Here is a 144,179-nt window from a genome sequence, read left to right as displayed (position 1 = left end):
AATATTTTGCTAGCTGGAGTGGGTGGGAGTTATGGGGAAATGGGGAATTTACTGTTAGTGCTGCTTACTGCTAGTTAGGGGTTAACGTAAAAAAAAAGCTTAGAAAAATGTTAAATCTGTAAAAAAAAGTTTTACGAAAGTTTAGGAAACTTTAAAAAAATTAATAAGCAAAACAAAAGTTTAAAAAATAGTTTTAAAAAGTAAAAAAAGTTTTAAAAAGTAAAAAAATACATTTAATAACGCTCATTACCACTACACCTGGTACCACATACTTTGGCATGTAATGGTAAAAAAATGGGGGCATGTTAAGGCACAATATGCACCTTATGAGATACCCTGGAGTGTCTACTTTTACAAATGGTAGGCCTTTGTGGGTTTTTTTGAACAGTCAAACTGTTAAAATACCCCAAATGGAAGCATAGGCTCATTAAATCCGTCTCTCAAAATTCTACTGTGAATACTGAAAAGGACAGGTCTCCTATATGGCACTGTAGCTTCACGAAATAGTGCCAAAGACATACAATGGGGGTACCGTTGTACTCAGCAGAAGTAACTGAACACATAATAAAACTTTGTACAGGAATAGCACACACCAACTTTACAAAATACACATGAGAAGTTCTTTGTTATAAGTTTGTGTGCGAAAACCCCCAAAAAACACAATTTTACTCCAATATTTAGCAGAGGTTGGCGGTAAAATGGCTACGTAGAAAGTGTCAAAACAACCTTAGGTAAATAGCCTGTGGTGTCTACTTTATATAAATATATACTTTTGTCTGGCAAATTTGTTTTCTTTTATGGCTATTAAGCTTACAAGACAAACATACCAAATTCTAAAATCGCTCCACATTAAAAGTTTATTTTACTCCTTGTGCTTTGTGACCTGTAACTACCAAAAAAAACTGAAAATCCCAGACACATTATATATTCTGTAAATCAGAACAACTAAATGAATTTATTTTTAATTACTTTCCTTAACCTGCACTAATTAGCCACACATTATTATTGCAAAAACTGTAAAAAAAAAAAAGTTTTCATTTTTTTTTTTTTTTTTTTTCTGTATTTTTTTTATAATAAATAAGAATGTGTATATATATATATATATATATATATATATGTTACATCAAATGAAAGCCCTTTCTGTCCTTTAAAAAAACGGTATATAATATGCGTCGGTGCAATAAATTAGTCAAATGCAAATTGCAGTTGAACGCAAACAGCAAAAAATGCCGTTGTCATAAAGTGAAAGACAAGCTTCCGAAGCTCTGTCCTTAAGGGGTTAATGCATCTCTGAAGAAATACTAAATAATGAACTTTGTGTTGATTACTTGCACCTCTTCTTATTGGATTATTGCGTAAATGCAAGTTTAAATGCATTTAAGTTTAACACTTGTTAAAACTTCGGTTGAATCAAGTTACCAGTGATTCTCTCTTTTCTTAAAGCTACAGTATTGATACTTAAGGATTCTCCATTTCTTCACTATTGTAATTAGGGAGATTACAAGCTGCAGTTGAGTTCCAACCCAAATCACCCCTAGTAGCGTAACACGCTGCCAAGTTATTCCCCTTAGATAAACAATTTGTTGCATGCTTATTTCATGCTGTATAATCAAGTGCTCCATGATGTTACAGAAATGAGAATGGGGGGTGCAGTGAAAGCAACCAAACACACACTATACAATACTTACTAATGATTGGTTGGTTAGACCTCACATATAAATTGGCTTGAATCTGTAAAAAGATACACAGACATAGTAGAAAACTGTGAGGTCAAAAGAATATCAAATGCAAGTGTATGGAACCACTCACGTTTACCAGAGCCTCATATAGCAGGTTCCGGCTTTCCAGACATATGGTATAATCAGTAGCTCTCAATGATCTAAAGTCAACATCTAGATTTCTGAAGGAGAATCACGATCCACCAGAAGATTTTGCAAAAGCAACACATTTATTGAATATACATACATAAAATGGAAAATTAGGCAAAAAGTCCAAGCACAACGCGTTTCAATGTATCAGTCTTTCTCAAGTGCATAATTTCCTTCAAATACAGACCGGTAAAAAAGTGTCCCAAACGGAAATCAAACTTTGCGTCATTCTCTGGCAGTTTTTCCGACCCTTCTTACGGGGCTTCAGTGTTCCAGAAAGTCCTCTGGTAATGCGCATCCCCTGCACTTTTGTTCCAAGCCCCCCCTCATAGGATGGATTATGTTAATAAATGTCTGTGTATTATCAGATGGATGTCTGGTGGGTACAGAACCCACTTGATTGGAATTAGATTTATCATATGGTTGGCCAAGATCTTCACATAAATATAATCTTAATTTAATCAAGAATTGGAAATTTAAATATTGTGGTATTGTCTAAAACTTAAGTATTAATAAAATAGTTAAAAAGTGTAAAGTGTTTTTTATACCAATCACGTATTTATTTTTTATTCATATATTATCACACTTAATTCAAAAAGTGAAATTGGAAACAAGAAAATAAAAATAGTAAATGTTTTAAAAAAAACAAATGACACGTAAACACTCTTTAGTTAGTAAGAGTGCGCAAAGCATAACAATCTAGTATAGATATAATGTATCACTTTATTTTGAAAGGATAGATGTTTAAATTTTCAAAGGAACCACTAGAGGTCACTGTAGTACCACATCCAGCCACACTTTCTCACATACAGTTACACACTCTCATTAAAGTAAGTCACCATAGCTGGCTGTGGGGCAGGCTTCCCGTAGTGCAGTGCACGCAGATCTAATGATGTGCTCCGACTACACTTTTTGTGGACAGTTCAATGGTGTTCCCAAAGTGGAACACCGGGCACAAAGTTGGGCTGACAGGACCTAAAAATTGGGACTGTTCCACCGAAATTGGGATGGTTGGAAGAAGGCACGCTGAAGGTGGAGCACTTGCAGGCCTATAATGCCCACAATCCAGTAATGGTTTATTTACCTTTTTTTACTGGGTTTTTTTTTTTAATCATTACTTAGAGCTATAGGGTTGATTTTTAGGTTTAATACCTTTAAAATTAAGTTATTCAACATTGTATATTTTATATTTAAGGTAAAATAACCCCAAAACAACAAAAAGGGGGGGGGGGACACAAAGCACCTCTCTATCTAGGTATGTCTTTCCTTTAAATATATGCCTTCCAGGGGTCCCAGACCTTGCTAAAAGTAGAGTAGGAATGTCTAACTCTTGAAGGAATATCGTCCATAACATCATTTTCTAAAATTTTTAAATCGACCTCCGTCATAGATGGTGGTTTTAATTTTAGCCAACCGGCAGCTATACATCTACGTGCTGCCAGTGTGATAAGGAATACGAGTTTCTGCGAATGACTGGGCATTCCCGCTATTGATTTAGATAATAAAAATGTCCAAGGATTTAGTTCTATGTTTTCCTGCAGTAGTACACTACAGGAAAACGTATTTACCAGTTTTATTGCTGTGAAGCAAAATAAAAAAAATGTGATACTCCTAGAAAAGAGGGGATTAGAAAAGAAAAGAAGAAATGTAGGGATCTGGGCCAAATACGGTCTGTTCCTCCTAGAAAGGTAGTTGTAAAAGTACGGTGGTTCATTGAAACTCACATTATAGAAAGTAATTCATCCACATTTATTTCTTTATCTCTCTGATCGTGTAGTTGTAGACAAAACCTTTGTCTTGTGATTTTTCTCACATACATGTTCTAAGTTGTTCTTATCTCTCTTGTATTTCCCTATAATTTAGCAAAATCAAACAGTAAACACTTAAAAAGCAGACAGTCGAGATTGCAGAGAATTTAAAAACAAGTGAACCTCTGGAACTGTGATGAATTAAAAGGAGAATTTACATTTTTAATCTAAATTTTTCAAGCTGGAAAAACTGCACTTTTTGTAATTCAACTATTTCGCTTAAAATCTCCTCATTAACCTAGTTTTCAGGATGTGTATTTTGCTCTCAAACTTTAAACTCACTTTGAATCCTAAATATAACTAAAAAAAAAAAAAAATCCAGAACATAAAAAAAAAAACTAAAAAAAAAAACACAATTTAATGAAAAGCACTGAAAATGTGTAGATAAATTAGTTTATCTGCTGGGTGAGGACCAGAGCAGAATGAATGGAGTAGAAAAGATAGTATTTTTTTTATTAATTAGTTTAGAAAAACAATTGAAAATAAGATTATAGATCGGTAGCTTGGTGGAAAAAAGGTTATGGGTATTTTCAGGGTGCAAGCAAAACAAGCCCATTACAGGTGCATTGTCTCCATATGGGCAGGTGGATATTAAATTACTCCCAAACCTAAACCCCAAATAAGACACCAACACTTTAATGTACCGGTCAATAAGTGCACAGCTTTAATAATTTATAACATGAAACAAACATATTAAAGTCATTGCCCACCCCAACCCCCAACCATACAGCATATAACGTCTCCCACATGTCAATAAGAAAAACCAATAACCCATATCCTAAACAGTAACATAACATTATAACACCCACATAAATATAAACAAGTCAAGTGCAAACATTTTCATCACATAATCCTGGGAGGGGTATACCCAGATATAACCAACCAACTAACTACCCTTGCTCTTTTATAACTAAATAAGGCCCGTTTCCCCCTAACCTTCCTCTCACCAGCTGTTGTGACCAAATGGGGACAAATCTAAAACCATGCTAAATCCAGAGAGGGAAGGACCAACTCAGTCTAGTGAGTTCATTAGAGTGATTGAATTATAAAAAAGCTGGACTAGAAATAACCCTGCCCCCAAACACTAATCCCCCAATCACCACTATGGTCCACCTAATCCCGCCTCCCAGCCTGTCAAGAACCCTTTCACGTTAGGCTCGCTTGCTCCATGGGGCCACATTGCCATATTTATATATTCTTCTAATTTTCACAGGATATGTTAAACTATAGGCAGATACCCTGTAGATAATATAGCTACATCTCTTGATATCTGTTAGTCACAGAAAGTCTGGCCGGAGTTAGAACGGGAAGACTTGCAGAAGCTGCAGACAAGACATCTGCAGCTTTTGCAAGTTGTGTTGAGATAAAACACATAATTAAATGCATGCATGTTTTCTCTGGGGGTGCACCTTCTAAAAAGATTATTTGTTTTGTATTTGGGCAGAGAAATGTCAATTCAAATTACAGAACAAACATAAATTGAGAAGTGGACACGATCACAACTGCATCACTTTCCCCATACTATTCTCTCCGAAGCTGTATTTAGATCTTACTCATAAACGTCAGTGATATTTTAGCCGTGTTCAGACTGTGACTTGAGACATAATGGTGACATAATAAAGTACTGCGACAACTTGTCTGTATTCACTGGAACTGCTGTGATGTCATTTCTGCTGTGATGTCATTCCATGGGTATTTTTGGTAACTTGAATTTTTTTTTCTCCTTTTTGTAATAAATAATAGTTCCCTGTGTGAGAGATAAAACACTATGTCATTTGTCTGGTGAGAGACAGACAGACAGACAGATATACACAGTCTGTTATAATGTATAAATAATTTTGTTAAAGGTACATTATAGGCACCCAGACCTCTTCATTTCATTGTACTGGTCTGGGTGCATTGTCCCTGTTCTCTTAACCCTGCAATGTAAAACAATGGTTATATTAAAGGATTAAGACTGCCTCTAGTGGCGCTTCTTGGAGTGTTACTAAGTTTGAGTCCATGAAACAACGCTGGACATCCTCAGGCTTTGCATGATAACGACCAGCGGGTGGAAAAAAAACCCTTAGGAAAGCATTGAAGCAATTAGTACCCCCATCGGCTGACGTTAATGCAGGTGGAGTGGGACCCAGTGCCGAGGGACGTGAAATTGTAAAATTGTAAAACGGGTTTTTTGACCCTTTATTTGCCACTGGGGGTCTGTGAGGGAAGGAGAGGGGGCAGAGGGCACTATAATGCTAGGAATACAGTTTTCCTTTAGAGACAAAAATAAAATAAAAAACAAGATTTTAATAAAATACTGTGAATCATCCAATACTTAGTGAAACAATTATAAACATTTTGTATCTGCCGAGAATAGTACGTATCTTGATAACTGATGTAGTTTATAGTGTTTATATGCAAAACGTTATCAGGGGTAGTTACTAATGTGAGAATTCAAGGCGAACTGGAAACATTATCTAAATCAGCTTTCAGATCGGCTACTCTGGCCTTAAATTAGAAATTCACTCTGAGTTCACTCTGGATTCTCCCTTCAATAAATAACTTTGTGGATGTTTTATTCTGTGTAAATAAGTGACAGGTTCTGATTTATCCTGAAGTCCAGTCGATGCTGGTTTTCCTACATTAATTAAGTTTTCATGTTTTTTTTTATAAATGTAGATTATGGAGAGATTTATTAAAGTTGTGCTAATTGTAAAAGTATTGCAATCGCCATGGAAACTGATGGAATGTTCCTGTTGAATCCATTGGTTTCCATGGTAATTTCTGCACATTTAATTATTTGCCGGATGTTTCTGTCAGTCACAGTTCTATAAATCTCTCCCATTAATGTTACTAATTCTGATGGGATTAGGACACCAGGGGCTGAAAATGCCAACTGTTATTATTATTATTGTATTATTTATATAGCGCCATCACATTCGTAGCGCTGTTATTACTATATACAGCGCTGGTATCGGCCTCTCTGCGTCTTCCTCATATAATCAGACTGGCAGCTTCTATCTCTCTATTCTGCATATAACTATACATTGCCATTCGGATAAGTCAGATAGGTGTCAGCTTCTAATTCCTTCTTTATAAAGGATGATATAAAAATAAACATAACCCCAGATTTAATAAACCCAGTAATTCTATTTGAGGGACATTTACCATCTAAACGCTGGAAGTTGTGCTCTACCGGAGACTGTAGGCTATCGTGTTCCACCACCGCCTTCAAATATATGGCATTCAGATTTAAACGATCTGTCAGTGTCAGACCTTCACACGTGCTGGTTAGTCTGTAGGTGCAATCTTTATTCTGATGTGATGTATTCTGAATGGAGGAGTCAGGGATTCTCCTATAATCCTCTCTGGTATAATCAGCCCGGCTCCAGGTTATCGTAATATCCTTTGGGTAAAAGCCATCAACTTCCAGTATGATATATTGCTCCATTTGTACAAAGTTCCCTATTACTGGAATTCCTGAAAATGGTCAATTGAGAGAATTAGTGCAACCTAAAACCAGTAGTAGACTCCAGGAAACAAGACACACAGTGAGTGAATTTAAATAGTTAGTAGACAGGGGGGAGAGAAGTTAGCCACACAGCATATTTCATTAATGACAAAACTGAAACGTTTAATGTCCCCATGATACAAGTCACATGTAACCGGCTACTGTATCTGGCCAGGAGGTAGATGTTAATTTACTGCAACCTCTCCATCTCTCTATACTGAGTAGGTGTCAGACAGCGAGTAGTTAATAAGTAGTTAATATGCTGCCTGACATGTTCTTACAGTGCAGTGCTGATGGTATCACAGGGGGCGGGAACAGAACTCTGCATGACGGGTGGCTATGTGCTATAAAACAGGTGGCTGCATCTAGAATAATTTAATAAGGAGCCTGCTACCCCCTACAACCATCATTCCTAATACCAGGTCTATGCATAAATACCTTACTGATTCTAAGTATATTATGTGTCCATGTGATGTTTATGGATCTGCTGTACAAACATGGAAAAATAGAATGCGACAGCAGATAAGTACCGTTTGGCCCATCTAGTTAAAGGACCACTATAGTCACCCAGACCACTTCAGCTCAATGAACTGGTCTGTGTTCCAGGTCCATCTAGGGTTAACCCTGCCTGCTGTAAACATAGCAGTTTCAGAAAAACTGCTATGTTTACATTTGGGTTAATCCAGCCTCTAGTGGCTGTCTCATTGACAGCCGCTAGAGGCGCTTCCACGCTTCTCACTGTGATTTTCACAGTGAGAAGACGCCAGCGTCCATAGGAAAGCATTGAAAATGCTTTCCTATGGACTGGTTGAATACACGCGCGGATGCACATTCAGCCGATGACGTCGGAAGGAGGAGGAGAGTTCCCAGTGCCGAGGGAGCCCGGCACTGGAGGAAGGTAAGAATTTAACCCCTTCCTCACAATGCAGCCATGCAGGAGGGGGGCCATGAAGGAACACTATAGGATTGTGGCGAAACCGACCTTGCCACGTGTCCTTGGAGGGGGCTGCTTGCCCGCCTCTTGCCTTTGGACTATGGACCCGACTTTATGTAAATGTGTTAACCCAGATAGCTATGCCATGGAGCCCATTCGTGTAGTTAAAGACTTCGGCTCCATGGCAATTGAACTGTGTGAATAGGATCTGAGCGCTATTTGGTAGTTTAGTGCGCTCAGATCCCAGCTATCTGGGGATATGTGACATGTCTGTGTTTTTTATGTATAAAATGTGACTTTGTGTATTTTATAGTATTTTAATGCTTTGTGCTCACCATGTGCATAATGGAGTATTGTATCTGTCCTGGGAGATAATTGAATTACTTCTCAATTATCTCCAGGATAGAAGACTCTGAAACCGGTCTGGGCCGGAAAGCCATGCTGGCAGGGGGTTTTAAAAGATACTTTACTAACTCTTGAACCCCTGGTCTGGATTTATTGCATGCTGTTTCAGTTTGACTGCTAGGAGTGCAAACCTATTCGTATGGTTCCTATTCAACTGTCTACAGCATTCAGAGGCTTGAGAGGATTTATATGCTTCTCAGATTCGGTGATTGTGGTGTCTGCCAGAGTGCTTGGAGTCCTCAGGAAACGCTAAGAGCATCCTTTAACGGAGGTACCCAGTCGGGGTGCCAGGTGATCCGTTACAAGGATCATTAACACAAATATGTATTCCTGACCCTATAGTGTTAAAACTAGCCACCCTGAACCTCTTGCCTCCCTAAATATAGTAACATCTTACTTGTATTCAAGTCTGCAGATCCTGCCTCTGACCCTAAGCTGCCTGCTTGGCTGACATCATCAGAAGTGATTCTCCCAGCCAATCACAATGCTTTCCCAAAGGATTGACTGAGACTGTCAAGAAGGAAGATGAGGGGCAGAGCCAGCACAAGTCAAACACAGCCCTGGCCAATAAGCATCTGCTCATAGAGACAAAGTCAATCAATACATCTCTGTGAGGATGGAGACACTGAATATCAGTCACACTGTGCACCTCTAGTAGCCATCTGAGGAGTGGCCAGTGGAGTTATACCTATGCTATAATGTAAACGCTGCATTTTCTCTGAAAAGACAGTGTTTACTGCAAAAAGCCTGAAGGGAATGATTATTATTCTCACTAGAACAAATACAATAAGCTGTAGTTGTTCTGGTGACTATAGTGTCCATTTAAGTCTAGGATAGCCTTATGCCTATCCCACGCATGCTTAAACTCCCTCACTGTGTTAACCTCTACCACTTCAGCTGGAAGGCTATTTCATGCATCCACTACCCTCTCCGTAAAGTAATACTTCCTGATATTATTTTTAAACCTTTGCCCCTCTAATTTAAGACTATGTCCTCTTGTTGTGGTAGTTCTTTCTTATTTTAAATATAGTTTTCTCCTTTACTGTGTTGATTCCCTTTATGTATTTAAATGTTTCTATCATATCCCCCCTGTCTCGTCTTTCCTCCAAGCTATACATGTTAAGATCCTTTAACCTTTCCTGGTAAGTTTTATCCTGCAATCCATGAACCAGTTTAGTAGCCCTTCTTTGAACTCTCTCTAAGGTATCATTATCCTTCTGGAGATACGGTCTCCAGTACTGTATACAGTACTCCAAGTGAGGTCTCACCAGTGTTCTGTACAATGGCATGAGCACTTCCCTCTTTCTACTGCTAATACCTCTCTTATACAACCAAACGCACCTATCACACTTAGTTCCCCTGTTCTTCTCTCCAAGGGTCTCTCCACACTGGGATGTCCCACCTGGTAGACGAATTCTGCTCCCTGATCAGTTCTCCCGGACACAGTGACAATCAGGCTGGCTGTACAGGTATAAGTCCGATCCTCCTGTCTGGTTACATCCATCACTGGGAGCTTGTATTTCTCACTGGGAGACACAAGGTACAGTTCCTGCTTTCCAGGTTCCCTCCTGAACCATTTCACATCCAGATTATCAGGGAAATAGCCAGAGATTGTACATTGCAGCTTGGCCTCAGCGCTGTGTAACCAATCCGGTATTATTATATCTCCTATCTGAGGGCGCCAAGGGAAGTCTGTAACAAGAAGAGATACAATGGTCACATCAATCAGGGAAGAGACTGGAGTTTAATAAGAACTTGGAGGTATTGAGAGTTCATCTCTCTTTGCACAGTAAAAGCTATTCTATGTAAAAGACACTAAAAGTAAGGAAAACACATTTAAGCCAGGGCAGTCACTTCCTCCCAGCCTCTGACCTCATCAGAGGGGGTCCATGGAGTGACGGTCCCGGTCGCAGCTGCGACCACAGTAGGTTCATCACTGCCTGTGATTTACATTGTATGCCAAGCTGTGACTCGGCATCTATGTATTTGACATAAATACAAATGATATAGTTAATGCTTATTATATATAATGTCTGCTGCCTGCTGGAGTGCATGAGGCCACAGAAGTTCAAATTCTCTGCATTGTAGTGCTCTAGCTATTCACCGGGTTCTCTTCCCCTGCTCTGGGCCATTGGGGGATACCCCACTCTATATTGACTACGTTGTGGCTTCTTTCAGGTTACTCTCTCAAACCTACATAAGACTGACCTGGTGATTCCAAGATGGTGGATGCTCCTGTTAGGGCAAAGCAGAGGCAACTAGTGCACATTTGGCACCATTACTTGAGGCATTTGATCACATTTTGTCTGGCATTTTGGCAGAGACTTCGAACCAGATTGCTTTTTTTTGTTTCTGCACCTACTTTACCGCAAGCCTCATCTAACTTACCTCACAGGAGACTGGGGAGAGCCCCAGGGGTCCAATCAGCTGCTGGCACAAAGTCTGCTGGAGCTGGACAAAGGTGGCTGACTTTCTACAGACTGCAGGCACTTAAGGGCTTTTGACCCCTGCACAGCTTCTACTACCAGAGGGTCCGTAAAAGATGACAAAAGTGTTGTGAAGCAATGTTGGGCAGATAACGTCATGCTCTTAGCACTGGATCTGGGACAGTCTCTTCCTGTATTCCTTAACATTACACAAAAGATCAAAGGATGTGAGAGGGGACATAACAACCCCACCCCCCGATGTCGGAAGACTGCGCAAAGTCCCTGATTCGAAGGTAACGGAAGAAATCTTGGGCCATTAAGTGCATTCCCTAAGTATAACAGATATTGATATTTGGACATGATGGAAAGCTATTGAACAATAACCCAATGTACATCGCTTGATGAGGTGGAACGTCGTTGCATTCCACACACCCGAATAAGGAAGAAACAATGGTGGAACGTATATGCATTCCACGTGACGAGTATGTTTTCCTGGCACTATAGTGGTCCTTTAAGTGATATGTTGATGGGCTTTTGAATCTCTTACATCTTGTAAGTGTAAGATAATGAAGCAGCGTATTGATTTGATTTACAGTGTTGCACTATATTTGTAATTTTTTTATTTTTGCATGCATGAGTATACAACTGAATAATACGGATTGGAAGACACCATCTGTAGCGGAGCGCCAATACCCAGCACAGGTATCTCCGCTGAAATATCCTCACAGTCTGGAATGATAATAAAATATCCCAAGGTACTCTTCCCCAGTGAGTGGATGGCACACAGTTCTGGAAATTAACGGATATTTTTCTGGGTCACACACGGCTTATTTTTGCACAGACCCCTACATTGGGTCTTCCATACAATAATACAGGGCTTTTCCTCCCAGGATCCTCTACAGAAAAATATACAACCCAGCTTCAAAAGTGGTTAATTTGATTGTGTGAGAGGTCAGAGCTTACAACCTAAATTCCTCTTTGAAGCTGGAACCCCAACAGAGCTACTCTGTAAGGTGTGAGAAGTCACACATAAGTGGCCTGGAAGTCGGGTTTCAGTATAAACTAACTGTCTCATTTGCCATATGTCTTGATTCCCTCTTCGATAAGGCCTTTATCAAGCCATGTGTTCCAATATCATATCATTATAGAGACATTAATAACTACCCACAGATTAATAATCAAGCCTAAACATGATTTGCGAACAAGGGGACCCCACAAAGTTGGTTCGGTAAACGAACGGGAAAGTACGGACAACCTTGAATTTAATATTGATCTGACTGTGTGAACATATACTTTTTGGTCCTTTATTTTATGTTTGTGTAGATATATCCGTTTTAACAGATCTATAGATCTACCTCAGAGCGATAGGGATTGGTCAACCCAGATGTGACTATAGACCTGCAAACTTGGAGCCAGTACTTATGGGCTCCTACACAAGGTGAGCATGGCTCCACTTTGATTATCCATATTCCTTGGTTGTCTGCACTATTATCTGTTGCTTTTAATTTTATTTACATATCTCCTGCTGGAAAAGGTTTCTTCTATTTGGCAAAGGAGGTGGTGCGCCGCATAAAAGGCATGGAAGCGTTTACGTTTAGAGCCTGTGTGTAAACGCTCTAAGAAATGTGAGTGGCACTGGTTTATACAAACTATAATACCGCTATTATTTTAGTTTAAATTAACTACATGATTAATAGTTTTTCTTTCTTTTTGTATTCTTCTATATGCTGATTTGCCCTAATATATTGATACAAGGGTGAGTTTTATTTACTTGTTAGCGCTTCACTTACACTCTGGATGTTTCTGTTGGGGTTTGCCACCTAAACACTGAGTTTGTCTATTTTTTACCATTTTGTGCTCAAGCTAAGGGAGTATTCACAGAGTGTCACCGCTGCTACTATTTTAACTGATATTTTTAAGCGCCTATACAGCACATAACTTATAATTCTTTACCTTTCATATATTTATGTCAATTTTTAAGATAGGAAAATGAAGTTATGCCAACAGTTTAGTTACATATATACATATATTAATGGTGACACGGTATGGGAATAAAATCTACCTAATATGTATTGTCCCTTATCCAGGAATAGTCATATATAAATAAATATAAATATCATGATATAAACTGCTTCAGAAACAGAATTAGGACCAACAAATACAATGTAAGCATTCTGTTTCCCACTAGCATGCTGTTCTCAGTGCCTGAACTCCCAAATTCTTCTATATAATAAATCATATTATCAATTATCAATCAAAAGCTAGATGTTATTTTACTAGAATATATATGGACTGTAAACAATGCTGAGTTCAATCAATTCAATGTTTAATATTAGATCACTAGTCGGGTCAACTACAACATAAGCATTAGGTCTAGGTATTAGATAAAGTAACATTTAAAGGGACACTAGAGTCACCAAAACAACTTTATCTCCATGAAGCAGTTTTGGTGTATAGATCATGTCCCTGCAGTCTCACTGCTCAATTATCTCCAATTAAGGAGTTAAATCACTTTTGTTTCTGTTTATGCAGCCCTAGCCACGCCTCCCCTGGCTGTGTGTGGCTATGTGTGACACGGCTTGCATGAAAACAAAATGCATTAATTTTAAATCAGATATAACTTATTTTAAAGGTTTTAAAGGTCTTGCTCTGTAAATTGAACTGTAATCACACACAGGGGGCTCCTGCAGGGTCTAGCAATCTACTAACAGAGCAAGAGATAAATACTAATTAAAACAAATAAAGGAAGTTTAAACATTAGATGACTCATTACAGGAAGTGTTTAGGAAGGCTGTGTAAATCACATGCAAGGAGGTGTGTCTACGGCTGTATAAATAAAGTGATTTAGTTCCTAAATGGCAGAGAATTGAGCAGTGCGAGTGCACAGGTGTGATCTATATATCAAAACTGATTCATTGAGCTAAAGTTGTATTGGTGATTATAGTGTCCCTTTAAACATAAAAAAACTAACACTTACACATGTACAATATTTACAAAAGGCTTTACAAGTTCCTGACTGGATGTTACATTCTCTGGCCTTCTTCGTCTTCTAACTCCTAACTAACTGACCTGACTAGATGGCTTGTTATAGTGTTTACTAATCAACACACATCAATAGACTAATAGTCCAACTATTTGGAGTAAATAAAATTTTAAACTAGAAAAATTTTGCTGTTAAATATTATGGGGGTCCATGACAGATTGTCTGTTTTCATGGTTTCCTGGAGCCTATCTGACAAACATACATACAGGTACATAAAATATGACTATGCCTAAACATAATCCTAACATTGGAGTCAATATACCCATTTTTAAATGAAAATGATAATAAAACATAAGCAATTGCCCAAACTGTAAGAGGAAGAACGAACCGATTTTGTTCTAGTTTTGAATAACGAATTGATTCATTCATCCGTAGACTGACGGGCATTTAGTTTGTTCAATGCACCTGAAAGGGGTTTGTGTACAAGTCTAGACTGGGTTCCTCCTCCTCTGCTAATAAACTATTAACAGACTGGGTCAATGGTAATGTGATGTTCCAGGTTCAGGAGGAACATGTTTCTCCTCTAAGTGTTTGGTGCCATTCATTTATCTGAATTACATTTTTATCATCTTTTCATTGCATCAATTTTGTTTATTATTTAAAGGGTTATTCCAGCCACCATGACCACTTCAGTGATATGTGCAGCTGGAAACACTTCACATACAGAGTAATCTGGACCTGTGTGTCGGGGGCTAGTTACATATATATGAATACTCTAAGTCGTAAAGAACTAGAAGCAATTAAGAGCCTAAAGAATAATAACAACTTAGTAATCAAAGGGGCGGATAAAGGAGGTGGGATCGTAATTTTTAACAAACGAGATTATCTTAAAGAGGTGCTAAATATTCTGGGGAATGTTGAGTACTATCAGGTTCTAAATGCTGACCCCACAAAAAAAGTTTGCAAAAGAACTGCGAGATTTAATTGATTTAGCCTTCAGTAGTGGATCTTTGGACAAAAGGGAAAAAGGTTATTTTCTCTCTGCCCATTTTCTCCCTAAGGTCCACAAATCCTTCACGAACCTCCCCAGCTGCCCCATCATTTCCTGTATAGGTTCACTTAAGTCCCCCATCTCTAAATGGGTGAATTTTCATCTACAAAGATATGTCCCACATCTGCCATCCCATATTAGGGATACAGGGCATGTTCTAGCCCTTATACAGGATATTAGTTCGTTAAAAAATTACAGTTAGGTGACCATTGACGTAACAGCCTTATATACGAATATTGACCATTCTTTAGGTTTGCGGGCGCTTGAATACTATCTCTCATCGGATCCTCTGCTTCTGGGTTTACTGAATTTATTTTAAAACATAATTATTTTCAGTTTAATGAAACCTTTTATTTACAAACTAAGGGGAGCGCGATGGGGGCGAGTTTTGCTCCATCCTATGCGAATTTGTTCATGGGTAAAAGAATGTGATCCTGGACAACCCGCATTGGATGGAGCGACTCGCCTTCTATCGTAGGTTCATTGATGACGTTCTGATTATCTGGAGAGGTGAATGGGAGGAAATCAATTCATTTGTCTCCTACCTAAACCACAATGAATGGGGCTTGTCCTTTACGTTCACCAAGCACCACACTAAGATTGACTTTTTGGACCTCAGCCTGAGAGGGGAGGAAGGGGGCATCAGTACCAAAACATATCAAAAGAAGGTTGATGTAAATGGTTACCTCCATGCTAGTAGCGGACATCATCCAACTTGGATCGCTAATTTACCGTTGGGGCAATTCATAAAGCTATGTCGTATCTGTTCCCTTCTGGCTGATTACGAAAGGGAATCTCTCTTGCTTTGCCAGCGCTTTGTGGAAAAAGCCTATCCATCTGGGTCTATCCTCAAGGCATATTTGAAAGCCAGTGAGATGCAAAGAGAAGACCTCATTAATCCAACTCGAGTTAGATCTGAGCCTTATAGAGTGAAACCAATGTGTCATACCGGCTGTCATGAAGCAATTCTTAATTTATTAGGGGAATATAGATCTCCCTATGGGCTAAACACAACATTTGCATGAAGGGGGTGGGCTCAGGTAAATTTCCTATTTTTTCAACCAATTTTAATCAAAAGTATGATGATATAATTGACATATTTTGTAAATACTGGCCAATCCTCCAGCTTGATCCCTGGCTCAATTTCAGTATTACAGATTTTCGGAGGGTTACCTTTAAGAGAGCCCCCAATCTGAAAAACATACTAGCCCCCTCAAAATTTAAGTCTGATTCTGTGTGTGCGAGCATCTAAAAGGATCCCTACTATTGGAAATTAGCTATTTTAGAGATTGGAGATTAGCTATTTTACACAAAGATAGGCGATCTCGTGTGGCTCGCCAATTTGAGATTTTCCATAATAGTGATCCATCATTCATATCTTTGATGGGAATAGAACTAATCCCAGCTAAAAGAGATTTGGCTAAGAGAAGAAGGGATCTATCGAGGGTAGAATCTAAGTGGGTTTTTAAACCCAATTCTGTAGCCCCCAATGGTCTTAATGAAGAACTAGATCAGTTTTAGGTGAATTTTTAGTTTCAGTTGCTTTATATATTTATGGTTTTGTTTGAATTTTGTTTGTTTTGGTTGTAGGCTGTGGCGAAACCAACCTCGCCACTGGGCATTGGAGAAGCCTGTTTGCCCGCCTCCTGCCTGCTGACTATTGCCCCTGGGAGATTTGGCCCTTTAAATACAGTATTTGGGCATATTGTATTTTATTATGCTGCTGCTAGCCCTTTAAGAACCATTTTGGGGCAGGGAGAAAATTTGGGATAATGTCCCTTTAAATCTGTGTCCCCAGGCCTATTTGGGACAAGGCCCCTTTAAGACTGTTTCCCCAGTGTCCCCAGACTTGTTTGGGACACTGCTCTTTTAAAACGATGTCCCCAGTGTCCCCAGACTTGTTTGGGACACTGCTCCTTTAAGATGGTGTCCCCAGACTTGTTTGGGACACTGCTCCTTTAAGACGGTGTCCCCAGACTTTGGAAATAACTTTTAAATGGCTTTTTCCCTTATGGTTCGGTAATTTGGGCTTACCGAGCCATTCACTGCACAGGCGGACCACCCAGAAGTGGAAGTGTGCCATCAATTTACCTCCCAGGCTGGGAGCCTGCTGTAGGTAATTTGCCGAACGCTGGGTGGCCGCAGTTCGTGCAAACCAACACGTGGCGGTGGCCATCTTTGTTCATTCGAACGAGGTCAGCGGTATGTGTAGCCAAATGCATGGAACTGAAATTGGCTACACATTTCAACGAACACCGCTGACCCCTACCTTCTCCTACACTAAGTTTGAAGCCGCAGAGACTAAGTCCAGTTCGGCAGTTTGAACTCACTGCTATACTAAGCTAAATGCACGAACGGCCTCGTTCGTGCATTCGAATGGGACTTAGTCATTTTCTGCATAAAATATATGGAACTGTTTTGGGCAGGAAAATGTGCTTGCGGTCTTAACGGACTTACGAGTAACTTTTTATCTACTGGAGGGATTTGTATGATTTGTGAGAGTGTTTATATTTAAAGTGTGCTGATTCTGAATATGTAATTGTTATGAAGATTGGATGTATATTTTTAAAGTTACAGCACATGTATAAAAACTGTATTTTTCCTGCTTGTGATAATTATGTTAACCCATTGTGTACCATAATTATATCATAGGCAGAGGGGGAGGATTTTGTGTGTAATTTCTGGGAGTGTTTTCTGTAATGTATGTGTGTTATTGTCTGTTCTGTAAAACCCTGTGGGTGGTACTATGTTTGTAGAATGGGAATAAAAGAGGCTGTATGGGCCTGTACAGCCAGTTCTACTTCACCCTCAATTTCGAGTGCCGTCTCTTATTGGGGGAATCTGCTACAAAGGATTGCCATGCTTGTCATACTCCCTTGCTATATCACTACTAAGCTCTTTTAAGAGCTTGTTCCTGCTTCGCTCTGAAGGAAGAGAGGTACGACCTGCAGTGGTTGTGGTGTCTGCTAGAGTGCTTGGAGCCCTCAGGAAGCACTAGGAGCATCCTTCAACGGAGGTACCCAGTCGGGGTGCCAGGTGATCCGTTACATGGGCTATTTTTTTTGTTTTGTTTGTCTATTTTGCACTGTTGGGATATCTAGGTTTATTCCTGTTAGTTTTGGAGACTTGCACTGGAATAAATACCCCTATAATATGTATATTGAACATTATATCATATTGTTTGTATCATGTAGATTTTATGATCTAACCGACATGCATATTGCACTAGGCATTTATTCATAGTGAACAGTCAGGCCAATCTGCATTTTAGGCTTGATTGGGGCATTAATGTTGTTAACATCAATAAGTGCATAACACTCTTTATGGTTATATTGTACTAAAAACTGCATTTATTTGTTTGGTGTATTGGTGTGATTTAGATTTTTATGGTTATTTTTATTCAACATTTATATATATATATATATATATATATTATAATTCTTTATTTTTGCATTGACAATTGTTATCACATTTTACAGTTTTAATGGCTTGTGTAAAATCCTATGTATAGCTCATCTGTGTACATTTGGATTAGCTTAACAGGTACTATACATGATATGTCTTGTTAACATTGGAGTAGTGGTTGCCAGCTGTCAGCGATTTTGTATACAAGAATAGTAATAAGAACATGTTTAACATATAGCAGCAAACCTATTTGGTTATGGTCTTGTGTTGGTTGCTCATTATAACGAACAGTAGGCCGGGGTACCGGTTGTCTCGGCCTGGTAGAAGAAGGGGTATTGAGGTAAGAGGGGGGGGGGTTGGACTTGGTTGCTGTTGTGTCAGTCGGGTCGCTATCCTGTCTGCGTGTTCCTATTGTTTATTGTGTAGCTTTCCCACGGTTCCCACGTCTTGGAAAATGTTTTTATGGTGCCTCGTATTTGGGCTGTCAGTTTGTCCATGAGGTGGCATTCTTTAATTTTGTTGAGTATCATGGTCATAGGGGGTGATTTATATATAGATATATATATATTTTATATTTAATTTTACTTTAGAGATATTGCTCATATTTTGCTGTTTATTTAATATTATGTTATTTTTTTTTTTATTCTGTAATGAATCATATACTGTTATTTATATATACTAACACCCACATTTTATGTATGTAATAGAATATATTTTTTGTATTTTTTATGTAAAATATTTTTTTTCTTTAATTCTTGTTATGGTAAGGGTTAATCCCTTTAAGTTATTAGGCTGTTAATCTATTTAGTCCATACCAGGTTTTTTTAGGTTGTCTGATTTTGAGGGTTTATTAGGCAATTATTACAATCTGCACATCGTCTTCAGAAAGTCCTGTGAACAGAAAGAAATGTGCGTAGATGCAGTGCCTTCCTCCTATGCGATCTTTTTATATTGACTGTCTCGCGTGCTGATATCCATCAAGTATATCTATGGTTTACTGCCTGTGTGACTGCCTTCATTGAGATTGTCACGTTCTGTTCCTAGCTGCGGATCATTCTGGTAAAGACACCTCCCTGGACTGACAAGGAAGGGGGGACATGACTGCGGCTAGGATAAGGAGTCTTAAAGGAAGAGGAGAGGGGAGGGGGATATATGGATACATAGTTGCTAAGATGGAAGACAGTTATAAGGACAGTGAGGGGAGGGGACTTACCAGTCAGCTCTTGGAAGTGCAGGGATCCTGACTTTCCCGCCCTCCCGCCCTTAGGACATTTGGTGATTGAAGGAATGTGGGTTTTGTTTCTGGTGCTTGTTGTTGGTTGTCTTTTCTTGTTTTGTCACAGCACGCGGGAGTCCTGGCCAGCGCAGGCAGAACTGATGGAGTTGCCGAGGAGGCTTGGGGAGTCGCAGCCTGTTGGGAGCTGATGGCGGAGGCAGGCTGCTCATGGACTCATGGTTTGTGGGGATAGACCTGTCTGTTGGGCAATCACCCCAACAGCTGACAGTATTTATGTTGCTGGCATGGAAAAATTAAATAAAGCTGTGGCCGATGCCCTTACCCAACTTTATACGGTCTCTGTGTGTCATTGGGAAAGGGGGGCACCGGGTGGGTGGTACAGTCATCTAGACAGCAGTCATGGCTTCTGGTATCTAGTACTCTTTCACCCTTTCTTGTTTAGTTTTTCTTGGTTTTTTGGTTTTCTATTCTGTGTCTGGTTTTCTTTATGCTGGTTTTTTCTGGGTTCATTCTTGTAGTCCACCCCTGGACTTCCCAGTCTCCAGGTTTCCTTTAAATGTTTGTTTTATTTGCCACACCCGTTTGTTTTCCATCATTTCATTATGTTTCAGAGTTCCTGCAGGCAGCTGCTCTCTGCTTCTGTCCTTTCTTGCAGGTAAGTGCTATATATGTGTTCTGAATCTGTGGTTGTTTTAGCATACATTAGGCAGTGTAGGACCTGCCAGATATGGGGTACATTGGCGTTGTTGGCAGGCTTATGGAATGTATGATCATATAGTGTGACTAAATCCCCATGATTTCCATATGTAGTGCTCAGTTATGTCTCCTCTTGTTTTGCCTATTATATCTTGTCTTGTTTTATTTTGTAATCCATGTACAGTCTTGTCCTGCCCCTGTTTAGTTAATGTTTCCTTATGTCTTGTGTACATGTTCTGGGTTCTGCTTTCTGTCCTGCTCCAGTTCTGGGTTCTGTTGGTTATGTCTTGTTTTAGTTTGTGTGTTCAGTCCTGTCCAGTCATGCCCATGTTTAGTTAATGTTCCCTTATGTATTGTGTACAGGTTCTGGGTTTAGCTTCCTATCCTTCTCTGATTCTGGGTTCTACTAGTTCTGTCTTGTTTTCATGTTTGGTGACTATCCTAGCCTTGCCTTTTTTCTGTACTGGATACATTCTTGCTGCAGAGCCTCCCTATTCAGCTCCTGGGAGGTCTGCTTATTTCCTAGCTCCTAGTTCCTGGGATCCGCTGAAGCTGAATCAGGGTTCTGGTTGTGGCTGCACAAACGCTGGTGCTCAACACCAGGGGGCGTGCGGTTACCCTGCACCAGACCCTGCTAATCCACCTCCACACTGTGACTCCTACTCTGAACATCAGGCATACTGGGTCTCGGTCCTCGCTCCACCGCCTGGACAGACCCAGGGGTCCCGGTTTCCGTACCGCCACCCTGACAGAGATCCCATGTGTTCTACCATTCATCAACAAGGGAAACAGTTTTTATCACCACATTTTGATCTTAGAACAGCTGTTTCTATTTTTGAATCATTTGGATCGTCACCTCGGTTTTTTGGGAGTTTACTGGGAGCTTCGCCAAGCACTGGATTCCACGTAAGCAAAAAACATTTTTTGCAGGTTTCAATGCACATTGCAGAGGTGGACATAATTAGTAGTGCCCACTAGTGCGTCTTAAATAGTAAAACATCCCCCCCCTCCCCGACAAAAAAAAGTATTGGAGCAACGCTTTAATTAGTTACAATTCTAAAAGCGCATATACTGGAGTTTTGAGAACATTACCTGCTGCAGACACTTCCCTCCATCCAGGTCCATCCCATAATTCATGTCTCCAGTGGACACGCACTTTAAATCCTGGCTCTTTGAATAGGTCACCAGGAATTCTGCATTCACTGTCAGCATTAAACATCTGCTGGGAATTTACTATAACTGTTTCCTTAAAGGTCTCCAGATCCTGATAATGTCCAACTCCACAGCTCCATGTAATCTGAATATCCTTAGGACTGAAGTTCTGCAGACTGGCCGAGCAGAGCACATCACCCGAGTCACACAGCGATAGTTTAATAGGGGTATCATCCGATATCTGGGGTTTTACTGGAAAATAAAATAAAATCAATAGGAATCTGTAATGATTGGGAATATGAAAAACTGATCCCTTACATTCATTTAAAAAGATTACCGGTGATTGGAATGGACCATACTGTTTCTGTATATATGAATGTATCTAAATATGTATGTATGCACAGATGCATATGATGTTATTGAAGCTTATCTCTAGATTAATCTAAATTGAATAAATAAAATGTCTCTGTATCCTTGGGGTATTTCAAACCATTATAAAGGGCCATAAATTAAAGGCATCACAAAGAGAATGCCCAATAAGAGCTGAAAACGGCAAAACATGACAGACATATATTTTACTTAGTTGGTGGTCTATCTAGTAATCCAGAACACAAACTTACTACTAGCTGATCTAGATAACAAACTAGATTACTTTCTGATTATCTAGAGTATTAGGCATCTAGCTCATAATCTTGGTTACTAGACTATTAGATGATGATTGACAGTTTACTGATAACTAGAGATGTCCCGAACCGTTCGCCGGGAACCGTTCGCCAGCTAACATGTGAAGTTCGCGAACATGTTCGCCACGAACACGGGCGATGTGTCGGTACGCCCCCTATTACGTCATCATTTAGTAAAATTTGACCCGGTACCTCACAGTCAGCTGAAACATTCCAGCCAATCAGCAGCAGGCCCTCCCTCCCAGAATGTGTCAGCTGACTGTGAGGTACCGCGTCAACGTTTACTCAATGATGATGTAATACATGTTCGCCAGCGAACGGTTCCCGGCGAACGGTTCGGGACATCTCTACTGATAACATGTTAAAAAAATAAAAAAAATAAGGAACAAACAAAAAGGGAAGCCTCATAAGACATCATGAAACCTACATGTAGGTAGTAAGTCTTTGGAACATTTTAAAATTTAAAAAACTTCTGAATTTCTGATTATTGAATTGGGTGTGAGTTTGTGCAACATTTTTTTTACATTCCATAAAATATAAACACTACAGGTAGTTACAGATAAGATCGATGTATGGAGAGTATCTCAATATAGAGACAAATAACACTTATCTCACAATAAAAGTAACAAAACAGTAACAAAAAACTATCAGGTTGTAATAAGTTTTTGTTACCGTTTTGTTACTTTTACTCTCTTTCCAATATTAACACTTTCTCTCACAGATTGTGAGAAGTGTTATTTGTCTATATTTAGGGTTAAGCCCTGTGACACTACTGGACGATCCTACTGGTGCTTGGATCATGCAGGTGGGGGATTATACGGTGTCACGTGTACCTTCCTCTTCACGATTCCTGCTTATTCAGTTTTTATTGAAGGTATCTCAATACGTTCATTCTTTCAAAAACACATTAACATAGAATTTGCATGTGTAATTAGATCCATTATAGTAAATAATAAAAGAGAACATTATTCTTACGTAGTTGAAATTTCCATTTGATTTTTCTCTCCTTGGTTTTCCCGTCACAGATAAACTTACAGACAAATGTCGTTTTGCTGTGTTTTGATGCACTGGGTGTGATGTTTAGCACAGTGATAACATTGTGCATCCCGTCAGCCTGTGATTGGTCAGTTCTTACAGTATAATCACTCAGTAACGTCTCCTTCTCAGTCATGCTATCTGACATCATGACGCTCTGTCCATCGGCCTCGGTCACAGTCCATGTCACCTGGACCTCCTTTGGGCAGTTGGAAGCCGTACAATACAGGGTGACCTTTCTATCCTCGCCCCACATCTCAGGCCTGTATATTGGGCTCACTAGAAACTGCTGGAAGTCTGTAGAAAGTATAGATATAATGTTACATTACCTGACAGGTAAAATGATTATTAGGAGCGATTCAAAGTTACATGTGATAGAAATGTAGCTGAACAACTTATGGAAGAGAAGGATGATGTTCTAAACCTGTAAAACTCAGCATCACAAACTGTATAGAGGAGAAATTAGCAAATATATTATGGCTCATATTGCTAAATCTTTAGTCGACATTTACTAACATTTTATAATTCATCAAACTGTTCTGTGAAAGCTAAATATTTTTCCCCTCACGTTTATTAACAAAACAAATAACCCAAGAAAATGCCCTGTTATATTTATCAAAACAAAAAGGAGAACAGCTATGGTCCTAAAAAGTTGGCTTGTTTATGTTTTTTTTTTGTTACATACTGTTATTATGGTGAAAGGTATATCTATCCGTATATTTACTGATCACTGAGCTACAAAATTGAAATAAATTATAATCTAAATAACTATTGTGGTAAAGTCCACATTATATATATATATATAATAAACAGGTATATAATGTTGCAGTAGTATAGATTAGGTACTGCCCAATTACTACTATCGGAGATAAAAGTTTATTTCTTTAAGCATGAAGGCTACGAACAAGACAAATAAATAAATACTGTGAATGTCTAGACTGATGGGTGTAAACGAGTAGATTTGAGAGACTTTCAATCAAGTCTTCTTCTAATTCCAGTTCTCAAGGAGTTCTCAGATTACAATGGAGTGAATTCTCATTTATTTTATAACTGCTATGTGCATAAATGAAACTCTTATATGAAGATTAAACATTACGTTGATCATTTTAATGTGAAGAAATCAGCAGGATCAGTCCATTAGTTTCCATGGTAATTGATCCATCGTCACAACTTTTACAGAATTCATAACGCGTTACTCACTAACATGGAGCGGAGACCAAACTCTGGATGAACTGCATGTTAGGAGTTTATGGTTATGGTTTGGTCTTCAGTATCTCCAAAATGGTCCAACATGAAGAATTGGCTTTTTGTCCCCTAAATACTTTTTATTGGTAATGTCAAGTACGGAGTGTTTGATCATTCAGCAATAGATATTATGGCAAATGTAGGCAGTATAACTGACTGTAAGAGTTTATCAACATTCCTGTGCATTTAGATTTTTTTTTTATTTTTTTTTTAAATTCTTTATTTTTGTAGTGCTTAGAATTACAGACACGTTTATAGCGACACGAAAGCAGGTATAAGCCAATAGAGTAACACAAGATATTCGGTAACATGGCAAGCATTAACAGCACAATTTTTTATAGACTACATGAAGTAAAATTAGACAGTTTGAGTAAACTTATATGCTTTTAGAGATTAAACGTAGTTGAGACTTACGTGGGTAGTGAGGCCTCTAGGGCTGTGTAGGTGTGTGAACATTTTGGATAATTGTCAGTTGCCTTAGGCCATGTGTGTATCGTATGAGATTATCCAGGGAGTGGAAAGGTTAATGAGCATGAAGCACGGTGTATGTTGGTTGCGAGCATTATAAGTGTTAATGTGTCTGCTAGTCGGCATGCTGTGTGTGACATTTGCTTAGGTGCATATGATATAATACCATTGGGCTTTCAGATGAGGCATAGGCAGTCAAATAATAACGATAATAAGTAGGCAGTTCAGTCATGCAGGTCAAAGACCATCAACGGTGGGCTAATGTAAAATTGAAAAAAGTAAGGGGAAGAAAAGAAAAATGGAGCCCAGGGCTCTGTGCTCCTTGGTGATGCCAGTCATCCAATGCCGCTTGGCGGTCTTGCGCCGGGTTCCAGCTGCTCTGCTACCCTGCTAAGGTGAATCCAGTCGATCTGTACAATGCAGGAAGTCTTCATAACAGTGAGATCTGAGCCCCATGGTGCGGACCTGCCAGCACGTGGGTGGCCGTGTGAGGCTGTGTACTGCGGGCGGTGGTGTCTCCTCCAGGGTCTACCCGGGCGAGGGTCTGCTGCTTGCTGGTGTCGGCTGAGGAGTTGTGGTGCAGTCTGCCCGGGATCCCTTGGTCGTGACCAGACCTGGATTGACTCAGTGTGCCGCCGCTGTCTCCCAGGTAGGTTTCTTTTCGCCTGGTGCTGGCATCGGTGGGTTGCCGCCATTAGCAGTAGTAGACTCTTGGGCTTTCGGGTTTCTCTGTTTTGCCGTCCCCGGCGCCGTTTGCATGCTTTGATAACAGGCGGAGGTGTGCGCTCATGCTGGGGGTTCACCGGCACAGTGGTGGCGACCCTGTGTGCCTTGGCCTGAAACTCCCGGATTGTTATCCTTCTCCAAAACCTGGCGAATAGCTCATCCAGCCTGGCTTCGAGGTCGTTTTTCTCTATGTCTCGAGTACATGTGGCGGCGGCCATTTTGCCTGGCTGTGCCGCTGCTCGCTGCTCATCATATTCTACCCCAGAGGCTCGGGCAGAGGTTGCCCCTCGGGGCTGGCCCGGGATAACCCCCACCGTTCCAGGGGGGGGAGCAGGGCATCAGTGGGTCTGTACCTCCAATGTTTTGGCGAGGAGAGCGGCCGTCTCTCCCCGGTTCCGCCATCAGTAGGCCGCAGCTTTCCAACTTGGGTTCTCGTTCACCAGTGCGCTCGATTCAGATATCGGGCTGATCACCAGGTCACCCCTGACATAGGCAGTGCACCCCGGCTTGTTTGATTTCTCGAGTTTGGCGATTGTTTGTGAAATATCGGCAAGTAGAGCAGGAGCCCAGCTTTCGTGCGTCCTCTCAGCTTGCTGGCTTGGCCCCGCCCGCATTTAGAGTTTTAACAATAGTTATCAACCATAAATAAAAAACAAAAGAAAATTGGTCCATCAAAGAATTGGTTTTTAAAATGTATCTTCCGGATGGTCTATTGAGACATTTTCAGTTATCTAGTCTAAGCTCTCCTCATACAATGTGGTCATTTACTTCTTGACCTCAAGTGTAACGGACAAAGCTTCGTGTCTTCTCACCCAAGTATTTAAACACACTCTCTAACCAACTTTAAATACAAATCCCAGACTCACAGTGCTCTGTATGCAGTATTACTATCTTGCTCTGATCTTCTATAAGCTCTCAACCAGCCCTGTACCCATCCAGTATGTTTTAGGAGGGAACACACTTTAACATGAATGCTCTGCTTATTATTTACATTTTGATTATAATGTATATATATTTAAAAGAGTGCAAGAAAAACAAGAATTATTACATCTTTCCTTGTATATCTTCTTATAAAATACAGCGAGAGACACAGCTACTGTTACAAGAAAGGATCCCAAGATGGCTGCCATGAGACTGGAAGTGCTGGTCCCCACCTCATCGTCATCTGCAAGAAATGTGAGAGAAGGAAGTAGTCATTTAATTTGGATTTCATTTTTTGAATGGCTTTTTATATGAGATCTACCACTAACAAACCTCTGGTAACTTGACTTAAAGGGACACTATAGGCACACAGAGCACTTCAGCTCATTGAAGTGGTCTGGCTGCAGTGTCCCTGTTGCATTTAGTGCTGCAATGTAAAATATTTAAGTTCCAGAGAAACTTCAATGTTTACATTGCAGCACTAAGTCTGCCCACAGTGGCCGTCTACCAGACAACCATTGTAGGTGCTTCCTGCATCCAAACGGACCTTAGGTTGGGAAACTGACGCTGGATGTCTTTACACTCTGCATGAGGACATCCAGCATCAGAGTTTTCTCAATAGGAAATAATTGATTCAATGCTTTCCTATGGGGAGGTCTAATTCGAGCATTCAGCATTTGCCACACATGCGCATTAGTGCCAACTCGTCGCGGGTTGTTGGAGGGGGTGGATCATTGACCCAGCGTCCAGGGACATGGGCGCTGGGATAAGGTAAGTAAATAAAGGGTTTTTAAAAGGCTTTTCTTAATTTTAATCTTTCAGCTGTTTAGTAGATAACTCCCTAATTTGGTATCCTAATGTGGGACCACCATATTTAGGATACAAAAATAGGGAGCTAATAAACAAGGAAAGTGTACCAGTGGGGGCTGGGATAGATAAAGTATACTCTGATAAGAGTACCAGCTGGCCACAGGATAGCTACCAGACTAGGAACTAAGGAAAATAAAGAATAATAATAAAAAAGAAAATAAATAAATTATATTGAATATAATAATAAGAAAAACTGGGCGCTCGTGTACAAAAAGTGAACAAACTAGCAGGTGTTAGATGTTATTCGACCAGTTTAATGTAACATGAAATGCTACTATTTCTACAAAATAAATCTCAAAATGTCAACTAGCCTATGTTCCTATAATAAGGCTGCCTCATGTGATAATAGAAGTAATAGCAGTAGATTAATACTCTGTTGTAGACTGGTAAGTAACAACATAACCTGTTTCGGGATCATGGTCAGCTGTGGAGCAAACCTGCTATAGGTAGTACCATGCACATGTCCTATCTGGGGTTACTTAGTGCACCAGGCATTGGCTCTATTCCAGTTCCTCTTCTTTCCAAAATAGGGAGCCATCTACTAAACAGTCAAAAAAAAACAACATTAAGAAAGTGGCTTTGGTTAAGTTAGTCTTTCGGGTGTTTAGGAACTAGCTCCTTAATTTGGCATCCTTCTGTATGATTGACATATTTATGTATACTGTATAAGGTAGCTATGTACTAAACTCAGTTCCCTCCCTAATTTGGTACCCTTAAATATGGAAATCCCACATAAAAGTACTAAATAGTGGATGTATATACTTATCTGAAGCACTGAAAGATTTGGACCAGATCGCTGCATTCTATTCGACTGAATTGAAATACCAGGCGGAAAATATTGGCCGAATTTTAGCCAAGCTGAATCAGACATTAACCGAAATCGAAATTTTAAAAGTCTATTCTGCACCCATGAAATGGAATTCATCAATCAGTGTCTCATTTGATTTATTATGACCCAAAACCTCTACCACAAGGGAAGGCTGTGTGTGGTGGTGGTGGTGGTGTACAAATAGACTTAACCAATAGCAAACCATTACAATCCACAAAGAGAGTTTGATAACATAAAGAGGTGCTAAAGCTGGAATGTAGGGTTGATTAATGGGGTATTTTAATAATATTTAATTACAGCGAGTTGTAGATGCATATAATAGATAATGATATTAGTCTACATGTATCCTTCCCAGCTGAATACTTTACCATTAACTCACCCTCCTGTGGCAGTATTAATGTCTTTATCACAGGATCCATCAATGTTTCATGTTGGACCTCACAGGAGATATTTGTTACTTTGTTATCGGGTGAAGACTGGACACGGTAGTAACTTTCCTTATTAAAACTGCCATCTGCATTTTTACTGGGGATCTCAGTCTTTCTTCTGTTCAGCAGCCAGTTTACTGTCATTGTCTCGGGGTAAAAGCCTTGAACATCGCAGAAGAAGACCTGTTCCTGGTCTTCACCTCTTCTTGAAGAGAAGATCTGTACGCTGGGCACCGCTGGAGAAAAATGAAAAAATGTTTAATTAGGTTTTATGATGAAGTTTTACATTGTATATAACATATATTCATTTGTTTAATCCTTTATTGCCTATTAAGAGCAAGATATAGCACAGATATAAGGACTATTGTCACCCAAAAAAGTCGTCTAAGTTGTTTGTGATGAGAACATCCTTCACTCAGAAAAGTGGCTTCAGCTGAGGTCCAAGTTACTGTATCTTCTAGCATGAATGTCAGTCAGTATATGGGCAGAGCAAGGTATGTATTATGTAAGTGCTAAAATGGCATTCAAAGGGGCAAAAAAAAACTGCACAAACAGAATAAATAAATGCAGTGAGCCTCTATATACACCCCACAAGTGTAAATAGAAAAATTGCAGTTCTGTTGAATGGTTCTCGATGGATAGAATATCAACATGGAAAAGAAAAGAGCAGAGATCCCAAATAATCGTGCATTATATTAATATAGAACAGAATACTCAAACAGCTGGAGTGATCCAGACTGGCTGAGTATAGTACTGGAAAAAATAATAATAAATAATAAATATAAGAACAGTGTAATTGAAAACTAGATTAATAAGTGAATAAATGTGGTAACGAAATATTGAAAGGAGTGCAATCTTGCCTTAATGGCTCACCTCTATAAAAATCCAGTAATACCTTAGTAACTACTAGGCTCAAATGTCACAACTGGCTAGTGACTTTATTGGGCAATTATAAATGGTCAAGTCCAGTGGCTTGAGCGTATTAAGTAGGTAAATGTCATACAGCTGACATGGGTATCTGGAATGTGGTCACTAATAAAAGTCTGAATAGTTGATGAATGCCGTATGGCTGGTGATAAGCACCAGTGTCTATATTAGCCTACGATTGTGCGACTTCAAAAAAAGTCTGGTTAAATCAGAAGCCAAATCGGCATTAGGGGTAGCATGTGGCTAATACCCTGTGGAGTAGACTTCTAGCATCTAGGTAGGATTCATAGTTTCCCCTAGGAGTTATTGCTAGATGACTGCAACTCTAAACATATATTAGTTACAGTAAATACAGGGATGTATTCATCATGCATATCAGTATTCCCCAAATTACATCAAAGAGGATTTAACCCTCTGCAGACAAAAAATATATATATATACAGTGACCCAAAAGAGAGAGAGGTGAAAAACAAAGATTAGAGTGGCTCTATGTGCAGAACCATACTTAGGATGTTGGTTACCTGCACATAGTGATAGATAGCCCTAGTGAGAGAAAATAACTAAAAAACGAAAATGAGCCCATAGAGCCCGACGCGCGTTTCGGTGCTTGCTTAGATGCACCTTCGTCAGGGGATGACTGGAGACTGATTCCTAGTCTCCTTTTATATACAATCAGATACCGGTATCTCTAGCACTGTCCAATCATTGAGCCGGTATCGTGTGCATTCCGGCGCCAACTCCACCACGTGATGGTATGCTAATGAGCTGAGCTCCGCAAACCAATCATGCTCGTTGTGCTCTGATTATCTCCTGAGACATTTAACTATCTAAGTGCCGAGAGAGCTTAGAAGTGTGATACTTATAGATGCTACATTGATATTGATATAATGCATGATTATTTGGGATCTGTGCTCTTTTCCTTTACATGGTGATATTCTATCCATCGAGAACCATTCAACAGAACTCTAAGTATATTCTGCAATTTTGCTATTTACACTTTTGGGGTGTATATAGAGGCTCACTGCATTTATTTATTCTGTTTGCGCTCCACTTATTTTTAAGGTATTTACTATACCGGGTGACTATAGTCAGACAAAAAGCAATTACAAACTCCCATTCTTTAGCTCGAAAAGTACAATTCTGATCATTTTCCAATTTGGAATTTGCTATCGGCCTGCCTTCAGTTTTAGTTGTGAGCTGTATAAATAAAATAATTAATATAAATATACAGTATGTAGACATATTTATTTTTTGGTTTTTGCTCTTGTAGTTATTAAGATAAGGATTGCCTTTTTGTCTATAGATGTAATTGGTATTTTGTAACTAAACGTGTATTCTATTCCAGTTTGGTTTGACATTGTGCTGCAGTACTTTCTATATGTTTATATGAGTTTTAATCAATTACATTTAAGAACACAACTAAATTACATTGTTCTCACCTCCGTATACCACAGTATAACTATCCTTTATAGAGTTTAGCAGTGATTCGTGCTCCACCTGGCACTCGATGAGCATGTTTTCCTGGATCTCAGTTGGGGTTATGGTCACGGAGCTGTTTACACTATAGGTGCCATCTGAGTTCCTCTGAGGTTTGCCCATGTTGGACGTAATCAGAATCTGCCCATTCTTGAACCAGAACACTTTAATATTACTTGGGTAGAAGTCTGTGATAGAACAGTGGAGGCGATTTTCCTCATTCTTTAGGAAGGTTTTTTTAATTATGTTGACCTTTGGAGAAGCTGTAAAAAAAAAAAAATTGATTCAATGAATGGATCCTATGTCACAAGGAAATATTACGCTCTTTGGAGGTCCTTCATAGGGTTTGTGTGGGACCTGTGACCATTAGAAAAAAATTGTTTTAATTCCTCCAAAAATATACATGTATATGTTGGTCGATTGGGGTTTCTTCCATGTGGCATTTCAGTTTAGGTGAATTTGACACATTGTAATTGTTTTGAGAAAAACAATTGTATGAACCAAAGCCTTAAAATTAACCAAAATAATGTACATAATACAAAATCTAAACATATTATAACAATAAGTAGTATATAAATATATCAGTACACTGATACGTGCGTTTTCCAGCCATTTGGTTTACAGATCAAGTGAGAAGAAGTAACCAGTAGAGGGAAGAACAGGAGGAGCAGTAAAAACATTCTATTTATATATTATATACTTATTAGACATGTGCAATTCATTTAATTCCAAACTCAAATTCGGACAAATTTTGGAAATTCGGACTTTCGGATGCTTCCAAATGTCCTAATGTTCTAAAGTTTGAAGTGCCAAATTTCGGAAGTGCCAAAGTGCTTTGGATTTCTGAAAAGTGGCAAAACAAGAGAGGGTTGGTGTTAGGGGTAGGGTTAGGGTTAAGGGTTGGGGTAGGGTTAGGGGTAAGGCTAGGGGTTGGAGTAGGGTTAGGGTTAGTGGTCTGAGTAGGGTTAGAATAGGGGTAGGGTTAATGGTTGGAGTAGGGTTACCCCTACCCTAACCATCCTCCTAACCCTACCCTAATCCTAAACGTACCCATAACCCTACTTCTAACCCTAACCCTGCTCCTAACCCTACCATAACCCTACCCCTAACCGTACCATAACCCTAACCCTACACTATCCTAACCCTACCCTTACTCCTGAACTAACCCTACCCCTACCTCTAGCCCTACTCCTAACCCTACCCCTAATCCTAACCCTACCCTAACCCTACACTTACCCAATGTCCCGAACCAAAGTCCTGAATTTTGGAAATGCCGAACAAAACAGAATATTTTTCCCATGCACATCCCTAATACTTATTAAATATATAAAGATAGATAGAAATGTCTCATTTTTTCCCCTCTTCTGGTCACTTCTCACTTGATATATGAATAAAACATTGGTATCATCAAATAGTTTTTCCCACCAATTATCTCCTTTTTGTATCATGGATGGAACTCTGAACCACAAAACAAACCAAGCTTTTTGGCCATTGCCTAATTTGTTTGTTTTGTGACTGGTCCATATAGAGATTAGAAGTTACAGAATTCAAAAGACCTGCTGATTGCACAAATTTCAGACGAATTGCAATTTGTTTGAACCCGAATGGACATGTTTAGTGGATATCCAATTTATGTTTATCCAATTTATATTTATTTGCTTATCAGAGTACTATAACTGCCACTGGAACAAATCCTCAAGTAAAGCCATACATTATATAATTAATACATATATTGCAATATAAATGTCACTATGTAGAGCTGATCCTTACCTAGTGAGAAAGAAACACCTGTAATAAATTCTTACCATAAACATGTAACTCAATATCTTTCTCTTGTCTGTCTGGGCTGTAAATCACTGAACATGTGTAGATGCCTTTATCAGAGATGGTCACATTGTCTATGGTCAAAGAAACATCTCCACTCATGGCTGCCTGACCATCTATTGTCATCCTCGGACTGGCAGTTATTCCTTTATTATAGTTCAATATCCCTTTATCATATTTCAACAGTTCTTTGTCTCCAAATTTCCAAAATACAGCCAGAAAGATGGGGTTCACAGGAGGGTTATCCACAGAGAACCTACAGGGGAGAACGACACGGGATCCAACCAACACAGTGTGGGGAGCAGCTGGACCGGTTACTTCCAGCTCAGAACCTGCAGAAACATGGGGAAACAGTCATAATCTAGAAATACACCAATTATTCCACCATGTGGGGGACTAGACACATTCACTGTTTTTACTATAATATATATATATAACAAAGGCTTGGCACTCACCAATTAATTAATAAAACAAAAAAACTATTACCCTGGTGCAATCCACGTATGATAAATAGTCCAAAAGAATAAGGGTGCACTCCAAGGGATTTTTCGACAGAAATATTGGTGCTCTTTATTGCATACAAGCAAATGTATACAAAGAAAAATATGTATACAGATTAACAGGGCGCCACAGTCACTAAATAGGTATATGTGGGGGAAAAGAACCATATAATAAATATACTGGTTAAAAATAGTAATTTATTGATACAGAAGTAGATAAAAAATATATATTAATAGCACAATAACAAGTGCTCAAATTATATAAGACAAGAACCCATAGGTATAGCAGCTCACTACTACATAATGCTGAACTGGGCAAATAAGGTGCAGATAGTAAAAGTGCAAAGTGCAGTGCAAGTATAAGGTACAAAATACTAGTACCAAAAATGCACCAAGTCCATAATATATAGCCCAAGAAAAAAAGGAAAATAATCAGCATATATAAACAATAAAACCGCTGATACCACGATGCAGGGTCCCAAAGGGTCGTCAATGTTTCAATGCTCAACGCGTTTCGTCGTCAGACTTCCTCAGGAGCTTCTTCCATCTTCCTCCATCTTCTTTCTTTTAAGCCAGCCGGTCCGTCTGTCCACTTCCGTGATTGGGCGTGCGTCCATACGTCACCACGCACAACGTCATACGTCATGACGCCTGCGTGGCTAATATGCGCACGCGCAACCACGGAGAAACGCAAATAAACTTTATTGCTCATGTACACGGTGGCATAAAGAGCGAACTACAAAAGAGAACGCTCTATTAATATGCAGACCGGATTTACAAATCTGCCTACCCCCCCTTCTAACCCCTATACAAAGGAATGCTAAGTATAAAGGGGGAAATATAAATTAGACAGGTACCAGACTAAAAAAAAAAGGGAAGAAAATACATATAATATGTATCGAAAAAATTATAGATATAAATATAAAAATAGAAAAATAGAAAATAATTGAGTAGTGGAGAATAATGATAAAATATATATATATAGAAAATAAAAATAAAATATAAAAACTATGAGTCCATTTATATTCCCAGATAACCATAGAAATAGTATACAGAGACCTTACAGTATTGAATTGTCTATCCAGTATTGTCAATGTGGATATGCATAAATGGATAACATATCAGAATATAAACGGGTACAAAAGACAATATCCAAATATTAGTAGAGATAAATAAAAAACCATAGATATATATACATATACAGGAAATAATGTAATGTTGAAAGCATATCAATTTGACTGAAGGGTAAAAGTCATATAAACATAACTGATTACATTATAAGAAAAAATTATTATTATATCATTTGATATCCAACATGTATTCAAAAGCGTATATAGAAGGCATATATAAATATAATAAATAAATATGAAACGCATATAAAAAACGTATATAAAAAAGAGGAGTCAAATAAAAAAAAAAAAAAAAAAGAGGTCAAATATAAAATATCATATAATTAATCAAATAAAAGCTAGTATGTCCAAATCAGTATTTAATCCTGAAGGAACAGAGGATTTCATTTTATAAATCCACTCTGTTTCCCTCATGGCTAGCCGCTTTTCGGTGTCGCCACCTCTCCAATGAGGTAAAACTAGATCTATCCCAATACAGATAAAATCCTTAAAATCGAAATCTTTACATTTATTGCAATGTCTAGGTACACTATGTTTCTCATTTTTATTTTTAATTCCATTGAAGTGTTCGAGTAATCTGATGTGCAGTTTTCTAATTGTCCGTCCAATATATTGGACCCCACACTTGCATTGTAACAGGTATACCACAAACTTACTATTGCAATTAATAAAATGTTTTATTTTAAAAGTTTTTTTAGTTACCATACTAGAAAATTCTGTGATCTTATTCCTCTGAAATTTACATGTGCTACATCTACCACATTTAAAAAAACCTTTTGGCCTTTCTATTAAAAAGTTTGATTTCTCACTCGCGACAATCTGTTTAGGTAAAATGCTGGGAGCTAAAATATTCCTCAAGTTATTGGGTCTTTTATAGATCACTTTAGGATTTTTGGGTAAAACCTTTTTTAAAAACTTGTCCTGTAGCAAGATAGGCCAATTCTTCCTAATAGACTTCTCTATTAGGTTGGCTTTATTGCTAAATTTCGTCAAAAAGGCAAACTCAGACTGATTCCCAGCATTCCTCTTAACCCCTTTATTATTCGATAAAATATCCTTCCTCTGATAACCTTCTACTTGTTTTTGTGTGTTAGTTAGGAGTTGTTCTGGATAATTTCTGTTTAAAAACTTTTTATTAAGGACTTGGACTTGTTTTTTAAAATCCTCTTTCTCAGTGCAATTCCTATATAATCTCAGATGCTGTCCTTTGGGGATATTTGTCAGCCATTTTCGATGATGGCAACTAGAAAAATCAATAAAACCATTACCATCTGTCGGTTTAAAAAAAGTTCTACTAAAAATTCTTTTCTCTTTAATAAAAAGGGTAAGGTCTAAAAAATTGATACACGTATCGTGGATTTCTTCCGTGAACCTCAGTCCATATGTGTTAGAATTAATATAAGTTAAAAACTCAGTTAAAAGACTTCTGCCACCTTTCCAGATAATTAAAACGTCATCTATGTATCTTCTCCATTGCACCAGGTTCGCACCAAATGGATTATTCTGCCAAATATGATTCTGCTCCCAATCGGCAACAAAAATATTGGCATAACTTGGTGCGAACCTGGTGCCCATCGCTGTTCCACATGTTTGAAGGTAATATAACCCTTCAAACCAGAAATAGTTGTGGAACAGGATGTATCTGATAAGGTCTAAGATAAACGTAGCTTGTCCCCAATTCATATCTGGATCATACCTCAGGATATTCTGTACAGCTTCAATACCTTTTTCGTGGTCGATCACGGTATATAAAGAGGTGACATCAACAGTTACCCAAAGGTATTCATCTTTCCATTCAAGACCTTCCAATTCCTTGATGATCTGGACAGAGTCTTTAGTATATGATTTAGCTAAAAACACATATTTCTGTAAAAAGAAATCGATATACTGTGAGATGTTACTCGTTAGGGACCCGATCCCACTGATAATGGGTCTTCCCGGGGGGGATGTATACAAAGTCCCCATTGATGTTTCGACCCCTCTATGGTTTTTTTTTTAGCAGATAGTGGGTACACAGTGCCTCTTGGTGGCATAGTGCCTGGTAATAGAGTTATGGCACAATCCTAGGATCTCTGGGGCAGTAGAGACACTGCTTTACCCTAATCAAATATCTCTTTAATATCTAATTATGGTTCAGGTACCACAGTGGTCAGAGGAGGCATAGTAGGAACATTTATCAGAAATAAGAGTTTTACTTTAGAAGTGTATCCCTGAATACAGGTTTTACTTCTTTTTTAAAATCAATAAAACCACTGGGAATGCCGAAGATGAAATCAATTGTTACACAATTACCTTTTTATGTTGGGCCCCTACAGTCATGTGCAGGGGTTCAGTTTCGTGAGTAATCACAGGAATTTGAAGTGGTCTATCAGCTATGGCCTCAACGGCCAAGTGCGTATTTCTCAACCTTGATGTAATAGAATGACTACTGGCATATGTTACGTCTACAAAACTTTCATCTGCCCCTGACTCTAATAGTGCCATATAGTACATTCTTTCCCCAGATTAAGGTGATGGGAATAAAAAGCCTATGATCTTTTTCTGTATTCTTGGAGGACATAGTAAAAACACCCAAGGCCTGTCCTCCAGAGGGACTTAGATGCGGGAGTTTTGCGGCCTACTAGGACAGGTCAGGTGGAGGTGTCCCTTTTTACCGCAATACATACATAACCCTTCTCTCCTTCTGTATTGTCTCTCTGCTTTGGTTAATCTGGTTACCCCAAACAGAATGGGTTTAGACAGAGCCAAAGCCATAGAATCTGCAGAGTTAAAGTGTGGAGCAAGTCTGATAGACACTCTCCTAGGTCTTTCCCTAGTATTTTGACTATGTCTAAGACGTTCATCCTCATAGACGTGATTAATTCTTCTAAATTAACAGGGAGATCTCAAGGAGAGCCTGCATCACGAAAAGTGTCAGAAAGACCATTAAGAAACATGTCTACAAAAGCCTGGATGTTCCATCCTACATTTGCTGCCATGGACCTGAATTCTAGGGCATAATCAACTACGGATTTATTCCTTTGTTTAAACAGGAGAAGAATTCTGGCTGCATTCGCTTTTCTGCCAAGGGGATCGAAAGTCCTCCTAAAGGCTTCGATAAAAGCAGCATACTTATACACCAGAGGGGTTGACTCAAATCAACACCTTGTCAATTAGCAAGGTAATGATAAACCCTATTTTAGGTCTATCTGTGAGTTAGGCCCTAGGATGTAACTCAAAATGTATGCTTCTCTGGTTTCAGAACTGCGACAAGCTTCAGGTGCTCCACCGTAGCTTAAAGGTGTAGTAACATGAGAAGTAGATTTATAAGGTGTAACTTCTAATGCAGTTGTAATAGGATTAACCGGCGGAGATTGTCCTTCCATTTGCAGAGTTGATGGACGTGTCATCAATATCTGCAAGGCAAGGGTAATTTGGTCCATACAATGGTCCAATTCCTCAAATCTGTTACCATAAGAAGCCCCTTGAGGACTTACACCTACAGGGTCCACTGTCTCTGTTGTAATGTCACAATTTCTAGTTACCCAACACACAGAGTGTAAATAATAATAGATGTAACAACGTATGCCGGTCCTTAGAGTGGCCGAAATTTACATTCGCTAGATATAGAATGGTCAGGGAAACCAGAAATTGGTATACTGAGGTACAAGAGCAAGTCAGGGAAACCAGAAATCAAGCGAAAAACCAATAGCCGAGTCACAGGAATACAGCTGGTGACGTAGGGTGCGGAAGTAAGGATGTTGCGTGTGTGTGGCTGAGCTGAGAGGGGAGTCTGAAATAGACGGAGAGTGGAGGCTTCAAGATTGGAGTTCTCTCACATCAATATGTGTGCTACATCAGGAGCAAGCATATAAGATGCTCATGAGGTGGTACACCACACCTGCTCAGCTCTATAAGATGGGGAAAACGACGACAGACACATGTTGGAAGGGATGCGGCGGCAAAGGCACCTTCATCCACATGTGGTGGGAATGCCCTGAGGTGACTAAATATTGGAAACGAATCCAATCACTGCTCCAAGAGGTCCTCATACGACACATAGACCTAGATCCCTGGGCGATCCTCCTATCCAGACCAAATGACTGCCTTTCTAAAAAAGAACAACAATTACTAAACAAACTTACACTGGCGGCTAGAAGGGCACTGGCACAAAAGTGGCTACAGCCCACGGTCCCCACTGACAATGACGTGGTAGTTAAAATCAAAGATACTTATCTAATGGACAAACTGACTGCCCAAATAAGACATACGGAAAAATCATTCCAAAAAATCTGGCAACCATGGGAAATTTATACCAACGAATAATTCCAAAATAACTGAGAATCGCGAGCTGCGGCTCGGCGTGCTTCTGCCTGCCGGGCGCCCCAACGAGCAAAATACCTCCACCTCCTATAACTACCCCCCCCCCTCAACCCGTAACTCACACCCTACCCTACCCCACCCCCTACCAGAACGACCGCTCAGTACCTGGTTTGACATACCAGACTAGCAAGACAGCCTCGACTGGGTAGAATAGGACGCTAAAATGTAAAAGGCGAGAAGCAATTGTGTTACTGTAACGAGAACCACCTCGTAAACGCAGACACTCCTCGCCCACCAACAGAATCCCAGACCCATATAATGTTAACTGGTACATATGCTGTGAAATGAAGTACTGAACTTCCATGACCATGTCAATAGTCATATATTTTTTTTCTTTTCTTGTATGTTTAAATTTGATACTTGGGCTACCAACGCCCGGATAACAGAAAACCAGCGCCGAACGGCACAATCCTTTATATGTATATGTGACATCACGATATACATCCTGTTAAAACACTGTATAATATGTCTATAAAAGGCCCCTGCGTGGGCCATCTACTGTATTTTTTGATGCCGTTAAGGATGCTGGAACAAAAATAAAGAAATAAAAAAAAAAAAAAAGATTGGAGTTCTCTGTTCAATTAGCGACGGCTGAGAGGCAAGCAGAAGTCGTGGTGTGGCATATCGCAGTTGAGGCGGATCAGCTGAGCAGTCTTAGAGGCCTTGGAGGTCCCTTGGCGTCGGACGAATGACAGAACACAAAAGCTAAGTGTAAATTTAAATATGAGATAATTAAACGTGTTGATAATACTAATTTTTTTCCAAAAAATTGAGATAAAATAATGGAGGAGGAAGGAGAGGTTTGTTGAAAGGATAGACAATGGACAGATAATATACAGATAGAAATCAAAGAGAAATAATAAGCGAGTAATCAAGAAGGACGAGAAAGAAAAAGAAAAGGAAGGGAAAAACGAAAGGCAAGGGGAGATGTAAAAGAGAAAGGAAGGGAGAGAAAAGGGGGGGAAAGAAAGAGGGAAAAAAGAGAAAATGGCCCCCAAAAAGGATAAACAATCTGAATCAGATAAACTGGAAAAAGGAAAAACGATAAACACATTTTATTCACCAAAATCTTCTAATGTATCAGGAAAACATTTAAGAACATCTATCTCTCCAGGAGATTCTATCCCTGTAGTCAACACAGAAACAGAAAGTATAACATCACAAAAAATATGCTCGCAAGAAAGCATGATGGTAGCGTTAGCAGATTTATATGCAAAAATTAAACAAGATCTTAAAACGACATCAACGGAATTAAGAAATGAAGTTATTAAAATAAAAGAAAAATTAGAAACACAAAATCAAAGTTTCATAAAATTACAGAAGGAAATTAAAACGCTCCAGATACAAAATAACTCAATGAAAAATAAAATAGAATCTCTTGATCAAAAACCGGCAGATCTGGAGGATAGATCGAGAAGAAACAATTTGTGCATTAAAGGCATACCAGAGGATATAAACCATGAAAACATGGAAAATTATCTCAAAGAATATATGGATCAATTCTTTCAAAAAAAAAAAGGAGAAAGGTGCATACCCCTTTTAAAGATGGCATAGGTTACGAAAAACGATGGGTATCAACTCCTCTGAACCCAGGGACGTTATAGTTCGTTTTATGAACTGCCTCATTAAAGACAAATTGGTACAGAAAATTAGATACCAGAGACCCAAAGAAGAAAGCAACCAACTACACCACCACTACTATAAGTCGGCTTATTGTTTCTGAACGCAAATGGGAAGGCTGAGCCTGCAGGTGCAGCCTGAGATTGTGCGAGGGGCTATCCGGCATAGAAATACACAGTCCGCTCCTTCTCTGGGCCAATACTTCCTGGTTCAGCCCCCCCACCGCTCCCTTTATCAAGCTATTAATATCAAAATACCCTTCCAATGAAAACTATATGTATAATATACAAGATCCAGCGCACTCACTCATTCACTAAACAATGGTTTTAAATGTCACAGAATGTAATTGTTTTATTTAAAAATACCTCAATTAGGCAAAAATAATTGGGGTTTGGTTACATTATATGATCATACATTGCATGAGCCTGTTACATCGTCAATGTACCCCATTCTTGGTAGGTTCTAGCCTAGCAGCCTAATGTCTGCCCTTACGAGAGTAATCCACTACTTGGGAAATACTTCCTCCTGGGGCTCTCAGCAGTGCAAGCTTAAACAGGGCTCTGAAATGAGGCACCTGTGACCTATGAGCCTTGTACTCGTGGGACATCCCTGAAATATGAATATTATAAAACATATAATACCCAATGTACAGCGCTATGAAATGTGATGGAGCTATGTAAATAATTAAATAATAATAATAATAATAATAATAATATAATGAAGATGATATCATCAGTGAAATTGAGTTTTTGTGTGAAAAAATGCAAAAAAAATAATATATGAAAACTATGTTTGGCCATGGTTTGTGACCAATTGGCTACTAAAAACAACTGGACATACCCCATTTTAAATACCCTGGCATGTCTACCTTTTTAAATGGTATGCCATGGTGGGGGTAATTCTCATTCCTAGGCTGCCATATGGTCTCAAAGGCAGCATAACCAATCTGGCAGATTTCAATGGATAACCCTATATATGACCCTGTAACTTTTCAAATACCCTATCAGACCTGCATATGGAGGGTACTGTTGCACTCATGAGACATGCCTGAACACAAATATGAGTGGTTTAGAGCAGTAAAATGTATAGGGACAATGATATTATCAGTGAAAGTACAGTTTTTGTGTGAAAAATGCAAAATGCCATACAATCTCGAAGGCAACATAGATCCAGCAAACAATTCTGGCAAATTTCAAGTTGTAAAAACTGAAATGAGCAAGTTCTTTATTGGACCCTGTACAACACCATAAAAAAACCATAAAAAAAATACATGGGGGCATTGTTTTACTTGTGGGACATTGCCGCATACAAATATGTGTTTTATTGTAATTAAAGCAGTATTCACAGTTAAAATGCCATGCAGAACGAAGAAAAATGCAATATTTCTTAGTTTCTCACACTTTTTTTTAGATTTTCTTCATATTAAATTGTGTTCCATATATAAATATTTGATGTGAAATGAAAGCCCTGTTTCCCCTGAACAAAATTATAAATAATAAGTGTGGGTGCACTTAATATGAAAGAGGTCGATTATGGCTGAACAAACATATAGCTCAAATTCTAGGTTTGGTTTTCGTTTTGTTTCGGTCAGAACGTGTACAATTGCCTCTGTCCTTAGAGGGTTAAATAAACAGGGGCTCACAACTCCGAGATGGAAAAAAATGTACGTAAAAAAAAGAATGTAAGTAAAGTTGGTAAACTGCGCTTTTGATAAAAAGGATGATGGGAATTGCCTAAAAATGTATCATATCAGTAACCAGCACACGTTTGTTATGAGGTTTAATTAAGTAGCAGACTTTTACGGTGAGTTACAAAATTTAAGTCAAAACGTGGAGTAAAAAATCTTTAAAGTCTGCTTTTACCTTTTTACGACAACCCATGGCCTATAAATACACCCCTTAACTGCCCAGATCAAAAATGACACATTCCGTGAGATTGAAGTGGTAGAATAAACACAGAATTAGAATGGAGATCAAACATAGCGATGGAATGAAAAGAGATAAACGAAAGGTGAGAACACACACAACTGGATTGAAGAACACAGACAGTGCACCAGCGCTTATGTAGCGTGAGACTGGCAAGGCATTTGCCTTGGGCGGCACTTTCCGGGGCCTCCTTGAGGCGGTAGGCGAGGGAGTACTCTCCCCTGAGCTCTCCCTGCTCAGCTCCCTCACGCGCACCACAGTGATGTCGGAGCAGGAATACAATGTCCCTCCGGCCCCAGCATCACTGAGAGGGAGCTTAGCAGGAGGATCAGAGCTCCCTCGCCACCTCAAATATGAGCCTGCCTCCCGACTGCCCGCCCATACCGGTGGCTTCCAGCCCAGCCAGCAGAAACCCCACTGGACCCCAGGGAAGACTCCACTCCAGGAGGCTGTGTGGACTGAACTTTAAAAAAAAAAAGTAAAATGTATTTACAAAGAGTGTGTAACTGTGTGTGTGTTAGTGAGAGTTAGTGGGTGTCTGTTAGTGAGTGTGTGTTAGTGAGAGTGTATACGTGTCTGTCAATGAGTGTGTATGTGTGTCTGTCAGTGTGTGTATCTGTCACTCAGAGTAAGTGTATGCGTGTGTCAGTGTGTGTATGTGTGTCTGTCAATGAATGTGTATGTCTGTTAGTGTTTGTCCGTCAGCTAATGTATGTGTGTCTGTCAATCAATATGTGTGTCTGACACTGAGTATATATGTCTGTCAGTGAGTGATGTGTATATGTGTGTCCCAGTGTGTGTGTGTGTCTGAAACTGAGTGAGTGTGCATCTGTCAGTGAGTGTGTATGCCTTTCTGTCATTGAGTGTGCATGTTGTCTTGTCGGTGAATGCATGTTTGTCAGTTAGTGTATATGTGTGTCTGTCGGTGAATGTGAGTGTGTGTGTAACTGTGAGTGAGTATAACTGTGAATGAGTGTGTATGTCTGTGAATGTGTATGTTTCAGGGAAAGTGTGTGTTGGTTAAACAGTGTGTGTGACAATGACTGTGTATCTGTAAGTGAGTGTATGTCAGTGCATGCATCAGTGAGGGCGTGTGTCTGTCAGGAAATTTGGAAGAAAAACCAGAATACACCACTGCATCGACGATAACAAACAAACAAACAAAACTTACTTGTGTGGCAAAGCAACAGAACCAGGTACAGTGACCACGAGTCCATTTGTGTTCAGTAAAATGCAGCGTGCAGCTCCGGAGGCTGCCTGAGGCAATGTGATCTGTCACACCCTCTGTCAGAATGTGAAAGTAAAATATGTAGATTTTAACAGATAAAAGAAAAAGAAAACCAAAAAGTGCATCTCCAACATTAACATTTACTCAGATAAAATAAGTGATGTAGGTAAAAACATTGCAGCACCCACGGCATGTTTATAAAAGGTACAAATAAACTGATGACTTTAATTTTCTAATTTCTAAAGTTCCCAGTGTAGGTCCCACAACAGGTGTGGTAAGTCCTGTTGGCCAATAAAAAGTGAGCAGATCCTGTAACCCTTAGTAAGGGGAACACACAGCTCAAGACAGGAGACTTGGGTCTTTTGGCCCGTGTAGGGTTTTCTGTGGGGGAAGTTGGACTTGGTGGTGGGCGATGTAGTTAGGTGCTATTAGGTATTAGGAATAAGGGAGAAAAAAAGTACAAACAAAAGGAATGACTTAAAAAAGACATGCGAGTAACCATGTCATAGTTATGAGGTTTAATTAGTAAGTTGTTATAAAGAGTTACAAGATTTAAGACAAAACAAAGAGGGATCATAAAACTTTAAAGTCTGGTTTTACTTTCTGCACAACCTCTGGCCTAGAAATACACCCCTTATCTGTAACGATCCGGAATTACACGTTCCGTGAGAATAAAGTCATAGAATAAACACAGAATTAGAATCAAGATCAAACATAGCGATAGAATGAAACAAGATAAATGAAAGGAGAGAACACACACAGCTAGATCAGAATACAATCCGATACATGGATTTAATAAACACAGACAGCACACACATCGACGATAACAAACAAACAGAACTTACTAACGTGGCAAAGCAACAGAACCACATAGAGTGGACACAAGTCCATATACAGTGTGTAGGTGCGGGGACAGGTGTGGTGAGTCCTGTTTGTACAACTGATAATAAAAAGGGCGCACGTCCTGTAAACCTTAATATGGGAGTCACATGAGTTAATAATTAAATTATATTGTTATTGTAATAGTTAAATGATATTTTTTGATAGTACACAGCACTTATTGTAAAGCATTCTAAGTGACAGCCACTAGGGCTGTATAAACCAAGCGATTTAACCCCTAAATGGCAGAGAAATGAGCAGTGAGTCTGCAGGTACATGATTTATACACCAAAACTGCTTCATTAAGCTAAAGTTGTTTTGGTGACTGCAGTGTCCCTTGATAAAGGCAACCAGGAGGTGCCGAAACGTTGGGGGGTTATTTTTGATTCCTGTTTCTGCCCAGTTAGGCTTGTGAGAATTTTGGTAAACTATTATTGTTTATTATTTATGTTTTGTGCCTATTTTTGTATCACTTTATATATTATTGTTAATTTGTATTCTCTGCTTTGTATTTCAACCTGATATTGGTTTTATTAAACCTGGTTGATTATTCCTTGTGATTTCTGGTGTGCATTTTCTTTCTCTTTTGGTTACTATTTATATTGGTATTTGAGGGAATACCAGTGAGAATTAGCACCCAGGTGACTATAGCCTGTGATAATTAAGTCTCTCCATACTGTATTTATTGTATGCAGTGTCCCTTTAAACAAGAAATTGCTGTTTTGCTAGTTACACTCAGATATTTCAAATAACTTTGTGTCTTCTTTTTTTTTTCCTTTTAAACAATATGGGTGTAAAAGCAAATAATCTTAGCTAACTGAAAATGCTTTGTAGAGTCCCTAGAGGTGTACTATGTTAACTGTTACCGGGGGGGGGAGGGGGGGGGTATTTTGGCACACCCCTCACCCCCCCCTCTTCCCCCCCAAACTGCAGAATTGTTTGTTTTTTGTCTTTAACCAATTGATGATAAAGGCAGATACCCATGTGTAGAGCATTACAACAACGAACAAGAAGAGGATATTAGATTACAAATTCAATGTAAAAATCTATTAAGTTAATGCTTGGATGAGGGAGTGTTGGTATGCGGAATTAGATTGTTCGAATCTGAACTGCCGAGCGATAACCCACTTCAAGATAACCCACTCCAACCTAACAATATTGATTTAAGAAAAACCCTGGCTTTGATTAGAGTAAACCCTCCTAGCCTGGTCTGCCTCCCCAAATCTTCAACAAAAAAATATTAAAATGAATCAATAAATAAAAGGCTAATAAAAAAAAAAACACTTACCTCGTGACATTACAAGTTTTCCGTCACTGGAGGTCCTAGAGGGGTGCCAAACATGCCTGCGTTAGAAGACATTTTGCACAGAATTAACATCAGCCAGCCCAAAATCTAGTTCGGGGCTGGTTTATGATGACCCTATGACACTGTCGAGGGTCGAGTTATGTGGAGAATTTCAAAGTGAAGTTAATGGGGTCCTGCCCTCGTCTCCTTGATGTTTGGGGGTGCTGTTTGAGTTTCTCTTGCTAAACAGGGGATCATGTGGTTTATTAGTTACTAAATCAGTGTGGGAGTCATGTAACCTGCCTAGCGGTGTTTAATCAATGAAAACCCAGTTTTCCTATATGTTTAAATCCTTTTATTTTCCTGTATAATGCCAGATATCGAATGAGCATCGCATGGGGCCGGGCCTAGATCCAGAGAAGATGGAGTTATCTACAGCAGGTAACCGGATCCTATCATGTATTGACAATAGTGATACAATAGTTGTGAGAAATGTAAAAGTAAAGTGGAATAAATGAAGACGATCTTTAAGGTTCTGAAATTAATTTTGCTGATAAAGTTAAACTTCCTTATTTAAAAGCTCTTGATGTTGTCTTTAAATCGATGATGAGTTTGGTGCTGCCACAGTGGTTATAGTCAGTCTCCGGCGCAGTCCAGCGCTTCTACAGTTTACACTAAGAAATCGCTGATTAGAATTCATTGTGACTGACAATTCTAAATAAATAACTAAGGCTTATCTGTGAACACGTTCCAGCCCAGAGGAAAAACATACAAAACACACAGCTGGTAACCACAAAGAGAGATACACCCTTTAATACTACTAACAGATAGAAATATAATGACTACGTGACATTTAGGTTATTTACGCCAATGAATGTGGAGGCTATTTACCAAGTAGCACGTGGGAAAAAAGAAAAACAACAAAGACTGGAAATTAACTGTGAGAGAAAAGAATTAGCATTTACCGGTAATAACCCCACGGATCTCCAAACAATAGAAACATAATTTGTATCAACCAGTCTGACACAAAATATATGTATAACGATGTTTCCTTCCAACATAAATACATTTACACTTTACATTGTTGAATTGTTATCTTTTTTTTTTTTATAAAGTAAAAACATGTTCTGCATCGAGCGCTGTATAGTGAGGAAACAAGAGACCCCTGGTCGCTATTTGGGCCCTAATTCTATAATGACGCCCTGACCCTGGACTTTACCATGATTCCAATCGCCAGCATGCCACTGTCCAAGAAGCCACTAGAGGGCGGTAAAAGGCTGCCAACTCAGTCCAACTATAAATCCCACTACTACATAATATACCCTGCTAGTGCTGGTAGATGGGGGTCAGTGGTAGGGCCCCACAGGGCCAGGCAGTCATCTATCGAATATGGGAGAGGGGGTTTTTCACTAAAGGGAGAATTCAAAGTAAATTCAATGTGAATCCTAATTTTGAGTTCGAAATAGCGAACTTGAAAAATCGTCTAAGCCAGCTATCATTATTATTATTATTTTATTATTTATATAGCACCATCAGATTCCGTAGCGCTATACAAAGGGTGGACTAACAGACATTTAATTGTAACCAGACAACTCGACGTACAGGAACATCGAGATGGAGGGCCTTGCTCAATGAGCTTACATTCTAGAGGGAGTGGGATATAGTGACACAAAGGGTAAAAGTAGGGGTACGAAGTAAGATGTTAGAAAAGTATTCGCTGAGGGCTTAACCCCTTAAGGACACATGACATGTGTGACATGTCATGATTCCCTTTTGTTCCAGAAGTTTGGTCCTTAAGGGGTTAATAGGTAATTTTTGACAGTTGCAGAGAGGAGTTATGGAGGCTGGGGGATGAAAACCTGCTAACAGTTTAATTGATATGCTTTCTTGAAGGAGTTTTTAATGATTTTTTGAATGAGTGGAGACTGGGTGAAATTCTTCTGGAGGAGGGAAGGGAGTTCCACAGAAGAGGTGCAGCCTGGAAAAGTCTTGGAGGCGAGCATTAGAGGTGGGAGTACGGACAGGGGATATACGTAGGTCTTTGGTAGTGAATGAGTAAATCAAGTGCTGGCAATCAATGGGTTAATCCAGTGCTGGCAGTGAATTGGTTAATCCAGTGCTGGCAATGAATGGGTTAATCCAGTGCTGGCAGTGAATAAGTAAATCCAGTGCTGGCAATCGATGGGTTAATCCAGTGCTGGCAGTGAATGGGTTAATCCAGTGCTGGCAATGAATTGGTTAATCCAGTGCTGGCAATGAATGGTTTAATCCAGTGCTGGCAGTGAATAAGTAAATCCAGTGCTGGCAGTGAATGGGTTAATCCAGTGCTGGCAGTGAATGGGTTAATCCAGTGCTGGCAGTGAATGAGTTAATCACAGTGTGGAGAGTCAGCCTTATACAGTGTGGAGGTTTCCCTTCCCGAGGCATGCCGGGTAGTGTAGTTTTATCACTCCTCCAGTCTCATTGTTTTCATTCCGGGGTGGGCAGAGAATAAACTACAATTCCCTGCATGCACTGCGGGGATGTCAGTGACGGCTACACACCAGGAACTGTTTGAATGGAGCAGGATCTGAGTTAGTGTTTATCATAGTGAGTGTGAGTGAAGCAATCCAGAGGACTCCCAGCATCCTCAGCCTTCCTGGCCCAGGCTAACCATCACCCTGCAGCTTTATAAACTCTGGGTACCAGTGCCACCTCTGTCTGCATCCAGGTAACCTGGGGCTGTGTTACTGTGTATTCATTACATCTTACTAATATCTGAGACAGGATAATATTAATCATATGGGGGATATAGAATGATACTGAGGGGATATAGAATGATACTGGGGGGATATAGAATGATACTGGGGGGATATAGAATGATACTGGGGGGATATAGAATGATACTGGGGGGATATAGAATGATACTGGGGGGGATATAGAATGATACTGGGGGGGATATAGAATGATACTGGGGGGGGGGAGGATATAGAATGATACTGGGGGGGATATAGAATGATACTGGGGGGGATATAGAATGATACTGGGGGGGGAGGATATAGAATGATACTGGGGGGGGAGGATATAGAATGATACTGGGGGGAGGATATAGAATGATACTGGGGGGGAGGATATAGAATGATACTGGGGGGGGAGGATATAGAATGATACTGGGGGGGAGGATATAGAAGGATACTGGGGGGGGAGGATATAGAATGATACTGGGGGGGAGGATATAGAATGATACTGGGGGGGAGGATATAGAATGATACTGGGGGGGAGGATATAGAATGATACTGGGGGGATATAGAATGATACTGGGGGGATATAGAATGATACTGGGGGGGATATAGAATGATACTGGGGGGATATAGAATGATACTGGGGGGATATAGAATGATACTGGGGGGATATAGAATGATACGGGGGGATATAGAATGATACTGGGGGGATATAGAATGATACTGGGGGGATATAGAATGATACTGGGGGGATATAGAATGATACTGGGGGGATATAGAATGATACTGGGGGGGGATATAGAATGATACTGGGGGGGGATATAGAATGATACTGGGGGGGATATAGAATGATACTGGGGGGATATAGAATGATACTGGGGGGAGAAGATATAGAATAATACTGGGGGGGGAGAGGATATAGAATAATACTGGGGGGTATAGAATGATACTGGGGGGAGAGGATATAGAATAATACTGGGGGGTATAGAATGATACTGGGGGGAGAGGATATAGAATAATACTGGGGGGTATAGAATGATACTGGGGGGAGAGGATATAGAATAATACTGGGGGGGATATAGAATGATACTGGGGGGAGAGGATATAGAATAATACTGGGGGGGATATAGAATGATACTGGGGGGGAGAGGATATAGAATAATACTGGGGGGGATATAGAATGATACTGGGGGGATATTGAATGATACTGGGGGGTGAGGATATAGAATAATACTGGGGGGGATATAGAATGATACTGGGGGAGGATATAGAATGATACTGGGGCAAGGATATAGAATGATACTGGGGGGGAGAATATAGAATGATACTGGGGGGGAGGATATAGAATGATACTGGGGGAGGATATAGAATGATACTGGGGGTGAGGATATAGAATGATACTGGGGGTGAGGATATAGAATGATACTGGGGGGGAGGATATAGAATGATACTGGGGGGGAGGATATAGAATGAGACTGGGGGGGGAGGATATAGAATGATACTGGGGGGAGGATATAGAATGATACTGGGGGGAGGATATAGAATGATACTGGGGGGGAGGATATAGAATGATACTGGGGGGGAGGATATAGAATGATACTGGGGGGAGGATATAGAATGATACTGGGGGTGAGGATATAGAATGATACTGGGGGGGAGGATATAGAATGATACTGGGGGGGAGGATATAGAATGATACTGGGGGGGAGGATATAGAATGATACTGGGGGGGAGGATATAGAATGATACTGGGGGGGAGGATATAGAATGATACTGGGGGGGAGGATATAGAATGATACTGGGGGGGAGGATATAGAATGATACTGGGGGGGAGGATATAGAATGATACTGGGGGGGAGGATATAGAATGATACTGGGGGGGAGGATATAGAATGATACTGGGGGGATATAGAATGATACTGGGGGGATATAGAATGATACTGGGGGGGATATAGAATGATACTGGGGGGGATATAGAATGATACTGGGGGGGATATAGAATGATACTGGGGGGGATATAGAATGATACTGGGGGGGATATAGAATGATACTGGGGGGATATAGAATGATACTGGGGGGGATATAGAATGATACTGGGGGGGGGGATATAGAATGATACTGGGGGGGGGGATATAGAATGATACTGGGGGGGGGATATAGAATGATACTGGGGGGGGCTATAGAATGATACTGGGGGGGATATAGAATGATACTGGGGGGGGGATATAGAATGATACTGGGGGGGATATAGAATGATACTGGGGGGATATAGAATGATACTGGGGGGATATAGAATGATACTGGGGGTGAGGATATAGAATGATACTGGGGGGGATATAGAATGATACTGGGGGTGAGGATATAGAATGATACTGGGGGTGAGGATATAGAATGATACTGGGAGGAGAGTGAAATGGAGTGATCCTGGGGGGGATATGGAATTATACTGGGCGGAGAGAAGGCTGATGATTATGGGGTAATTGTCTGGGGAGTAATCCATGTATAAGGTGATCAGTGCACAATAAAAGAATAATGGGGGGTGGGGGGGAGGGGTTAATATTCTCTAATCTCTGCTTTCACCTTCCATTTTCCCTTTGTGAAGGTCGAATATTGAGTCGATCTCTTTATCTGCTCAATGTTTTCCACTAATGGAAAGTTTCCGCCTCTACTGAGCAATGTGTTCTTTGCTGTCACACAGAGCCGCTCTCTATATTCCCTTCCTTACTGTTACTTGTATCTGTTTAGCTTAACGTTGGGCAAGATTTCTCTTTCCTGTCCGCGAACTAAAACTCCCATCATCCTCAGCATGTTAGTATTCACGGTACTTTTCGGGTGAAAAATCTATCCAGGTCACTTTACTAAGCTGCGTAAATAGCCAGTGTGCTGGCAGTCAGTTTAAAGATCTGCGATATTCCCTATCCTGGCTCGCAGGCTGTCTTCCCAGAGTAATTTACCTCAGACAACGGGTCTGTTTCCCTAAGGTAAGTGCTAAGAAAGATGTATGGAGATAGCAGGCATAACCCTGTCAGTTATAGCGTCATGTCTCTGAATGCCGCTATAAACAGTCCAAACATCAATAAACAAACAGGTCAAACCGTCACGTGGATTGCTTATAGGGCAGATTACGATTTTATTTTTATTTTTTTTCCCATCGTTTATTTTCAATCATTTTAATTTTTTTTTTTTCAAATTTGTAACTGTCTCAATGGGATCCGAAGGATTTTTATTTGACCATTTTTGAGGATGAAGAAAAAAAGATTATAGCAACAAGATCTCCAACCGAGATTTCAAACGGTCATTTTTTTCTCTCCAAAGATTTCTTTTTATTTTTTCTATATTCCCTCATTTTGAGGGTCCAGGATACTGGGTGTGTCCCTGGCCCTTTGTCTCATATAAGGGATTAACCCATTTGGGCCCAGCAGACTGGGCTTGCCCTTTAAGGGAGTAACATTTATTATAAAGCAGCCCTGTGAGACTGGGTTTTTCGCTTATTAATATAATTCTTTCCACCTCGCAGCCCACAGGGTATCGTTGGTATTAATGGGGGACGCAACACTTTTATCATTATTTATTTATACATTGTCTGTAAGCTCAGTGTGTCCACTTCTCTCACTTGCCGCAGAGCCGCACATCGCATCGCTCTCAGACGTGGTACTGAAAGGGTTATGTTTACTAGCGGTGCCCAACTAGTGACAATATACAGCGGGTTTTGCTAGGCACAATTTCCGCCAGCCACTGTCACACCATTAGGGAACAGAAGCCTTTGCTAACTAGCGTTGCAGTAAAGTTACAGTTAGAAAATCGCAGTTGTGACCGGGTAGTGAAGGGATCTGCCATTATGCCGGACCACGCCTAAGTTTCAACTATATAATGATCGCACACATTGAGATAACCCCTACATAAGCAACACTGGTCAGGAAGCATTTACACTGCTAGAGGAACACGTAGGAGAATTGATAGCCTGAGATCATTGATTTGGGGTAGATTCCTTACAAAGCTGAGAGCAGATGTATTACTCGGACCGATGTTATTACGTGTATTTCCTATTTTGATTTATATTGAGTCTGGCTTCTGCGCAAGCCCTATGTCTATGTTAACCTTGCCTTCAATGTCGAGTATAAAAATAAAGAATTAAAAAAAAAAAAAGAAAATCGCAGTTGTGGCCTAACTGTGACAAATATAGCAGTGGCTCTAGTAAATCAAGCCCGTTGTGCCGGTGTTTCTGTAATATATTGTGTGTACTATCTCCTTGATACATGCTCTCCGTGCCCCAGGTACATGTTTCACTGAGATCTTTGTGTTTTCTTTGCTGTGTTTTTAGGTTTTCGATGTCTTTAAGGTGTTCGCTGTAAGCGCGGGCACTGCCCTGTTGGCTGAGCAGCAGATCTTCTGCAGATGGGTCCCGGCATCCGAGTATTTCTTCTTCTCCAAGTCCTGGTGACCCTGGCACTGCCCGAGGAGGGCAAATGCACGGAAGACAATGGCGGCTGGTATGTATTAATCTACGACAAAGGTGTCCAAAACACAATATGTCCATACTGGCAGCATTTCATAAATAAACATACAGAGTTCATGCACCATAACCACTTCAACAAGCAGGCATGATTATGATGGTAAGACCTTCTCTTTGACATTTTTTCTCTTTAACTGTTTTTCATGTGATGATGAGGAGAAATAGAATGTTTCATTTCTCTTTTTAGAGTACTCTCTCTATGCTGACAGTTAGATAGAAAGGACAGAGCTTATAACAATGGCTGACAGGGAGCTAAGATAGAGGCGCCCAGTTCCAAAAAAGCAATAAAATGCAATGGTATGAATTTCTACATTTAATTTTGTTTTTCATACCCTCACAAAAACAAATTTGTTAAATACAGGGTGTAAGTTATCAAAATATAAAAAATCCTGAGACCGTTCCTGTTTGACAGAGCTGCATTTTGTGTTGGCCTTTGTATATGGGCAGCGCAGCGCTGTGGCCTATGTTCCTGCTATAAATGAATTTGTCTTATTGTGCCGCAGGGTGCTGGATCACGACTCTCCTGTGCATGAAGAAGAGCGTTGTACCGTAGAGAAAGTGGACGCTTCTATCACCTATTCTCAGTTTATACAACAGTGAGTACGATTCCCGTCTCCGGGTCCAGCCATTCAACGTGATCACTCATCCTACCCCACTCTCTGTTCTCCATCACGGTTACTCACTAAAGGGAGAATTCAAAGTGACTTTTATATTTTGGTGAAATCTAAAACATAACTTGTATTAATATAAGATTTTAAAATTTAGGAATAAACCTCACATAGTACTTAAGGCAAAAACAAAATAAAAAAAATGTATGGAAAAAAGATGAAAAGTATCTCTGAAATAGTGAATGTGCATTAAGCAACCAAATTTAAAAAAAACAGGTGAATATTATACTAATTTACAAAACATACAGCTTAAAATGTATAACATACTGTCTGTGTAGTTAATAAATGAGGTGTAGTTGAATTCCTCATGTATCCCTAGTGGAACCAAGGTTTTGAAATCGTAAATCTGTAAAATGCCATCATTGCTACATATTCATCTTTATATTTGCCCGTTCCCCCTAAATATAGTAAAATCTTACCTTTACTCCAGTCTGCTGCTGGCTCTGCCCCTGATCTATCTGCTTGGTTGGCATCATCAGAAGTGGTGATCTAAACCAATCAATGCTTTCCCACAGGACTGAGACTGTCAAGGAGGAAGATCAGGGGCAGAGCCAGCACAAGTCAAACTCAGCCCTGGCCAATCAGCATTTCATTGCATCAATCATCTCTATGGAAAAAGTTCAGGGTGGAGACACTGAATGTCAGTCACACTGTGCAGCACTGCCCCAGGAAGCACCTCTAGCAGCCATCTGAGGAGTGACCAGTGAAGGTATCCCTAGGCTGCAATGTAAACACTGCATTTTCTCTTAAAAAAGACAGTGTTTACAGCAAAAAGCCTGAAGGGAATGATTCTACTCACCAGAACAAATACGTTGTAGTTGTTCTGGTGACTTTGATTTAAAATGTAGCTAATTGTTAAGAACACAGACTGCCCCTTCAGGACATTGTAAGTATATTAATTACATTTTTGAACCCTTTTTCTTTCATTTCATATTGAAAGGTTTTAGGATTTTATATTAATAAAAGTTACATTTTAGACATCCTATCATATTTGCCTTTTTCCCCCATTAATAAGAGCTGGTGATAGACCAACAGAAAATGATTGGGAATTTATGTGATGTTCATATGTAAATGTCATATTTAGTTCACTAGTCAAACCGAAAACCTAGGAGAATTTTTTAAAGTTGGTTATATTTGCCTAAAATGTGAAATACATTTTGAATTTCTAAGAATGTACGGTTTAGCTCTCCCTAGTATGGTGTGAATTGAAATGTTACCACTAGGTGGCAGCAGAGATGTCAGTCACTTTACACTACACTACAGGGCAGCATACAGACATCATATACCCCCTTAGTGCCCTACACAGCGTTTAATATGAAATCATATCACAGCACGATACCCCTCACACAGAATTTCCCTATACGTAGTAATACAGTATAGCTAGCAGAACCCATTAAATTAAACCATAAAGTCCTCAAATTCCCAATTATCTTACATTAATTATTATCAGAGATACCGTAATAATCCTATTACTGGGATCAATTGGGCTGATTTTCCTGGATCGTGATCCCAAGTGCCCTGACGCCCACAGGACCCCAAAGTAAACAGTAGAGTCATGGTAGAAGCACAATATAGTAAAACAAAGTACTTTTCATTTGCTTTTTATATTTTTAAAATTTTAGCCCTTGGCATCCCCATTTATTTATTATTGCCATTTATATAGCGCCAACATATTCCGTAGCATTATCTCTTTGTTTCTACTCTGCTTCACATGAATTACAGCGATAATGTCAAACATAGACAAAGCATACAATATGGGGTCTATGGCAGATCTGGCAAAACACCTGATGTCAACGTGATCTTCTAGAATTCTTCTCCCCGGCACGTATACCCACCTGTTACACAGGGACATTATTTGCCATCTGCTGTTAATGGTAGGATGTACCCAAAAATGTTACAGATTTGCCTTCTTTAGCCATTTCTTAATCTATGGAACACAATACTCACAAAATGCTTTAACATTCCTTTTTATTGTTGTCATCATTCACTGATAAACACATATTCGGTCTAATTCTCTTTGTTTCTTTGTTTCCAGATACGCTTATAGTCGGCCTGTCATTATTCAGGGAATTACAGACAATGTGGTGAGTGGATCTGAGATTCGGTCACATGATTTATCTGTATGCAGGGTGTGATGGTCAAGCACGGATTACGTGTGGATTTGTAATTTAAACCTGGGATTATGGAGAATCAACAAGGGAATTGCACATTTTAGGGGAAAATAACTAAAAAGAAAGACATCTCTCTCTACTGTTTTGGTCTAAAATGGCTTGTCCATTCTCCTGAGTCCTAAATTAGTGAATCCATTCAATAATGTCATAATTAAATCACAGAGATTTCAAAATAATCCCAATAAAAAGCAAGAACCCTGAAAACCGCTACTTTTAATTCCATGGGAACTGATTTTAAATAGTTTACTTGTCTTCCTGTGCCAGGAGTTTCAGTCTCTCTGCACCAAGCAGCATCTCGTGCGAGAGTTTGGAGACCGCCAGGTGCGCCTGAGTACGGCCAACACGTATTCGTACGAGAAAGGTGAGTATATTGAGACGTTTCTTCCCAGTTTCTTGTTATCTATAGAGCCGGTGGACTGACGTTTGTAGACTAATTTTTAGTAAACAAAATTCTGTAAATCCTCACTATTAATCCACATCGTCCCAATCAAAAATATAAATAAAAAAAACTAACACTGCTACTATGTCCAAACCACAGAATTGATTTATCTAGAGTGAATGCTTTGCAATCCTACATTTCCCAACCCTTTGCAACAACCTCTGATTCTTGTAGCATACCAACTCCCATAATGCTTTGCCAGCCTTTAATTAGTCCTCCTGTCGTTGTGCACCTCTTGCCACCTGTTAATATTTGCTTTAAAATGTCCTGTTCTGCAGTGGATGTGCCATTCCAGGAATACGTCAATCATTTACTAAAGCCCCAGGACCTGACCTCGCTTGGCTGCGGTAAGTCACATGCTGCATTATTTTATATGTGAATAGATTGTGCTGGCTGCAGTGTATCCTACAAGTACATGTTTGGCCATACCTACGCAGGGTGGATATATAACGGCTGTGATTTTTGGGAATATCAGTAACTAAGAAAAGGGAAGCTGAATTAGGGAACCTCTGTGCACTAGGATAGGTTTCCAGGCTCCCATTCTGATACAAATATGATCCCCATTGTTGGGTATCCATTCTTCAAGCTTTTTGTTGTAGTTTTGGTGTGTACAAAATACACAATTTAAACGGCTTGTTCCAATAACCTCAGAGCAGAACACATCTCTGTGTATATTAAAAACTGTGCTTTTCCCAACCTCCTCTGCGGCTGCTTACAATAGATGCATTTTACTGCTGTTAAAAATATGACAGTGGTTGTGATGTGAATCCACTTGTAATATTTTTTTCCCCACAATTTCTGTCTTTGAAGGTTGCCATTTGTAAAATGAAACTGACATATTTTCTTGTGCACTACAGATACTTTGTATTTTTTTGGAGACAATAATTTCACAGAATGGGGTTCACTGTTTAAGAAATACACCCCACCCCCATTCCGGATTCCAGGTACCAGTGGAGCATACAGTTTTGGGATTGCCGGTGAGTGTTCTATGTGTATTCAGGGAAAGATTCAAAGGGGAGTTATAGCCGGAACACAGGGATCCTCTATAAAAAGTGTCATTTTGTAACATATACAGTAAGTGTAAGCTGTACCTGGATCCAATCTAAAGTCTGGCGTTCCATATGACGCAGTATGTAATGTGTACAGCACTAAATTAATTCCCTGCCCCACTAAAATCCATAAGCATAGGTTCTGTGCTGCTAAATTAGTGCTAAATCTGAATGGATTCTACAAAGAAGTAATAGATGTGAATTTTACTTGTTGCGTTGCTCCTAACCACATTTTCCTATTTTTAAAAATATATTTACTAAGCTGGGAACCTTGAGAAGTTCACAAGGAAACTCTGAATTTAATGCTAAGGAGAACTGGAAAACGTATTTGGTTATTATTTTCAGTTCAGGAAGATTGGCCTAACATGTCCTGTTTCCCAGTTAATTGAACCCGGTCTGCCGGAGAAATGGCGACAGGGTGCATGAAGGGATGATCTGTCCTTTATGTTCTGCAGGTTCTGGCACAGGGGTTCCTTTTCACTGGCACGGACCAGGCTACTCCGAAGTTATATATGGCAGAAAGGTGAGATGTGTATACAGTGTTCTATTAATATACTGTAAATCTTTCATAGGTCTGCACCGTGGGACTCAGTCACAAAGTCTTGATGTATTCTGTGGTCCTACCGTGAACATGAATCAGGTTTATTCTCTGAGGAGGGAATATAAACATGCAGTCTGGGGGGGAAATCATAGAGAAGAGAATTGCAATTATGATGTCAAACTATCAAACCGTGAGAATCCCCTGATTGAGCTATTTTTCCCTATCTGCTACTTTCTCTACAATTCCAAATAAACCGATCTTCTTCCTACTTTCTTCCAGCGCTGGTTTCTTTACCCACCTGAGAAAACGCCTGAATTTAATCCTAATGGGACGACCCTGTCATGGCTGTTGGATACATACCCCTACCTTTCAGAGGTAGAGCGTCCCATAGAGTGCACCATCCGCCCCGGAGAGGTAATATGCACCATATTAGATGCCCATCACATCAACCTCCAATCCTGGCTTGGAATTGTAAAAACCTGTTAATAACACACTATACAGGATTATTCACTAAAATGAGAAGAAGTCATTTTGAAGATAACAATAGCTGAACTGGAAATGTTCTCTTAGGCAGCTATGCTTCTAGTTCCACTACTTTGGTTTGAAATTTAAATTCTTGTTAATTAAATTGAAATAAAGACTTTCCGAGGAACAGACACATCCTTATGGCCCACACGTCACTCACATTATCAGGCAGTGGAATGCTGGGAGTTAAATAGCTCACCCGACTGAATCTCAGGTTCTGATTGGCTGTTGATCTCATGCTCTTGGTCAGTATTACTTACAAGTGTTAAATATTACAATATTAAAGGAAGTTCTAAACAGCCAAATCCACATGTAATCGGACGTCAGTTCCAAAGTGGTAATAACTTAACTTGCTGCTTAATTAGACAATATTAATCTGTTAGAATTGTACTTAACTGATTTATGTAACAAACATAACAGGTGAAAGCTCCACTGTCACTCCATGCAGGTGAATCCAGTTTGGGAATGATCAATTCTCAATCCGTATGTTTCTTTTTCCTGCATCTTGCCAGGTTTTGTATTTTCCTGACCGGTGGTGGCACGCTACCCTTAACCTCGACACCAGTGTCTTCATTTCGACATTTCTTGGATAATCCCTACCAGACCAGTCACTGGTGAGACCTCTAAGGACAGCCACGGTACCATGAGCAACATTGCAGTGACTTCCAACCCACAGTGCCACACACCACCGAGAGAACCAGGAGGTAGAAAACCACTGCTGGCCCTACAACTGGACTGGACTGGACTAGATTTTTTTAGCAACTGGACCATTTTATAAAATCACACAATCAGGATTGCTGTAGAATTTTGTTATACTGTATCATGAACTAAAATGACAATCTTCCATTCCCAGTGAAACGTCTACAGTTTAATATTTATAATAATATGAATGCTCCGTCCTGGTTTGTAGTTAGTAAACGTTCAATAAAATATATATGTATTTTAGCTGAAATTACTGGCTGATTTCCTGGGCTCTTAGCGGGGATCCATATAGGAAAGCAGATTATTCATCCTAAAACCTTAAAAATGACCAGTGGAGAGTTTTTACTTTTTTGTAATCCGCCATCATCTTTTGATGTGTTTGACCAAGCATAGGGTAGAAGATAAGTTATTAAAACAGGCTTGACATTTCTCAAATAAAGGCAGGTAAGCAAATTAATTAACCCTTTTGCTTGGTACAGATCTGGCATCAAGCAGTGGTTTGGGCCAATTTCTAGACTCGAATAGTTAATAATGCAAAACAGACTTGCTTCACCCTGTTGCTTGTGGCAGCAGGTAGGAGATGGGCAGATGAGGCATTTACTCCCTGCGTCTGCGTGTCACAGTATCAGAGACAGCTGCAGGGATTCGCTGGCTGTACCAACATGGCATCTGTTCCTATGACATTCACTAAATTGTAGTGAGAAGAAAAATAATAATTTAACCAACAATCTGCTCTTACAGCTTGACTTGCATTGGAGGCTGCTGCTGTTTAGACAAATAACTGTCCTGTATCATTGCTATTTAAAATTCTTACTAAATATTAATCTATATACTCTTGAATAGAAATCACACAAACACCATCTCCCCTCAAAAACCAAACACTATTTAGTAGATATACACCAAATAAATATTACATGTATTTGTTTCTGCATGTTTTCTTCCGAGGCGTATGGAAAAATAGCTTCCAAAAGCTGTGGACCTGTCAGCAGCATTTGCAGACCATTGGAAAGTATTGGGAGGCTATTGAGCATGCACAACAAAACACTGTGCTGCGCCAATCTAAATCTTCCCCATAGAGATGTATTGAATTAGTGCATCGATATGGGGAACATTCAGCGCCTTCATGCAGAGTGTGGAGACGCTGAATGTAGGTGCTGCAGCACTGAACTAGGAATCGCACTGAGTGAATATCACTAGAGGTGTTACTAGGCAGCAATGTAAACACTGCATTTTCTTTGAAAAAGCAGTGTTTAAAGTGCCAACATTGCAGGGACAGGCTATAGGCACCAGAACCACAACATTAAGCTGTAATGGTTCCGGTGACTATATTGTCCCTTTAAGAATTGTATTTTTCAGGGTGGGGCCGGACCGCCAAGCAGAGCAGACACATGGCACTATAGCTCCTGCTATTTTCAGGCAATTTAGTCCCAAAAACGCAACTTCTGGAGCTAAGTCATGACAGGCAAATGCACTTAAGTGCCAGTACTGGAGAACAATCAGCGACCTGATTCTGGGCCCCTTTTGGGGGGAACACAGAACCCTAAGACCGAGGCCTAGTCAAGCCTATCCAGGTGGTGAGTAGGGTGGACGGCCGCCGTCCTGCTATCCTGCCTGGCTGCAACATGGGGGTCCCCTAACTCAGTGGGGTGATGGCCTTGCTTCCCCCCCCCTTTGGGCCGGTGGGGGTCATCCCGGCCTACCCTGGGGCTCCTACCCAAGCGGAGACTTCATCTCAGAGACATCACCTACGATGGCGGCTGGGCCTGACCGGCGCGCTATGGAGGAAGAGGCCCCTCCTTGGGGCTCTTGGCGCTCACTGCGGGCTACTCAGGGAGAAATCATTTGAGCAACCTACCTAACCTGAGACCCGACCTGGAGTGCTCCAATCAACACCGAGGACCTTGAGCGGAGATCAGCTGACTGACAAAGCGGCTCCAAGGGTATTCAGGCTGCAAGCTGGCACGATCCGGTGAAGCCGAGCCACACACACACAACGGCCGTGGTTCACTATGAAGACCTCACACATACCCAGCTCCCAACCGCAACCGGCTGGTACCGCCCGACAAGCTACACCACAGCTTAATTATTCACAGACGGAGCTGAGAAACCTAGAACTGTGACCTGCCTGTGATGGGAGTTGGCTGCTCTCTGCACAGGGACTGGGGCTGCCTACTTTCTGCCTCCTGAATAACCACAATCAGGATCACGTCCACCTCTCCTCAGGGAGGAGAGTCTCTGTCCGGGGACCCTGGGTTCTTTAACCACAGTGGCATAACTTTTCCCTTTTTTTTTTTTTCAAGCAACACTAACCATGCCATCTTGCCCAGCAAACATGTCTCTCTCACTCAATCTATATTAATTATGATTTCAGTTTTAGCCTGCACTTCCATCTCTCCAGCCTGTTAATTTAGCTATGTCTAAACAGATTTACAATTAACATACTCAGGCAAATATAACTGTACAGCATGTATACAATCTGTTAGCTCTTGACGTAAAATGCTAATAATATGCTCAGATAGTGCAGTGATGTGACCTTATGTACCAAGCAAGTCTCAGCTATGTCCAGCTAGCATGTTAATCCCCATAGGCTGCATGATTGACCAGTTTACTGGATTACTAAATATCGAGACAGGCAGATCTTTTGTGCAACCATGATTCCATGCTTAACCTCCAACATGTTTCCCATCCTGAATATAAAAAAAAAAAAAAAACCTGTGCTATGTATTTTAATGCCATACCTATGTTAATGTATGTTTCCATACCTGCTTGCACCAGCTATCGTGGCAGTGCAAACACGATTGTTCACACTAAGCACAAATAAAATAAAGAATTTAAAAAAAAAATAAAAAAAAATTGTATTTTTGTTTTTAAAAGGTTAAAAAAAAAAAAAAGTTGGCACCTAGATTCCAAGCAAATTTGTCAAGTTTGTCAGTGGTCATAAAATGTACATTCCCTGCTTTTTAAAAGCTTAGTGAATAAAGCCCAATATATAGATAGCGTGTTCTCCAGATCTCGCACAGTAATACTTCAACTCTTTCCTGTATGTAGAGAGGTTTTCACAGTTTTCTGTAACATTTCCTAAATGGTACAATAAACTACAACCGCTCAGGGTCTGGGGGCTACCATAGGGGCTAGTCAACAACCATCATCCTCAGCCACCACTATGAAAACCGGTTGGGGTGAATTTCACAGATTGCCTCTTTGTGGAACATCAGTCCAAAACAAAGCAGACATTAAGCAACAGCGAAACGTCTTTAATGACTACACCTTGCATTCACACAGCGGTTGATCTCCCAGGGTGCAAGATAGTGAGAGAAATCAATTGATGCCATTGGGGGTCACTGGGCGAATATATTTACATCAGAATATATACAGAGAAAAAGCACACGTTCGGAAGAAAAATAACTCCCTTGAAAAGTTTACAGTCCAGCAACACTCAGAGTCCTCAGATATTTGATAAAGCAGATCAAGATCACAGGTGGGGGAAATAGGTCGAAACCATAAAAGATCCAAAGTCATCAATGGCCTATTTTCTGGGATAGCAGACTAAAGGCTGCAAGCTTTGCAGGAGTTTCGAAAGCACAGCCATGGATTCACTAATATTACCTTGGAAATATAACAAGTTATTAAAAAGTTTTCATGAGCCACGGTGAGTTTCTAAAAGCAAGGTCCATGCAGTGACCGTTTGAAATTCAGAGCTAAAGCAACCAGTGACCTCTATTTAGGTGCCAACATTTGGTATTGCGAGGTCCATATATTCTCCAGTTTTTCTTTTCATTCAAGTGTAAGGTCCTCATAGGAGACAAGTTCTGACCAGGTTTCCATTATGCTGATGTTGGTTGAAAGTGCATGAAAAATCTTACAAGGTTCAAATGAAGTTGCACATATTTGTTCTGAAACACTGAATACAGGATATGAAAACCTAAAGATATAGTAGGCTTCGAATTTGAGGTAAGGTGCTATGGTAGGAGAGCGCATAAGAACACACACTCCCTCAATAATAAACCAGTTTTTTCATTCAGAATGTCAAATTTATAATATAATACCCAACCTCTGCTCACAGCGACTAGACCCAAGATGCAGTTTAGAACTTTGGACTTATTGAAGCTTCCATGCAGGATCAGGCCTCTCAAAATGAATATAAGTTATCTCTTCAGATATTACAAATCGCCATTTGAGCCTTTGTATGTTACATAGAGCAGTAATTAACATTTATTTGCCTACACAGAATTCAGAAGTGATATCTCAAGAAAACCAGCCATCTGTCAGAGAGGTGAGTGATGGTGGCCAAATTCCAAACCTTCAGTTCATGCATTGCAAGCTGATGAAGAACGGAAAGGGTAGTAGGTCAACGAAGAAATTGCCTCAAAATAACAATGCCTACTTGCAGAAAATAAATCAGGGCTATAGCTCAATGTGGAATTGGCAGATACTGCTCCCGGAGAGTGGCAAGATAACCAAGTACAACATGTCAAAGAACCCAGTGCTGGTTCCTCATTATGGAGAATGGGGTGTAGTAGGACAATATGATCAGTAGGATTAAGGCAGGAGAGGCACTCAGTTCAGGGCTGGAGCAGGGCAAGCTCCCACCATCTCCACCAGCTCAGTAGTCCTCCACCCAGCCATTCTCAGATATGAAGGCATCAATCACCTCTTTCATGGCCAGGTTTGGGATCAGTTGATCTTGTGTCAAAGGGCTCCTGGTGACAGGATCAAAGTGACCAACTCTCTGGTAAACGAGAAGAAAAAAAAAAATAATACATATAACACAAAGTCAAACTAAAAACAACAAAACTACATTCAGCACATTTAAATAAACCAAATAGGAGTGATCATCTTATCTTTTTCAGATTAGTGGGGAACAAAACACATAAAATGTTGATGCTGTAGCATAAAATAAAGAAACTTTTTTAAAGGACAGTATAGGCATCAAAACAACCTTAACTTAATGAAGCAGTTTTAGTATAGATCATGCCTCTGCATTATCACTGCTCAATTCTCTCCCATTTAGGAGTTAAATCACTCTGTTTATAAGGCCCTAGCCACATGGCCTGCACGAAAACATTTTTTTTTATATGTTAAAGGGACACTCCACAGCCCAAATATAAAATAAATAAAATAACTTTTCATTAAAATTATATCTAGCTTGCGAAAACTGCAGATCTCTTGTCTGAGGTGTTTGCAAGCCCTCCTCTTCTAACAGCGCCCAGACTTCGTGTCTGTCCAATCACATATTTCCAAATGCAGCTCAGGGAGACGTCTGCAAGGCAGGTGCTCTGGGCAATTGCTGTCTCTTGAGTTCAGTGAAACTACGCTAACCAAACCAGGAAGTAACATTACCTGCCATAATGTCTATTGAAATCTGCACTTTTTAGCAGTCTGGAGTGTCCCTTTAACTTGCTGTAGAAATCTCCTGCACAGTAAATTGGAGAGCAGACTAGTGGACAGCCACTAGAGGTGCATCTGTGACGCTGGAGGCATATAATGCCTCCATCGCGCAGAGCGTCCGTAGGAAAGCTGACGGAGGGGGAGGAGAGGTCACCAGCACCGGAATAAGGTAATCTGCTGAAGGGGTTTTAACCCCTTCAGCGCCACGGGAGGGGGACCCTGAGGCTGGGGGCACCATCGTGTCAGGAAAACCGCTTTGTTTTCCTGACACTATAGTGATCCTTTAACAGCTTTAAAGGGACACTATAGTCACCAGAACAACTACAGCTTATTGAATTTGTTCTGGTGAGTAGAATCATTACCTTCAGGCTTTTTGCTGTAAGCAATGTCTTTTCAGAGAAAATGCAGTGTTTACATTACAGCCTAGTGATAACTTCACTGGCCACTCCTCAGATGGCTGTTAATGGGTCATGGCTGCCTAAAATGCATCCAAACATTCAGTGTCTCCACCCTCTGCATGGAGACACTGAACTTTCCTCAGAGATCCATTCAATTCATCTCTAAGAGGAGATGCTGATTGGCCCGGGCCGTGTTTGAATTGTGCTGGCTCTGCCCCTGATCTGCCTCTTTGTCAGTCTCAGCCAATCCTATGGGGTAGCACTGTGATTGGATCAGGCTACCACTTCTGATGAGGTCAGCAGACTGCTTGTTTTTTTTTTTGAGGCAAACAGCATGCAGAGTTACAACTTCTGGCTTGAATACAGTAAGATGTTGCTATATTTATGGAGGCATGAGGGGCCAAGGGGGCTAGATTTAACACTATAGGGTCAGTAATACAGGTTTGTGTTACTGACCCTATAGTGATCCTTTAAAACGTTTATGACTGAAATCTTTATGAAGAAGGTACCTGGAGATGTTCCTCGATATCCTTCCGATCATAGGTTATCCCACTTGGTGTTATACAAGGCTCTCGCATCAACTCAAAGCTGATTTTACCACATAAATAATCAGGGATGTCTCTTTTCTAGAACAGAAATAAAAAGACGTGTTAACAGGTCTGTGATTAATTACAAGAGCACAATGTGGTAACCAACAATAAATCCAATATACAGCAACTTACAGCTTTACACACACACACACACACCTTACAGCTATACATACTCACATGCGCAATTAACATCAACATGCAGCTATACACGCTCACATGCACACGATTTACAGCAACACAGACTCACAACCGCAACAGAGCAATCCACGCAATTTACAGCAACATGGAACACACGCTCACACAAATTACAGCAAAACACATTCGCGCAACTTGCTCTCCTAAACTCTCACCTTTCGTTTCTCATCTACCTGGGAGAAGAGCTCGTCCATCTCAGCTAGATACTTGTCCTGAAAGAAAAAAAAAAAAAAGTCAGGATATCCTTTCATTTCAGGATCTCAAGAGATATATGCTCCCGCATTCACAGAAGTTTAAATCCGCTCATTCTTCATGCTCGATATTACTATACAAAACAGCAGAGTCTGCAACAGGCAGCTTTCTGGCGGTTGGCCACCTCGGGGAACGGCATTAATTTAAACTGTTAATAACGGAGTGTGAGGAAGTGGAGGCAATACCTTCTACAATGAAAAAAAATGCAACACATAGGAAGAACCGTCACTGCCAGGTTTCTAATGAAACTAATAGAATAAACTTGAATAGGTTACCTGGACAAGAGTAGGCCATTTAAACATGAAATTCTTCTGGTCCATGTATGATTACTGAAATCAAAGTGTAGGGGTGTATAAAGCTGAATGTAAACTTGCTTTTCCAAATGTAGTGTAGATACAAAATTACTGTGGATATAACCCTCAGCCAGCCTGCTGCCCCTGCGTATATCCGTTACAGCCAGACATTAGCCCAAGAAATGTCGCAATCTTTTTCTACTCACATGTTTGGAAGCCACGCTGGATAACTGGGTTCTGCTTCTATTATCATCCACATTCTCCTCATCCTGCTTCCTCTTGGTTTCTTCTAGTTCTCTGAAGGAAATAGACGTTTTGCTTGTCAGAAGAACAGTGTCACTTCCTCCACATTCAGAATCGAGATTTCGGTTAAGAATAGTGAGGTATCTTTTACAAACAATGCTCTAAAACAAGAGGTCCAGCACCAGGGTCCAACGAAAACAAGGACTTCGCATGGCCAGGCCATGCAGGCAACTAGTCCAGTCTTAACCCCAGCAGGTCATTATCTGATCTGTTCCAACATGGTGATCTAGTCCAGCCATTACTGCGCACACAGCTCAGCAGGTCTTATTTTTCCACCATGGTTCGTCACACAAGGAACTAAACTCAGCCGTGACCCTTTACCAGTCACATAGCCCACCTTACAGAAATAAAGGGACCAAAAATATTCAAATGAACCCTTTAAGTGCCAGAGATAATCCTAGCACCCTGAGGGTATAATGGAATTAGCCACATATTTGAATTTGATTCAATTCTCCCTCTGCTAATCTATGTCTGTCCCTAGAACTAGCAGGCCGTATGAATGTCACGATAGCAGACAGCTTCTGGAATACCATTGCTCTATCATACAGCATCCAGATTCCCACCACTTGGATGAAAAAATATGAATCCCAACAGCTGTCTCTGATCTCCTGATATATAGCCAATGAGGGCCACTCAGGGGAGGTTTTAATGTTTCATACTTCGTGGTCTAGAATTCAATAATGGACTCGTCATTATCCATCCTATGCCACGATATTCAATAATGAGGGCCTATCTCCAGCTGAACATGAATGCCATATCTATCCATAACCTCTCAACTCGTTATCTTAGCTACACCACTGTGGTCAAATCACACGAGAACCAAGCTTGACCCTCATTATTGGCCACTGTGGCTAGTTCTGCTATAATTATATGTGGAGTAATTCCTTTTCCAAGCAACCAGTTTGGTCACATCTACAACATCTATAAGCTGTACCATCAGTTTTGTGTGATAAGGCTGAACATGATCCAGGAGATATTTCCTCCCAGCTTTAACCTACCTCTCCTTCTCAGCCAGGATGAGTTTGGTGAGATAAGAGTGCAGCTCATTTTCCTGGTTGATTCTTCTTTCCTCTATATTGTTCCAACGTTTCTTTTTGGCAATCCTCAGTGCGCTGGGGATATCATCCCCAAAATTTAGCCGTTGCTCTTTGGCCAAGTTATATGCTGATAGAAAAGAGAAAGAAAAGTCCATTTTAAGAAAGACGTTGACCCAAAAATATTCTATCTACAATACATCAAGAAGAGATGTGGAACAGTGTAGTGTGGACTGAAATAGAATTATGGTACTGATGTGCATTCAGCCACTACAAACTTTCATCTTTATGTCGTCCAGAGATATAAACTACAAAATACCAGGCAGAAGATAGTTATTTTTTTCTTTTTAATGAATTAGAACTTTTATATATGGAGGGGAAAAAAATTAAAGTCAATTAAACAAACCCGCAAACACTCACCTGTGATCCCTGCACAGACCAAGAAGGTATTATACCCATCAGCCAATATTGCCTTCTTGTGGTTTTTAATGGAAGCACGGCCTATTTCATAAACCCAAACATTTAAGGGATATGTAGTTCAGCATGGAGCAGCAGTTAGATTAAGATGAATACAACAGGTGTTCAAGCTGATCGCTTACAGATTAAATTTAAAGGATCACTATAGGGTCAGAAACACAAACATGCATTCCTGACCTTAAAGGGACACTCCAGGCACCCAGACCACTTCTGCCCATTGGAGTGGTCTGGGTGCCAACTCCCACTACTCCTAACCCTGTAACTGTAAATATTGCAGTTTTTTTTTTTTTTATAAACTGCAATAATTACCTTGCAGGGTTAACTCCACCTCTAGTGGCTGTCTACTAGACAGCCACTAGAGGGAACTTCCTGACTCATAGCAAAGATTTTCTTAGCTAGAGCGTCGCTGGACGTCCTCACGCTGTGTGAGGACCTCCAGTGTCGCTCAATTCCCCATAGGAAAGCATTGAAAATCTTTTTCAAGGCTTTCCTATGGGGAGCGCTAATGTTAAAAACCACTATCTACCCCCTTAATATAGTAAAATCTTACCTTTATTCCAGCCTGCTGCTGCTGGCTCTGCCACTGATCTGCCTCCTTGGCTGACATCATCAGAAGTGATGATCTAAGCCAATTACAATGCTATCCCATAGGAAGGCATTGGATTGGCTGAGATGGTCAGTTCTGATAATCTCAGCCAAGGAGGCGCGCCGGGGGTGGGGGACAGAGCCAAACATTACCCTGGCCAACCAGCATTGTTTCATAGAAATGCATCTTATGAGGAAAGTACAGTGTCTCCATGCAGAGGATGGAGACACTGCATATCAGTGCTGCATATTGTGCAGCACTGTCCCAGGAAGTGCCTCTAGTAGCCATCTGAGGAGTGCCCAGTGGAGGTATCCCTAGGCTGTAAGGTAAACAAAAGCCTGATGGGAATGATTCTACTCACCAGAACAAATACAATAAGCTGCAGACTATAGTGTCCCTTTAATTCACCATTTTTTAGAAAGATGCAAGAGGCTGCTTGGAGAACAAAGGGACTTTAATAGCAAGCACATGCCATACAACCACCTGGACATGTAGCATGCTACGTCTGTAAGGGGTGTTGGCGGTTTTTACTTGCATATCATATGATGCTATTCCACGATGGCAATTGGAATGTCACACCTTAATGTGTTAAAAACTAATAGACTTAGCTTGGCTAGATGAAAATTATTATTTATCTTTTGGAAATATTATATTTACGGATTTCTGGGATGCAAATATAAAAATATCATTCCCCTTAAAATTCAAGTGTTTATTCACTAAACTGGACATTTACAGAGAACAAGTGAATTGTACATGTTAGGCAAAGTTTGACTCAAAGACATTCTTCAACTCCAAAAAAAAATAAAAAAAAATAAAAAACAGTTGTGAACCATTACAGCTAGCTAGATTTGTTCTGAAACATGCAGTACCCCCTGTGTTTTATTTCGCCATTTCCTCCCATTGTTCACAGCACTGAAATCTACACATCTTCCAATAAAAGGCAAGCATATAAACAAGTTTACATTTAACCCCAAACACCGACCAGACAGATTCAATCTGGGGACAGCTGTCTGCTCAGTCACTGTCACATTATATTTAGCCTCCTGTTAATCCAGGCACAGCAGGGCCCAGGCAATAAAGAAGTCCCCCGTGAAAAATACCAAAAGACAAAGCTTTCAGAATTTGAATAAAGAATAAAAAGTTATACTACGTGGGTCTATATCATTAAAGGGACACTCCAGGCTCCCACACACGTTAGATGCACTGTGTAGGTTAGGTTACAGTTAGTTATACTGGGTGGGTTTATATTATTAAAGGGACACTCCAGGCTCCCACACACATTAGATGCACTGTGTAGGTTAGGTTACAGTTATACTGGGTGGGTTTATATTATTAAAGGGACACTCCAGGCTCCCACACACATTAGGTTACAGTTATACTGGGTAGGTTTATAATAAGTTCCCGTTATTTACTCGGTGACAATTCCTCCTCAAGTCGCTTCCTACAAAGTGTCCATTAGTTTGGTGGATTAATACGTTTTCTTAGCACATATGATGGGTGTTATGTTGTAGGTTATACTTTGATTGTGCATTTCACTTTGTTGTAATTACACTGCCTATAAATTGCTTGTTATTAACCATGAGTGTCAGCTTGACCCATTGTAGGATCTAGAAGTTGCTGAAAACTTTGTTGCAATAAATTTGGCATGCTGAGCTGTGGAGTGCCTGGATCTTTCTTTTTTGGGGGATATTTGTGGGGATTGTGCTAGCCCTTGGTATGGTTTCACTAAATATTTGCTTAATTGAAGGAGAGTAGTTCCTTCAAATGGAGTTGGTACATAAATGCAGAATCATCATCATGCCTGGCTCAGTCGCTTCATCGTCTAGGTAGAACTGACTGCACAGCCTTGGGATTTACAGAAAATTATGGTTTAATTGAGGTGTTTGCCATATTGCTGTTGATGCATTCTACATATGATCCTTTAAAAGGGTCAAATCTATTCTGGAATGCCTTTAATATGGATGTGAGTCTTTTCCTGTACGTTCCAGTGTCCGACGCGTCACGCGCCTGCTGTGACCTTAACCTCTCATAGTTCAGTTTTAACTGTAATCTCTTCCCAGTAAATATCAGGTGACGGCATTCTCATGTTGAGTTAACCTTGTTCCCTAAACAATGCTGCTCAGGAATCTCCTAGCATTACGCACACGTCACACTCTAATAATAATCTTCAGGGTAAAAAACTGGAAGAGGTCTCATTTAGTGAAGAAACGATCACATTGTTCACCCAGAGCTGTTAAACTACAACTATGCTTCAATACTAGCAAAGCATCATGGGAGATGAAGTCCTCTAACATCCATTATCTACTGCTCAGCCACCTTCTACACAGTGCCTGTAAATATGTAGGAAGTTATTCACTAAATGCAGATCAACACAAGCGATCAGGGAAGTAAATCAGTTCAGGTTTAGCCAGCTCACCTCTCTGCAGATTGCCGATGGCCTCGTCGTAATTCTCCAGTTCCATCTGGCACTGCCCCAAGAAGAAGTGAGCCTTCACAGACTGGCAATCCAACTCCAGCGCATGTTTGCAGTCTGCCAGGGCCTTATCCAGCTGCTGCATTTTCAGGTAGCATAGAGCTCGGTTTGTATAGTAGACCGCAATGGAGGGGTTCCGGGTCTGCAAGAAGGGAGAATTTAAAAACAAAAAAAATTAATGGAATATAGAGAGATTGAGAGAGACATTAAGAGGACATAAAGCTGATAGAGTTATTACAGACTACATAGTAACACAAGTATCTTCAAATCCATTCCTCCTCACTCCCCTCCCTGGCTACAGTCAATGCATGTACCGGGGCTGTGGTTAATAGTCCCTCAGCAGACATGAAGATGTGTATCTGTGCAGTGTGAATACCACTGATGGGGAAATATAAGTGGGGCTTTATGGGCTTAATATATATTTTTTCTATTGCTTTGCAAATTGAAACTAAAGATGAATCAGTATATGCTCGCTGGGAGGGAAGAGATCGATGAGACAGCAGCTGAACAGCAGTCAGAGTATTAAGTTTAAAGGTAATTCATTCAAATGTTAAAAAGAATGAACTGCACTCAGCGGCTGTATTGGCGGCTGTGATACAGACGTGTTACTGGGAGAAACATGAAAAGTGAATGAGCAACTGGAAACAAAGACTGGCTTTATTAAGAGTTAATATTGTTACATTGTATTCTATATAAGGTGTCTTGAAACTCCCTTAAAGAAACAAATCACCTGAGTGCACCAGTACAAACATGCAAGGACAGCAAGAATCGAGAAAGCTTTCTAGAGGCAATTATCCTGCAGCCTACGCTTTAATGCCTGGTGCACGTCAAATTCAAAAAGAAAACGGACAACAGCCATTAACATGATAAAATGTTGCCAGGTCACTTTGTGGCGAGTAGTGATTTCCCGAACTGTTCGCCGGCGAACATAGCGTGTTCGCGGTGGGCGAACATATGCGATTTCCGGTCCGCCCCCTATTCGTCATCATTGAGTAAACTTTGGCCCGGAACCTCACAGTCAGCAGACACATTCCAGCCAATCAGCAGCAGACCCTCCCTCCCAGGATGTGTCTGCTGACTGTGAGGTTCCGGGCCAAAGTTTACTCAATGATGACGAATAAGGGGCGGACCGGAAATCGCATATGTTCGCCCACCGCGAACACGCTATGTTCGCCGGCGAACAGTTCGGGACATCACTAGTGGCGAGTGATTTAATGGGAGACTACGCACTAAAACCATCGCAGCTTCTTTTAGTGGTTACATTGAAGCTGGCAATGTAAGATTCTGACTGACATAAGAGGAGCATCCTCACTGAAGTCCTTCAAAAATTGGAGGCCTTCCGTTTAGTGTCAAACATAGTTACGTAGCCGCCATCAAACGCTGGGAATGCTTCTCACAGACTGGGATTGGTATCACTGCAGTGCTGTCATGTAACTTTCACTACCAGAGAGAAATCTGCATTACACAGCTATGTGTGTCATAAGTAAGACCGCAGGGCCAGGGTAGACAACCTTCAGGAGTCCAGACATTGTAGCCTATATCACCTCTGATGCTCTGCCTTATAGGAGCATTATACGACATGTAGTCCACAACATCTGGAGTGCCGAAGATTGCCTGCCCCTGCTATAAGGCTAAGCATCTGAGAAATGTAACAAGGCGATGTTAAAACCACACTTACTATTGCTTTGCTATAACAGGACACCGCCTCCTGATATTTGCGAGCCACAAACAGACGATTGCCTTGCTCCTTAAGCTCCTGGGCACTAACACTTTTCTCTGGGCTTCCTCCAATCCCTCCTGTACTCCCACTCACCACCGAGGGGCGTCCCCCACTACCACCCTCCTCCTTCCCTTTCATTCCGGGGCCTCCAGGAGTAACCCCTCCAAACCTCGGGATGCTCGGTGTCACCCCCAATTTCACAGTTGTTATGGGACCCCTTTGCCTAGAGGGGACCCTTATTTTATATCACAGGGTTATTTCCCACTTTAGGTATCTAGATAGGATATGGAAAGCACTTTCTATGCTATTTGCACATTACATTTAACATCCAATCACCCCACCATCAGAAGGTTAAATAGTACTGGAATACAAATATGCTCAGGTATTTGCCGAAATCCAAAATGTGCACTCCACAAATCCAACAAAACCTCAGATAATCCTTCAATCCAGGCTACCAGTATTTAGTAATATTATCACTAAATGCTTATTGATATCAACTGCCACAATCCAACTCCAAAACATTTAGAATAATTGCACTCATAACACTTAAAATGTTCTTCTACACATTTATAACACAATTCTAATGCCATCAAGAGCTGAAACCTCCCGTGTTCAGCAGTACGAAAGATCAGTTTAAAAATTAGACCATGTAGTAAATTCCAGACTTCCCACAAACCAATCTGGACACACAGATCTAATCCGGCGGCAGCCTTCTCGCATTCATCGATGATACAACCCTAAAATCGGTTCCTTAACGGACCTACAGCACCCCAAAAATAAGGTAATATTGTTGAGCTAATCAGCCGCAGGTTCACCAGTGATGGGGTCCATGACTGCCAAATCCACTCTGATTCCCAAACTTCCTAAACAGCATCCTACCGAGGTAATATTGGGGGTAGATTATATGTCCCCTTGATCAGCCTCAAAGGGTCTCAATGAGCCTCCTTTAAGCACCCTCAATTGAAGTCTGTTGTCCAACCCCAAATAAGTAACTCACAGAATCAGCATAGGAAATGAGTGCTTATCCAGAGTAGTTTTAAACATCAGTTATAGAGGGGGTGGCCAGGTTTAAGTACATTGAGCAGCTTCATGAAGTGGAAGACCTGATCTTAACCCCTTGAGCAGCCTCACTCAGTATTTATTGACAGGATGGAGCTGGTTTTAAAACCTCCTGAGCAGCTTCACACAACAATAACAGGAAGATCCCTTATATTAATCCCCTTGAGCAGCCTCTCACTTAGCAGCTTCAGAGCTTTTATTTAATTCCCTCTCCCTTAAAACAGCAGTTACAGGTGGAGCTGCCTCACACAGGATGCAGACTGTGTCCCCCTGAGCTGCCTCACACAGCTATCACATGGGATCCAGACTTTGTGTCCCCCTGAGCTGCCTCACACAGCTATCACATAGGACTCAGACTGTATCCCCCTGAGCTGCCTCACACAGCTATCACATAGGATCCAGACTCTGTGTCCCCCTGAGCTGCCTCACACAGCTATCACATAGGATCCAGACTCTGTGTCCCCCTGAGCTGCCTCACACAGCTATCACATAGGATCCAGACTCTGTGTCCCCCTGAGCTGCCTCACACAGCTATCACATAGGATCCAGACTCTGTGTCCCCCTGAGCTGCCTCACACAGCTATCACATAGGATCCAGACTCTGTGTCCCCCTGAGCTGCCTCACACAGCTATCACATAGGATCCAGACTCTGTGTCCCCCTGAGCTGCCTCACACAGCTATCACATAGGATCCAGACTCTGTGTCCCCCTGAGCTGCCTCACACAGCAGGCAGTTAGGATCCTGTGCCCTCACAGCCTGTGTGTGGTCATCCCCCCCTCCCTTGGGGCCTCACACGGTGGTTATGGTGACTGTCCCTCCCCCCGATGCCCTCTCTAGGTGTCTCTGTTGATTATACCCCCTGGTGCCCTCACAGGGTTGATACAGGCTAGTTATTCCCCCCTGGTGCCCTCACAGGATTGATACAGGCTAGTTATTCCCCCCTGGTGCCCTCACAGGATTGATACAGGCTAGTTATTCCCCCCTGGTGCCCTCACGCGGTGGTTATGGTTGTTAACCCCCTGGTGCCCTCACGCGGTGGTTATGGTTGTTAACCCCCTGGTGCCCTCACGCGGTGGTTATGGTTGTTAACCCCCTGGTGCCCTCACGCGGTGGTTATGGTTGTTAACCCCCTGGTGCCCTCACGCGGTGGTTATGGTTGTTAACCCCCTGGTTTCCCCCCACGCGGTGGTTATGGTTGTTAACCCCCTGGTGCCCTCACGCGGTGGTTATGGTTGCTAACCCCCTGTCCCCTTCTTCTCTCCGGCCCGGCTTGCCCAGTAACCCCAGCTCTGCTAGCTGTGTCTCCAGGCGGAAGTTCCGGTGTGTCGGCAGCTAGGACGGTGACGCAGGGGTTTTAAACCTCCATCTTCCAAACACCAATCACAGCCCTGGAAACAGGTCAGGTGGGCGGAGTCTGTGCCAAAGCGAGGCTTGCAACGCAAACCAAGTCTGGCTGTCAATAAATGGGCGTGGCTACTGAAACATAGCGCAATATCATTGGGCGGAGATTTCAAGACGAGGCTTGAGACGCAAAGCTCCGCCCCCGGCTGTCCTACACTGGGCTCCCAGCACTGAGTCTGCTGGCTGCTGTCTGGGCTGAGGGTCAGGTGACTACTGTGTGTAATACAGAGATACTGAGTGTAATACAGAGATACTGAGTGTAATACAGAGAGTACAGGGTGTAATACAGGGATACTGAGTGTAATATAGATATATTGAGTGTAATACAGGGAGTACTGAGTGTAATACAGGGATACTGAGTGTAATACAGAGATACTGAGTGTAATACAGAGATACTGTGTGTAATATAGATATATTGAGTGTAATACAGGGATACTGAGTGTAATACAGAGATACTGAGTGTAATACAGATATGAGTGTGATATTGAGTGTAATACAGAGATACAGTGTGTAATACAGAGATACTGAGTGTGATACTGAGTGTAATACAGAGAGTACAGGGTGTAATACAGGGATGCTGAGTGTAATACAGAGATACTGAGTGTGATATTGAGTGTAATACAGAGATACAGTGTGTAATACAGAGATACTGAGTGTAATACAGAGATACTGAGTGTAATACAGAGATACTGAGTGTGATATTGAGTGTAATACAGAGATACAGTGTGTAATACAGAGATACTGAGTGTAATACAGAGATACTGAGTGTAATACAGAGATACTGAGTGTGATATTGAGTGTAATACAGAGATACAGTGTGTAATACAGAGATACTGAGTGTAATACAGAGATACTGAGTGTAATACAGAGATACAGTGTGGAATACAGAGATACTGAGTGTAATACAGAGATACCGAGTGTAATACAGAGAGTACAGGGTGTAATACAGAGAGTACTGAGTGTAATACAGAGAGTACTGAGTGTAATACAGAGATACTGAGTGTAATACAGAGATACTGAGTGTAATACAGAGATACCGAGTGTAATACAGAGATACCGAGTGTAATACAGAGATACAGTGTGTAATACAGAGATACTGAGTGTAATACAGAGATACTGTGTGTAATACAGAGTGTAATACAGAGATACCGAGTGTAATACAGAGAGTACAGGGTGTAATACAGAGATACTGAGTATAATACAGAGATACTGTGTGTAATACAGAGATACTGTGTATAATACAGAGATACTGTGTGTAATACAGAGATACTGTGTGTAATACAGAGATACTGAGTGTAATACAGAGAGTACAGGGTGTAATACAGAGAGTACTGAGTGTAATACAGAGATACTGTGTGTAATACAGAGATACTGTGTGTAATACAGAGATACCGAGTGTAATACAGAGATACCGAGTGTAATACAGAGATACCGAGTGTAATACAGAGATACCGAGTGTAATACAGAGATACTGTGTGTAATACAGAGATACTGTGTGTAATACAGAGATACTGTGTGTAATACAGAGATACTGTGTGTAATACAGAGAGTACTGAGTGTAATACAGAGAGTACTGAGTGTAATACATAGATACGGTGTGTAATACATAGATACAGTGTGTAATACATAGATACAGTGTGTAATACAGAGATACAGTGTGTAATACAGAGATACAGTGTGTAATACAGAGATACTGAGTGTAATACAGGGAGTACTGAGTGTAATACAGGGAGTACTGAGTGTAATACAGGGAGTACTGAGTGTAATACAGGGAGTACTGAGTGTAATACAGGGAGTACTGAGTGTAATACAGGGAGTACTGAGTGTAATACAGAGTACTGAGGGTAACAATACTCTATAGGGTATTGTTACTAGTCAGGGGCTGAGTACTGAGTATAATACTGGGTACAGGATATTGTTACTAGTCAGGGGCTGAGTACTGCGTATAATACTGGGTACAGGGTATTGTTACTAGTCAGGGGCTTAGTACTGAGTATAATACTGGGTATAGAGTATTGTTACTAGTCAGTGGCTGAGTACTGCGTATAATACTGGGTATAGAGTATTGTTACTAGTCAGAGGCTGGGCACTAAGTATAATACTGGGTACAGGGTATTGTTACTAGTCAGGGGCTGAGTACTGAGTATAATACTGGGTATAGAGTACTGAGTATTGTTACTGTGGCGGAACCAGCCTTGCCACTGGGCATTGGAGAAGACTGATTGCCAGCCTCCTGCCATGTGACTATGGCCCCTGGGATGTATTGCCTGCTCTCCTGTACTGCTCATTACTCAGCCCCTGCCCTCTGTTGGTAGCAACGGTAATATGCACTACCTGAATAGCAAGACTGGTCATTTGCATATTCGGGTAGATTTGCATATCGCTAATTCTGCATGCAGGAGAGACATTTTGTGTTAATTATGGTCTTCCCCACCCATTTATAAATATGTAATTATGTTATATTAAGTCACGGTATGACTGTATTTGACTGTAATTTTATTGAGTTTTCACAGCAATGTTAATGTAAAGACCATATGAGCTAGTCCCAAGTAAAATAAAGTTTTAGACAGTTCTATTTCGTTCTCAATTTGGAGTGCCGTCTCTTATTGGGGGAATCTGCTTCAAGGGATTGCTATGCTTGTCACACTCCCTTGCTAAATCACTACTAAGCTCTTATAAGAGCTTTTTCCTGTTTTTCTTGCTGAAGGAGTCTACAGTGGTTATGGTGTCTGCTGCAGTGCTTGGCGCATGCTTTAACAGAGGTGCCCAGTCAGGGTGCCGGGTGATCCGTTACATTGGTAGCAGCGACTACAGGATGTGATGCGCAGTATGGAGTATCCTATCCCACAGGAAAGAGAGACAGAGTGGAGGGTGGCGCTTCGTACCAATCTCTGGAAGGAGGACATCGACGAAATTCGACCCTTCCGGTGCGAGGAAATCCTGACCACTAACCAGCGCCAAGCAGAACAACTAGAGCTGTGGATGCCGTTGTTGGGAATCCAGCCCTCAGAGGAATGGGTAAGCGAACCGGAGACGCTAGTTGAGACTGAGGTGTGGCTGGATAATTCTTATCGGGCCCTGCGGTGCATGCTTACCACCTTTACCCATGGCTGATCGAGTACAAGTGTCTTGAGGGGGAAGACTACGATGGCCCTGGTTTGTTGTGGGATACTATTGAAACTAGTCTCTGGTTCGGAGACACCGACATTGCTCGCTTCTGGTCCATTTGAGCTGAGCGGGCAGACAACTGGGACCTTACGGAGATCGATGCCATTCAGCCAGATCTATCTTTTCTTGCCAACCGGGAGTGGGAACTAGAACAGGATTATGTTTGCCTATTCCAACGTATAACGCCGCCTGTCTCTGACATGATGGGGCTTATTGACTGTATACAACCGGAAGCATTGAGTTTAGTTCCTCCTCTCCAGCAACCAAGCCTGTTATCAGGGGACCTTGGTACTGTACCACATACGTCCCAACCAGCCCCAGAGATGGAAGACCTTATTGACTTGTCTTGGGACGACACCCAGCTGGCAGGTGGAGATGGGACCGAGGTCTCTCTACTGGCCCTACAGGGATGCTGGGCAGTCGGCCCAGATCCCAAGCGGCAGTATGTATCCCAGTGAGCTGAAGGTGCCGTCCTTCCTCCCCAGCGGCAGTGTGTGTCCTTAGGAGAGGAGACAGTTGGTCCCTCCCCAGCAGTCCAGTGAGTTACAGGGAGACAAAGGTGCCGTCCTTCCTCCCCATCGGCAGTGTGTCCGGCAGGGAGCAGAGACAGTCGGTCTTGCTCCCCAGCAGCTGGACAAAATATTGAAATGGGAGACAGTCGGTCCCCCTCTCCAACAGCAGAGAGAGTGTCAGGGAGAGGAGCTTGTTATCTCCTCTCCCCAGCGGCTGAAAGTATGTATGGGAGAGGAGCTTGTTACCCCCTCTCCCCAGCGGCAGCTTAGCCCACCAAGGGGAGACAGTAAGCTCCACAACAGTGCAGATGGCACCGTGGTCTCTGCACATGCACCACCGGGGGTAGGGACAGTCAGTCCTGTCCCCCAGCAGCAGGGCTGTTTAGCCAAAGGGGAGATAGTCGGTCTCCCCCTCCTGTAGCTGGGCTGTGTGTCCAAAGGGGAGACAGTCAGTCTCCCCCTCCAGCAGCAGGACTATGTAACCAAAGGGGAGGCAGTTGGTCTCCCCCTCCAGCAGCAGCCCCAGATCCCGAGAGAGGAGCCTACCAACTCTTCTTTTCAGCATGGCTCCAACCAGGCTACTCCCGTGGTAGCGCTGGCACCAGGGCAGAGTACTGCGGGTCTCTGCCCACTCAGCAACCCACCAAGGCAGCCTATCAGTACTCCACACAGCCGTGGTGAGGCACCTGGACATGGACGAGCTAATCTTTTACCCAGGTGTAGTAGCCATGTATTGTGGGTGGGCTGTATTACTGTTTGTGCTTCGTGGGTGGGTTGCTGGACTAACCAGGGCACTGGAGGTCAGATACCCTGTTAGTCTGTTTGGAAAAGGGGAGAAATGTGGCGGAACCAGCCTCGCCACTGGGCATTGGAGAAGACTGATTGCCAGCCTCCTGCCATGTGACTATGGACCCTGGGATGTATTGCCTGCTTTCCTTTACTGCTGAGGATTGCTACCAACTAGGTGGATTTGGCTATGGAGCTTGTGTAGTGCCCTCTGTTGGTAGCAACAGTAATATGCACTAACCGAATAGCAAGACTGGTCATTTGCATATTCGGGTAGATTTGCATATCGCTAATTTTGCATGCAGGAGAGACATTTTGTGTTAATTATGGTCTTCCCCACCCATTTATAAATATGTAATTATGTTATATTAAGTCACGGTATGTTGCCTGCTATGATTTGGCTGTAATTTTATTGAGTTTTCACAGCAATGTTAATGTAATGAACATATGGGCTAGTCCCAAGTAAAATAAAGTTTTAGACAGTTCTATTTCGTTCTCAATTTGGAGTGCCGTCTCTTATTGGGGGAATCTGCTAGAAGGGATTGCTATGCTTGTCATACTCCCTTGCTAAATCACTACTAAGAGCTTGTTCCCGTTTTGCTTGCTGAAGGAGTCTACAGTGGTTATGGTGTCTACTGCAGTGCTTGGAGTCCTCAGGGAGCGCTAGGAGCATGCTTCAACGGAGCTACCCAGTCTGGGTGCCAGGTGATCCGTTACACTGTACCCAGCCCCTGATTAGTAACTGTAACGGACCGTTTCAGCAGACGAGGGGTAAAAACCGCTTAGACGATCCCCTTTTCAGAGACAGGCACAGCTACTGTAGAATCACCAAAACTCACGAATTGAATATAAGTGAATGCACCAAACTCCCGAACTGCATACAAGGGAATAAGGTAGCACTCCAAACTCCCGAACTGGAACCTCACGAATAGCTGCTAGCAGACGAACAGGAAAAGCTCCCAAGCGGCTTACACTCCTGGCAATCAGTCTCTAACAGCATACAGTGAATCCCCCCAAGAACGAGACAAGGCTCCGTGTTGAGGGTCAAGCAGTGGTCTCCTTAATGAGGGCTACCTGCCCAGTATTTATGCAGGTCTCCCACCTGGTGGACACTCCCCTAGGGGACCAAATGGGAGACTGTAACAAAAGACAGACATGTATCATTTTAGGACATACAGTCACAATACTTTACCACAATGCATCCTGACTTCCTCCCCTCTGCTCTGGAGATAATTGAGAAGTAATTCAATTATCTCCCAGGACAGAGGCAAGACTCCATTATGCACGTGGTGAACACAAGATACAATATTACTTTAAAATACACAAAGTCATATTTTATACATAAAACACAGACATGTCACATATCCCCAGATAGCTGGGATCTGAGCGCACAAAACTACCGAATAGCGCTCAGATCCTATTCACACAGTTCAATGGCCATGGAGCCAAAGTCTTTAATTACACGAATTGGCTCCATGGCTGTGCTATCTGGGTTAACATTCACATATACAAACTACCGAATTAACATGTATTCGGTTAAATATGCACGAATAAGAACCAGGGGGCTGGAGGCTCAGCGGTGCCGGCACGTCAAAGTGTCCGCTTTTAGTGCACTGATTCTGAGCTGAGCACCGCTGGCCGTCCGGGGAGCTCTATAACACCGCCACCTAGCGGCCGCTAAGTGTAACCGCGGCCACCCAGTAACAATCAATTAAGCTGCGGTTAACCGCAGCTTCAGGGAGGTAAATAGGAGGCACACGCCAGCTTCTGGGTGGCCAATTAACGGTGCCTGCCGGCTCCCCACGGCTCTGGGGAGGCTAAGAAAGGGCTGTTTGTTCGGTAGATAGAATCTACCGAACGGCTGTGCAGAAAGGAATGAATAAATCTTTTTGCACAGTAAAATTAACTATTTAACTGCCGGTCCATAATCCAAAGGCCGCAGGTGGGCAACCAGGCTCCTCCCCAGGGACTGGGTACAGAGTATTGTTACTGGCCAGGGGCTGGGTAGAGGGTATTGTTACTAATCAGAGGCCAGGTACAGGGGTATCGGTACAGACCAGGGGCTGAGTGTAGGGGCATTTATGTAATACTGAGTTTTTGTTTTTCATTCTTCCCAATGCAGTGTTCATTTGAAAACTTCACAAAGATAGCAATGGCAGGCAGCCTCTTCCAGTGTGAAGATACTGAAAAGTGGTTGAAGGTGTCTAATGTTTATTGGGATGTCGTATCGGCAAAGGGAGTAAAACAGAAGAAACTCCTAGTGCTGGACAAGTGGTGAGTGTTTTATAGGTCTGTGTCCTGTGTCCTTTCCTCTACTTGACAATAAGGCTCTATAAATGAGACTTCCTCTTCCTGATAGTTCTGTACATGGGATTTCCTTTTCCCGATAGGTTCTGTACATGGGATTTCCTCTTCCTGACTGGCTCTGTACATGGGATTTCCTCTTCCCGATAGGTTCTGTACATGGGACTTCCTCTTCCTGACCGGTTCTGTACATGGGGCTTCCTCTTCCTGACTGGTTCTGTACATGGGACTTCCTCTTCCTGACTGGTTCTGTACATGGGGCTTCCTCTTCCTGACCGGTTATGTACATGGGGCTTCCTCTTCCTGACTGGTTTTGTACATAGGGCTTCCTCTTTCTGACTGGTTCTGGACATGGGGCTTCCTCTTCCTGAACAGTTCTGTACATAGGGCTTCCTCTTCCTGACCGGTTCTGTACATGGGCTTTCCTCTTCCTGACTGGTTCTGTACATGGGGCTTCCTCTTTCTGACAGGTTCTGTAAATGCTACATCCGTTCTCTGACAGTAGAGTACAGTACCTGTGACCTCTTTATGTTCCCATTAAGGTTCTGTATGTGTCACTTACTCATCCTGACTTTAGGGTTCTATACCCAGGACTACTTCTTCCCGACACATCTATCATATAAGATCAATTTTCTTCTCTTGAGTTGATCGTGGAATATTCTATGTCTTCCAAATGCTTCAGATTGTCTCTTGAAGTGGATACTACAACCAGGATGTCATTTTAGAACTTTACAGTTTGCTGCTTGCTGTATTTACCTTATCTACTCTTACTTCCAGGTACCAGGAAGAGCTTCCTTCTTCTGTTGCATCGCGCCCTCAGAAATTCTTATATCTGGAAGAGCTGATTAAACTAATGGAGTGGAAATTATTGGTGAGAGATTAGATCATTACACGTGAAGTTTACAAAGTTAAATGGATCTGGTTTTGAGTGACTTTGTGATATTTTGTGTCACGCTCTATTAGGAGGAGAGCGTGTAAACATTTGTTCCATTAAAAAATAAAAAAAAATATGAACTGGTCTTTTATCTTCATGATGTCTAACTCCTACAACACCTGGGAATATTCAAAAGTGATCTGTCATTTCTCTGGAAATTAAACAATTGTATAAAACTATATTAAAAATATTAAATACTGGCAAATAACTTCCACCTGAAACATGGTCGAGAGCTTTCTCCTCCTTAAAAGGTTTATTCTTATATGCGTCTCACATGGAGATGACCCGTAAATTACTGTATTGATGACATCTGACACCTGACAAAATAGCAAAAACGTTCACAAACATAGACAACAGATGTTGGACGTGTAATGGGGACATTGCTACAACACTTTACATTTGGTGGATATGTCCACATCTTACTAAGTTCTGGTCGAAACTTGCTGACATTATAGAAAAGTGTATAGTTATCCACCTGCCCCTATCTATTGAGCTGTACTTACGATACATTTTTCCGAAGGGCCTGCCTAAACCGCTCGGCAGAATTGTACACCACTTTTTGATTGCAGCGGCCAACCTACTGGCTAGGAGATGAAGGCCTACCGAGATCCCATCAATGACTGAGATATTGACACAGACCACAACCAACATAGAATAAGAGCAAATGGCATCTATCCAACTCCACTTAGGGAAAGCTTTCAGAGCGGCAAGCCAGCTCTGGAAAGCCTATATAGCTGCATATCATTAAACATCACACAGAGGGAACGGATATCTCCAAGTGCACCAATTCTACTTAGCAGGGAAAGAGACGGGTCAAAAAAACAAAAGTGGTAGGAACTCCTAAATGAAGTTGGGGAAAGTGAGAGGGGAGTAAAGGGGGGAACGCACACCTCACTGTCCAACGTGCAGTACAGGTTGAGGGAGGAGGAGAGCTTAACAACCGTGACCTTGCGAGACAATGGTTCCTTCACTATGTTGATCTAGAATTAGTCATTTTTGTTGTAATATGTCACACTCGATGCATATGTCGCATGCGGCTCCAACGCCGTCCGCGCGTTTATTGTTCACGGCACAAGGTTGAATTATGCACAGGGCCGTTTTGCACATATATATATTGTAACCATTCTAGTGTTGTGTTTCGCTATATTGTATGATAGATGTTCATAATGTACAATGGATGATTAAATGTGCTACAAGCTGTACCATTGATGTAAAATCTGCATATATACAATGCAACTTCACCGATGTAAAATCTTACTAAAATCATACGTTTAATTAAATATATATATTAAATACTGGGAGTAACGGTTCCCCTGTAAAGGGACAGTTCAGGCTCGATTTAACCCACATGATTGATAATGGGTTTTTAAAGTTAATGCTTTAGAAATCTGCAAAAGATGTTAAATTTAAACGTCATTATATTCACAAAAACGTGAATGGAGCTGTGGATAAAGCAGATAGTGTTGAGATTTCTAGTTGGAATGTAGATACATACTCTGTGCTATGAGGGGAACTATTACCTTCCTTCATATCTCTACTTTACTGTCAAAGCAGCCAAGGATTTATTAAGAGGTTTTGAAGAATAGACGAGGGAATTGCAGGTTTTTGTAATTTTTGGGAGGTTAACATTTGCAATACACTTTTCAATGAAACCCAAATAGTTTTATTCTGAAAGACATCGTGCATGCCTTGTGGGAGTGACGTTTTTTGCAATGACAGCAGCCAGAGAGAAGTTTTAATACCTGGAAGGTCTGATTTAATCTCTGTTTTGTTTTGTTTGAGTAGAGGGGCAAGTTCCGGCCTCGTCTGCAGCAGCTGGTGTCTACCAACCCAGCAGAGACTGTGGAGAGCTGTACTCGCAAGGCCTTTCAGCTTCTACCTGATGTGTCTGGTGCCATCAATGAGCTCTGCCAGCTGAAGGCCATTGGCCCTGCCACTGCTTCAGGTGAGTGCGCCCAGATACAAGGTAGAGGCTTGAATTTAACAAAGGGTGTACACTGGGCCACAGACACACAAACCACGCACAATGCCCTATACTTCTGTCCAGAGTTTAAAAGGCTGGCTTTTCAGTCAGCATCCTTTTGGAACATGAGGTTTGGTGACCCTCCATGCTTCCATACATGTTTAGTGCACTGTGTAGGTACTTGTGTACTATTATGAATTGTATTGTTTTGCACATGATTTTAAAGCATCATCTCTGCTTCTTTGACCCATGGAACTCGGAAATCCTTTCCTTCCCACCCCCAGTTTCCCCCGTAGATTATCAGATTGTGGGAAATGTCCTAAATCCTGCTCTTAAATGACATCTAGTATTATTGCTTAATATACAGAACAAAGGGGAGTCTATAACTGTCTAGAAATTAATTGGTTAAATAAGTTTGTCATTATTAGTAGCTGTGAAACTGTCTTTTTTTTGGTTTTTTCCTTTAAAGCCATTCTGGCTGCTGGGTCCCCGGAGTTGACCGCATTTATGGCAGATGAAGCTGTAGAGAGTATTCCTGGTCTCGTCCCCATACAGTACACCTTGAAACATTATCTGCGCTTCCTAGAGGCTTTATGCCAAAAAGCCACAACGTTGGGCAAAGGTGAGGAAAGAATCAATGAGTGGAATATTTTAATTGCAGTATCTCCATATAAGACTGACATGGCAAACCTCAATCATTCCATGGACCCCAGCCCATAATCCAATCAAGTTAGTCCTACTTTGGATGAAAGTCCTTAGGGGGCTTCTCATTAATTGGGTTTAAGAATGTTCTCCCTAGCCTTAGCGTGCAAATAATTGGGGAATCACATGTCCCCTCTCTCCCTTCCTTCTCTATCACAGCGTCCGGCGAGACATGGACCCCCCACCGTGTGGAGCTATGCCTCTGGGTGTGGAAAGTGGCCCAGAAACTATGTCCAGATGTCTTGGAGTCCTTGGAAAATGCTGAAAATTATGAAAGGCCGTCTAAGAAACTGAAAACCAAGTAAATAGCAAGAATGTGGAGGAGCCATGGCTTTTCATGTTCTGAGTTTACTGAGCGAGTCTATATTGGATGCACCATTGCCTTAAGAGGAAACCAAACCACTCAGCAGAATCCACTTTGAACAAAACGTGGGAGTAGTTTGACAGGATGGCCCTTTTCAAACACTGCCATTACACACTGGGGGGGAAACAAAGAGTACAGTCTGAGTAACTGAAAATGAGCACCTCGAAAATTGGAGTGAATGGTCACTTTTCCACCTGCTCTTCTTTAGCGAGGTAGATGAGCGATCTTATGCAATAAGGCAGTACACTGTTACCGGCTTATTATCATACACTGGTACCGACTTATTATCATACACTGTTACCGGCTTATTAGAATACACTGTTAACTTTCAGTGGGAGAGGAGGGGGGAGGGGGAGGGGACACACTACGACATTTTATATTTTGAGGAGATTTTCCTTTTTATGGGATAAGGTGCAGCAGATTCTTGTGGAGTCCTTTCAATTTCATTTCAGTCTGTCTTCAAAGGGACATTAGTCACCAGAACTAGAAAAACATGTACCAGTGTGTACACCTCCCCAACGTGGTCACAGCAAAAAATGAGTAATATTACCAATATACAACTTGACTGTAATACAGACAGCGTAGAGCTTGATTGGGATATGGACTAAGACAAGAAAGAAATAAAAAACAACATAGTGCAAACTGTATAATGACTGATGGAAAGTAAATGAACATATGACTCTCACTCACATGCTCCAGAGCCGTACCAGGCTCTGTAAATCAGGCTCAGGGGTGCCAAGTACTGGCTAGCGATCCAGATGATTCAAGTAGATGAGACTCCAAAATTAAGTACAAAATATTTATTGTATAAAAATATATATAAAAGTATATACACTACTGGGCACTATAGGGGGGGAACCCAAAACAAATGTTATAGATTTGTTACTTGTTATTTTATGTGATCTTTTCACTCTGGGCTACTATACCAATAGGGGTAAGTGGAACTCCAATGTTGTTATATGTTACATTATTGATTGTTTTGGGTTCCCCCCCCTATAGTGCTCAGTAGTGTATATACTTGTATATACATTTTTATACAATAAATATTTTGTACTTAATTTTGGAGTCTCATCTACTTGAATCATCTGGATCGCTAGCCAGTACTTGGCACCCCTGAGCCTGATTTACAGAGCCTGGTACGGCTCTGGAGCATGTGAGTGAGAGTCATATGTTCATTTACTTTCCATCAGTCATTATACAGTTTGCACTATGTTGTTTTTTATTTCTTTCTTGTCTTAGTCCATATCCCAATCAAGCTCTACGCTGTCTGTATTACAGTCAAGTTGTATATTGGTAATATTACTCATTTTTTGCTGTGACCACGTTGGGGAGGTGTATACACTGGTACATGTTTTTCTAATTCTATTACTATAATCTGGTGCACAAGGGAAGCACTAGGGTACTGGTTACACCATTTATTGTATATACAAAACTGTCATAATTTCAGTGAAGCGCCTACTCACTATTTTTAAATTTTTTTATTAGTCACCAGAACCACTAGAGCTTAAAGTAATGGTTCTGGGGATAAAACGTATTCCTGTACAGTCAGGTGTGTAAGACCACCTCTCGTGGGTGTCACTTGGACAGCTACTAGATGGACTTCTGGTGTTTGTTCCTGCAAAGGTTGCAGGACTAAAATTTAGCATCTGTGCATGGACACCCTAAATGCTTACAATAGAAACGTATTGACTCAATGCATCTCTATGAGGAGATGCTGATTGGCGCAGTGTAGTGATGTGCTGCCCATGGGCACTAGTCTCCCAATGCTTCCCTATGAGGAAACATTGAATTGGCTAAGATAATCACGATTGAAGATGTCTGCTTGGAGGTCTGACGGCCACGGAGAGACCAGTGCAGTGAGTGAGTAAAAATACATTTTCAGTTAATTCAGGTGTGGGGGGTTGAATCTAAATGGGTAGGCTATCACTACAGCGTTAGGTATACAGGTTAGCATATTAATCCATGTCAGTATTCCCAACGCTATGGTGTCCTTTTAAAGGAACCGTAACTGAACAGTAAGTAATGTTAGAATAATTCTACATAGAAACATTGAACAAAATGTAACTCTGGGTTATAAACTAAAATGCAAAAGGAGAAATATCTGTTAACTGAAAAGTTTTATATGTTTAAAAAGTCAGTAATTAAAAAAAAAATCATTGTTTAAAAAGAATTTTATTTTTACAGCGTGTTACTATTTTGTAATATTTTTGCTACACAAATAAACATAAAGAATAAACGCCACATTTTCTTTTGAACAGCATGTTGATTTTTTTCTCTTTTTTACTTCATTCATGTTTTTAATTAAGCAACTGTTTGTCCCATCCACCCCTCCCGCTGCAAAATCAACAAGTAATAAAAATAACGAGTTTTACACCCCATCACTTAATTAATGATATTTATAGAAAATAAATCTTTCCACCGATTGTTTTGATTATTGTACATGTGGTTTTGAGGTTGCATCTGTGTTTTGTTTACCTCCAGAGATTTGGCACTTTTGAGGCATGTACTGCACGTTTACATTTTTTTTCAAATTAGTATTTTTTTTATGTATTTTTAACCACCAAGACATTGTTTTAAGCAAGAATAAATACGGTATATTGTTTCGGTAAAGTTTCTCCTACATGAGGTTACAAACACTCAATAACTTCTCTCTTTTCTTTTACAGAACTCACATTTACAGGGTTGTTCCCTAAAGTGTGAATTTAAAGGGAATTTTAAATTTTAGGTTAAAACAGCCAACCTGTAAAAATAATGAAGGCCTCGGTTTAATATTTTATTTTTTTTAAATGATCACAGTCTGGAATCGATTTCAATTAGTTTGAACCTGCATCAGAAATGATTCCATTTCAAAAACGTTCCAAATGATTTATCTACAGAAATCACCATTAAAGCCTTTGGGCATTCTTGTCGATAAATAATTTGAAAACGTGTTCAAACAGATTGAGTTACTTTCAAACGTTTATCCAAAAAAAGTTAACTAGAGGTGGAAGTTGGATCATTTTTCACATTCTGCGGTTTTTAGCCTAAAATTTGAATAACTGATCATTCACACTAATTCAGCATGTCTTTTTTTATAAATGGGGTCTTCTTTTACATTAGACACCCCTCCCCCCCTTTCTTCATGGTTTTATCTGCTTTGTGTAAGTTACGTTTGGCACATAAAATGTTTCTGTGTTTTTAGCAGAACTGTACCCCAAATAATTATTATAATAAGCAAAGATGTTAAAGGGACTGTCCAAATAAAATCACTGTTTAGTAGATAGTTAAAATAAAAACATGCATGTATTAAATTATGCTTTTTGGGGGGAGGTACATCTAAGAGCCGCTAACATAACCTGCAGTTCTCGTCTGCAAGCCGTCCCCTTCTAACACCGCCCACACCTTTTGTGGCTGTCCAATCACAGACTTCACAATGGATGACGAGAAGTCTTTGCAAGACAGGTGCTCTGTGCAATTGCTCTGAGCTATACAACCAGGCAGCTTACAGAAGTGGTTATCTAACAGCAAGGAGGTTAATTTATCTTGAAATCTGCAGGTTTTTTTTGGTTTTTGTTTTTTAAAGAGGACACACTCTTCACACATAACAATCCAGCTAGCTAAAGTGTTTTGGGGATTTGGAGTGTCCCATTTAGTGAATTTGCCTGCAACAAAAGTAATTGGGGAGTAGAACATCGTTTTGACCCTGTAGAGATTTTAATGTCTGCTTGAGTTTAATGGTTTAAAAAAGGTGTTTGTACCTATCAAATAAAATTATTTACTCAACAGTGGTTTATTCACTATACAGCATGTTGCAAATATGGGTAATTTCACTGCTATTTTACCCTGAATTATACAACTCTGTTTTTTAATTTACTACAAATTTTGGTGAATTAACCCAAGTAAACTGCAGTGAAACATCTTGCAACATTTAAGCCAAACCACGAATACAGGATAATTGGCCAATGTTTCCAGGTTACCTACTTTGACCTAAATACAGAAATTCACATTTGTATTCCCCACAGTTTAAAAGCGAATTCACTAAATTCTAAATGTTCGCCAGTTAGACTGAGGCAGAAATAGAATTCTGGGGAAAAAAGTTCAAATTCTGCTGTATTTACAGCTCGGCTGTTTGTTTTACCATGAATCTGGCAATTTCAGATTTGAATTTAATGCAATTTGGAGTTTGGTGAATAAGCTTATGGGTTCTAATGGAATAGAATCTGGGTTCCATCAGGGAAAGTGTTTTATTAACTTACCTAAATGGAACCAGACTTTAAACATCATGGGAGATATTCCACTGGGAACCTCCATCTTTTCTCTGTTTTAGGGTTATCATTGCGCTATTTATACCTCCAGTAAGTAACATTATCGTCCTGTTTCACTTACTGTATGGAAAGGGTTATGAGGCTTTTCCACCCAAATACATTTTAAACGAAGTTAAAAAATGTTGTTCATAGCTGCCATGTTGTCCATAAATGGAATGCGAATATTGGATTGCAAAATTTGGGATTGTTTCTCAAATCCATGTGAATTGTAAAAGAAAACAACACAGAAAAAGCATAGACATCGCTAAATAATACAGGTGAATTAAAACGGTTCAACTACACCTTTCATGACTACCACCCTCAGCAGACACTGATAGAAAACAAATCTTTAACATTAACAGCACGGTGCGGATATATCCTAGATCCCCCCTCCCTCTTAGAGACCGTTAAACTGCTTGTATTTTAGGGGATGCTTTAATAGCAGCCTGTTGATTTATACTCTAGTCATACATACATATAGAATATTACAAATAATTCTTTATATATCAATAAAATTTGAAAGCATTTTAGTATGGGAGATCATCAAATATATAGATTTTTCTTCAAAAAAAAAAAAGCAGCCACATTTAATATGTTTGTGGTGCGGCACCACAGATTCTAGGTACCGCTAAGCCAGCACTTCAGAAATAAAATGATGCATGTTTGTAAAGCGTGGCTGTTTTATGTCCATTTGAGTTTAGAGTTTAAAGTGCTAGTTCATCATTAAATTAGTAAGTAAATAGGGAGATATAGACTGCCTTTTATGTTTCACTAGATACCTGCTTGGTTCCATCTTGTAGCCAAAATTCCACATCATTGTGTATGGGTCTACACGGATCTTAACATTACCTGCAATGGGCACTCCACAATTCATGCCTGAAAGCCTTATTTATATGCTGGGTATTGGGCTTACTACAAAAGATTCCCACAATGCTTTGTCTAAGATGTTAATTACTAGTGGAAGTGGAGATTGGTGTGCAGAAATTTGGGGATATTAATCTGGTGCAGTACATACATTCAGACATCCCACATTTTTCAAGGCTTTTCACACACCAGAGCCAGGTATTTATAAAAAAAAAAAAAAAAACTAGCTTTGGTTGCGGGTATTGGGTGGCACTAGGCCACTAGCGTGAGCCTAAATGAGGTCAAATTCTGCACTCGAGTAAACCCGCGTTTTAAATCTTTTTTTTTTTTAATGACATATGCTCATTTCCCTTTTCTAAGCAGCAATGTTCTGGAGTGTTCGGTCTAAGTGGAACAGACCAGAATGCAAACAGTTAAGAAAGGCTTCCTCTTGTAACTGTTTACACCCCATAAGTTCCATTTAGACGGAGCGGTACATATATCTGCTGAATGATCTGTGGTTTGGATAGAGGGAGAAAATGCATTTGACTCTGGGGTTAGGGTAATATTTTGTAGTAATAATCCATTAATTCCTGAAACTCTCAGTGCCAGGGGGTTTATAACTTAGAGCAGTAACAGTATATAAAATCACCTGACCACATATATACATAGCAAAGAGCGTTACATTATTCTGCCTTACTGGGTGGGACTCAAATTGGGAAACTGTAAGTGTTGCGCCAATCCACTACCCCCAAATCCTGGGTCCAGTGTCGTCTCGTTAATCCCTTTGCTGTCAGAGACCAGCAATTACAAAGCAACTCCTGCCGGTTCTCCTCTGGCAGTTAAAGAATATCGGCAGGCAGTTCAGCACCGAAGGAATCTCGAGGGCATGACACATACAGGGTTCAAAGGTCAGGGGGGATGCGGGATCTGCACACCAAGAAGGTCATAAGCGAATACATTCCAGAAGATAGCAAAGGCAAGGAAGGTAGCGTAGCACAAGAGGATGACCCACCAACCACACTGGTCCTGAAGGTTCTCTTCGTAACTACGCAGGATCGTCAAACCCATGCTGACCCCAACAGCGGCACCCGCTAAGTGGGCCATGAAGCTGGGTTGGGGACCAGCAGCTGGTAACGGTGGAGAGAAACGAAGCCAGACTGCCCGTCCTACCTCAGAGCTCACTAGGAAGAGAGAGTGGAAAAACACATGGTAATATACAAATCTGTGCAGAGATATGATATAAACAACGTAAATAGAAGCTTACATACTGAATGGACAAGCTAGCAAGACCTCAAGGGCATCTAATATGCTCTAACGCCATATAATTTATGTCCACATCTATGGATGATCTATATGGCTCCCCATATAAAAGAAAGTCTCCTATTTATAGGTCATAGATGACAAGCTCACTCATATTACTGGGATTTAGTAAATAAATCCAACAGTATACCCTACAGGGAAGTATGATACTGTGAATCACATGCACTGGGGAATATTGCATCGATTAGCTCTGACAATGTGTAAAGAATATGGAGTGCTGATACAAGATGGCTGCTGGTATTACCCAGAGTCCTTTTCTGTGGTTTTGTACTTACTGCAGACGAGTGCAAGGATCATTCGGAGAACCTTGTACGGACAGCGCATGCCAGCCCAGTTCTGTGAGAACAATAGAGAAGAATGTCATTGGAGAGGTTTGGGGGGGAAAATTAAGCTTCTGACTTTGCAACAAGCCCTGGTGTATACCCTTAATGCGCATCCACAATAATATCATGATATACATTTGTAGATCCTGATATAAAATGTGTCCAGTACAGTTTGAATCTAAAAAATAAATGTAATTTATTTTAAGTCAAATGATATTATACTATACTCCGTGCCCATTGGGCATCACTAAAATGTCAGCGTGTAAAGTGCATTTGAGGCACTACTTACTAAAACCAACTGTCCGGACAGGATTAACTGTAACCTTCCTGCCAATGACCTCCATACTTACCATAACAACATTGGCAAGATGGGCAGAACAGAGGGCATACACTCCACCCGAGCCACCCACCAAAGGAGCTCTCATGTCTGTGACAGAAACTGCAAGGGATCCTGGGAGAAAATAGAGCGATTCAATGGTTTTAAAAATTAACAAAATGAATGTTTTATGATTAAAATTAATTATTACCTTCTATTTCTTTCTAGAAAACAAGTTTCCTGTTTAACGGTCTCTATGGGGTATTTGTATGAGCGCTAGAAATGGTATCAATTAGCATTGAGGGGGTTTAGGTTATAAGGAGAAATTCTGGGGCAATGACAAAGAACATTCTATCAGTTTCCATGGGGGCAGTTTAAGTTTTAGAACATTGAGCCAGAATTCTTCCCATTCTCATTGTCCAAAGAGAGTGCAAACCAGACGAAAGAAACCTGTAAATCGGTTGGCAGGGAAAGGGATATCTCTATACTAACCGCTATGTTACGCGGGTCATATACACTGAACAAAATAAATGCAACTCTTTTGTTTTTGCCCCCATTTTCAATGAGCTGAACTCAAAGATCTAAGACTTTTTCTATGTACCCAACAGGCCTATTTCTCTCAAATATTATATACAAATCTGTCTAAATCTGTGTTAGTGAGCACTTCTCCTTTGCCGAGATAATCCATCCACCTCACAGGTGTGGCCTTTTATTGTGGCCAGCCTAAGGCACACCTGTGCAATAATCATGCTGTCTAATCAGCATCTTGATATGCTACACCTGTGAGGTGGATGGATTATCTCGGCAAAGGAGAAGGGCTCACTAACAGATTTAGACAGATTTGTGAACAATATTTGGGAGAAATAGGCCTTTTGGGTACATAGAAAAAGTCTTAAATCTTTGACTTCAGCTCATGAAAAATGGGGGCAAAAACAAAAGTGTTGCGTTTATAATTTTGCTCAGTGTATATTGTGTATGGTCAATTATGGTTATAAAGACTGTGTAGGCTGTAACATGTTCTCTGTTCAGATTCCCCCAGCAGGATCAGTGAGGGGGCTGGCAAATCACAGCTATTATTTGATCAATAGGCAAATACACTCTGCGTGCTCTTGGTTAGGAGTAGATCAGCCAAGCTTCCTGCTAGGTTGTGTTTTGTGCGTGATTATTCTCCACTCCCAAATAGACATTTATACAAATCTGTTTCAGCTGTGTCGAACAAATCAAATTTCCTTTACACCCAAACAAATCAATCCTACTGGGATTGACCTGTGGAGTCTTATAAGAAGAAGAATTCTTGCTTAGTGTTCTACAAGTTGAACAGTCTCCATGGAAACCAATGGAATATTTCACATCATTGCTCCACTTTCAGAACATTGCCCCAAATTTCTCCTTATAACCCAAACCCACATGATGCCAATCGTGCACAAGTCTACTCTCAACAAAAAGTAGGCGAAAATATATCACATGATACAGTAAAGCAATATATATTTAAGGATTCATTTTTTTCCCTTGGATTAGTCTAAATCTTGTATTACTTTACCAAAATTCTGTCCAAAAAGCGAATGACATTTACAGCGTTATTTATTTACCTGCCAGCACCCCAGCCAGATACAAAGAGCTGATTCTTAGCACCCCGTGAACCATCTCCAGGGGTACCCCAATCATTAGCTGTAGGAGGGTATTAAACCCCAGTTGCTCCAATCTGCCAGAGACAATCGAAACAAAATAAGAATAGAGAGAAAACAGTGACATCAGGTTCTGCGCAAAGTGACATGCGGCTCCATTGTTTAACTTAATAAATAAAATGGATCTTGGAAATGAAACATCCTGGCTTTGTGTCTTTTTCTATTCTACATATACAAACTCTGTGATGTGAAATGTTTTCATGAACCAAAAGGAACTGGCATGTTAGAAAATCCTACTTAGAATATGGTCAGGATCCTACAGTACGTCATGGTGGGATGCAGATGAATGCTGTCCATTGTCCTGAACTAAGATTAGCGGTTCAGTTAACTATCGCCAAACATGTTTACTCCAAGTGATGAGTGAGTCAAGCATCCCGTGCAAAGACTAAATACATCTGACTTTTGCCAACAGCTAGATTACAGTAATTATTCTGATTTATTTGTATCTGGTACAAGAACATTGTAGATTACTTCTAGCTCATTGTTCATCTATATCTAAAGACACGTGTTACCTATCTAAATGAATGTGCATTTAAAGGTTAAGAATTAACCGTCTGCAAAAAAACATTATAAAAAGATACTTCTAAAGATAGAATTTGTATGAGATACTTCCTGACAAAACAGATTGTCTCCATAGAGCCGTTATAAGATACATGCCTGGTTTTTAGTCTAGAACTTCAAAAGTGGAAATATTTACTTTTAGTTCTTTTACAATTCTCTCATATATTTATTGCATTGGACATACATTTATTTACCAAAGTATGGGTTCAAAGTGAATTGAAACTGGATTTCAAATTTAAGGTCAGAGTAGCTGTCCTTGAAAAGTCAGCTCTGCTTTCCCTTCGGCTACTCTGGCTTTGAAGTGAATACTCACTTTGCTAAATAATCCTGTCACTGTGCACAGACACATTGTTAAAGAAAAACAATGAAGGGGTCGAAATGACCCCTTTATTTACCAGACCCCCCTAATGTCCCAATTTCACTGGGGCAGGCACAATTTTAGGGTCCTGTCCGGCTGGCCTTGGTTTGTTCCCTGGTGTCCCCAATTACGTCATGTGCCCACCGATTTTTATCCTCACCTGCTGTCATCCTGATCCAGGGGACGTCTATGTTGGGGTGTATAATTTAAACCATTAGAAATGAAGAAAGCTGCTTCCCTGCCTCATTTTATAATAAGACACTCAAGTGTTAATTTTTGGATGCAACCAAGCCTGAGTCATTCTGGCATCAACGCACATGTACGCTCTGGGTGTCCAGGAATGATGCAGGCCTGGCTATTGATGCCAGAACTATATAAGCCTTCATAAAGCTCTGCGTCATTGCCCTGTTGTGGTCTCATTAGTGATTTCCAACATTGCATTTTTTGTTCATTGTGTTCTCTGGTATAATGACCCGGGTTGCTTGGCTCTCCTGATCTCTGTACTCCAAGATGTGGCCTGGCATTGCATTCTTATGTATCTCTGGATCTCCTGCCCTTGGCTAGCTTCTGGACAATGCTATTTTCGACTATTCTAGACACTGGGTTAAGACCAGTCAATCTAAAGATCTGCAATATGTTCAACTTCTGTGTGTTAGAATCTCAGTGTTCCCCAAACCAGTCCTCAAGGACCACCAACAGGGAAAACAGGGAAATACATAAATTCTGGACTGTTGGTGGTCCCTGAGGACTGGGTTGGGAAACACTGTTAGATCATACCCTTCGCCTTATATATACACATTATTGGTGAGACGAATGGGCTTGTAGCTATTGGAACCCAGGCAGCTGAGAACCCAGGGATTGCGGCTACGGGGCACAGACCAACATCGTGCACATATTAACATTTTATTACTGCTCCACTTTTTATGTATTTGTTTTTTTTGGTGCATTCATTTGTCCTCATCTTCCATATATGTGAGGATTAACCCACGTGGAAGTCAGGTCAATATCTCAGCAGCATTGAGTTAGTAATATCTGTTGATCAGCTACTGATATGCTTAAAATGGCATAACATGCGTTTCTAAACCAAAACAGTCCCCTATCGCTCGAAAATACTTTATCACTGTTATTATGATAACTATGCATTCATTTTATACAAAACTGTGATATCTATCTATAGACACAAACTAAATCAATAGACTGCTAAATCAATGGTGCCTAAACTCGACCCACCAATTACTTTGAGCTATAATTCCCATAATTCCCTGCCTGAATTCTTTTTTGGAAGACAAAAGGTTGAGTTCCCCCAGAACATGCTGATTAAACCCTTTTTAGTCTGATGGGTTTTCTAAGCTTTAAAATACAAAATTACTCTTGGCCATGTCGCAGAGCACAAAAATAAACCCATTTTACTGGCTGAGAGCCCAGAATGTCCATTCTTTTTTATTTTTTTTAAATTGAAAAATATATTTCTATAGATCTATTTTGGCACACAGTCAGACCTTCAAAAAAAAAAATATAAGCATTTTTCATTACTATTAAATCCTCTGTTAAATAGTAAAACTGTTTTGCTAGGCTGTTGCCAGACAACCCACCATTCTGATTTGTTTAGAGACCTGCCAGAGGTGTACCGCTCAATTTCAGTCATAAAAAATATATTTTTGTAGAAACTTTGTTTATTTAATTTAGTAAACTCCTGCCTTTGAGAGTCTCTAACCTGGTATATAGCGTGCCTCCCATCACTGAGTAATGTGGAAGAATGGGAGGGGGCGTGACCTACAAGAGGCATGTCACTGTTGTCATCACTGGCGACAAGCTGGCGTAGGGGTTTGTGCTAAAATGGGCAAAAATTTAACGCCATCTCCAATTTCCAGAAGGCACACACCATATACAAAACCCAGGGATGATAGGTCTCAAATTCAGAGTAAAAATACTCCCATGAGCAGACATATATATATTGATGGTTAATAAAATATATATAGAATTAACAACACTGCAGCTCTAAAATATATAAAAGATTCATACTAACACCTATGGTAGGTGAAACCGTGAAATTGTACTCATAATATGCCACTCATCCAAAGAACTACATTTTAGAAGCTTGACCAACCAATCACAAACCGTACAAAGTACAAACAACGCGTTGACACACAACTCAATGTATTGGTTTGATACTGATTTTACTTTCATAAATTGTCTTTCTTAAATCTGTGTATATTTAGTGTTGTTTTTTTCTAATATGATTCCTTTTCAAGTTAATGTGTAAATATGGAGTGCGTATAACCTCACGGGCCTGTGATCCTGGTAGTTTTACTTCCACTGTTGTGTATTAACTTGATTCATGGCTGAAGCCAGCAGTTAATATTATCTAGTTATACTCCGTGATTTGTTATATGTAGGGAATTGTGATAAAAAATTAGCAAGGATTGGACATCGAAAGCTAGTTAATTCTGACAGGGCTTTCGATAGCTTGAAAAATGGATGGCCATATGTTAAACTAGTCCGTATATTTACGCAGTAATAATTAACACAAACAATGATTACTATTGGCCGCGTATTCAGGATTAACCCTGCTTCTCCGTCGAGTCTACCTATTCGCTCAGAAAGGGCCCAGATAGGGGGGATTCTCAGCCATTTCTGGAAGAAACATTTTATGATATTGGAGTCTTTGAACTGATGTAATTGCATAAAATATATATATTTTTAAATGAGAACCATCACTTAAATGTGTTCTGTTGCGAATAATATTACTATAACAAAGGCGTGAATAATTTAAGGCAAACACGGTGGAGAGAGACCTTTAAATAAGTTGCCACACAGCCATTTATTTTGGTTCCCATAGCAACAGGCTGCATGGCCTTGGTCACTTCAGGGAAGAGGACAATAGTAATTCAGTGAAGGATTCTGGGAAAATAATAGGGGGGGGGGAGATAGGCCCGTAAGACATGAATGAAAAAAAAAACCTGCTTTAATAAATATACATTATTTATATTTTATTTCTGCTGAAGACAACGTGACTGGTTTTTTTTTAATCCTTACCGCACATAATGAATGTGAGCTAAATTTAGAATTCGCACAGACATAATGGGCATAGAATGTTATATAACAGCGGTGGGTCAGGAACCGCAAAAAGGGATTTTTTTTTTTTCTGAAAAAAATAGTGTAGCGGACTGGACCCTGCACCAGAGTCTGCCCCAGTTTCCTGGAGGGGACTGCTTGCTCGCCTCCTGCCCAGTGATTATGGCCCCTGGGAGACATTGCCCTTTAAGGGACTGAGTTGGGGCTTATGGACTGCTATTATACTGTACTGACCCGTTAAGAACTGTATTTGGGCATAATGGATTGTATAATACTGTTCCTAGCCCTTTAAATACTTTGGGGAAAGATTGGTACTTTTTATACGGCACTTTGGACACAGTCGAAGCAGTCGAAGCTGTCGAAGCAGCCGAAGTTACTGAAGTTGTCGAAGTGACCGGCATCGGACAAAGGACCACGTGGCGGCGGCAATTTTAACGTCGAACACCGCCGACCCTTACCATCGCCTCCACTTCGACTAAAGTCGAAGTACCAGCAACTCTTCGAACGGGACTTAGCCGTTTTTATGCAGGAAACTGACCGACCGCACAGCCCAAATCCATGGAACTGTTTTGGGCAAGAAAATGTGCTTGCGGTCAGTCATAAAAGAACTTCCGTGTAACTTTTTATCTACTGGAGGGATTTGTATGATTTTTTAGAATGTTTATGTTTAAAGTATGCTGAGTCTGAATATGCTATTTATGGAGATTGGATACATGGTTTTAGAGTTATGAATGTTGGTTAAAAAGTATGTTTTAACCCCTTAAGGACACATGACATGTGTGACATGTCATGATTCCCTTTTATTCCAGAAGTTTGGTCCTTAAGGGGTTAAACTGTATGTATAATTGGATTACCTCTCAGGCTAAGGGGAGGGAATCTGTGGGATGTAACCATTGTGTGATTGGTGTATTGTAAATCCCTCCCTTGCATGGGAGAATCCTTTATAAGACAGTGTGTGAATAAATCTGGAGTTCCTGTTTAACCCTCAAAGTGAAGTGTTGTCTCATTATTGGGGGAGGATTTATTGCATGCTGTTCCAGTTTGACTGCTAGGAGTGCAAACCTATTCGTATGGTTCCTATTCAACTGTCTACAGCCTTCAGAGGCTTGAGAGGATTCATATGCTTCTCCGATACGGTGATTGTGGTGTCTGCCAGAGTGCTTGGAGTCCTCAGGAAACGCTAGGAGGTACCCAGTCGGGGTGTCAGGCGATCCGTTACAAATAGGTCTGGCATAAATATACACTACATGTTGCTCTGTGATTGGCTGACGTAAGCTGTATCTGTGTATAAGATAGCCAATGAAAGTGCGAAGTTATGACTGATATTCTCATCAATAGTTTATCAGAGAGGCAACAATTTTGGAAATATTTGACTGAAAACGTTTAGTTATAAAACTACATTACACATATGTTGTTATGTAAGATGTTTCCATGACGCAAAATATGCATGTTCTCCCTACAATTCACTTTGCAATCAGGCTATGGTGGACAAGTTGCAGGTTTGGTATATGGGAATGCAAAGACTCGAAGAATCGGGTGATGATGGCAGCAGAACTCCTTCTGCAGCCAAAACATTAAATATTGTGGGGGGTAATTAGTCCAGAATTTACAGAAAGCATCACACAGGGCAATATGTGGGTGAACAATTTGAAAAACTTCAGAAACATTTTGTAGATGCTCCAAACATCCACCACAACTGGGCTGTGCTTTGCCTCCTCTCAAAGAGACAACAAAATTCATACTGACTGCTAAACGAAGATTACATTTTAGAGATGTGACCTTTTAGGTTGTTGGGTTTTTTGTTTGTTTTATATTCTTTATTTTTGCGTTCATAAAGAAAAAGCAGTTACAGATGCGTTTGCAATGCCCCAACAGCATATATACACACACGAACACACACAATATATTAATAATATACATTGAATTAGTACGGCATGACATGGAAACACAATGCACATTTTTTACATAATGATATGATTTTAAACATGAGGACAGTCTAGTTAGGCGTTGACTGTTGTGGTAAAGGGATGATTACTATAGGCACTGTGTTTGATAGGATTTCCTCCCGGGAGGCCCCCCAGGTAACTCAGGCTTGAGTCCCACTGTGAGAACAAACTAAAGGAAACATGCTAATGGGGTAATTAAACAATTGTTAAGCTTGGCACACGGTGAGGGTACTGTGGGTGTATTGTTGGAGTACCATGGTTCTTGTGCTCAGTCCCGAGGTCAGCCAATGCCTCGAAGGGGGTACTCCACTTTCCTGTCAGGAGAGTCTCCGCGCCATGCCCCGTTGCCCACCTAGGTAGAGACCCACATACATGATTTGGAAATGAGGCAAGGTTATGGAGGTTTGCAAGCTTCTCCTGTGTGGCCTTGAAATCCGGCGTGAGCTGTGAGGCAGGCTCCTCAGGGTGGCCAGGTCGGGTTGTGGCAGGTTTCTTGTTGTAGCATTTACTGCCTTTCTCTTGCTGGGATGCCTGGGAGAGTTCCGATTGGCAGCTTGAGTGCGCCCTGAGCTGGGTCGTGTGATCCGCCATTTTCGAGCCCTCTGCACTTTGAGCACCAAAGGGTTTTCCACGGATCGTGTAGGCAGTTTGTGAGATAAGTGTTCTCTCGCTTCTTGTATCGGAACCTGTTGCTGCCTAAGTTCCAGCTTTCTCCAGAAGGCAGTGAATAAGCTGTCCAGTCTGGCTTCGAGGTCCCAGCATGTGTGAGAGCACGTGGTGTCCGCCATTTTCTGCTTTTCCATGGCTCTATGTTGCTCGATTTGTATATGCTTGTGGGTCATGAGGAGCAGGGTTGCCTCCCTGGAGTGGACCGGCTTCACCCCCACCAGTCCCTGGGGGAGGGGGGAAGGATGTCAATGAATCCACACAGCCAGTGACAGGATGAGGAGAGAGGCCGCCTCTCCCCATATTCACAATCCGCGGTAAGCTCTCAGGCTCTTGATTGCGAATTCACTCGGGTCAGATTTCTGGAGACACACCATAGCCCCCCTAGCTTGGGTAGAGCTATTTGGTGTGTGGTCAAGCTTCGCAATTGTGATTATTGTTGGGAAATCCGCTCTGTGAACATGCGGCTGTTCGGCTTGCAGGTCAGGCAACCCCCCCCCCCCCGACCTTTTAGTTTTTAAAGAAAAGACATAGCCTTTTAAAATGTGGCATTTCAAAATTACCCGTGCCGTGGAGAAAAATTGGTTCAATACTTAGAAAGTCTATAATTTTCTAGGATTTTCTATTTCATGGATCAAGTAAAGCGCTCAAATTGACAGAAAACCAGCAACCAATGTGGAGGCTTCTTTGAGGTTCTAGCCCCACCCTCTAGGACCCAGAGTTATGTTTTAAGATAACATGGAGTCACTGGAAGAAAAAGAAACAAAGGGCGGTGTCTGCAGTCACTATGGCCAATGGTCTGTCTACATCTATAAAGATTATACACGGTTTATTATTTAATTGTGTAATACACAGAATAAACGAGTAACCACTCCTTGAACTAACATAACAGACTCTCTCATATGTTACAGATAATTGCAAGCCTTAAAGAGTACTTGAAAGCACATCGCCAACAGAAAATGGACAGTTCCTTTTTAAGAGGCTGTCGGAAGGTAGTTATTATTCATGGGTGGGTGCGAAACATAAAATTACATAGAACACCATTACTGAAAATTCAATTGAAACTCACTGAATAGGCACAAATGCCATAACGCTAACTAAACCACAAAAGTCACACCCGTGCATAAGCCACACCCCTGCTTAGGTCAGATTTTTGGACGTCCCACTAACAATATGACTGATGGTGGATAAAACAAACAAAACAAGGACAGAACAGTCAAAGGCACAGTGTTATATAAAATGTACCGTAATATTGTTTTAAACTGGAGCCTATGCAAAACTCTGATTACAATAAATGGAAGCAATAAGATATGGTTAGACTGTTATTTATACTCTGCTTGCCACAAACCACGGGGAGTCCAGCTGTGATAAATAGTTTATATTGAGGAACTGGTAACAAAGGCTGAAAACCAAGTAATTATCTGCATATCGGCAGGAAGGCCTCATTATCTCTGACTAACGAGGGTAATATAATGGAGTTACATTCTTCAGCTAAGGGAAGAGAAGGGTAGCTCTGACTGATAAAAGACTTTTAAAGGGAATTGCATTTATTACTACCGGGTACTTTGTACCTTTCACCTTCAACGAGTTTATATTAATCACTAGAGTCGACAAACTGTGTAGATTTTCTGTAAACATATTTTTAAATCCATTAAAAGGTAAAGATTAAACGAGACAGGACTATGGTACTTTTGCTCCACTGAAAGAAACACTCTGAAAGCACTGTGTTAAGGGAACATTTCTGTGTTTAAAATAAAAATCTTTTCATTGAGAAGCATTGGGAGGCCGGGCGCATGCAAAGCATTGGCTGTACTGTGCCTGCAATGCTTCTCCTAGACCCTCTCCCCTTTGTGCACAAGGCAGGCAAGTAAAACTATGGCAGGGTACGATCCAGGAACTTTGTTAAACTGACAATTTCTCTTGTCACATGCAGACACACTCATTTCTATCCAATGCCGCAAAACAATGTTATTTTCATAAAAATCCAGGCTTACCCAACATGCATGAACATGTAGGTGAGAAAGCGCCACGCTCGTGCCCGATGCCCAGGGTGGTAGACGAGGGGGCTCTTCATGTACTCAGGGTGGTACGTCTGTAAGACCCATTTGTTCAATCTGACCCCATAACACAGGAAAACGATGATCTAGAATGGAGACAGACAAATATATGAAGAGATAAAATTGTGTCATTAACCTCTGCATTTTAATACCATACATTCCCCTCTTCCTAAAACCACTTGACCGTCTCTGCTGGCAAACAAATTGTAGTGATTCTAAAACTGAATGGTAATATTTAGCCCAAAATAACCGATTTGTGAAAAAAATCTCCAATTTAGCTATAGTATCAGCTTGGCAATTGAGCCTACATTTTGCTGTCTAGCTTTCAATTCATAAAATGTGCTGTTTCGTGATTACCTCCACATGAATACGACGTGAATAAGACACAGTTTGAGCATAAAACCTGCTCCATAATGATTGAGAATATAAGAATGTTCAGCTTAAGATTCTTGATACACAAACCATTGAAGGGAAGAGTCGCAACCCCTTTCTGCCAGATAAGATAAAACAGATCACATAGTCTCCGTTGTCTAGGTCTGAGGCTACTGTAAGACATTTAGGGGGATTTTCAATTCAATATCGTGACAATCTGATCATTGCAGGACTATACATATCTGGGAACGCTTGAATATGATATCTTGCTATCTACGATTGGGTTGAAAGAGAAGGTCCTCTTCAGACACGTTTTTGAACATGTGGTGCATATGGATGTTTGTGCTTCCCAAAAAATGTCTGCCTCCCACAAAGCTTCAGATATGGCCACATGTTTTGCATTGTGCATGTTCCACTTTGCATTGTAGGAAGAAAATCCATGTGGCGGCCATGTTAGTAATTTTTACTTTATGGTCTATCTTAAGGTTTGTAATTTGTAGCAATTGTTAAAACGATTACTTAGACAGTTCCCATTATCGTCAAGGCTGGGTGGCCTTAAATTCTGGTAATAACCTTGTGTAAGAAGTTGGTCAAGTAAAAACATTTATTAATTAGTTTATTTATTTACACAGTACCGATTTTTGATATAGGAGTATAGTCTAAAAAACTATTTTGACTGTACTGTTCCAGAGCTCCTACTGCTCTTAGTCTTCCCGTCATACTAATTGCTACTTTGAACCCCATATTCTATAATTGTGGTGGGTTTTTCGTGTTTCCTAGACTTGTAGGTGAAACATCTTTTGGTCAGATCTTCCACGTTATAAGATATAGAAATAGACCTCTGTTAGTGGATTAATAAAGATATACATTGAGTAATTCTGGTATGAGAGTAGAGAAGATTCCTTGCCTGTGTCAGAGTCACCGCTGCCATGAAGATAGGTGGAGGGCATGGTCGGTGTTGGTAAAAGTACCAACGTCTCTCCATCTCACCAGGTAGAATCTCATAGGCCACATAACGTACAAATCTCTTGTAGACTCCCAGTCCGGCCTGGTCAAGCAGGACATCCCGTGGGAGAGCCCGTTGACCACTACTGATGGCCCTTCTGAAGCTACTGGACCTCTTGCTGCTGATCTGCCATGCAAACAGGAGAAAATTCACTAGAAAATAACCTGCATCACATTAGACTAAACACGTCTACATAGAAATGGCTCCCAGGCAAACAGCTCAAACAGAGAACATTAGTATGCGCTTTCCTAAGAGATCTTAACAGTATTCCTGCCTAAAGCAGTTTAACTAGGCGTCCTCACACAGGCACTTGACAAAGTGTCCTACTAATCCTGTTATAATGCCACGATGCGTGGGCTCCGTCTGTCGGTCGCATGTAAAATATCCTGGTGACTTAAGCAAGAAAATGACAAAGGTGCATAAACAGCATTACAGGGTGGGAGCTGTGTAAGTATTAGACAACCACGGGCATATTCGTATATCACTGACCTTGAAGATCCTGAGAGTAATAAAAAAAAGGTATAAGTGGGACAGGAGAAGGAAGGAAATAAAATTCTCACTACCCTATGGATCACAGCAAATTTAACTCGTTACGCTCCATATCCCAAATGCATTTTTACCCATGAACTAACCCAGGTTACGTTTCAGCCAATCCAGTCCAGAAATATCTTCACAAAGCCATACAATGCATCATTTTATAACAAGCCAATTAAATATTAAGCACTAGCCTAAAGCAAGTATCTTGCTTTAAATGCCATGACATACAAATGAAAGTTATTTATAGAAAGGCATTAGTAATTTTTTCCCCCTTAAATAATAAACATAAATAGCTAAAATTTTTAAAAATAACAGACAACACGTACATCCTAGCTCACATAAACATTAATTTTAAGTTACATTTTCACTCTCGTTATTTAAAAGTTTATTACATTTATTGAAGCTTGTATTTTTTATTTTTTTTTAAATGATGTATATTTGATTATTTTTTTACATTTCAATTTTTATTAAAATCTGGCTGAGCGGCCATGTTGGGTCAGACTCTACGGTTATCCGACCAACTGTTGCTCAACCTAACGTGAATGCTGCTGGCTTTGCTCTGTGTGAACCCGCAGAAGCAGCAAGTTAGGTTGAGCAGCAGTTGGTGAGATCACAGTCGTGTCTGATCCAACATGGCCTCTCAGCTAGATAAAAAAATTAATGTTTTCGCAAAAAAAAAAAAAAAATCATATATACATCATTAAAAAAATATATCATTATGCTTCATTAAATGTAATAAAGTTTTAAAAAATTGGAAGTCCAAATCTATCTCTAATATAGCAAGACGGCAGGAAAAGGCATTGCAGAAAATGTTACAAGTCTTATAATATTTATGCATAAGATATTTAAAATGTGCCAGTGTTATATTTTATACAACAGCTTTATAGCATTTAAATGAGAGACACATTTTATATACACTTACAGAGTTATTTAGAAAAGTGAAAATTCCCAATTCTCATTTAAAAGTAAAGTAGTTGAATTGGAAAAATTATCTGTATCAGCTATGCTTCAAGTTCAGATCCCGTTTATGAAATTAATTTAGAATTCACGTTGAATGCCCAACAATTCTCAACTTGGTAAATAACCCTATTAGCTTACATTAACAAAATCTATCCCACCGGACGTACCTTCAAGTACAAACACAACAGTCGATAAGCGCTTACATTCTTTGTCTGCGGTATGCATGGACATTTAAAAAATGTTCACGTACTCCAGCATAGAGCTGAGATTACTAAAAGCATGAAATGCTTGATTTATTGGTAACAATTTAGGAGAAACACATTTCCCCATGTTTTACACATAATTTTATCACGATTTGGGACTCGATACAGGAACCTTCATAAAGCTCTGCTTTGTTTATTAAAATTGAAAAATAACCCAGAAGCGATGTTTGTCCAGAACACGAAGCTGTCTGACTCACGTTGAGTAAAGGCAGAAGCAGAACAAAGGAATCGTATAGCAGATGTTCTTCAAAAGATGCAGAGATTACTGGAGGCTTTTGGTATCAGGGCTAGCGATATCAAACATATCGGACAACCCCCAAGGAGAGTTTAAGTTCTGTGCTACACACACGCCTGAGGAACCCTGAATATTGATAAAATAAACAACTGTTCATCTTCTGCCAACTCACCAGCATCTGCATGAGTCTTTCCCTGTTGGCCACCACGCATAGATACAATGAAGTCTCTGAATGTCTGGTCAGGTGGTCGAGAGACCATTTTAGATGTGTTGATGGTGTACTGTAGCACCAAATGAGAGCCACACATTTATATAACAATGGTAACATTAGGAAGTTGAACCTAACATCAAGAAAAGTTCTCAAGGTTGGGGTGTAAGGTTTAGCTGTGAAGGATTTCAGCTTGTTACTGTATACTGTATGGACTCTAAGTTAGATGTCCTAGTGCCTATCAAATTGTGTTTCCTACCCCTCATCCCCAACCCCCATGATGCTGAACTACAAATCCCATAATTCTCTGACTATCTATTGCTTCCAAATAATTTTTGGAGTTGTAGGCCATTAAAGCATTTGGGGACCAGAGTTTGAAATTCCTTTTCTGGTGCATACCTACCAGGTGTCTCTATTTAGAAGGACATTCCCTATTTTGGGCCTTTTTTCTATCCTAATTCCCCTTGTTTCTAGGAGCTCCATATTGTTGGTGTGTCTGAGTGTATAACAGAGCTCCACAGCAATAATACTCCCAGTAATGTGTCTGAGTGTATAACAGAGCTCCACAGCAATAATACTCCCAGTAATGTGTCTGAGTGTATAACAGAGCTCCACAGCAATATTACTCCCAGTAATGTGTCTGAGTGTATAACAGAGCTCCACAGCAATATTACTCCCAGTAATGTGTCTGAGTGTATAACAGAGCTCCACAGCAATAATACTCCCAGTAATGTGTCTGAGTGTATAACAGAGCTCCACAGCAATAATACTCCCAGTAATGTGTCTGAGTGTATAACAGAGCTCCACAGCAATAATACTCCCAGTAATGTGTCTGAGTGTATAACAGAGCTCCACAGCAATAATACTCCCAGTAATGTGTCTGAGTGTATAACAGAGCTCCACAGCAATAATAATCCCAGTAATGTGTCTGAGTGTATAACAGAGCTCCACAGCAATAATACTCCCAGTAATGTGTCTGAGTGTATAACAGAGCTCCACAGCAATATTACTCCCAGTAATGTGTCTGAGTGTATAACAGAGCTCCACAGCAATAATACTCCCAGTAATGTGTCTGAGTGTATAACAGAGCTCCACAGCAATAATACTCCCAGTAATGTGTCTGCAATCTACATTTAGAAATCAGACGGTGTAAATAAGATACATTGTTCTAGTTCTAAATTAAATTTTAGTTCCATAAATACTGAATATCATGTCATTTACAATTTCTCAGCTCTTGCCACATCCACACCCCACCTAAACTTAAAGTGTCCCCCTTTCTCCTGGTGAAATGTTGGGAGCTATGTTAGTGGTACCACCAATAAGTCCCATAAATAGTTCTGCTTAGATGGGGGCTGTCCAGTAATTCAAGAATTGTTACTCACCAGGTCCACCAGTTGGGGGTAACAAATCTGCCCCTCTTCATTGCCCTGTGAGAGAGCAAATAACATCTCCAGCTTGGCAGGGTCCAGGGGCAGCTCATGGTTATTGACCAGAGTGGCGAATGTCTCTGCACAAACAAAACCCGTATTCTCTGGGTCGAGCTGCAGGAAATGACGTATAAGTGTTTAATAAGACCGACAGAGAATGAAATTGTAACAAGACGAGCAGGGCTCACGGAGAAATACATATTGAAATGCAGTGTAATTAGCTGAATAATCTTCCATAGTGAAAATTATTCCTTAAGTCAACCTCTCGGACAGATCGAGGACATGTGGGAAAAAGTTAGATGCCCCCCAGCTTTTGATGAACTACATCTCCCTGATTCTTTGCCTGTTTGTTAGGCAGGCAAAGCATTGTGGGTGTTGTAAGTTGCTGGGATAGGGGTTCCACCTTTTGTTCCCCCCTCCCCAATTAATAGTACCTGCAGAAAGTACTAATAAATAACAAGGGGTTCGCAGGAGATGACGAATATTTGGAGAAATCTGTACACGTTTTGTTTTACTCTCTATTTAATTCACCTACACAGTCATGTTCCGGTGCGATTAGTGGCATCCAGCTCTGTTTTATTATTTGCCGTCTCTCCCACTCATTCCTTTCAGTAGTTCCACGCGTTCACTGAACACCCACCAGTTTCCTTTCACATTCACTCCATTTATAGTTCATTTCTTGGCCTTTATTTCCTCGAAAAGCATCCTCCACAATCTGTCTGCAAAGCTGCATCAGCCCTGCCTCGTCCATTCATTCTCACCTGATGCATTAATTCATCCACTTAAAGGGACACTCTGGACCATTAAACCACTTTAGCTAGTTGAAGGGGGAGGGTTAGAAAAGGCTGCAGACAACAGAACTGCAACTTTTGCAAGCTGTTTTTAGGAATACCCCCAATGTAAATTTGCATAATAAATGCATGCATGCTGTGGAGTGTCCCTTTAATTGTCTCGTACTTCGCTCTCCCCTTCGAGGGTTAATGTAAGCGTGTTGCATTCCTGCAAGGTACATGGTGCTTAGAGCTCACAGAGCCCACTCTCATTGCTCACAGTAGTTATAATGGCACAGATTCAAAAGCACTATCAATCAGGCACCCGAAACACCTGGTTCTGGGTTGCTCATATCAATATTTTCCATCTGGCCCAGGCATTCTGAGCCTGACGCAAAAACAATGGGGGAGGCGCTCTCTCCCCTCCCTGTTGTGCACCTCACCGGTCATGTGCTGTGCATGTGCAGTCTCTCCCATCTCTCCTCACCGGTCATGGACTGTGCATGTGCAGTCTCTCCCATCTCTCCCTCACTGGTCACGGACTGTGCATGTGCAGTCTCTCCCATCTCTCCCGTCACCGGTCACGGACTGTGCATGTGCAGCCTCTCCCATCTCTCCCTCACTGGTCATGGGCTGTGCATGTGCAGTCTCCCCCATCTCTCCCGCCACCGGTCACAGACTGTGCATGTGCAGTCTCTCCCATCTCTCCCTCACCGGTCACGGACTGTGCATGTGCAGTCTCTCCCATCTCTCCCGTCACCGGTCACGGACTGTGCATGTGCAGTCTCCCCCATCTCTCCCGTCACCGGTCACAGACTATGCATGTGCAGTCTCTCCCATCTCTCCCGTCACCGGTCACGGACTGTGCATCTGCAGTCTTCCCATCTCTCCCCTGATCGGTCACGGATTGTGCATGTGCAGTCTCTCCAATCTCTCCCTCACTGGTCACGGACTGTGCATGTGCAGTCTCTCCCATCTTTCCCCTGACCAGTCATGGACTGTGCATGTGCAGTCTTCCCATCTTTCCCCTGACCAGTCATGGACTGTGCATGTGCAGTCTCTCCCATCTCTCCCTCACCGGTCACGGACTGTGCATGTGCAGTCTCTCACATCTCTTCCATCACCGGTCACAGACTGTGCATGTGCAGTCTCTCCCATCTCTCCCGTCACCGGTCACGGACTGTGCATGTGCATTTTCTTGCTTCGATGATAATTTCTCTGATCATTTCTCTCCCTTTCATCTATCCCATCAAACTTTCCTTTCTCCTCTATTGACTCACACTACTCTCAACCAGCCATCAGCCTTCTTCCTCTCGCAGCATCGCTCATTCTCATTTATCCACAGGCTCGCTTTTCTCAATCTCATCCATTCAATCGGTCACATTTTTTTTCAATCAAACATTAATTTATTCTTTTCCCATCCATTCACTGACCTGTCTCTCCCACTCATTCATTTAGATTCACTCAACTTCATAAGTCCATAACTCTCTCTCTAACCTATTCATTCAACTGATATTGTTTATCTATTCATTCACATGCAATGTGAGAATTCATTCGCTTACACTTTGTTCATCTCCTTTCTAGCGACATTTCTCCCTCATATCCGTCTACTTACAGTTATCTCTATAATCCCTGTATTCAAGTGATATTCACCAATTTACATACACAGTCTCTGTCTATCACATATGTGGATGTAAGGAATTGCAGGTGATATTTTATCTCTTAGCTAAATAGCTGAACTGAAAAGATAGCTCACTTGGAGAATGTTTTTAAATTGCCAATTTAGCTTGAAATTAATTTATATTAATTTTGAATTTACTCACACACAAGCACATTCTCTCACACGTACACACACATTGTATCTTGTTCACTCACACACACAGCCTTTCTCTCACAAACATATACATACAAACAAAATCTCTTATTCATACAACTGGAGATCAAATCAGCTGCTTTGGCACAACAAATTAGACATATGCCTTGCCAAAGTACATCAAGAAGTTTTCACATACACATAATATCACACGCGCACACGCACGTCTGTCTGTGTGTGTCTCTCTCTCTATCTCTCTTACACACACACACACACACACACACACACACACACACACACACACACAGTGTTTTCTCTCAGACACACACAGCATCTCTCTTACAAACACACTGTCTCTCTGTCTCACACACACACACACTGTCTTTTTTTCACAGAATATCTCTTTCATACACACATATACACACAGTATCTCCCTTCTCACACACATATATGCACAGTATCTCTCCTTCACACACACGTACAAAAGTATAATTCACAATTCAGTCTTACACATATACACACGCACATGCATATACACATATACACACGCTGTATAGCCCCCTGTCACACACACATAGAAGCACAGACACAGATATACACATTGTCTCTCTCCCTCACACACACATACATATACACACTGTCTCTCTCCCTCACACACACAAATACACACAGTCTCTCTCCATTACACACACACACAGTCTCTCTCCATCACACACACACATAAATATACATACAGTCTCTCTCCCTCACACACACAAATATATACACAGTCTCTCTCCATCACACACACACTTATATACTCACAGTAACTCTCCCTAACACACTCACAAATGTACACACAGTAACTCTCTACACACACACACACATACACACACACACACACACACACACAGTAACTCCTTCTCTCTCACACACACACTCTCCGTCTGCGTCATACACATATATACACAGTACATCTCTCTTTCTCATACAGTTATCACATCTACTGTGTCACTTACACACAGAGTATCACACACACACACCCCTCTCTCTCCTGGTGACATGTCTCACCTGCCCCTGGATGAGCCGTAGTAGGGAGCTCCTGTCCATATACCCCAGGTGTGCTGAGTGCCTGATATAGCAAGGTAGGAGCACTCACAGCCTGGGTACTCACGCTCACATGCAGCCCTATAGCCCCTTACTATGAAATAAGAGAGAGGGCTGCATGCACTTGGGGTGATGGGTCAACAAGCTTCCAAAACACAAACACTGAGGGGGCTGAATGATGTCAGAAAGATAATGGGGAGAGCAAGGGGTAACAGGAGGTCACTCAGATGTGACAGACATAGTGAATGGGGGGTCTGGGATATGATAGAGGTATGGGGGGGGGAGAGGTCTGGGATATGATAGAGGTATGGGGGGAGAGGTCTGGGATATGATAGAGGTATGGGGGGGAGGTCTGGGATATGATAGAGGTATTGGGGGGGGGGTCTGGGATATGATAGAGTTATTGGGGAGGGGGTCTGGGATATGATAGAGATATTGGGAGGGGGCTTGAATATTAGTACAGTATTGGGAAGGAGGGGATCTGAGATATGATAGTGATATTAGGGAGGGGGGCTAGGATATGATAGAAGTATTGGGGAGGAGTGCTAGGATATGATAGAAGTATTGGAGGCTAGGGTGGCTTGGATATTAGAAGAGTATTGGGGAGGGGGCTCTGAGTATGGTATGATAGAAGAGAGGCAGTCAATGATGGCTGATGGACAGATAGAAAAGATGGAGAGGATCAGGAGAGAGGGTTAATGGAGGCGGCTAAAAATCCAGCATCATCACAATAAAAGGAATAGTATGTGGCATATGAGGAAAGCCAAGGTAAGCTGCTAATAAGATGGACTGGGTGAAGGATGCTTGTCAGGAGCTCACAGAGGGGGAATGAATGACAGGGAGGGTGAATTGGGGGTACAGTGATAAGGAGCCATGATTAATATCAGGGAGATCACAGAGACAGGTAAAGGGGTGCAGAGGTTAGAGGGATAATTAGGGTACTGGAGCTAGAGAGATGAGGGTGGAGTTAATACAGAGATAAGGGGTGCAGGAGCTTGAGGGATAATTAGGGTGCAGGGCTAGTGAGATCAGGAGGTGCTGGGATAGTGAGATCAGGGGGTGCTGGGATAGTGAGATCAGGGGGTGCTGGGTTAGTGAGATCAGGGGGTGCTGGGTTAGTCAGATCAGGGGTGCAGGGCTAGTGAGATCAGGGGGTGCTGGGTTAGTCAGATCAGGGGGTGCAGGGCTAGTGAGATCAAGGGTGCTGGGTTAGTGAGATTAGGGGTGCTGGGTTAGTGAGATCAGGGGGTAGAGGGCTAGTGAGATCAGGGGGTGCAGGGTTAGTGAGATCAGGGGTGTTGGGTTAGTGAGATCAGGGGGTGAAGGGTTAGTGAGATTAGGGGGTGCTGGGTTAGTGAAATCAGGGGGTGCAGAGTTAGTGAGATCAGGGGGTGAAGGGTTAGTGAGATTAGGGGGTGCAGGGTTAGTTATATCAGGGGGTGCAGGGCTAGTGAGATCAGGGGTGCTGGGTTAGTGAGATTAGGGGTGCTGGGTTAGTGAGATCAGGGGGTAGAGGGCTAGTGAGATCAGGGGGTGCAGGGTTAGTGAGATCAGGGGTGCTGGGTTAGTGAGATCAGGGGTGCTGGGTTGGTGAGATCTGTGGATGCTGGGTTAGTGAGATCACGGGGTGCAGGGCTAGTGAGATCAGGGGGTGCTGGGTTAGTGAGATCATGGGGTGCAGGGTTAGTGAGATCAGGGGGTGCTGGGTTAGTGAGATCAGGGGGTGCTGGGTTAGTTATATCAGGGGTGCTTGGTTAGTGAGATCAGGGGGTGCTGGGTTAGTCAGATCAGTGGGTGCTGGGTTAGTTATATCAGGGGGTGCTGGGTTAGTGAGATCAGGGGGTGCTGGGTTAGTCAGATCAGGGGGTGCTGGGTTAGTGAGATCAGGGCGGTGCTGGGTTAGTCAGATCAGGGGGTTCTGGGTTAGTGAGATCAGGGGTGCAGTGTTTACAGAGATACGAGGACCTGTAGCTAAATGATGAGTGCAGGGGTCAGTGAGGGCTCAAGGGGTGCAGGAGATAACGATACATTGGGGTGCAGGATTAAGATGAGAGCAGCTGTATTACAGGTAAAGAGGGATCCATGGGAGGACAACTAATAGGGAGATCCAGTGCATGAAGCTCTAATAGGGAGATCAAGTGCTCTAATATGGAGATCCAGGGGGTGAAACGCAGATCCACACGCCAAGTCCCAGTATCCAACTCCCTCACTCCAAATCCCAGTATCCAATTCAACACTCCAAGTCCTAGTATCCAGCTCCCTCACTCCAAGTCTTAAAATCCAGCTCCTTTACTGCAAGTCCTAGTATCCAGGTCTCAGCTCTCCACATCCACAGCCGGCCAGGTGGGTACCAGCTCTCAGCATCCACAGCCAGCCCGGTGGGTATCAGCTCTCAGCATCCACAGCCAGCCCGGTGGGTACCAGCTCTCAGCATCCACAGCCAGCCCGGTGGGTACCAGCTCTCAGCATCCACAGCCAGCCCGGTGGGTACCAGCTCTCAGCATCCACAGCCAGCCCGGTGGGTATCAGCTCTCAACATCCACAGCCAGCCCGGTGGGTACCAGCTCTCAGCATCCACAGCCAGCCCGGTGGGTATCAGCTCTCAGCATCCACAGCCAGCCCGATGGGTACCAGCTCTCAGCATCCACAGCCAGCCCGGTGGGTACCAGCTCTCAGCATCCACAGCCAGCCCGGTGGGTACCAGCTCTCAGCATCCACAGCCAGCCCGGTGGGTACCAGCTCTCAGCTCCCTCGGCCTGAGGACCGCCTGCGAATGTCAATGAGCCTGGACAGGAGTGTGGCAGGAGGCAGCCAATCAGAGGCCGGGAAATGGGAGGCGTGACGGGGGTGGGGAGCTGACTGTCAGTGAGAGAGGAGGAAACCTAGCTCACCTTGTCAGGACATTCCCCCCAAATAGCATCCCTGCCACCCCCCCAATACAGTATCCCTGGCACCCCCCAAATACAGCATCCCTGCCACCCCCCCAAATACAGCATCCCTACCACCCCCACCCCAATTCAGCATCCCTGCCATCCCCCCAATACAGCATCCCTGCCAGCCCCCAAATACTGCATCCCTGCCACCCCCCCCCCCAATACAGCATCCCTGCCACCCCCCCCCCCAATACAGCATCCCTGCCAGCCCCCAAATACAGCATCCCTGCCACCACCCCCAAATACAGCATCCCTGCCAGCCCCCAAATACAGCATCCCTGCCACCCCCCAATACAGCATCCCTGCCACCCCCCCAAATACAGCATCCCTGCCACCCCCCAAATACAGCATCCATGCCCCCCTAAATACAGCATCCCTGCCACCACCCCCCCAATACAGCATCCCTGCCACCCCCCCAAATACAGCATTCCTGCCACCCCCCCAATACAGCATACCTGCCACCCCCCCAATACAGCATCCCTGTCACCCCTCTAAATACAGCATCCCTGACAGCCCCCCGAAATACAGCATCGCTGACAGCCCCCCCAACACATCATCCCTGACAGCCCCCAAATACAGCCCCCCCCCCCCCCCCCAAACACACAGGTGTGTGATAGGGTGTGTGTGTTATAGTGACTGGGAGCTGAGGTGGGTGACAGGGTGTGTGTGTTATAGTGACTGGGAGCTGAGGTGGGTGACAGGGTGTGTGTGTTATAGTGACTGGGAGCTGAGGTGGATGATAGGGTGTGTGTGTTATAGTGACTGGGAGATGAGGTGGGTGACAGGGTGTGTGTGTTATAGTGACTGGGAGTGGAGGTGGGTGACAGGGTGTGTGTTATAGTGACTGAGAGATGAGGTGTGTGACAGGGTGTGTGTGTTATAGTGACTGGGTGCTGAGGTGGGTGACAGGGTGTGTGTGTTATAGTGACTGGGAGCTGAGGTGGGTGACAGGGTGTGTGTGTTATAGTGACTGGGTGCTGAGGTGGGCGACAGGGTGTGTGTGTTATAGTGACTGGGAGCTGAGGTGGGTGACAGGGTGTGTGTGTTATAGTGACTGGGAGCTGAGGTGGGTGACAGGGTGTGTGTGTTATAGTGACTGGGAGTGGAGGTGGGTGACAGGGTGTGTGTTATAGTGACTGGGAGCGGAGGTGTGTGACAAGGTGTGTTCTAGTGACTGGGAGCTGAGGTGGGTGACAGGGTGTGTGTGTTATAGTGACTGGGAGCTGAGGTGGGTGACAGGGTGTGTGTGTTATAGTTACTGGGTGCTGAGGTGGGTGACAGGGTGTGTGTGTTATAGTGACTGGGAGATGAGGTGGATGACAGGGTGTGTGTGTTATAGTGACTGGGAGCTGAGGTGGGTGACAGGGTGTGTGTGTTATAGTGACTGGGTGCTGAGGTGGGTGACAGGGTGTGTGTGTTATAGTGACTGGGAGATGAGGTGGGTGACAGGGTGTGTGTGTTATAGTGACTGGGAGCTGAGGTGGGTGACAGGGTGTGTGTGTTATAGTGACTGGGAGCTGAGGTGGGTGACAGGGTGTGTGCGTTATAGTGACTGGGTGCTGAGGTGGGTGACAGGGTGTGTGTGTTATAGTGACTGTGAGCGGAGGTATGTGATAGGATGTGTGTGTTATAGTGACTGGGAGCTGAGGTGGGTGACAGGGTGTGTGTGTTATAGTGACTGGGAGCGGAGGTGGGTGACAGGGTGTGTGTGTTATAGTGACTGGGAGATGAGGTGTGTGACAGGGTGTGTGTGTTATAGTGACTGGGAGCTGAGGTAGATGATAGGGTGTGTGTGTTATAGTGACTGGGTCCTGAGGTGGGTGACAGGGTGTGTGTGTTATAGTGACTGGGAGCGGAGGTGGGTGACAGGGTGTGTGTGTTATAGTGACTGCGTGCTGAGGTGGGTGACAGGGTGTGTGTGTTATAGTGACTGTGAGCGGAGGTATGTGATAGGATGTGTGTGTTATAGTGACTGGGAGCTGAGGTGGGTGACAGGGTGTGTGTGTTATAGTGACTGGGAGCTGAGGTGTGTGACAGGGTGTGTGTGTTATAGTGACTGGGTGCTGAGGTGGGTGACAGGGTGTGTGTGTTATAGTGACTGGGAGCTGAGGTGGGTGACAGGGTGTGTGTGTTATAGTGACTGGGAGCTGAGGTGGGTGACAGGGTGTGTGTGTTATAGTGACTGGGTGCTGAGGTGGGTGACAGGGTGTGTGTATTATAGTGACTGGGTGTCGAGGTGGGTGATAGGGTGTGTGTGTTATAGTGACTGCGTGCTGAGGTGGATGATAGGGTGTGTGTGTTATAGTGACTGGGAGCTGAGGTGGGTGATAGGGTGTGTGTGTTATAGTGACTGGGAGCTGAGGTGGGTGACAGGGTGTGTGTGTTATAGTGACTGGGAGCTGAGGTGGGTGACAGGGTGTGTGTGTTATAGTGACTGGGTGCTGAGGTGGGTGACAGGGTGTGTGTGTTATAGTGACTGGGAGCTGAGGTGGGTGACAGGATGTGTGTGTTATAGTGACTGGGTGCTGAGGTGGGTGACAGGGTGTGTGTCTTATAGTGACTGGGAGATGAGGTGGATGACAGGGTGTGTGTGTTATAGTGACTGGGAGCTGAGGTGGGTGACAGGGTGTGTGTGTTATAGTGACTGGGTGCTGAGGTGGGCGACAGGGTGTGTGTGTTATAGTGACTGGGAGCTGAGGTGGATGACAGGGTGTGTGTGTTATAGTGACTGGGTGCTGAGGTGGGTGACAGGGTGTGTGTGTTATAGTGACTGGGAGCTGAGGTGGGTGATAGGGTGTGTGTGTTATAGTGACTGGGTGCTGAGGTGGGTGATAGGGTGTGTGTGTTATAGTGACTGGGTGCTGAGGTGGGTGATAGGGTGTGTGTGTTATAGTGACTGGGAGCTGAGGTGGGTGACAGGGTGTGTGTGTTATAGTGACTGGGAGCTGAGGTGGGTGACAGGGTGTGTGTGTTATAGTGACTGGGAGCTGAGGTGGGTGACAGGGTGTGTGTGTTATAGTGACTGGGTGCTGAGGTGGGTGACAGGGTGTGTGTATTATAGTGACTGGGTGTCGAGGTGGGTGATAGGGTGTGTGTGTTATAGTGACTGCGTGCTGAGGTGGATGATAGGGTGTGTGTGTTATAGTGACTGGGAGCTGAGGTGGGTGATAGGGTGTGTGTGTTATAGTGACTGGGAGCTGAGGTGGGTGACAGGGTGTGTGTGTTATAGTGACTGGGAGCTGAGGTGGGTGACAGGGTGTGTGTGTTATAGTGACTGGGTGCTGAGGTGGGTGACAGGGTGTGTGTGTTATAGTGACTGGGAGCTGAGGTGGGTGACAGGATGTGTGTGTTATAGTGACTGGGTGCTGAGGTGGGTGACAGGGTGTGTGTCTTATAGTGACTGGGAGATGAGGTGGATGACAGGGTGTGTGTGTTATAGTGACTGGGAGCTGAGGTGGGTGACAGGGTGTGTGTGTTATAGTGACTGGGTGCTGAGGTGGGCGACAGGGTGTGTGTGTTATAGTGACTGGGAGCTGAGGTGGATGACAGGGTGTGTGTGTTATAGTGACTGGGTGCTGAGGTGGGTGACAGGGTGTGTGTGTTATAGTGACTGGGAGCTGAGGTGGGTGATAGGGTGTGTGTGTTATAGTGACTGGGTGCTGAGGTGGGTGATAGGGTGTGTGTGTTATAGTGACTGGGTGCTGAGGTGGGTGATAGGGTGTGTGTGTTATAGTGACTGGGTGCTGAGGTGGGTGATAGGGTGTGTGTGTTATAGTGACTGGGAGCTGAGGTGGGTGATAAGGTGTGTGTGTTATAGTGACTGGGGGCGCCAGGTGGTTGACTATTATTGGGTATATTTTGTTATTCGAGTTTCAATAAACTTTCTAGTGTGGGACCAACACTATATCTGTATAAATTAACAGTTTTCATTAACAAATTATCTGACAACACATACCCTGAGTGAGGCGATTAGCGTAATTGGTACAGCCCATCAGTATGCACCCTCTCAGAAAGGGGGTCACCCACCTAAAGAATATGGGGGAGGACCATGGAGAGAGCACTGTCACCTCACTCTCTGTATGGTCCTAGCTCCTTGAATGCAGTGCACGTGCGTCTAAGAATGCATTTGTGCTACGTTGACTGTGGACAGTTCCCAAAGAGCAGGACACCATTCAACAAACGTGGGACAGCAAGACAGGACACTCAAATATGGACTGTCCCCTCACATAAACTGAGACAATTCCTGATTTGTCATAGCTCTGTGTCTGAAAGATAACTCTAAAGATGAGGGGTGCATATTTTAAAGAAATACTTTTACACTGTTAGCATTACTTCAATGAGCTGGATAGTGGAGACCACCATTTTGTTTTCTTTTGCCAAACATCTACTGTAATACCCACTACGCAACCACACTTTATGGCAAAGCCGTAAAACTCAAATTTGAATCAGTTCGTTGACCAATATTGTTTCACAACTGCGATTGTTTTCGATCTAAAATAATTTTACCAAGGAATATACATGAATCAGAGAAATATTTATACCAACAACCTTGCTGTAGGTAGACACATTATTATTAATTTTTGTGGAGCACGAGATTTAAGCTGAATTAACAACAATTGCCACTTAAATCAAAGTGCTGATCGTTCAACATTCCACCGATCAAAGGATTAAAGTTATTAATTCCACTGCAGATATATTCCAAGTGCTGTCTTTGTTAATTGTTCTACCTGTAGAAAAGTCGAATAGTCTTAGAGAACTGTAATTAAAGGTAACTTAATCACATTGTGGTAAATGCAGCATTAATGTCACGTAATTATCTTTTTCATATATCAATGTCAGTTTGCAAGCACTTGCGGGCTCCTTTTTTTTTCTTGACTTGCCAATAAAATTCTCAGTATGGTATCATTTGCAACTCTTATTATTTTCCTGGCTCTTAACGATACACGTGCCCTGGAATTTATTGCATATCAAAAATTATGTCACTGCGTGGCAAGGTCTGCAGGTCAAAGTAGTAACTAGCGGACTGAATTTGTGGGTAGTGTAATAATTATTACGTGGGTTATCTAGTAAATCTCTCCCAAGTTCAATGTCAGCCCCTTTGTGAGATACTGTCAGTGGTGAGATGTATATTTTTGATTAGCCCGGTCTAGCAAGATGTCAGATCTGGTTCACATCAAAGTGGCCAACGTAGGTCGTCATACAAACCCAAAAAGAAGTGTGATTGTGGTCTGATTTTTAGCCCCAGAATGGGGTAATAATTTTGAACATTGTACATTTTTAGTGTATTTTGAAAACTCCTATAATTTTGGATCATATTCACAGTACAGAGAGAAAGTGATGTGCTATATAGGAATCCTCTTTGATTGACTGACTCAAGATGGGATGATATCCAGAATCACAGGCCACCTGTGGCAGTGACTGACCCAAGTTGGGATGGTTTCCAGAACCACAGGCCACCAATGGCATTGACTGACCCAAGCTGGGATTTATTCAGAACCACAGGCCACCTATGGCAGTAAATGACCCCAGCTGGGATTTATCTAGAACCACAGGTCACCTGTGGCAGTGACTGACCCAAGCTGAGATTTATCCAGAACGGCAGGCCACCTGTGGCAGGCCACCTGTGACCCAAACTGGGATCTATCCAGAACGGCAGGCCACCTGTGGCAGGCAACCTGTGATCCAAACTGAGATCTATCCAGAATGGCAGGTCACATGGGGCAGTGACTGACCCGAGATTTTATCCAGGCCTACAAGGAACCTGTGGCAGTGTGATCCCAGTTGGGATGTTATCCAGACCTACAGGTGGTCCATGGCAGTGACTCGCACAAGCTGAGATGCTATCCAAGTCAGAAGACACAACATCCAGTGGAAGAAAATAAATGAATAAAATCTTACACTATGTAGCGGAGTAGAGGTACGATCCAAGGTAGCTCCGCTGGTAGACAGGAACAGCAATCCAATACAGGTATCAAACGGGTAGCGTAGTTACAATCCCTTCCCTCCAAGAACTAGACGACACATAGCTTGGAGGTCAACTGTCAGCTTTATTCACACAATTTCTTTTATGGCTTTTTCCCATGCAAGGGAGGTAACTCAAAACAACCAATCACCTCACAATCACCTCCCCTCCCTCTCCTCCCCTTAGATTAGCAGGTAAATTAATTAGAGGGAACCGAGTTTTCCCCAGTTTCTGAATGACCCCTAAATACGGGGGGTACGAGGATAAACGAGGGGTCCCCTGGTAGGTCTGCTCTGGGTGAGTAACATATTCAAATTTCACCCAGATCAGACCAGGGGTTCGGGAGTTACAGGTATTTAAAGATTTGACCGACTGCAGGGACACAGTAGCCGAAAACGGCTCCATAGATTCTGGCCCTGTAGTCGGTCTACTTCACTGCATAGAAAGTGCCGAACAGCTCAGCCATCCGACCCCAATCTTTGGTTCGGATGAATCCCCTAGACTGGGGAATGCAAACTACCGAACGGCGGGCCGTTCGGCAGTTTGGATCATACGCTTTGGTGATCCTGGAGGTCTGAGCGGTGTCTGGGTAGTCGAGCGTCCGATTTTAGTTCCAGACGCTCGACGACCAAACACCGCTGTTCGGCAGTTAAGATGGCCGCCGCCACGTGGAGATTAGGCGAACGGCGGCCACCCACGGACCCAATAACGGTATGTGCACCTCGGTTCTTTCTTAACATGCTGGCATAATATACAAGATACATTGACATATAGAGTTAGGGACAAATAACATTGTAAATACGAGTTTCTGGTGGCTGCTTCTGCCACAATGCTCCCCCAGAACCAAGCCAGCATACACAGTCTGATCCCAACGGATCGGCTTGGGGATGTCTGGAGGAGTACCCACAGATCACTTGTCTAGTTCCGTTTGTCGGGATAACCCGTCCGCATTTCCATTGAGCTTCCCCGGGCGATATTGGATATTGAAATCAAAGGGCTGAAGCGCTAAGCTCCAGCGCAGCAGTCTGGCATTGTCTCCTGACACCCGGTTCAGCCAGACCAACGGGTTGTGATCTGTGAGCAGGGAAAATGTTTGTCCATACAAATAGGGCTGTAGTTTCTTGAGGGCCCACACCACGGCAAGGCATTCCTTTTCGATGGCGGCGTAGCTTACTTCTCTGGGTAAAAGCTTTCGGCTGAGGTAAGCTACGGGGTGTTCACCGCCATCGGCTCCGATCTGGCTCAGTACTGCTCCCAATCCGAACATTGAAGCGTCTGTATGGACGAGAAATCGTTTAGTCGGATCGGGAGCAGCCAACACAGGGGCATTAACAAGGGCATTTTTTAGGAGTTGGAAGGCCTGTTCACACTCTGGGGCCCATACTACTAATTTGGGAAGGTTCTTGCGGGTTAAGTCGGTAAGGGGCTTGGCTAGGGCGCTGTAGTTAGGTACAAACTTTCGGTAATATCCTGCCGTCCCCAAAAAGGCTAGTACCTGGGTTTTAGTGCGGGGGGTTGGCCATTTAGCTACGGCCTCTATTTTGGCTGGTTCGGGTTTTTGGTGGCCGCTGCCTACTCGGTGTCCGAGGTATTGGACCTCGGCCATCCCTATATGGCATTTACTGGGCTTGAGGGTCAGTCCGGCTTCCCTGATGCGGTCTAGTACTGCCCCGATATGGTCTGGATGGTCGGCCCAGGAGTAACTAAAGATGGCTATGTCGTCTAGATAGGCGCAAGCGTACTCCTGAAACCCGTCCAATAGTCGGTCCACCATCCTCTGGAAGGTGGCCGGGGCGTTCTTCATCCCAAATGGCATGACCCGGAATTGGTACAGGCCAAATGGGGTGACGAAGGCCGACTTGGGAATGGCGTCCTCGGCTAGAGGAATTTGCCAATACCCTTTACAAAAATCAATGGTGGTTAAGTATTTCCCCCTAGCCATTTTGTCTAATAGCTCGTCTATCCGGGGCATGGGGTAGGCATCGGATATGGTTTTATCATTGAGCCTCCGGTAATCTACACAGAAGCGGGTAGTTCCATCCCGCTTCGGCACGAGTACTACGGGGGATGCCCAGGGGCTATCTGAATGCTCAATTACCCCTAACTGCAACATTTCCTTCAATTCCTTGTACATGTTCCCCCTCACTGCTTCGGGAATGCGGTAGGGCGGTTGACGGAGTGGGATCGGGTCTAGGGTTTCTACCCGATGGGTAGCTAACGGGGTATATCCCGGGAGGTTGGAAAAAGTGGCTCCTTTTTCCCTAATTAAACTTTGGGCCTGAGCCCTTTCCTGGGGATTCAAGCGGTCTCCTAGCTGTACGGCTGCGAGATCCTCTTGTAGCGTTCCTCGGGCCAGCATGTCAGGGAGGGGTAGGTTATCTGTGTCCTCTGCAGCCGAGGCGCAGATGGCGGATACTTCCTCTGTGCGCTCGTGGTAGGGCTTCAGCATGTTCACATGGAACATGCGTCTGTCCCCTGTCCCGGCGCAGGGGCCGATTATATAGGTGGTATCGCAGACCTGCTCTACCACCTTGAATGGGCCCCGCCAGGAAGCCTGCAGCTTGTCAGTAGGGACGGGGCGTAGGACTAGTACTTTCTGGCCGACCTGAAAGCTGCGGTCCCTGGCTCCCTTATCATACCATTGGCGCTGGCGTGTCTGGGCCGCCTGGAGGTTGTTGCGCACAGCCCGGGTCAATTCCTCCAGGCGGTTCCGAAACTCCAACACATAGGGTACGATAGGGGTGCCATCAATGGTCGTTCCCCCCTCCCAGTGTTCCCTTATTAGGTCTAGGGGTCCCCTTACCCTCCTTCCGAACAACAGTTCGAAGGGAGAGAACCCAGTGGATTCTTGGGGCACCTCTCGGTAGGCGAACAGGAGATGGGGTAAGAACCGCTCCCAGTTCTTCTGAGTGGCTACGAACGTGCGGATCATTTGTTTTAAGGTCCCATTAAACCGTTCGCAGAGGCCATTGGACTGGGGGTGGTATGGGGAATTAAGGATAGCTCGGACCCCGCATACTTTCCAAAGCTGTTGCGTGACCTCGGCCGTGAATTGGGTACCCTGATCTGAAATGATCTCCCGGGGGATCCCCATACGGGTAAATATACGCATGAGGGCGTCTACTATGGTCTCTGCGTGTACATTCGTCAGGGCTACTGCTTCGGGGTATCTAGTGGCATAGTCTACCACGGTCAATATGTATTTCTTACCGGACGGGCTTTTTTGTCTCAGTGGTCCGATAATGTCTACCGCTACCCGGCTAAAGGGTTCTTCAATAATGGGCAGGGTGTGTAGTTTGGCCTTGTATCGGTCCCCCCGCTTTCCCACTCTCTGACAGGTATCACAGGTATTACAGTACTGCTTAATATCCTGTGATATCCCTGGCCAGAAGAAGTTCTCTAGCAGCCGATGTTTGGTTCGGCTGATCCCTAGGTGTCCGGACATGGGAATGTCGTGGGCGATCCGCATTAACTCTTGTCGATATTTTCGAGGCACAATTAACTGTTTAATGGGTACAGGAATGGATCCGGCTACTACTTTTTCGGCATACCGGTATAATAACCCCTTATCCCAAGCATATCTCTCCCCCTCTCTGCCAGTCTGGTCTTTATCTATCCTGTCCTTGTAAACCTGTAGGGACGGGTCCAGGGCGACCTCGCTACCAAATTCTAATGGGGCAGCCCAGGGTAATACAGTGTGATCAGGGGGGTTTGTGCTTACCTGAGCCTCAGAGTCAAGGTGGGGTGCCGTGGTGCGAGCCTGTTGGCGGGTGACGACCGGGTAAGCTTCCTGTGGAGGAGGCCGGGTAACAAAAGCGGAAGTTAGCTCCCCCAAATCGTTCCCCAAAATCACATCGGCAGGTAGATCCTGCATCATCCCCACTTCAATTTGTCCTGCCCCCGCTCCCCAGTCCAAATGTAGTTTAGCCGTGGGTACCTTGTAGATAGCTCCCCCTGCCACTCGAACTGCAATGCAATCCCCAGTGAGATGGTTCGGGGCCACTAAATGGTTCCGTACCAGAGTGATGGTGGCCCCAGAATCTCTTAACCCCTCCAGCCGCTTGCCCTCCACATGGACCACTTGCCGGTGGCCCTGGCGGTTGTCTGAGGCCGCCTGGACCGGGTTTACCTCATGGAGGGTGCCCAAGGGTTCTTCTATTTGGGTAGAGGTGAAAGGTTGAGCCCAGGGCCTGCCCTGATAGCAGTGTACCGCAGCTCGGGGGGTGGTTGGTGGTCGTTGAGGGGTCCAGGCCGGTCTGGCCCGGTTTTGGGGACAGTCTCGTTGCATGTGACCCAGCTGGTTACATGCATGGCACCGGACAGATGCCCGGTTGTTGTACCGGGGGGGTTGGGACTGGTAGGTCCCCCCTGGTCGGGGCGGATTTGCTGGGGTAAGCTGGGGAACAGCTGGCGTAGGTTGCACTCTACTGGAGAACTGCTGTTCCCGCCGGGAGTCCTGATGCTCATCTGCTAGTTGAGCGGCCTCATGCAGAGTACGGGGCTTACGGTCTCTTACCCAGATCTGTAACTGTGGAGACAAACATTTGTAGAACTGTTCCAGCATCATCAATTGCTGGATCTCTTGGGCCGTGACGGCTTTGGCTGCCTCAAGCCACCCGTCAGCTGCCCGTTGCAGGCGGTGTGCAAATTCTGCATGTGAGTCTTTTTCTGCTTTGGGTAATTTCCGGAACTGTGTTCGGTATGCTTCAGGTGTAATGGCATACCGTGCGAGCAAGGTTTGTTTTACCTTCGGATAGTCTCTGATATCCTCTGCCGGCATAGCTCGGTAGGCATCTGCTGCGCGGCCGGATAGGTTACCCGCTAGCACTCGTACTTGTTCTTCAGTGCTAATGGCATGCAGCTGGCACAAAAGTTCAAAGTTCTGTAAATAGCCATCAATGTCCCCCTCGGTATCATTAAATGCTTTGAATACCTGGTACGGTATTTTAGCTTTCGCTGGCGGGGTGGGGACCGATGTTGCGCTTCCCTGCGCTGATCGCTGCATAAAGAGGGCCTGTACATCGTTGTACACCTGGTCTGCTTTCTGTGCTGCCATGGCTGGTGAGAATAGAGCCATCCTGGCCCTATATTCTCTGGTAAACTCAGTTTCTTCCCCCTCCCTTGGAGGTGCTGCAGCAGCTGCGACTCTGTCTCCTTCCATGAGTTCTGCGATTAGGATAGCCTTTGTTTTGTTGCTTGCTATCCTCCCTCTCGCTTCCAGTAACTCTTTTAGCGTGTCCCGTTTCAAGAGGGTATAATCTGTTTCCATTCAGTCCTTTTTAATTCCTGCTGAATGCCTCTTGCTGTGTAGTACGATCCCGTCGCTTGCCACCAATTGTAGCGGAGTAGAGGTACGATCCAAGGTAGCTCCGCTGGTAGACAGGAACAGCAATCCAATACAGGTATCAAACGGGTAGCGTAGTTACAATCCCTTCCCTCCAAGAACTAGACGACACATAGCTTGGAGGTCAACTGTCAGCTTTATTCACACAATTTCTTTTATGGCTTTTTCCCATGCAAGGGAGGTAACTCAAAACAACCAATCACCTCACAATCACCTCCCCTCCCTCTCCTCCCCTTAGATTAGCAGGTAAATTAATTAGAGGGAACCGAGTTTTCCCCAGTTTCTGAATGACCCCTAAATACGGGGGGTACGAGGATAAACGAGGGGTCCCCTGGTAGGTCTGCTCTGGGTGAGTAACATATTCAAATTTCACCCAGATCAGACCAGGGGTTCGGGAGTTACAGGTATTTAAAGATTTGACCGACTGCAGGGACACAGTAGCCGAAAACGGCTCCATAGATTCTGGCCCTGTAGTCGGTCTACTTCACTGCATAGAAAGTGCCGAACAGCTCAGCCATCCGACCCCAATCTTTGGTTCGGATGAATCCCCTAGACTGGGGAATGCAAACTACCGAACGGCGGGCCGTTCGGCAGTTTGGATCATACGCTTTGGTGATCCTGGAGGTCTGAGCGGTGTCTGGGTAGTCGAGCGTCCGATTTTAGTTCCAGACGCTCGACGACCAAACACCGCTGTTCGGCAGTTAAGATGGCCGCCGCCACGTGGAGATTAGGCGAACGGCGGCCACCCACGGACCCAATAACGGTATGTGCACCTCGGTTCTTTCTTAACATGCTGGCATAATATACAAGATACATTGACATATAGAGTTAGGGACAAATAACATTGTAAATACGAGTTTCTGGTGGCTGCTTCTGCCACACACTAGAGTTGGCGAGGTTGCAGGGTATAAGGGCATAACCCAATGAGTATAATATAGAAGCGAAGAGACTGAGAAAGGGATAACAGAGAGGTCCTCCCTATCATCAGTCCCTATACCCCAGGAAAAAAAGTGAAATATGTAAAATAATAAATTGTTATTAGCCCCTTCTTTGTAATACAGCTGAGTTCAGTGGCATATGAGACCTATCAGGCAATATCTGTGTTATAAGCAAGACCCCCTAAGCTGTAAATGGCCCTATATTTCCCATCTGACACTGGGAGACTAAGCTGAGCCCCCCCTTTACAAGACGGGGCAGAAACTTCCTGGTTGAATCTCCTGTTCCCTCAATGTAGAGGAGAACACCCAACCCGCTTTGTTCACCTATTTCGACATACAACTCCCACTGTGTATGTTTACGTACTTACCCTTATAACTGCTTATTTGTTTGTTATGTTATACTGTCTTGATAAAATCCTAATAAACATTCAGATTGTCAAAAAAAAAAAAAAAAAATTGTTATTAGCCCCTTCTAGGGAAGATAGTGAACAAACAAAATAAATAATAAAGTGTATATACAGTGAAGAAGTGTAAAAAATAGAAATTGTCTGTAGCACAACACACCTTATTATCACAGTAATTTGTGACAAAATCTCAGCGGCTAAAATAGCTATTGGTTTGTATATTGTGAGAGCGTAACAGTCTCCCTGATTTGTATCACTAAATTAGCAAAATAGTTAAGGGGGGAGAGGAGGAGGGGATCTGTAGCTCAGAGGTTTAGTTGGTAGAAAAAATATGTTGAATGTAACAACACCCTCAGATCAGCATCAGATCATCAAAGTGGTATGAATTGATGCTAAAATAACCAAGCAACCCCTTGATAAAGGGCTTCCCCCCTGTGTATATGGGGTGTGAGTCAAATAAATCAAACCCCCGGTGATAATGAACAGTAGGCTGTGATTGAGTTATTACCGCGCGTTGAGTTATTACCGGGACCACTTCGGTCTGAGTTATTACCGGGACCACTTGGTTCAGAATCAGAATAGACTAGAAATCTGTCCGTAGAGTCGATTAGGGATCTGTATGTTATACGCTCATTAGGAGAGGATTTTCTCCTCTATACACTACTATCTTCAAATGGTTGTATTAGGGTCTCTAGCTACTTCAGCAATCAGACTCCTTACCAGCACCGAGATATAAACTTATATATGAGCTGTGTGTGTGCTTTTTCCTGCAGAGTTAGGTCTAAGATTAGGTCTACTATATTTCTAATCAAGCAAGTATCTAGACCTCCCATCAGTACTTAGGACGAGAGTTGTGACAGTTGTGTATGAACAGCATACCCTAAATGACGGAACATTAGGAGTTGACGATTTCTCAGACTATCTCGTGACTCCATTTCCCGTTAATGGGATGCGAAGCTTTCTCTCTAAATCACAGCCTACTGTTCATTATCACCGGGGGTTTGATTTATTTGACTCACACCCCATATACACAGGGGGGAAGCCCTTTATCAAGGGGTTGCTTGGTTATTTTAGCATCAATTCATACCACTTTGATGATCTGATGCTGATCTGAGGGTGTTGTTACATTCAACATATTTTTTCTACCAACTAAACCTCTGAGCTACAGATCCCCTCCTCCTCTCCCCCCTTAACTATTTTGCTAATTTAGTGATACAAATCAGGGAGACTGTTACGCTCTCACAATATACAAACCAATAGCTATTTTAGCCGCTGAGATTTTGTCACAAATTACTGTGATAATAAGGTGTGTTGTGCTACAGACGATTTCTATTTTTTACACTTCTTCACTGTATATACACTTTTATTATTTATTTTGTTTGTTCACTATCTTCCCTAGAAGGGGCTAATAAAAATTTATTATTTTACATATTTCATTAATGTTCTATACTGGCAATTTTTTAAGCCATGATTATAAACACTTTTTTTCCTGGGGTATAGGGACTGATGATAGGGAGGACCTCTCTGTTATCCCTTTCTCAGTCTCTTCGCTTCTATGCTATCCAAGTCAACAGGCCATATGTGGCATTGACTTGTCCCAGCTGGGATGCAAACCCGGCCGTACAGGGGGCCCGTGGCAGTGACTGACTCCCATCTGGCAAGTTAGCCAGGTGGTCTGTGGAATGACTGAACTAATATGTTGGAGGGTGTGGGTTGACCACTCTGATTCTCCTTGCCATTCCCTGGTGAACTGGTGTGAGTCTCTTTCCGAGGTCTTTTTATTACGGTGGCAGTACATGGCTGGGCTTAGAATGATCTTATATTTGGAACATATGTCCATTATTGCATTGAATAACAGCAGGGGTTTCATGCCTGCTCTCCTCTCAATACTAGATCGCCAGGAATGCCCTATTTCTCACACCAAGACCCCTAAAGAGTTAAAGCGCCAGAGGTAAACCCTGATAACATCCCATCCAGGGACAGTCAAGGCCATGGGCGTCTGAGTAAATTCTGTATTAATAAACATCCAGTGATGGTTTATTCATTGGAGCATATTGAATATTATGGGCCTAACTTCCTGATTGTAATTTCAGAGCACAAATTGTCTTTTTGACTGCTGGCTGATGCCAGCCTGGGTAGCTGCACAACTGCTATCCAAAATAACTTCACACATTGCATGTTGCCATTTAGGCAAACTGTGTCCATCATGATGTCTATGAGAATGTTATCAGCATTGTGACCTTTTTTTGTTATTATCTGCAAAATATAACAATAAAAGAAAAAAAATTAAAAGTTAAGTGTACTTAGTGCGGACAAAAATAAGAATTTCTATAAATGAAGCAAATTCATTTTTGTGCTATGTGTTACGTGGCGTGTTGTGTAAAGCAGCCTCTGCATTATCTTGACAATAACTTTAAAACAAGGCTTTTGTCATGCTATAACCTAAAAAATAATACACAAGGATATTGTGTATGAAACGTTACATTTAATCAATTTTATTTAAATACAAATATTATCTAAGATAAATTATATTTTTCATGTCAGGCAAAAAAATAAGATTTTTTTTTTTAAAACGGAACGATTGATACATTTTTTAGACATCGGTATTGTATAAGTTTAGTAACAAAATCTATAAACAGTTTGATATATTGTGTCCATCTTCTTCTGCTCCAAGATCAATAAATAAGATGTCTGTGAATATTGCGTGTATCGTCATGTCGATGGGACGAAGCTGAATAATGATTTGAAGTCCTCATATTAGGCCTGTGTCCTTTGCGTTTTGTATAACAGGGGTGACGATTCCTTTAACTCTTACTTCATCTAAAATTGGCACCTGCATGATAAATGATATGGTTAGAACTGTTGTAGGGAGAGGATGATTTGGGCGAGTGTCTGTGTATATCCGTATAGTCACAGAGAGTGCGCTGAGATTTACTAAGGGTATAGTTCAGACCTGGTATGATTATTTTTCGAATACTTTATCAGAATCTATAAAACTAAAAAATAAATCATAATTTTTGCAATTTTCTAAAATTTTTCTTGTTTGTCTATAGAGACCATTTAAAATAATAGGCCAAACTTCCTGGCAGCTCAGTCAAAATGTCAGATTTCTCCCGTATTTTGTCGAGATTCATGATTGAGGTCAATCAAATAATCATCGTTTTTATAAAGAATGTTATCCCTTTTCCAAATAATTAATTAAATTGAGACTCCACAATTTACCTTATTGGCTCTTGCCTTAAAAACCCACCAACTCTTAGTAAATCTCCCTTACAGACACGTGGGGACACAAGCAAAAGTCTTAGGTGAAGACTGGTAAGTTGGTGCAGACAGGTTTGTGTCCACCAATACCTTTCCTACAGCCCTTGGTGTCCTCCGGTAGTTCTCCTTCGGTTACAGGTAGCATACCAATGATTGATACATTCACCCCATAACTCCCTCTACCTGTGCTGTGTCACACGGTCACACATAGTGTACACGGATTATCTGAAGGTATCCCCCCACAGTTTCGCAGAGACGGGCAGAATAATCCACAGACCATTTAGATGCAAACTTGCCACTCACCCTGATTCGGTATATGCTTCTGAATGTCGTTCGTTATCATCTGTGATTGTCGGTTATATGTGATCCCGTTGAAAGCGTTGTCAATGAAGGAATCCATATCTCCAAGCACATCAGCTTCTGTAGGGGAAGCACAGATAGGGATATAAAATATATAACTTACTGTGTCCCACTTTCATAACCTGATTATCTCTCTATTGTTGGTACTCACAATGTTTGTTCCACAGCAATAAACTCACAGTAATGTCTGTATCACAGATAGTGTTCTACATCAGTAAAACTCACTCTGATGTGCAGTATGTTTGAATACATCACAGCGCTCCACAGCAATAAAACCCATAGTAATCAGTGTGTATAAATATATCATGTCGCTCCACAGCAATAAAACCCATAGTAATCAGTGCGTATAAATATATCATATCGCTCCACAGCAATAAAACCCATAGTAATCAGTGCGTATAAATATATCATATCGCTCCACAGCAATAAAACTCATAGTAATCAGTGCGTATAAATATATAATATCGCTCCACAGCAATAAAACCCATAGTAATCAGTGCGTATAAATATATCATATCGCTCCACAGCAATAAAACCCATAGTAATCAGTGTGTATAAATATATCACAGCGCTCCACAGCAATAAAACCCATTGTAATCAGTGCGTATATATATATCATATCGCTCCACAGCAATAAAACCCATAGTAATCAGTGTGTATAAATATATCATATCGCTCCACAGCAATAAAACCCATAGTAATCAGTGTGTATAAATATATCATATCGCTCCACAGCAATAAAACCCATTGTAATCAGTGCGTATAAATATATCATATCGCTCCACAGCAATAAAACCCATAGTAATCAGTACGTATAAATATATCACACCGCTCCACAGCAATAAAGCCCATAGTAATCAGTGCGTATAAATATATCACAGCACTCCACAGCAATAAAACCCATAGTAATCAGTGCGTATAAATATATCACACCGCTCCACAGCAATAAAGCCCATAGTAATCAGTGCGTATAAATATATCATATCGCTCCACAGCAATAAAACCCATAGTAATCAGTGCGTATAAATATATCATATCGCTCCACAGCAATAAAACCCATAGTAATCAGTGCATATAAATATATAATATCGCTCCACAGCAATAAAACCCATAGTAATCAGTGCGTATAAATATATCACACCGCTCCACAGCTATAAAGCCCATAGTAATCAGTGCGTATAAATATATCACAGCACTCCACAGCAATAAAACCCATAGTAATCAGTGCGTATAAATATATCACACCGCTCCACAGCAATAAAACCCATAGTAATCAGTGCGTATAAATATATCATATCGCTCCACAGCAATAAAACCCATAGTAATCAGTGCATATAAATATATAATATCGCTCCACAGCAATAAAACCCATAGTAATCAGTGTGTATAAATATATCACAGCGCTCCACAGCAATAAAACCCATAGTAATCAGTGCGTGTAAATATATCACAGCGCTCCACAGCAATAAAACCCATAGTAATCAGTGCGTATAAATATATCATATCGCTCCACAGCAATAAAACCCATAGTAATCAGTGCGTATAAATATATAATATCGCTCCACAGCAATAAAACCCATAGTAATCAGTGTGTATAAATATATCACAGCGCTCCACAGCAATAAAACCCATAGTAATCAGTGCGTATAAATATATCACAGCGCTCCACAGCAATAAAACCCATAGTAATCAGTGCGTATAAATATATCACAGCGCTCCACAGCAATAAAATTTACAGTAATGTGCAGTGTGAATGAGTGTATCACAGAGCTCCACAGCAATAAACCTCACAGTAATTTGCAGTGTGTATGAGTGTATCACAGAGCTCCACAGCAATAAAACTCCCAGTAATATGCAGAGTGTATGAGTGTATCACAGAGCTCCACAGCAATAAAACTCCCAGTAATATGCAGTGTGTATGAGTGTATCACAGAGCTCCACAGTAAGGTAAAAATATTAACATATAAATATACCTTCATCGCAGGTGGGGATTTCTGCTACAGAAGAGGTATTGGACTGAAAGACATAATTAAATACTTTTTAGAATAAAAAAATAAGACATTTTAATAATCATCATAATCATGATACAAGCAAATAATTGCTTATCATTATAATTACTCTAGAAATTACTCTATCGCTGCCTAGGTGTTCGTTTTTGACTCCGACCTCTCCTTCCCCCCCTCATGTCCAGTCGATCGCCAAATCCTGCCGCTTCCATCTCAAAAACATAGCTCGCACCCGCCCTTATTTAACACCAGATGCAGCTGAGGTGCTGGTCCATGCCGCTGTGCTCTCTCGCCTTGACTACTGCAATCCCCTTCTCAGTGGTCTTATGTGCTCCCAGATGGCACCGCTGCAATCTATAATGAATGCGTTAGCGAAGCTCACTTTCCTGTCCGCCTGCACCTTAAACGCCTCCCCCCTATGTCAGTCCCTACATTGGCTTCCAGTTAGATATAGGGCTCAATGTAAGATTCTGGTGCTTGCTTACAAGTCCCTACATAATGCTGCTCCAACCTACCTATCCTCCCTAATACACAAATATGTCCCGTTGAAGACCCGGCGCTCTGCCGAAGACCTACGCCTATCCGCTGTCCGTACTCCCACATCTGATGCTCGCTTCCAAGACTTCTCCAGGGCTGCACCTTTTCTGTGGAACTCCCTACCCTTCTCAATTAGATTTTCACCCAGTCTCCACTCCTTCAAAAAATCTTTGAAAACTCACTTCTTCAGGAAAGCATATAATTTAAACTGTTAGCAGGTTTTTATCCCCCTCCTCCCTATGACTCCTCTCCTGCAACTGTCCAAAATAACCTACCAAGTTCTCAGTGAATACTTTTCTAGCAACCTATTTCATTACCCCTACTTATACCCTTTGTGTCACTATACCCCACTCCCTCTAGCATGTAAGCTCATTGAGCAGGGCCCTCAACCCCCTCTGTTCCTGTGCGTCCATTTGTCTGGTTACAATTACGTGTCTATTAGTCCACCCACTGTACAGCAATACAGAATTTGGTGGCGCTATATAAATAATAAAATAATAATAATAATAAAATAAAAAATAATAATTCTGGAAAGGAAGTTGCTTGACAAAGGTCAGTTTAGATTTGGGGGCACAACGGCCTACCCAGCCAAAATGTATTCAGTTCCTGGAGATCAACAGCACTGGGTCCTGAGCTGTATGGAACTGGTTACTTCTCATGGAAACGTCATATCTGTTCTTAACAGGTGGCATCATTTAAACCCTACAGAATGTTTGGCCAGATTTGGTGGGACTGATTAATCGAGAAACAAATTCATGTATCCAAGATTTTTTTTTTTTTTTACCTTACTTGTCCATTCACGGTTTTCTTGTGCAAAATTGAATTGTTCGCGGACCAAGGGACCATCTGAAGATCTTCTGTTTGGAGAGAGAGAGACAGAGATCATATAATCGGTTGTATTTTTAAAAAGACAGAAAAATAAGGAGAAAACAGAAAATATGGAAAAATATGGATGAAGAAATCAATAGATATACATATATACACTTATATGTTTATAGACAGTCCTTTGTTGGGGGACTGTTCTAATACTCTCCTGGAAGGTTGTGTCTCTTGGACTGCCTATTGTTATTTTAAGAGACATGGCACTCATTACCGTTCAATAAAATCCTTTAATCCAGGTTTTGTAGAGACTCCTGGGTACCAGACTGCTGCCCATGAGATGGAGTGTGATGGATTTGGAGCTTCTCAAGGCTGGTGAATTCCAAAGAGAAACATAACGAGTACAACACGGGGAGATCCGTCTCCCAGGGATCTGACACCTAAAATCCCAACATAGGTGTCTACAATAAGCCCTTACTGTAAGAACAGTCTCTTTTACTGTAAGAACAGTCTCTTCCCTATTGTATGAATAGTTTTTCTTCCTCTCAGCGTACTTCCCAGACTCATTTAGCCTTTCTAGAGTCTGTCCGAGTCTTCCATCACACACTGCATCTTCCATACTGGCATCCTTTGTTTGAGCACAAAGATGGCAGGAGGAAGTCAATTTTAAATAGTGCAATGGTAGAACATATGGCTCAGTTGGGCCATACTGTCAAACTTCTTCACCATCCCTGCCATTAGCAGTTCCACTGCCTCTTGCCTATGGCAATATGGCAGCCCTGGGTCTTAGCAAGCTGAAACAGAATGCCTGTCCAATTATTCTCCCTTCTTACCTCCTCTTCGACAAAACCAATTTCTCTTGTAGGGCCTTCAGCCACCGAGATCTTTCAAAATGGCTATCTGAGGCCTGTAGGGAAAGAAAGCATATAATGTACCAACTATATCAGCAGAGAAAGGATTATAATTCCCCAAACGCGCCCTAATCAGCAGTCACAAGCTTGTTCCATGAGTGATTCCCATATATGAGAAGTCACAAGGAGTGCCCCAGGCATATATAGCAGTCACAAGCTTGTTCCATGAGTGATTCCCATATATGAGAAGTCACAAGGAGTGCCCCAGACATATATAGCAGTCACAAGCTTGTTCCATGAGTGATTCCCATATATGAGAAGTCACAAGGTGTGCCCCAGACACATATAGCAGTCACAAGCGTGTTCCATGAGTGATTCCCATATATGAGAAGTCACAAGGAGTGCCCCAGACACATATAGCAGTCACAAGCTTGTTCCATGAGTGATTCCCATATATGAGAAGTCACAAGGAGTGCCCCAGACATATATAGCAGTCACAAGCTTGTTCCATGAGTGATTCCCATATATGAGAAGTCACAAGGTGTGCCCCAGACACATATAGCAGTCACAAGCTTGTTCCATGAGTGATTCCCATATATGAGAAGTCACAAGGAGTGCCCCAGGCATATATAGCAGTCACAAGCTTGTTCCATGAGTGATTCCCATATATGAGAAGTCACAAGGAGTGCCCCAGGCATATATAGCAGTCACAAGCTTGTTCCATGAGTGATTCCCATATATGAGAAGTCACAAGGAGTGCCCCAGGCATATATAGCAGTCACAAGCTTGTTCCATGAGTGATTCCCATATATGAGAAGTCACAAGGAGTGCCCCAGGCATATATAGCAGTCACAAGCTTGTTCCATGAGTGATTCCCATATATGAGAAGTCACAAGGAGTGCCCCAGGCACATATAGCAGTCACAAGCTTGTTCCATGAGTGATTCCCATGTATGAGAAGTCACAAGGAGTGCCCCAGGCACATATAGCAGTCACAAGCTTGTTCCATGAGTGATTCCCATATATGAGAAGTCACAAGGAGTGCCCCAGACATATATAGCAATCACAAGCTTGTTCCATGAGAGATTCCCATATATGAGAAGTCACAAGGAGTGCCCCAGGCATATATATCAGTCACAAGCTTGTTCCACGAGTGATTCCTATCTTTCTTTCCTTATAGTCTGATTTATATTTGTACATTGCTCCTCTCATTAAACTATTAATATTTTATTTTAATAGTGTGTACATGAGGAATTTGTAATATTACTGTATTACGATCACAAAGGCAAGGGGTTAAGTAAAAGTCAGTTCTGAGAATAGTAATTGACAGGTAAATTGCCCAATTTAAGAAAAATAAAGATACTTCAAAAAGTTGGTAAACCAATCAGAGTAAATCCCTACCTCTCCAATTTCCCCAAACAGCTTTATTTTAAACATAGGATATGGTTAAACAGATACTCATTTCCCAAACCAATGCACTGTGACACTGGCTGCTTATTTTATCATATGGTATGGGTTCTAATGGAAGTATTATTTTTTTAAATTATAATTTTAAATTCTTTATTTACTGCTGCGTTTAGAGAAGAACGGAGAGGTATACGGTAGGCAAGTGATTGAGGTCTTAACGTTCATGCTGCCAGACACAGTTAGGGGGTGAATCTCCTCCCGCCTGGGCCAGGTGGAAGGGTGATCGACCTTTGCCAGTCACAATGTCAACACTTTATATCTACATTGTACAATTCCATTTTTATATAATCCCCTTAATGTATTACTACGCTAACGTGGGGGGTGGACGGCTATTTCTCTGAGTTAGCAACCCTGCCGTGGGTTCTGCTGAAGAGTCAGGAGGTTAGAGTTAAGCTATATCAAAACCGTATCTGTGTTTAAGGTTTATGTTATAAGTGTATTAAGTGAAGTGTGTATACAAGCTTCGTACAAGCAAAATTATTTTCCCACTTCTTAGCGTCACTTCGATGGGATAATGAGATCCTATTGGACTGGCAACGCACACGGACAGCACCTGTTTAGGGAAAGAGAACAACTGATTGGGAAATTTTCCATAACGTATACCGGCACATATCTTAATTCCCCACCCTGATTGTGTCCACACTGCCTAGAGCTCCCCTGGATGTCCACCAGGACCTGACAACTGGTGAATGAATGATGATAACCCTATAAGCCCTTTGTATGGGAAACACAAGGAATGTCCGATTTCTATACACACATAACTTAAAACAAGGAGATTGTGTCCCACAGAACCCCCAGTGCCATGGGGCAAATATCCTCATTTTAAAACCTTCACCATATTTCTTTAAATTAATTCTGCCCAAAAATTTTAATGCAGCCAACATTTGGTTATTTTTGTGAATGAGACGATCACCAGACAGCTACCCATCCATTCACCCATCCACCTACCCATCCATCCATCCAACCAGTCATCCATCCATCCATCCATCCTTCAATCCAACCAGTCATCCCTCCATCCATCCATCCAACCAGTCATCCATCCATCCATCCATCCAACCAGTCATCCATCCATCCATCCATCCATCCAACCAGTCATCCATCCATCCATCCATCCATCCAACCAGTCATCCATCCATCCATCCATATATTTTTGTTGTACCTCTCTCTCCCTCTTTCCTCCGTCTCCCACACACATACCTCTAGCTAATGGATAGGATTTCACAATGATATACGGCCGGCTATCTCTATATATTGCATGATAACAGGACATTTAATTAATACTCACTTCTCGCATGTCTATGACTCCCCAGAGTTCTCCCTGAAAGCAGACACAGATCGGTGTGAGTTACAATACTCCCTGTCTCAATGCTCCAATAAATGTCCCTGCTGCGGCATTTAAAGCAAATTGATCGCCTGAAAGAAATCTTTACATTAGACCGTAAAAATCTATACGTGGCTTGAACGCTTTTATTTAACAGTTTAGCAGTTTGAGGCCGTGTTTATTGGCATGCTTTACAATAACCGTCTCCAATTAGAGTCCATTCCCAGCATGCACCTCGTTTTGTATATTTTGCCATTTTTAAAACACATTTTAAGACTAGTTCAGGAATCAGGGGAGGTGAGATAGGCCTCCCCTAAAGGGGTCGGCACTCTGCTTTTAGTGAGATTAAGGATTTTATGGTTAATTATAATCCAAATGCTTTTGAACGGATTCTTTTCAGTAACAAACTGGATACAACAAGCAAATCCTAAAATTACTAAAAAAGTTAATTAAAAAAATACAAAACAAAATAAAAACTGGAAAAGGTTTATTTCCCCCCCGTGAATGTTAGATATACACTGTGTCATAGTTTCTTTTCTGTTTGTTTTTTTTTAGAATATAATTTTTATTGATTTTCGTTATTGATTTTTTTATTTTATTGAACGTCAGGGTAGGTTTTTATTGACAATTGTCATTTTTGTCCTATCTCAGTTAACATATTAATATTAACTCAGAGTAATGTTGTATAATACAACCAGTTACTACATAATGGATACTGTTATGTAAAACAGGCCTAGAATTAAAGGTAGAGACTCATTATAACCCTTGGATTGATGAAATAGCAGCTCAACGTTGCAGTACTTCTCTCAGCCTTTCAATGAAGGGTGGCGCTCTAAGCCATTCCTGCATAGATAGAGCTGTAGTTAATGTTGACATACAAGGTGTTCTCAATTCCTGCCATTGGCTAATCACAGCTTGGCTGGGTGCCATGGGAACTGTAGTTCAACAGCAGCTGGAGGGATATTGGTTGGCTAATCCTTTAAATGGTCACTCATTACAGATTTCTATAGACAACACCTACAGTAATCACAAAATGCACATTATTTACACAGGGGGCTAGATATTGATCTAACTAACCCCTTCATCCCCAGTAATGCACGTAGAGGTAATACGAAGTTTGCATCGCTAAACAACAGAACGTATACTTGTTTTATTCTGTTTAAATTATTAGCAAATTAAACTTTTTTAACATAGTAATAAAAAAAAAAAAAGACAAATGTAAACATTTCTTTCTTAACTTTAAAATCTGGACTCTGGTAGTTATTATTATTATTTAATTATTTTTTAAATTATTCCGGGTTGAATGGATTAAACATTGATACTCATTAAATATATATTAAGCTGGGCATCGTAATGTATTAATACAAAGCGTGATCTATATAATTATATTCTGTATGGTTAGAAAGATGTCTATATTATTTTGTTTGTTTCTTTCTTTTTGTTGTTGTTTTTTTTAACACGGTTAATGCCAGAATTATGATTTAAGGAGATGGTTCAGCCCCAAATAAAAATGGCACGTGTATTTTTAAACATTGTTTTTGCAACACGATCAATGAACATTAATTAGATTGAGTTCTATTTTGGTGCAGCAGACATACCGATTCCAATTTCTGGCTGTGAAATATTTTATATAAATTTAATTTATTAGCACAGACACAAATTGAAACTGTAAAACATACACAGCCCCCCCCCCCACGATGCCCACTCAGATACAAAGTATTTTAAAATTACTTGACTTGCCACCTCCTTGTCACAACTTCCTCCAACTTTATAATAGGAAAGTTTCATGCCGGCCAGCGTGAAGGTGTACGTTCGCCACTGGAATTTCTGTATTAAAAACAAAATCAAGTAAAAAAAAAAGAGAGATAAAATGTTGGGCGTTTGGCACTTCTTCGTACACAAAACCTTTTAGAGATTTTCCAGGCAATTCCATCCCAATCCTATTTATTTCAACTTATTTGATGGAACACAAATGTATTTACTTCAGAAACAGCTGTGTAAATACACAAACACCGACGCGTTTATTAACTAAAGCGTGAATTGTCAGGAATGAAAAGTGACTTAAAAATTTTAGACTGAAATAGCTGCACTAAAAACTTTCCAGTCACGGTTTGCAATTACAACACAAAACAATAAAATGCCCCAGAACTCCTCCACCATGGTGGGATTGAATGCTTAAAGGTCAAATCTCTGCTGCAGACTCACCATATAATAGATTGCAAGCTTTTTAGGACAGACTGCAAGCTGAACTGCGGATTTATCACGAATTAAAAAACTTGTCATTTTTTGGGGGAGGAGGAAGGAGTATATTTTTCTCTATTTTATCCTCTGTGTCCGTCTCAGTAAGCAGAATAGCTGGGACAGTACGAGGAGCTGGATAAGCGCTACGGAATCTGTTGGCGCTATATAAATAGCAATAAATATAATATAAAGAATCTGCATATTGTGGATTTATTGTCGATATCATAGAAACATAGAAACATAGAATGTGACGGCAGATAAGAACCATTCGGCCCATCTAGTCTGCCCAATTTTCTAAATACTTTCATTAGTCCCTGGCCTTATCTTATAGTTAGGATAGCCTTATGCCTATCCCACGCATGCTTAAACTCCTTTACTGTGTTAACCTCTACCACTTCAGCTGGAAGGCTATTCCATGCATCCACTACCTTCTCAGTAAAGTAATACTTCCTGATATTATTTTTAAACCTTTGCCCCTCTAATTTAAGACTATGTCCTCTTGTTGTGGTAGTTTTTCTTCTTTTAAATATAGTCTCTTCCTTTACTGTGTTGATTCCCTTTATGTATTTAAAAATATCTATAATCCGTGTTAATTCCCACGTTACGTAGTAGTGACTTTATCTCCTTTTGCTCCAAACTTAGGGTTAGAAATGTGTACAAAAATAAAGTATGAGCAAGGTGAGCCAAAAGCTGGCTCTCCAACAGGTATAAAACTACAGCTCCCATGATGCATCAGGAGAGTTCTAGTACTTACGGACTTTGAGCATTTCTTGCCATCAGCACAGTTTATGAAAAACTTGTCTAAAATGTGTTGAAATGTATTTTAAATTCATTTAACTGGAATTCCCAACTATCAAGAAATATCAGGAAAAAATTAATGGGATACTTTGGTAGAATGAGGTAAATGGCAGAGCTTCGGACAGACTCCGTCTGCCACATCTTGCCATTTCCTATCGGTTATCATACGCAAAGGCTGATGAGGTAGAGTTCCCCACGACTGGGGCAAGCTTTACGATTTTGAAAAACTGGAAAATGTACCTTCCTTCCCCCTCTCCACCATGCGCCACCATGTAAACAAACATGCACCATCAGGGGGTTATGGAAAGAAAGTGACAGTGTCACGGAAATGGGGGTGTAGGTAGACCATTGTTGGTTCTGATTAAAGATTTACATTTAAAGGGACACTATAGACATCAAAATAACTTTAGCTTAATGAAGCAGTTTTGGTGTATAGAACATGCCCCTGCAGTCTCGCTGCTCAATTCTCTGCCACTAAGGAGTTAAATCACTTTTGTTTCTGTTTATGCAGCCCTAGCCACGCCTCCCCTGGCTGTGACTCACACAGCCAGCATTAAAAAATAGTTTCACTTTCAATCAGATTTTAACTTGCTTTAGAAATTTTCATCTCCTACTCTATAAATTTAGCTTTAATCACACTCAGGAAGCTCTTGCAGGGTCTGGAAGGCTATTAACAGAGCAAAAGATAATACATTCTAAATTAAACAGAATTTTCAATAAAGGAAGGAAACATTAGATGACTCTTTACAGGAAGTGTTTAGGAAGGCTGTGTAAGTCACATGCAGGGAGGTGTGACTAGGGTGCATAAACAAAGTGATTTTACTCCTAAATGGCATAAAATTGAGAAGTGAGACTGCAGCCTGCAGGGACATGATCTATACACCAAAACTGCTCCATTAAAGTTGTTTTGGTGCCTACAGTATCCCTTCAATTCTAGAGCAGTGATGGCAACGATCTGTCTGCATCAATTAATTATATCTAGAAATTCTATCTTTGTATGTAGAAGGTAGAGAGAATCCAGAGACAGACAGACAGACAATGTAGACAGGATGATAAACAGAGACAGAATGGTTGGCAGAGAAAGACATATAAAGAGAAACAGACAAACAGAGACAATGTACACAGGATGATAGTGAGATAGAAAGAGACAGACATATTGGCAGAGACCGTTAGGCAGACAGGATGATAGAGAAAGAAAGACTGTCAGAGACAGTCTGTTAGGCATAGATAGACAGACATACAGATAGTGTAAACAAATCATATATCTGTCTTAAAAGATCTTAGAATAAAACCATAAATAATGCTGTATACAGTATTTGATATTAAATTAATTTACTTTACTGTGATCATGACACAGACAGACAGACAGACAGACAGACAGACAGACAGAATTAACGCCCCACACACCAGGTTTTGCCGCCTCTTGTCCAGAATCCCTGAGAGCTCTACATGTGGTTCCTGATTGGTGCCCATTGTTAGCTGTAGGCCTCTTGGCTGTTGTGAAAAACGCTGCTGGGTATAGCAGAGCCGAGTGCCAGTCTGAACTAGGAAATAAATGAGCATTAACAACTCCTGGACTTTGCTTTGTAAGAAAGTTTTGCAGGATTAAAGTTCACTGGGACATTTTCCAACTCAAATTCTCTTGTTACATAAAACTGGAATTTCCACAAACTTCCTTCAGTCTCTGGATGGGAGAGGAGCTCAGAGATCTGTAAATGGATGGGAGAGGAGCTTGCATAGCTGTAAGTGGGTGGGAGAAGAACTCACAGAGCTGTAAATGGATGGGAGAGGAGCTCACATGGCTATAAATGGATGGGAGAGGAGCTCACATGGCTGTAAATGGGTGGGAGAGGAGCTCACATGGCTGTAAATGGGTGGGAGAGGAACTCACATGGCTGTAAATGGGTGGGAGAGGAGCTCACATGGCTGTAAATGGGTGGGAGAGGAACTCACATGGCTGTAAATGGGTGGGAGAGGAGCTCACAGAGCTGTAAATGGATGGGAGAGGAGCTCACATAGCTGTAAATGGGTGGGAGAGGAGCTCACATGGCTGTAAATGGATGGGAGAGGAGCTCACAGAGCTGTAAATGGATGGGAGAGGAGCTCACAGAGCTGTAAATGGGTGGGAGAGGAGCTCACAGTGTAGCGGAGAGCTGATATTCCACAGCTATTCTCCACTTAAGATCCCAGTGAGGCTCAGGAACAAGTATTATAGATCCATAGAGTAGTAATTCCAGCAGGCAAAATAATCCAACAATATCCCAACAGCACTCCCAATAACTGGACGACACACAGCATCAGGAGCAGAACTGAACTTTTATTCCCACTGTCTCCTTTTAAGAGTTTCTCCCATGCAAGGGAGGGATTTACACACATTAGGACATCAGCCAATACAGTAATAGTTAACTCCCACACATCTCCTCCTCTCAAGGTGACCCATAATCCTATTATTTGTACCATACAATTCCCCAAAACCTGGGTGTACCCCTAAACCAGTAGATAGCATAATTCTTAGGGTACCGCCAGGTAGCCCTGATCTGGGTGAATAATATATCCAAAATTCACCCAGATCGGACCAGGGGTTCGGGAGTTAGGTGGAGGGTGAAGTTTGACCGACTGCACACGAGGTAGTATCCGAAAAGGGTTCCATGTGTTTGGGCCCTGCAGTCGGTCTCCGTTCGGCAGTAAAAACATATAACAATCCTTGCCATCCACACTTAATATTACCTGCATTGTAGTTCCCTTGTTCGGTACTCTGTTTCTACCGAACGGGGG

General features: G+C 41.9%; 6 protein-coding genes across 11 annotated transcripts; 2 read left to right on the top strand and 4 right to left on the bottom strand.

Moving 5' to 3' along the window:
• Window positions 1–3,625: 3,625 nt before the first annotated feature.
• Window positions 3,626–43,674, bottom strand: LOC134571354 (uncharacterized). The gene is made up of 10 exons (XM_063429556.1): window positions 43,599–43,674; window positions 32,872–33,222; window positions 31,030–31,329; window positions 28,615–28,899; window positions 26,664–26,780; window positions 23,117–23,473; window positions 21,399–21,710; window positions 9,850–10,200; window positions 6,827–7,138; window positions 3,626–3,720 (listed from the first exon to the last, which is right to left on the bottom strand). The coding sequence occupies exons 1-10, from the start codon at window positions 43,642–43,644 to the stop codon at window positions 3,626–3,628; spliced, it is 2,526 nt and encodes an 841-aa protein (XP_063285626.1). The 5' UTR covers window positions 43,645–43,674.
• Window positions 43,675–46,227: 2,553 nt separating this feature from the next.
• JMJD8 (jumonji domain containing 8) lies at window positions 46,228–59,376 on the top strand. 3 transcript variants are annotated; one of them, XM_063430775.1, is made up of 10 exons: window positions 46,228–46,260; window positions 52,861–53,029; window positions 53,556–53,648; window positions 55,756–55,804; window positions 56,156–56,252; window positions 56,609–56,677; window positions 57,188–57,307; window positions 57,835–57,902; window positions 58,200–58,334; window positions 58,958–59,376. In XM_063430775.1, exons 2-10 carry the CDS (start codon window positions 52,935–52,937, stop codon window positions 59,036–59,038), a joined length of 807 nt encoding a protein of 268 aa, XP_063286845.1. In that variant the 5' UTR covers window positions 46,228–46,260; window positions 52,861–52,934; the 3' UTR covers window positions 59,039–59,376. The 3 variants fall into 3 exon arrangements, with proteins under 3 accessions (XP_063286845.1, XP_063286842.1, XP_063286843.1); XM_063430772.1 differs by lacking the exon at window positions 46,228–46,260 and adding an exon at window positions 48,345–48,529; XM_063430773.1 differs by lacking the exon at window positions 46,228–46,260 and adding an exon at window positions 51,212–51,520.
• A 3,010-nt stretch (window positions 59,377–62,386) lies between these two features.
• Window positions 62,387–74,815, bottom strand: STUB1 (STIP1 homology and U-box containing protein 1). Its single transcript, XM_063430771.1, has 7 exons — window positions 72,815–74,815; window positions 71,080–71,278; window positions 67,565–67,730; window positions 66,470–66,560; window positions 65,874–65,930; window positions 65,443–65,559; window positions 62,387–63,876 (listed from the first exon to the last, which is right to left on the bottom strand). Exons 1-7 carry the CDS (start codon window positions 72,992–72,994, stop codon window positions 63,751–63,753), a joined length of 936 nt encoding a protein of 311 aa, XP_063286841.1. The 5' UTR covers window positions 72,995–74,815; the 3' UTR covers window positions 62,387–63,750.
• Window positions 74,816–75,433: 618 nt separating this feature from the next.
• On the top strand, window positions 75,434–86,396 carry LOC134571007 (uncharacterized). 3 transcript variants are annotated; one of them, XM_063429039.1, is made up of 6 exons: window positions 75,434–75,523; window positions 81,934–82,057; window positions 82,865–82,958; window positions 84,807–84,966; window positions 85,454–85,606; window positions 85,846–86,396. In XM_063429039.1, the coding sequence occupies exons 2-6, from the start codon at window positions 81,936–81,938 to the stop codon at window positions 85,989–85,991; spliced, it is 675 nt and encodes a 224-aa protein (XP_063285109.1). In that variant the 5' UTR covers window positions 75,434–75,523; window positions 81,934–81,935; the 3' UTR covers window positions 85,992–86,396. The 3 variants fall into 3 exon arrangements, with proteins under 3 accessions (XP_063285109.1, XP_063285110.1, XP_063285108.1); XM_063429040.1 differs by having other exon boundaries at window positions 81,930–82,057; XM_063429038.1 differs by having other exon boundaries at window positions 81,906–82,057.
• A 3,723-nt stretch (window positions 86,397–90,119) lies between these two features.
• RHBDL1 (rhomboid like 1) lies at window positions 90,120–114,698 on the bottom strand. Of its 2 annotated transcripts, none has more exons than XM_063430769.1 (8): window positions 112,128–114,698; window positions 108,450–108,608; window positions 104,766–104,990; window positions 103,424–103,572; window positions 94,728–94,840; window positions 93,173–93,273; window positions 92,775–92,835; window positions 90,120–92,360 (listed from the first exon to the last, which is right to left on the bottom strand). In XM_063430769.1, exons 1-8 carry the CDS (start codon window positions 112,164–112,166, stop codon window positions 92,089–92,091), a joined length of 1,119 nt encoding a protein of 372 aa, XP_063286839.1. In that variant the 5' UTR covers window positions 112,167–114,698; the 3' UTR covers window positions 90,120–92,088. The 2 variants fall into 2 exon arrangements, with proteins under 2 accessions (XP_063286839.1, XP_063286840.1); XM_063430770.1 differs by lacking the exon at window positions 112,128–114,698 and adding an exon at window positions 109,030–109,135.
• Window positions 114,699–130,379: 15,681 nt separating this feature from the next.
• LOC134571006 (uncharacterized) lies at window positions 130,380–143,012 on the bottom strand. Its single transcript, XM_063429037.1, has 9 exons — window positions 142,812–143,012; window positions 140,097–140,192; window positions 138,330–138,362; window positions 137,514–137,597; window positions 135,561–135,634; window positions 134,693–134,765; window positions 133,339–133,381; window positions 131,309–131,425; window positions 130,380–130,577 (listed from the first exon to the last, which is right to left on the bottom strand). The coding sequence occupies exons 1-9, from the start codon at window positions 142,965–142,967 to the stop codon at window positions 130,561–130,563; spliced, it is 693 nt and encodes a 230-aa protein (XP_063285107.1). The 5' UTR covers window positions 142,968–143,012; the 3' UTR covers window positions 130,380–130,560.
• Between the last annotated feature and the right edge of the window lie 1,167 nt (window positions 143,013–144,179).

Source organism: Pelobates fuscus, chromosome 8, assembly GCF_036172605.1.
Source record: "Pelobates fuscus isolate aPelFus1 chromosome 8, aPelFus1.pri, whole genome shotgun sequence".
NCBI classification, from domain to species: Eukaryota; Metazoa; Chordata; class Amphibia; order Anura; family Pelobatidae; genus Pelobates; species Pelobates fuscus.
The sequence above is the reverse complement of the archived record's forward strand: the minus strand, read 5'-3'. Positions and strand labels throughout refer to the sequence as shown.

Bases quoted from the DNA above. Each gene is read 5' to 3' on its own strand.
- LOC134571006 (XM_063429037.1), bottom strand. From the start codon at position 142,967: ATGCTCATTTATTTCCTAGTTCAGACTGGCACTCGGCTCTGCTATACC. The intron at 140,193-142,811 runs GTGTGTGGGGCG...TTTTTAATACAG, and splicing joins ACAAGAGGCGGCAAAACCTG to AAATTCCAGTGGCGAACGTA. The intron at 138,363-140,096 runs GTAATTTTAAAA...GTCTGCTTTCAG, and splicing joins ACAAGGAGGTGGCAAGTCAA to GGAGAACTCTGGGGAGTCAT.
- LOC134571007 (XM_063429039.1), top strand. From the start codon at position 81,936: ATGGCAGGCAGCCTCTTCCAGTGTGAAGATACTGAAAAGTGGTTGAAG. The intron at 84,967-85,453 runs GTGAGTGCGCCC...TTTCCTTTAAAG, and splicing joins TGGCCCTGCCACTGCTTCAG to CCATTCTGGCTGCTGGGTCC. The intron at 85,607-85,845 runs GTGAGGAAAGAA...TCTCTATCACAG, and splicing joins AGCCACAACGTTGGGCAAAG to CGTCCGGCGAGACATGGACC.
- RHBDL1 (XM_063430769.1), bottom strand. From the start codon at position 112,166: ATGGACAGGAGCTCCCTACTACGGCTCATCCAGGGGCAG. The intron at 93,274-94,727 runs GTAAATAAATAA...ATTTTCTCCCAG, and splicing joins TCTGGCTGGGGTGCTGGCAG to GATCCCTTGCAGTTTCTGTC. The intron at 92,836-93,172 runs GTAAGTATGGAG...TTGTTCTCACAG, and splicing joins ATCTTGCCAATGTTGTTATG to AACTGGGCTGGCATGCGCTG.
- LOC134571354 (XM_063429556.1), bottom strand. From the start codon at position 43,644: ATGGACTCGTGGTCACTGTACCTGGTTCTGTTGCTTTGCCACACAA. The intron at 21,711-23,116 runs GTAAGAATAATG...TTTATTTTCCAG, and splicing joins CAAATGGAAATTTCAACTAC to TAAAACCCCAGATATCGGAT. The intron at 7,139-9,849 runs GTGCGTTTGGTT...GACCATTTTCAG, and splicing joins AGGGGAACTAAGTGTGATAG to GAATTCCAGTAATAGGGAAC.
- JMJD8 (XM_063430775.1), top strand. From the start codon at position 52,935: ATGGGTCCCGGCATCCGAGTATTTCTTCTTCTCCAAGTCCTGGTGACC. The intron at 56,678-57,187 runs GTAAGTCACATG...TGTGCACTACAG, and splicing joins CCTGACCTCGCTTGGCTGCG to ATACTTTGTATTTTTTTGGA. The intron at 57,903-58,199 runs GTGAGATGTGTA...ACTTTCTTCCAG, and splicing joins AAGTTATATATGGCAGAAAG to CGCTGGTTTCTTTACCCACC.
- STUB1 (XM_063430771.1), bottom strand. From the start codon at position 72,994: ATGAAAGGGAAGGAGGAGGGTGGTAGTGGGGGACGCCCCTCGGTGGTG. The intron at 71,279-72,814 runs GTAAGTGTGGTT...CCCTTCTTGCAG, and splicing joins CCTGTTATAGCAAAGCAATA to ACCCGGAACCCCTCCATTGC. The intron at 66,561-67,564 runs GTAGGTTAAAGC...TATTTCCTTCAG, and splicing joins ATCCTGGCTGAGAAGGAGAG to AGAACTAGAAGAAACCAAGA.